The sequence below is a fragment of the Pelecanus crispus genome, chromosome 1, assembly GCF_030463565.1.
Source record: "Pelecanus crispus isolate bPelCri1 chromosome 1, bPelCri1.pri, whole genome shotgun sequence".
NCBI classification, from domain to species: domain Eukaryota; kingdom Metazoa; phylum Chordata; class Aves; order Pelecaniformes; family Pelecanidae; genus Pelecanus; species Pelecanus crispus.
Window position 1 is genome coordinate 206,940,546 of NC_134643.1, and position 144,179 is coordinate 207,084,724.

At 43.4% G+C, this 144,179-nt stretch overlaps 3 protein-coding genes across 3 annotated transcripts; all 3 read left to right on the plus strand.

Annotated features, from left to right (window-relative positions):
• Positions 1–8,959: 8,959 nt before the first annotated feature.
• On the plus strand, positions 8,960–69,700 carry CRYL1 (crystallin lambda 1). The gene is made up of 8 exons (XM_075726053.1): positions 8,960–8,991; positions 11,539–11,646; positions 26,908–27,034; positions 40,883–41,044; positions 45,147–45,341; positions 54,667–54,772; positions 67,348–67,454; positions 69,506–69,700. The coding sequence occupies exons 1-8, from the start codon at positions 8,960–8,962 to the stop codon at positions 69,650–69,652; spliced, it is 984 nt and encodes a 327-aa protein (XP_075582168.1). The 3' UTR covers positions 69,653–69,700.
• A 44,761-nt stretch (positions 69,701–114,461) lies between these two features.
• On the plus strand, positions 114,462–115,253 carry LOC104032927 (gap junction beta-6 protein). Its single transcript, XM_009485410.2, has one exon. The coding sequence runs from the start codon at positions 114,462–114,464 to the stop codon at positions 115,251–115,253; it is 792 nt and encodes a 263-aa protein (XP_009483685.1).
• A 27,122-nt stretch (positions 115,254–142,375) lies between these two features.
• On the plus strand, positions 142,376–143,053 carry LOC104026131 (gap junction beta-2 protein). The gene has a single exon (XM_009487363.2). The coding sequence runs from the start codon at positions 142,376–142,378 to the stop codon at positions 143,051–143,053; it is 678 nt and encodes a 225-aa protein (XP_009485638.1).
• The last annotated feature ends 1,126 nt before the right edge of the window (positions 143,054–144,179 follow it).

A 144,179-nucleotide genomic window follows, 5' to 3' on the forward strand; every position in this document is an offset into this window, starting at 1 on the left:
ATTCTTCATAAAATTTTGCCATTTCAATTCAAGCAGTTTTTAAAAACTAGAATTAAAGAAGCCTGGGTTCCAATGTCGTTCTTCACAAACACTTTAGTGTCCAATACGGCCGCATTCACCTTGTGGTCTTTCCCTCACCGAGGACACCACGGAGGTCTCTCTTTGCCTGGCCACCTATTTAATAAAAATCTTCAGAAACATTTGATTTCAGCTAGAAGATGAAATACATGCACTTTAGCAAGTAAGCCTGAGCCAGAACACCGCCCTGCACACCCCACTGAGGGCCGCTTCCTCTCCAGCGAGATGCCCGCCGCCGCTTCCCACTTGGCCGCGGCCTCCTCGAAGCCGTGCGCGGTGCCGCCGCGGCCCGAGGCCCCCGAGGCCGACCCGCTCCTTTTCGTGGGTTTCCTCAGTCAGCGCCCGCAGCGGGGCGCGGCGGCGGCGTGCCCCGCACCGGCCCCGCCTTCTCCAGGGCGGCGGGAAGGCACCGCCGCGCTGCGCCGTGCCGCTCCGGCCGCAGAGGCCGCGCTCCCGGCCACAGGTCGGCGAGGGGCTCAGACGGCCTGCTCTCCGGTCGCCCACCTCCCGCTGCGGGCAGCACCACGACCCGCTCCCCCTGCGCCGAGCGCGGCGGAGGCCGGCGGGCCCGGCCCGGCCGCGTTGCTAAGGGACACGGCGGCGGGCGCGGCCCCCTAATGCACCGCGCCGGGCCGCTACGAGACGGGAGCGGCGCGGGCGCCGCCCGAGACTGGCGGCCAGGGTGCGCGCTGGCCGGGCGCATGCGCAGAGCGGCTGCCGAAGCCTTCACGCCGGTGCGGGCGTCGGGTGCGGTGAGGGGAGGTTCCCGCCGCAAATGGCGGCGCAAGAGCAGGGTGGGCGGCGGGGACCTTTAGCTGCTCGCAAAATTCGTCCCCTCGGTTGTCAGAGCTGCCGTCTCGCCCGCCGCTTCCTGCCGGGATCGGCTTGGGCGTGCTTAGTCTTGGGGTTAATGAAAGCAAGCCGGCCCTCATCTCGTTTCCACAAATTAAAACAGCAAGGAAATTCTGGCCTCCAAAATGCAAAACTGTAGGGGTGCACCCATACAAATGCAAAAATTTCCATGACTTGTCTTTTAGATGGGAAACTACTGAACTCTTCCGGACAGATCTTGCAAGGGGATTAGTGTTGATCACTCAACTAGAGCTAAATGCAAACCAAATTCGACTTTCTGCTCGTTCTAGGACTTACTCTGAATTGATCCTGCAAACATTTAAACATACATTTAATTTCCTGAGTTAGGTTTTGCATATTTCCAAGATGGGGGCATGTGTGCTAAGGAATAAAAGTTGTGTCATATGATGGATGTACAAACATTTTATTTTCCCCTGTGCTTTCCTCATCTTCTGGAAGAGGAACACAAAACTACTGCGAAGGATGGCAGACTCATCAGTCTGTCTACCTTTAGTCCACAGGATAAGGAAAACATAAATGGAAACATCTGTTGTCTGCTAGACATTGCTTTGCTGTGTGCAAATAAAAGTCTGCAACATGTGGATAACATTTACCGACTTTAAAGGGAAAATTATTAGGATAAATGAACTAGTGTTTCTGAAACATTAGAGAGCAATTAAAATTCAGAATGGAGGAAAAATTCTAGACTTCTCCATAACGGGGAATTTAGGATTACAGGATCATAGAATAATTCAGGCTGGAAGGGACCTCAGGATATCTCTCCCACCTTTATACCTAGTTTAAATTTCTTTGTGTCTCTTCCCAAGAGTAAAGCCAACCTGCTGTCATTTTTATGGCGAAAATTGGTATTTTAAGCTATAGATTTGCTATCGCGAGGGAAAAGCAACTCTACTGTGGTAAAGTAAATGGCTTCTTGCATAGCTGTCAAACCTTGCGCTCGAGCACGTGTCCCACACCTGAGAGTACCTCATCACAGCGCATGGCTTTTTGGCATGTTTCTCCAGCTCCAGACTCTTGCTGGCCCGCGCCCTCCGGAGCGCGGCAGGGCTCCACCGGCAGGCACGGCTCGCTGGCAGCGGCCGGCACCTCCGGGCAGGGACCTCATCGCAGCCACCGCTCGCTCTGGCTCTGGCAGCGCTCAGCTGCACCGTTTCTTCCAGTGAGCTGAGAAATCTGCTCTCAAAACTGAAAGGCTTAATAAAAAAAGGTCGGTAAAGCTTCCCATCTGCCATAGTCTCTGAAACGAAATAAAAAATTAAAGGCCCTAATGTCTTAGAAAAAGATGATTCCTACTACCACTTTTACTACTTTCTCTTAGTTGGTATTTTGGAAACCCTGACAAGTGTCAGCCAATTTGCCCACAGCAAATCATTACACTCTGGGGAAAGTTTACCATCCCTAAACGGGAAACAGAATGGAGCAGGAATCTCTGAACATGCCTACAGTACTTTTGAGAGAGAAAATAGTTTACAAGGCCGCTTGTAACCTACCCCTACTGCCTTATGCTAATGGCATAAGAAAGCTGCAGAGACAATATACAATGCGGAGCCAGAACACCCTTTTTACAGTCAGGGTTTGTGGGCATTATGCAACGTCAGTGCTTTCTGCTGCTCACCTTCTTTTGGCCTTGAAGTCCTTTCTGAAGAGATAAGGCACAGAGGATACAAGTGAAAGGTCTTTCTACTCGGTCTCCCAACAAGAGAAACAAAGATAACATAAAAAAGTATTAAGACATTATCACTTCTTGCACTAACCTGTTCACATTCCATGTGTGAACCACTTTCACACAGAAACCTGAGACTTGAGACCTTTGGACATGAGAATCTGTATACCTGAAGTTTCTGGAATACAAGTTTTTTTCAGAATAACAGACTTAACGTGGGAAAAATTTTCACATGAGTTACTTCCCACAAATGATGAACTTCAGCATAAGAAGGCACCAAGGCACCACTGGAATCTGAGCATGTTCATATTATCAAACTTTCTTACCTTCTAAAATTGGGTGTATACATTCAAACCAGCTATTGGAGAGGTCCCTGGCCTGTATGGTCCCCGACCATACTGGGAATTGTTTGGGAGAATGGTAACTAGCTAACATTATAATGGGCTGTTTTAACCCCAGAGACAGTCAGCTCCAGTGCCTGGTCCAGCCCCTGGCAATGCTGCACGTTGCCCATGCTCCTGCAGCGTGCACCGGGGGCCAGGAGCTTGGGACAGTCCAGCTACTATTTCTGACATCCTTGCAACAACATAAGAGTCTTAACAGACTTTATTTATTTATCTTTCTAAAAGCTGTGTCAATCTACAATTTTTTTTTTTTTCTGATGCTATGAAGTATAAGCGAAGTTAGCGATAGGACGAGAGGAAATGGGCTTAAGCTGCGCCAGGGGAGGTTTAGGTTGGAAATTAGGAAAAATTTCTTTACGGAAAGGGTGGTCAAGAATTGGAACAGGCTGCCCAGAGAGGTGGTGGAGTCACCATCCCTGGAAGTGTTCAAAAAATGGGTAGATGTGGCACTTGGGGACATGGTTTAGTCTAGTCTACCCTTGATTGGCTTAGAGTAGACTTGGTAGTGTAGGTTAATGGTTGGACTGGATGATCCTAAAGGTCTTTTCCAACCTAAATGATTCTATGATTCTATAAATAGACCTTAATGCATGAAGATTAAACACAAACCCCCAAAATCTCTGGATCCTTTGTGGCAAGACAGGACCTTACTCATGGGTTGTGATTGTAAGACATCTCCTAACAAGATCATACTACAAGGAGAAACCCATATAATGTAATTGTCTTTACTAGTTTTGGCTAAATCCAGAGGACGATCTGGAATGTGAAGCTGCCAAAAAAAACGTAGTAAATTTAGCATGCACCCCAAGCAATGTTGTATGCTGTGAATTCCTGATCCTTTTGAGTTGGATTAAGCCAGCACTGTCACTAAGTGAAGTTGTCCCATTCTTTTCCCACCTTCTGATTTTCATTCCTGCCCCGGGTCAGTCCTCTGACTGGCATCATGTTAGATGCTTGTGCAGCTGAAGCAAACTGCAGATCTGATCAGGTTTTTGTTCAGTTACCTTTCAAGACATTAAGTGCCTGATCAGGTAAATTCAGTGAAAACTTAGGGCAGATTAAGGAGATGATGAAGCTATACTCTTAAACAGTACGAATTTCTTTGCCTTTCAATACATGGTGTATCTGTCTTTTTGAGCGGTAACATTGCAAATAAGGACTTAGACGAAGTGTTCCAGAACCTACTAACTCGGGTTCAGGGGTTAGTGGCTACCGTCTGCCTGTTACAATCACTGTTAATGTGTACCTTACCCTTGCTCTGGCAGTTTAACTGTTTGTCTCATCAGCCACTAATTGGTGTTTTTAGAAAATGGTCTGAATTGAAAAAGTAATTCTCCCATTATAATCTTTAAAAAGTAATTTTCTAGCATTGAATTCTGGACTGACCAGGTGTTCAGAATTTTCTGCTGTCATGCGGAGACCCTTCAGCTAGCTCGACTGCCACAAACAGCGAAGCTGCATTTAACTACTCCTCTGGGAACTAACAGATCTTGTCAGCATACCTGTAAAAATTACTGAAGGGAAAGAAAATATGGAATGCATTTAAAATTGAAGCCTTTCTAATACTCAACTTTTCAAAATATTTTCTTTTTTTAGTTGAAAATTTAAGAGTTGGCTGGTAATTGAACTTAATGGTAACTAAATTTATTTTAAGGACTAAAAATTTAAAAATTAAAGCCTCAGATCCTGCTCTTCCTATACTTGAAAATTCAAACTTCAACTGTTCAGTATTTTGCTGACTGGTCTATATTACAACCTTGATACTCTGGTCTCATTTATCTCATCAACAGATACATATTGCATGTTACTGTCCTCTGTGATCAAGTGTATGAACAGCATGGGTGTTAGAATCTTTATATATTAGCTCATTATTTCTGTGCTGTTAAAAACACACCTCTCTACCACTTAAAGTTCTTATAGAAGAACTAAAAAAATTAAATTATAAAATAAAGTTTCTAGAGCTACTTTTGATGCAATGATAAGTACAAGGACCAGAATGTTTTCAGGGTTAGGTTCTTAATGAGGAATTAGTTAGGTAAAAATATTTTATGGAGTTATATTGGAAGTTTTTAAAAGAGCTATTTCAGAACAGTTCTAAAGGTGGGGAATACTCAGTATAGTTCTGCTCTAAACACCAACTTACTATAGAGTCTGTATTTAGTAAAGCAAGTGAAGAAATCAATTTACATACAATTTGAAAACAAAATGAATGGAAGAACCTCATTATGAATAATACATATGTTATGAATAATGTATATGTTGTAGTTTGGGTTTAAGACATTTGGAACGGGAAAATTATCTTAACAGGTATTTTTACTATTAAAGGATGTAATTCCATTAGTTTTGCTGAATCATGTTTTTGTAATATCTGTTTTGCTACTATTTACTTTCTGATTCCTGCAGATAGCTTCTTTAAGAATCAGCATTTTAGCAATATTGGTAGTATTTGCATCAGACCATTTGCACTGTGAAAAACCACCTAAATTAACTGCACAAACTACTAGCAATAATTAAAATTAGTTTTAATTGTAGCATAATTTTAATGTAATCACTAGTTATAATTACAGTATGCAAACCATTAGTTAGAACTCTACAGAATAGGAATAAAGTTATTAAAGCTATCACTTTAAGGCATTATGTTTTCTGAACCATTAAGATCATAGTATCAATGTACCATAGTCCATTACAAAAGAAATATACTTTCTGGTTGCTCTGGTGAGCAAGTAACGTATTAAACCCATCTAATACTTAACAAATGTGAACTATGCCTCTGTTTTCACCCCATGCCAAAAGCTCGGGCTAGGACACTCTGTATTTTAGAAGCATGCAATTCCTTTATTTTCTGCAAGGGGGAATTCACCTCTCCTTCATGTGCCACCTCCCTGGGGCTCACAGTTAATGCTAGATATTGCCCCTTGTTTATTAGACGACTCTTTTATAGCATCCTGCTCCTCCCCTGCAGTAAACCCACCTCCTCTCCGCAGCCAGTAGCGGATTTCAGCTCCTCACGTGGGGCAGTAGAGGAGCATGCTCAATAGAAAGAGACTAAAAACATGGAGGGATCAACTTGCAGCTCCCAACACAAGTCACGTCTGCTCCTACTGCTGGGGGACTTAGAAGAAAGAATATATATGCTGGTGAGTGCATATTTGCTCCACTGGGGCCTCTCCCACTGCCAGTACAAGCCCTCCTTTTCATTCCCTAATGGAGCCCAGGACCCTTCACTGTATCATTGGTTATAGGTTTTTGATGTTTCTGGGCTTAGGGTACCTTCTGGCCTTCCCATGTGAATTGCAGAAGAGGGAGGAGAATGACTGTCCCTTATTTATGGAGGCTGCAAGTACTGGGCCTAAAAATTCTTATGCTTTTACACAAAAACAAAACTTTGCTCTTTTTAAATCATATTTTCTTCCCTTGCCTTATACTTCTGAGAATTTAATTCTTTATATTTTCCTTTCTTCTTGCAAACTTCTTTCTCTGCTTTTCATCTACTCAGTTTGGACTCACCAATGTGTCTGGTCACCACAAACAATGGGGAATATGGCTGCTGTCATACCCTCATCAAATAACTAATGCAGAGCTATGTGGCTTTGTCACTAATATATGGATGACAATAATATAGTTCAGATTTCATTGCCGCAGACCTCTTGTTTTGTTCACCAACAGAACTTAAAGGCCCTGTAATTGCTGTTATCACCACTGTGATTAGCTCTCTGTAGTAACACCTTCTGAACAGTTTAACTGAGCTTTTAATTCTGCTGAATCCATTTGTCTATCTGTAATGGCTTTTGTCTCTAATAGTCTATTACGTAAGACAACTTAAGGTATAAATACACATCTCAAGAGGTCAAAGAATATTAAAATAACTGATAAGTACTTCCAAATGGGAGTGGTGGTGAACTTGTTCCGAAAACCATGTTTCCAAAGCCCAAGAGACATTAGTTTTATGTTCTAGAAACTTGTTTTCCTTTGAAGTAAAAACTTGAGTACACAAAATAAGTATACATTGATTGCTTCAGTTACGCTTTGGTTAGACAAAGCTCTTTGCGTTTGTAACACGTGCCAAGTCATGCCATTGTGAATTAGTCTTCAAAGGAGCAAAATTGGCGCTTGCTAAAATCATAAACCAATGCTTTCTACACCAGCTTACACAAACTATGAGCAGCAGAAGTGGCACGGCATCCTGCGCCCTTCTGTCCCACTTCCTTAAATCTTCCCGCGGCTCCGTTGTGGCCACTTTGCTCCACCTACATTTCCCAGCTACTGGCAGGCCTTGCGTTACACGGGTGGTGTTAAGGTCGGGAAGTCAAGGCCATACCAGTTTGGTTTTCCACCTGCTGTCCGTTGTGGTCTTTGTGATGCCTTTAGGAATTTATACTTTTGAGATCTCTGTCTCTGTTAAATGTGGTTGGAGTTAGCAAAGTGCTAGTAGGGGGATGGATGTACAAAATGATTATATGTCTTCTTTGTTTTTCTTCGAAACTAGAAGAAACGATAGCCAAACGAAGGTTCAAATGATAGCCAAACAAAGGTTCGCTGAACTTTGTCAGTAACTATGAAACGTTTATTCTGGGAACAAATGTATTCATTTTCAACTTAATTTTTTTCAGAAAGCCAAAAACACAAGAAAACTTGCAAGTGTTTTTCAGCTATATTAAGAGCACAGTAATATAATCTTTGATAAATAAGCATTTAAAATTCTAACTTTTTTCTTTTCAGGAACATCCAGCATAATTACAGAGCAATATGTACATGAGTAGGAACTACACAAATAGAAAAAATGAGTATAGAAAAAATGAGTATTGCAGCATGCCAACAGGAACAGTAGGTGTTGCAGAGCAGCTTAAAGAATTATATTGACATTGTAATGTCAGATTTTTGCACAATTTAAAAAACGTTTCGTACAAAAACCAAGGTCGGCAAACATGTTTCTTATATAATTATAGTACTATATACTTTATAATACTTATATATGAAACTTATATAATTCAAGAAGGAAGTATTTTTAAGAATAATAAGGCCTTGCTTAATGTAGAAAAAGTATGGAACTAGTTTCAAATTTGAACTTTACTTCGGAATTCATTTGTGCCCTTGTGAAGAAATGGGAGCAATGGGGTTTGATGTATTCTAGTACTGTCTCTGGCCCATGTGTGATGGGGTCTTTGCGTCCTCCAAGGTGGCTGTGAATCATAGAATCATCCCAAGGCCCAGACAGCTGCCAGTTTCATTGGGAGCTCACCTGGGGGTACCTGAACACCTTTGATTACGCGGCCGTAGGGGCCTCCCTGGTTTAATGGTAGGGTAAAACCTTGGCCTTTACCTGAAGGGTAAGACCTGGGCCTTGTCCCAGCCCAGAGCGGGTACATCAGGCAGGCCTCCGTCCTGGCAAAGGCCGCCCTCCTGCCCCTTGTCCTGCAGGTGACCGCTCTCGCCTGCTGCCTCTTGGTGCGGCCCGAGGGCGGACACGCAGGGCCTGCCTTTCCACGGGGGGCAAAGCAGCGCTGCCGGCGCACCGAGTTCGTGCGGAGGACTGCGCTGCTGCTGGTGTCGTGGCCGTGCCCCCTCCGGCCGGCGGAGGACCGGGAGGGGAAGGAAGCGAGCCGGGACTGGGCCCAGGTGAGAGCCGCCGGTGGCGGGGGCCGGGGAGAGCTCGGGCGGCGGCAGCCGGCGGCGGCGGGGCCGCTCTCTCGCGCACGGCCGCGCGCCGGTGGGCGGGCCCTTTCCCCGTCAGGGAAGCGAAGGCCGGCGGGCGGCTCGAGGAGCGGCCGCTCAGGGGCGCGGCGCGCAGCCAATCGGAGCGCTCGTAGCAGGAGCCAATGGGGGCGGCCGTGACATGGCGGGAGCCGTGGGTGGGGGGCGGGTGCGCCCTGAGGCGGAGGTGGCGCTAGCGGCGCGGTGCCGGTTCGCGATCGTGCATCTCCGGGCCCCGGTCCCCGCAGGCATGGAGCCCTCGCAGGTTGCGATCATCGGCAGGTAAAGTCTCTCCTCTCCCGCGGGTAGGTGCAGCGCCCCGGGGAGGAGGTGCCGGCCCGGCTCGGCCCCTGGGGGCTCTGGGAGCGGGTGCCCGGGGACGTGCGAAGGGGCTCGGGCGCCGTCCCGGCGAGGTCCGGCCCGCGGGGAGGTGGGCTCGCTGCCCTGGCGTGCAGGCGTGGCCGTGCCTCAGCCGCCCCCGCTGCAGGCGTCGGATGCCGCGGCGAGGTGCGAACTGGGGGCAGTCGGTGGGTTTCGGCACGCGGAGCCCGCGCTGGGGAAGGGGAGCGGCGCGAGGGAGGCCGGGCCGGCTGCTGGGGTTCGGGAACCGAGGGGGGAATGCACCAGTTTGGCTCATTAGAAAGTGTCTTTGCTTAAGTCCCTGACAGCTCTGTGCTACTTTAAAAAAAACAACCCAAAACGAACAACATCCACAGCATCTCTACTCGAAGCAGGTCATCCTCCAGGTCCAGAACACTACTAACACTCACTGCAATGTTTTGTGTGTGCATGCAAGTGCAAGAGGAGTGGAGAAATCTGAGCGCAGCTTTTAAGATCCTATTTGTCAACTATGTCAAGAAACTCCTAAGTTTCTCTCGGGCACTCCTGGAGTAATACTTCCTTGCCACAACAGCAGTTATTTCCGACTTGTGTGGGAATGCAGTGTTTCATCCTCTTCTTGAGCTAAAACTGCAGTTCTCTATTTGAACAGCAGTCTAGCAGGGGGAGAAAAAACGTGCCAGGCAGTAACAACCCCCTACTCACCGCTGTAACTCTGGGCTAAAAGCATGGGCTGCAACAAACTTTATCAGGGAGACCACTTGAAGTCTCCGGACACGTGTCTCGGTGCCGTCATGTGACGGTGACAGAGCTGGCTCTTACCGGTGGCAGAGAGCTGGACTTACTTTGTATGCTCTGTAGTTCAAAAGAAAAACAAACCCCACGATCCTAGAAACCTGTATCAAAATAAAAAAAAAAAATCTTTTGGTCAAACACTTACTTAAGGAAACTTAATTTAAAAGTGCAATCTGAAAGAGGTGGTGCTAATTTATAAAGATACTGGTAGCTCAGATATGCTTGTTTAAGTGATCCAAATGCTCTTATTTTAGAAACACTTGTTACCCAGGAGTCTACAGTAGCTAACAAACCTTGACCCATGCCTTACCTTTTCCGTAAGTGGGCATGTTCTGTAGTTTGCCTGAGAACTTCTGAGGTCTGGGCTTACTACAGGGAAGTGTTTGTGTGTTTTTTGCTTTAAATGGTAAGTTTAGAGTGAGAACTTACTGTCTGCTTAACAACACTAAATGCAAAGTTTCACTTTTTTTTTTTTTTTTCTTGGTCACAGTTATTTCCACTGATTCCTGCTGTTCCCTGAAACTTCCTGTTTTGTTCCTTTTTTTATATTTAAACCAAGGGCTGAAAATGTTCCTGTTTTCTCTTCCTTCTTTCCTCATCTGTCCTACTGTTTTTCTCTGACTTTTAATCTCCTTTTAATCCTTTATTGATGCCCTAGTGGCCTTGCATTTTGCAGTTGCTAGAGGTTGCTTAAGTTTAATGCTAAAAATACAGTGATCTTGGAAATGACAGGAAATGCATGTAATTATCAAAACCCCCACTGTAACAAGTAATGGGTATGGAGTTCTGCTCTTGTCTTTGTTAAGGAGGTTTTGGGGGTTTTTTTTGTCATCTCAGGTTAGTTTAAGCTTACTACACTGTTCCACAGTGCTTCTGTTTGAAGAGGCTGATGTCTGCTATAAATCTAATTAAGATAAAACGTCCATTGCTTTAAGAGTCGTGATAAAGTTGTCAGTTACTGCAGGTTTCCTCTATGTATTTCTCAGTAATGTGACTTCACCAAAAGATGTAGGCAGACTGTTTATGCATGTCTCCAGCATGGTAGGGTGCTTCATCTAAAAATAAGGGTAGTGTGAGAGGTCAGTAGGTGGAAAAGCAGTATCAGACCTATAGGGGTTTGTTTTGTTTTGGTTTTTTCCCTTTTCACATGCTTAGGGTACTTCCTGAACTGTAGAGTACTCATAGCTGTGGTAGCTGGGCCTTAGGTTTTCTGATCATCTCTGAAGCAGGATCATGAACTCTTGGACCAATGGGTTGGTGACTGTCTTTAGGATATGAACTGAACAGATGAGTTTTAAAATTAAAAAAAAAAAAACCAAACCCAAACCTCTCTTTTATGTAATTCCATGCACCTTAACTCCAGGTTAAGATTGCAGCTGACAAACCTGTTGAGTCCAGTGTCCCAAAGTAGTGGTTCCTACTGTTTTGAATTCTGCTGTCCTTTTTCTATTTTGTCTTTTTTTTTCCTCACTATCTTTCTTCCAGCTCTCAGAGCTATACAGCTAGCAAAGGATGTTTCTCTGTTAGAGGGAGATTTGTTTCTTTCCAAAATGTAACAGATCTCTTCATCAAATGTTGAAGAGTCCAAGCTCTGTTTTCCTTCTTGCAATGCTTGTCAGACCCACCCCCCCCCCCCCGACCTTCCCCAACATAAATGCTTCTTTATTAATTGGCTGATACTTGTTTTCTTTTCAGTGGACTCATTGGTCGCAGTTGGGCCATGGTGTTCGCTGCTGGAGGCTTCAAAGTGAAACTTTATGATATTGCACAACAACAGCTAACAAGTGCACTGGAAAACATTCGGTAGGTCACCTGACTTGAAAGGACTGGGATTGTAATGAAATTGTGGGATTTCTGTAATTATCAACGAACAGCCATGTCTCACTGTTTAAGGGAACATGGATTTTTAAGCTTGGAAGAAGGGTTTAACTTAGAAGTACAGGTCCTGTTAAGGTCAGAAGAACTGTGTTCCCAAATCTCTCAGTGACACTTCTGAAGAGCATTTTAATTTTTAAGTAATGATTTAAGAGCTCAAGTTTAGATCGAAATTCTTGTAACAGTGTTTACCATGGTTAGATTATCTATAGACTAAGCTTAAAATGAACATAAGAGTTTTTGCATAGAAAGACCACAAAGACTTTCAAAATGAAATTAGGTTAATATGGATTGCTGAGGAGCCCTGCTACAATTATTAGTATTTTATAACTAGAATTTTTTAAGTTCTTTAATATTTTTTGAGTCCTAGAAGAACAGATTGCTAGTTCCACTGACGATGCAACTACTGATCAGTTATAGTAGAGGCTGGGAAGCATCTTTAGAAGGAGCAAATTTGAGAGTGTGAGCACAAGAATCATACTGGTTCAGACCAACAATCCTCCAGCCTTTTACTCTGTTGCCCTGTGGCACTACGGCTAAAGCCACATGCTCTTGGTACATGACAGCTACAAGTTCAAGTCCTGCCTGTCTGCTTCCCTCCCCCAGCCTTCAGTGCCTAGAAGTTGCTTATGTATTCAGTAACTGTAACTGGACTTCCAAGTATTTCTCTAACCTTCCCTTGAACCTCTGTAAATCCCTTTGTGGCCTCCTTGCCAAAGGACTTTGTGTTCTGCAGGTTTACTGCTCACTGTGTGAAGAGCTATTTCTTTTTGTTTGTTTTCAGCCTGGCTCCTCAGTTGCTTTGTTTAGCCCCTATTCCTTATGTTAGAAGGGACTGGTTGGTTCCATTCACCCTATTCTTGCTGAACCTGAAATACAGCTTTTTATATGCCTTAGAGAGAGAGAGAACATTTATAGAGTGGTTCTGTGCACAATGTTATGTTGCTGTATCAGCATTTAATTCTAAAGTTCAGGTTGCTTCATGATCAGCATTGACCTAAATGTGTCAGCCCTCACTTCGTGATGCCTTGGAGTGAAATAAGTCAGCTGTTGTATGTAAGCTGACACGGGGAGCAAGCTGCACCTAAAAAAGGGTTGTGGTGTGTTGCATCCTGATTGCTTTCTGTAACAAGGCTTGCAGCAAGGAGGAGTGACTTCAGGAGCCCCTTGTAGGTCAGTTTAGTTGTTCGAGTTTAGAAGTTAAGCAGTATGTGGTATCTAGTGAGATTTGCTACAAAAGGCTTGATAACAAAAGAGGGGGAAAATCTGTCTCCTGCAACTTTTTTTTTTTTCTCCCCAAACCTCTCTTTGCAGGTAGGTGTTAGTCAGACCAAACATCTCTGTTGCTACACCTAGATGACAGACACTTTCGGTTTTTGCAGAATTGCTGTCATAGTGGTAGCCGTGATGAGATTCTGGATTATTGGGAGGGGACAGTTTTGCAGTCTGCCTTACTAAAGACAGAACTTTCCTCTAATTTTTTCTTTTTCTAATAGCAAAATGAGGACTTTAGCCTTCCAAGGTTTTTAGCTTGGAAAAGTGAAGCACAAAATGTCATGTGTAATAGGGTAGAGTGCTGTTTGGGTGTGTCTGTACTGTCCTGTGCCTGCATGTGCTGTCCCATAGGAATTCAAGGCAGGTTTTGCCTTTTACATAAGGTGTTCTTAACTCAACTTGTAATTAACTTGCGTATCTTGGCTGTTGTAACATCCTAGTTAAAAAGCCTAGTTTCAGGACAATGTAATTTTTGTGACAAGAATACAAGCTATGCAGTTTCTTCAACCAGTATTTTAATGACCGTATCTATCAAAATACGGTCAAACTTGAACTTCTTCGCACTGATTTTGTAGCACACAACCTGCAGTAAATCCCTTTGAGTTACTGATATGATGATAATTGTGTAGGAGCTGGAGCTTGAGTAGGTAATGAGGGCTCACAGGAGAGCAACTGACAAAGCTGGTCAGTGGCTACTTCTCTGGAGTTGCTGGGATTTGCTTTCCTTTTTCTCTCCAAATAGCTAGTACTTTTAGGGAAGTTTTTAGGCTTAGGGTTTTTGTGTGTTTTTTTTGTTTTAGTATTGAAGAGTATTTGTTCCCCTTCAGTCTGCAGTCCATGAACTTCTAGTGTGTGGAGGTAGTCTACATACTAAGGAGAAACTGGAGTGTACAGAGGACTGTTTGTAGTTTCCCTTTTCTAAACAAAAGTGGGACTTAAGTAGCGAACAACGTTAACTTCTAAAAGGAGATGATACTCCTTTGACAGAAATGATACTGAAGTATTAATTAACTATTTTATGTGATGGAATTTTAGTACATTGACTTGTAACTCGTTCTGAATTTATATAAAGGGCGTCTTGGGGTTCATTAACCTAATGAATTCAACTCTCACACAGCAGTAGGTGGGCAGCAGGGGTGTGTAGTCCTGCAAGAGGACTGGAATGAGTCTGGGATGGACCTACGATGATCATGAAAGCCTGTATGTATCTGTATGGAAAATCTGAAATGTACTATGTGAATGTATTCAAAACACTTGGTTACAGGTAAAAAAAGACTAAAGCGTGGAATTTGGATTTACTGAAGCAAGCGGAATTACGTATCATGTTGCCACAGTATCAGTAGACCAGGTACAGAAAGAAAAGGATAATGTGTTTACTGAGGCCTAACATGGTGTGATGGATTTACTACCTATCTACCTGTTGCCAGACACGTGGCAGTCCGTGCCCTGACACACAAAATGACCGCACATTGGATTGAACTGGGTGTACCAGTGGCATTATTAACCAGTGTCTGCTCTAATGGAACAACCTTTTGTTCTGCTGAAGTAACAAACTAATGAACAGCTTTATGCCACACTTGACCTACTGAATATACGCTCTAGTAACCTGCCTTGGAAAATGTAACTTGTGATATCCAGTATGCTTTCTTCTGAGTCAGTGTGATTCTGGTTTGAATGCAAGATTGATAAACTTTAAAATAATGAGAATTAGAAAAAACAAGTAGTACCCTATCCCTGAAAGTAATCCTAAAACATATGATGCAGAAATGTTTTAGTGCATGGCCCCCCAAAAAACCTTTACAAGTCTTGTAATATGTAAACTTTTTTCAAATAGTTACTGTGCTACTGTTCTAAACATAATTATGCTGCTGATAAAGACTGATTAATTGCAGTGGAAATGCTGTATTTTTTTCCCGTATGTAACTGGTTCATGTATAGAACAGTTTTTGCACATATAACGAGAGACTATTTGCAAGGGGAAGAAGTTTAGTTGACTCTGAAGAGGACACTAAAACTTGGATATTTGCACATGCATTCTGTGATTTCTTTGTAGAATTAGATGCTGGTTAAATAAGGTATTTACTTGGATACAAACCCGTGTCTCCTCCAGGACACAGGAGCAGGTAACTGGTTTTAATATATAAAAAAACAAGCAGTTGTATGCATGAAGGCTGTAGCTAACTTCAGAAACAAAATCATAGATCTCAGGAAGTAGTCTGTGCTAAAATATAAAGACAAGATTATTTTTAAAACTGCATTATTATGTTCAATGGCACTAAACAGTAAATTCATACTAGAAGCTCTTTTGTGTCTTCTGATCCTTTCTTCTCTTAGCCCAAGTAGAAAATTTTCTGGGACAGGTTGAAGTTGACTTTGAAATGGTAGTTATATCTAGGGATATGGGCACGTAAAAATACTATTGCTACTTTTATTACATAGATACAAGTGAAATGCAATAGTAGTGTCAAAACATGGAAATATTTGTTTGGAAGTGAAACAACTTTGAACCTTTTTATTAAATAACAGGGACTCTCCCCCTTTAAATTAATTTAAATTTAATTAATTAAAATGAAAAGAAATTATTAGTGAGTTCTGTAGAAGTCCATTCTGGAAGAACAGAACTATGCCTTCTGAAAACTGATATATAGTGCTAAAGTTGCATGGTACTGAATCTAAACTCAAAAGTGAGGGTGTTCAGTGAGAATTACTTGTATGTCAGCTTTATCTGACTATAGGTTGTTCTTCTGCGTGGTTCAAAGATGTTAGGCCTTTAAAGAGTTGGAGGCAAGCAGTCTTGAGATCAGCATATCACACACTTCATTAAGTATTAATTTAACCATAAATTTTATTGGACTTGATATGTAGTAAAGTGCAGTATTGCACTAAGCAACCTTAACTTTTTCTGTGCTGTAGGAGCACAATTGCTGTGAAAAACGAACAAGATGCAGGGGCTAGAAAAAAGTAGCATTTCCCCACCTGCCCCTGGCCAAGTGGAGAGGAGTACTTTGAGTTCTTTACTGTTGTGAATGGGGATCTGGAACTTGTAATTAAGTGCCCGATGTATGGCAGGTTGCAAAGCCAAGGCAATAAACCATATCTATGCCTATGACCTCATTATTGCCAGAGTTTTGAAAGACTCTTCCCCCCATAACTCAAGCTCATCATCTTTATTGTTACAGGAGAAGATTAGTCATTAGAAAAGACATTTGGATGTACATTACTTCTTGCTGTCTGGTGCCCTCTTATGCTTGGTTTGTATAAAAAGGGGAACAGCTTACTGGATTCATTTTGTAGCATGAGGAGTACACTGATACAGGCTTTGCTCTCTTTTCTGAGCTCATGGCATGTTCCATGGCTGTGTGGTTACATACTTTTCCCAAGCTGGCTTCCTCTTCCACTGTCTGGTCTGTATTGCTGTATTGTATTGATACTGTATTTGTATAAGGGCAAAATGCAGCTTGGCTTAGGTCTTCCTTGATAGTTTTATATATCTCCTTTGGGGGGACACCTCCTAAGTGGACAATTCTAATCAAAGTATATTTTGATCTTGAGGGCCTGACAGTTGGCACATCAAGCTTGTGCTAAATCATAGGCTTGATTCTACCTTTCAATTTTACCCACCCCTGCCCTCCCCACCCCGAAAAATGCAATAAACTAGCTAGGGAAAATTGCTTCATTTGCAGAACTAGCTAGAGAGTGTGCTAATAGGCTTTGGAAGGGGATAGATTCCATCTTTCCAAAGGTTCTGTGTGGCCATTCTGTAGTCAAAAACACTTCCAAAGGGAAATTTTCTCTTCTCACCTCATTCCTGTGTGGCAGCCAGTCCCCTGGGTAGCTAGAATATATGATTTAAATAAGACTGCTTTTTTGCAATTACAAAGGCTGTGTTTTGAGAACTGTTACAGTGTTGACATTTGCCTGGTATGGAGAAGTACATGTCCAAAAAGTTGGTGAAATCTCCATCCCTGAAGGCTTTCAAGGCTTGGCTACACCAAACCAAGGCTAACCTCATGTCGTTTTAGCAATAGCTCTGCTGCACATACAAGCTGGACTGGAGGCTTTCCAGGGCCCCTTTCAGCCAGTGTATTTGTGACTGTGGGAGACCCAGGTTTCAGGCTGGGTCTGCATGGCCAGAAGCAGGGATGTGAACTCGACGCTGGTGAGGCCGCACCTCGAATACTGTGTCCAGTTTTGGGCCCCTCAATACAAGAAAGACATTGAGGTGCTGGAGCGTGTTCAGAGACGGGCAACAAGGCTGGTGAAGGGTCTGGAGAACAAGTCTTATGAGGAGCGGCTGAGGGAACTGGGGTTGTTTAGCTTGGAGAAGAGGAGGCTGAGGGGAGACCTTATCGCTCTCTACAACTACCTGAAAGGAGGTAGTAGTGAGGTGGGTGTTGGTCTCTTCTCCCAAGTAACAAGCGATGGGACAAGAGGAAATGGGCTCAAGCTGCGCCAGGGGAGATTTAGATTGGATATTAGGAAAAATTTCTTTACGGAAAGGGTGGTCAAGCATTGGAACAGGCTGCCCAGAGAGGTGGTGGAGTCCCCATCCCTGGAAGTGTTCAAAAAGCAGGTAGATGTGGCACTTGGGGACATGGTTTAGTCTAGTCTACCCTTGATTGGTTTAGGTGGGCTTGGTAGTGTAGGTTAATGGTTGGACTGGATGATCTTAAAGGTCTTTTCCAACCTAAACAATTCTATGATTCTATGAACTGTGGGTCTCTGTTTTAGGTAGGCCAACTTTGGTTTTGGTGAGAATTTCCATCTTGAACCTAAACTTAAAACAAACAAACAAAATATTAAGAACCATAGAAAATGGTTCCTAGCAGGAAGGTTTCCTGGCATAAACTTGTCACTTCTGATGCCAAAAGCATCTTGACAAACCTAAGGAGTGAACTTACTTAGCTCACTAAATCTGGAGACAGAATTGGAATTGATCTTTGAAGGGTAAGAAGTGACTTGTGATGAGTTGCAGACCCTGCTCAGACTCGGCAATATCGGTGACTCTGCATTTACCATGGAAAAATATAATGACTGTAACTGCATTTTCCTGTTACAAAATCTTTGCTCTTGTTGCAGCATCCAGTTTGTGTAATGCCAGTATAGACATCCTGAGAGTGCTATGGCTGGAAAACAGTTTGTGTGTGTGATAACTTTAGGAGACCTCAGACCTTTGATTGGCTTTTGTGCATCACCATGCTCTTACGCTATGTTGTGGCTCCTCTGTAGTCCTTCATGTTATGCCTCTTCAAAACTGTGTCAAAGGCAGATGTGTAACTGTCCCTCTGTAATATACTGCCATTGCTGTGGATGAAGTGCATTTGGCAGCACTGGATCTCTCTTGTCTGGACAGAAACGGATACTTTTGTGGTCCAGCTTGTATAGAATCATAGAATGCTTTGGGTTGGAAGGGTCCTTGAGAGATCACCTAGCCCAACCCCCCTGCTGTGAGCGGGGACAGCTTTAACCAGATCAGGTTGCTCAGAGCCCCATCCAACCTCACCTGGAATGTTTCTAGGGATGGGGCCTCCACTACCTCTCTGGGCATCCTGTTCCAGTTTTCACCACCCTCATTGTAAAAAATTTCTTCCTTATGTCTAGTCTAAATCTATTCTTCTTTAGTTTAAATCCATTATTCCTTGTCCTGTCACAACAGGCCTTGCTAAAAAGTCTGGCCCCATCCTTCCTATAGGCCCCCTTTAAGTACTGAAAGGTCGCAATAAGGTCTCCCCGCAGCCTTCTCTTCTCCAGGCTGAACAACCCCAGTTCTCTCAGCCTGTCCTCGTAGGAGAGGTGCTCCAGCCCTCAGATCATTTTTGTGGCCCTCCTCTGGACCTGCTCCAACAGGTCCATGTCCTCCTTGTGCTGAGGGCTCCAGAGCTGGACACAGTACTCCAGGTGGGGTCTCACCAGCGTAGAGTAGAGGGGCAGAATCGCCTCCCTCGACCTGCTGTTTCAAGAACATGTAATGTGTAATAACTTTTCCATTGTGTGTTGTGTGCTTACCTTTAGTCTGGGGAAAGTGGGAAGAGGGAAGGTGATTGCTAATGCGTTCATATGGCCAATTGCAGCTCAGTATTAGCTGCTTACTATTTGTCTGTTGCATGTGTGGACAGTGAGCGGGTCCCAGTGTCAGGAGCTTTCAGTTGCCTACTTGGTCTTTTGTGTCTCAGGGTAGGTATATGGGGTTGGTGATGGTTTGTTGGTTTTGGGGTTTTTTTTTTGCCATGCCAACTACCCTCTCATTTATCAGACAGCACTAGATAGCACTCTGGTGCCATGACTGGTTAATGGTCCTAGTCTTTGGGCCATGGTGGTTGGCTGAACTTACGAAGAATAATATTGGTGTTGTCTTCTCTTCTTCTCTCCTTTCTCCTTGCTGGTTTGGGCAGTAAGTTTGTGATTAAGTGGTCTTTAATCTTGCAAGTATTTGCTTGTTGCAAAAATGTGTGCTGAACAGTATGACTGCCCAATAGTAGCTGTGGATAAAGGTGAGGCAATGCGACATGAACAAGATGGGTTAAGTATTAGCATCACTTGCAAAGTCCTTCTGTAAAAACTTTTAGAATAGGATTTGTAACCATGAGAATCCCAGGCAGTTCGTGATCAGGAGTGTTATTATAGATTGGGTGCCTTATCTTGAAGCAAATACTGGCTCAGTTCCCAGAGTAGTGTTGACATGGGCAGTCAGGTACAACAGTAAAACTCTGGAGGAAGACAAAATTTGGGCTCTAAAAGGAAGTATAGTATTTTCTTATGGATGTGAATTCTTCATTCTTCAAAGACCTTACAGGTATTAGTCAAACTCTTCAAACTGTGCACAATACAATTGCAAAGCGAAGTCCTGTGGTGTGTTCTATGGACGTGGCTGCAATCACCTCAGTCTGTGGTCATCCTCAGGGATGATCACCCTGAAGTCTAGGCTGCTTTGAATAAAAAGTCATCCAGTAGAGGTCAGTGATGCACTGCTGTATGTACAAACCAGTCTGGTTTGTGCCTTAATGTATGTTCAGTATCAGGGGAAGCTCCCTTCCTTTGCCACGAAAGTGTGGGCAATCTAGTACCCCAGGGGAATATAAGGAGGGTTTAGCGTTTGCAAGACTTAAAATTAATTTGTGGAACAAAACAGCCAGAATGTCAATAAATGTATTGGTGAAGGGGTGGGGGGCAAAAATATTTTCCTGTGAGGGAAGGCCAAAATTCAGTTAATGCACAAATTGTGTTTCCTATTCCATGCTTTAAATAACTATACTAATTTAGATAGATAGCTAGCATGAAGATTGGTGATGTTAACAGGAAGATTTTTGTTTAGGAGGAAATATCAGTCCAGCCTTAAGTTCCAAAGAATGAAGATGGTGGTTTTGTGGGTTAATTAAGAAATAGTGTTCTTGGTGCTCAGTGTAGTGTGTAATGGCTTATGACAGAGAAGCAGAAATAGAATCATAGCATCATAGAATCGTTTAGGTTGGAAAAGACCTTTAAGATCATCCAGTCCAACCATTAACCTAACATTACCAAGTCCACCACTAAACCAATTAAGGGTAGAGTAGCAATTTCATGTCTCCTGGCTTGGTGGCTGGATTATTTATAATGAAAGTAAAAACTAGGAATCATTAAGATTGGAAAGGACCTCTAAGATCATCATTCCAATCCCAACACCAACCCAACCCAACACCACCATGCCCACTAAACCATGTCACAAAGTGCCACGTCTACCTGTTTTTTGAACACTTCCAGGGATGGTGACTCTACCACCTCTCTGGGCAGCCTGTTCCAATGCTTGACTACTCTTTCCATGAAGAAATTTTTCCAAATATCCAATCTAAACCTTCCCTGGCGCTCTAAGCCTCCCCTGGCACATGATAGGATGGTCATCACTGGCAGAGAAGGAAAGGTATGGAACAGGAGACGGATGCTACAAACTTCTGTAAAAACTTGTGGAAGAAAAACAAAAGTCAGATCTCTCAGCCTGTCACTCTAGCCTTTTTGAACCCCTCAGTTACTAGTCATGGAGTGGAGTTTCAGGTGACCAGGAAGGATGAGAGTAGTGTCATACTGCACAGAAGGTGAACAAGAACTTCATTCTCTTTTTCAAAGAAAGAAATAATTCTATTGTGGTCTCTTCAAACTTAAATTTTGGTTTTGTTTTTTAAAAGCAATACACAGCCTGTGAGCAAGAGGATGCTGGATTTAGGCAAGCGTGCCTGGGAAATGAACTCCCAATGAATGGATAGTTAAGACCTTTTGAATTAGAGGAAACGGCTTCCAGTTGTGCCAGGGGAGGTTTAGACTGGATATTAGGAAAGATGTCATTGCTGAAAGGCTTTTCAAGCATTGGAATAGGCTGCCCAGGGAAGTGGTTGACTCGCCATCCCTGGAGGTATTTAAAAGACGTGTAGATGTGGCACTTAGGGACATGGTTTAGTGGTGGACTTGGCAGTGTTAGTTTTACAGTTGGACTCAACGATCGTAATGGTCTTTTCCAACCTAAATGGTACTATGGCTGGTTCCTTACCATCTCACCTCACAAGGTGTGAAGGAGTCACAAGTTTGGATACTCCAGTTCAGGTGCGCCTGTTTCTTTACAGATGAAACATTGGCAACTTTAGTGTGCTGGAAGCCTTAAGTCTTGGATGGAACTCCTGTCTAGCAAGCTGTGGTGTACCCTGGCAGCTTGGAAAATGGAGCTGAAGCTTCCTCTTTCCTATTCTTTACCATGCAGATTGCTCAAAGGTGGAAGTCTGTGCTTTCCAGCTGTCCATTTACTGTGTTGTTAAGAAACCAAATGGGGAAGTCATCCAGAAACTTGATGGATTTCCTGCTTATTTCTGTGACGCTGCCTGGAGGGGTGTGTGTTTGAGCACTTCACCCCCCTGCCCTTTCCCCCCCCCCCCCCCCTTTTTTTTTTTTGTTTCCTTTCTTGAAGTACTTTTAAACAAAACGTACCAGAAAAGAATTTCTGACTAGCTTAGCTTTGGTTAGGAAAGGTCTGGGTTTTTGAGCCTAAATCCATGTTTGAGAAAAGAGGCAGAAAGCTATTAATGGAACTCTTCTCATCAGTTTTGGACTGGATAAACTGGTAGGAATACTAATTTTGGCACCAAGTCTGAGGGACTCCAGGGAAACAAAGAGGACCGACCTGAGCAGTGTCTAAAAAGCATATGACTCTTGGCTTCGTTTTCCAGCTGAGAATAAATTGAATGTTTTCAAAGCTCTTGTCCAGTGTAAACAGAATGCAACGCCTAGCTGTTTACCCAGGCGTGCTCTGCCTAAGAGTCAAAAATAATTGTCCATGATCAGCTCTGACAAAAATAAAAAGGAAGTGTTGGAACTTGCAGTACAGAAATTATTATCTGGAGTTAATTGCTGAAGCAGTTCATTGAAGAGGAGAAAGTTAATGCTTGTAGGAGTTAGCAGTGTGCGTAGGCATGCATGTGGATTTTTGTTGTTGGTTTTGTTCTTCCCAATTCGAAATATGGGTACATATTCTGGTTTAGAAGGTGCACTGTCGCCTTTACCAGCTTCAAACAGAGCCTCTGTTGACATCTTACCTACTCCCAAGTTATTGAAAATCCTTTGATTTAACATACAAAGTCCATGGTGATCTGAAGGTATTTGTTTCTTCTGACTGTTGTGCTAAACCAGGAGCGGAACTGCTCTATGCATTTTTTGGCTACTGCTAAGTGGCTACTTGGCAGTCCTTACCTTGATTTTTAGTGGGGTTGCTCCCAGGATAAGCTATGGCTGCTCTGGGTTGGTGTCAGAAAGATATATTAGGAAGCTGTTTTGTTTGCTGGGAAACAAATGTTCTCTTTTCTGCTACTTTGAGTGGAAGAAAGGATATTGAAGTAACTTGCAGAGCAGCAGATGTTTATGACCTCTTAATAAAGCCATGATAAAAGTGGTAGAACCTATATTTGCTGTATTTTCTTGGACACAATACAACTACGTGGATGCTGATGTAAAATTCTGATTCTTTGGAAGTTAATGGTAGATTTACTGAGCCAGTTCAAGCTGAAGATCTGAGGGCCCAGTGAATCTCTGCTGAAGTTTGACTTGCTTCAGTATAGTTAAGTAGGAGCCAGATTGTCTTTAAATAAATCCCTGCAAACTTTCATCTTTGACTTCAGAATACTGTGATCTAAATGTCTTATTCTGAGCTATTTTCTTTGGGGAGAAATAGGTACTTCCATCATGAGACAAGATGGATTGCATACTTGGATGCCTAAAAAAGATCAGACAAATGCACCTGAAACACTTAGTTCTCCCCTCTCTAAAAGAGAGCTGAAGATGATTGTCTCGGATGTGCCTGTTGACAGGGTAGATGAGATGAATCCCACTCATTTTGTTTAGGAAATCTGGAGGAGGAAGCTTAATATTTTTACTTGAGCTATGAACTCAATATTTGTTGACAGGAATGAGCTCTAATTAAAAGGATGGTTTGACAAAGTGAGAGTGCATTATCACATGTTGCTCAGCAGATGGCCTGGAAAGAGAAGAGAGAGAAAAAAGAGGCAATGATCTGCATCCCTCTCCCGTTTCAATTAATTTAAAATGATGCTTAAAAAATATACATGACACCTTCTGCCACCTCATGAAGCAACTGGTAGCTGAGGTCCAGTTGCTTCCTGTCTGGTTTGTTTAGGATTGCTGATGTAAAGGTGGCTGCAGTGGTGTCACTGGCAGGGGGTGAGGAAATGCTGCTGCAGGGTGTAAGTGCTGGAGCTGGACTGGAGAAGCAGTCTGGGGCTGACATCCCAGTCTGGCTGCCTGCCCTGCTTTGTAAGGACTAAGGACGGTGTCTGTCTCTGTCTGCTGTAGATTGTGACAAACATACGGGGTCCTGTCTCCTCTGAGCTCTCTAGATACAAAAATGAATCCAATGTTACTGTCTGGATATGTGGGGGGGGCCTGGGCAGGTGTATTAAGGACTGAGGTGTGGCTGGGAGTGGAGATCATCTGGGCCTGTATAGATAAGCTCTGCCCATTTAACATGTACTGTCCTGTAAAGCCCTTAATGAAGACTGTCATGTGTGCCCCAGTCACTTAGGAAACGCATGATGGATCACTGGTTATTTCTATATGCAGTTATATTATTTGTGATACAAAAATACACTAACTTTTTCCAGGCTGTACAGCTTCTCTGTTTGATACAGCTTTTCCACCCTCCAACTGGCTGGCAAGTGCAATTTATTTATCATGTAAAAAGGCATCCAGAAAGAAGGCAAAGCTTTAGAACTAGATTGGTAGGGAGAAGAAAGGATTTTTTTTTTTTCTTTTCCCCTGACGCTAATCGTTAGTTCAATTTCTTCCTCTCTTCAGGATGAGCAATTTTTGCTGAATAATAACCAAAGGCTCAGAGGGGTTCTGGCTTGAGGTAACTGACAGATTTAACCATGATAATGGCTACATCAAATAGCTTTAGGTTGATCGTGATCAGATAGTTCAATCCCACTTAATTTCTGTGGAAATTGCTCCTCTAAGTGACTTTTAACAGTTTTGAAAATGGCTTGCTTGCTCTGGACTTTCAAGGGTTTCAAACCCTTGAATCTCCATCCTTTATTTGGGGGGGGTGGTTGACAATTACCATCAAAGATGAGGAAAAGGCAGAGGCACTTAATGCCTTCTTTGGCTCAGTCTTTAGTAGTCAGACCAGTTATCCCCAGGGTATTCAGCCCCCTGAGCTGGAAGACAGGGACAGAGAGCAGAATGAAGCCCCCATAATCCAGGAGGAAGCTGTTAATGACCTGCGACGCTACCTGGACACTCACAAGTCTATGGGGCTGGATGGGATCCACCCAAGAGTACTGAGGGAGCTGGCAGAGGAGCTTGCCAAGCCACTCTCCATCATCTATCAGCACCCCGGTTAACAGGGGAAGTCCCTGATGACTGGAGGCTTGCCAATGTGACACCCATCTGCAAGAAGGGCCAGAAGGAGGATCCGGGGAACTACAGGCCTGTCAGCCTGACCTCAGTGCTGGGGAAGATTATGCAGTGGTTAATCTTGAGTATGCTCAAGAGGCATGTGCAGGTCAACCAGGGGATCAGGCCCAGCCAGCATAGGTTCATGAAAGGCAGGTCCTGCTTGACCAACCTGATCTCCTCCTATGGCCTGGTGACCCGCCTAGTGGATGAAGGAAAGGCTGTGGATGTCTTCTACCTGGATGTAAAGCCTTTGACACCGTCTCCCACAGCGTTCTCCTAGGGAAGCTGGTGGCTCATGGCTTAGGCAGGTGTACTCTTTGCTGGGTAAAAAACTGTTTGGATGGCCAAGCCTAGGGAGTTGTGGTGAATGGAGTTAAATCCAGGTGGTGATCGGTCATAAGCGGTGTTCCCCAGGACTCAGTATTGGGGCCAGTTCTGTTTAATATCTGTATCAATGATCTGGATGAGGGGATTGAGTGTGCCCTCAGTAAGTTTGCATATGACACCAAATTGGGTGGGAGTGTTGACCTGCTGGAGGGTAGGAAGGCTCTACAGAGGGATCTGGAGAGGCTGGATCGGTGGGCCGAGGTCAGTTGTATGAGGTTCAACAAGGCCAAGTGTCGGGTCCTGCACTTTGGTCACAACAACCTCATGCAACTCTACAGGTTTGGGGAAGAGTGGCTGGAAAGCTGCCTGGCCGAAAAGGACCTGGGGGTGTTGGTTGAGAGCCGGCTGAACATGAGCCAGCAGTGTGCCCAGGTGGCCAAGAAGGCCAACAGCATCCTGGCTTGTATCAGGAATAGTGTGGCCAGCAGGGCTAGAAAAGTGATCATTCCCCTGTACTTGGCACTGGTACAGGCCACACCTGGAATACTGTGTCCAGTTTTGGACCCCTCAGTACACGAAGGACATTGAGTTGCTGGAGCATGTCCAGAGAACAGCAACGAAGCTGGTGAAGGGTTCGGAGAACAAGTCTTATGAGGAGCGGCTGCAGGAGCTGGGGTTGTTTATCCTGGAGGAGAGGAGGCTGAGGGGAGACCTTATCGCTCTCTACAACTACCTGAAAGGAGGTTGTAGTGAGGTGGATGTCGGTCTCTTCTCCCAAGTAACAAGCGATGGGACAAGAGGAAATGGGCTCAAGTTGTATCAGGGGAGATTTAGATTGGATATTAGGAGAAATTTCTTTACGGAAAGGGTGGTCAAGCATTGGAACAGGCTGCCCAGAGAGGTGGTAGAGTCCCCATCCCTGGAAGTGTTCAAAAAACGTGTAGATGTGGCACTCTGTGACATGGTTTAGTAGGCATGGTGGTGTTGGGTTGACGGTTGGACTAGATGATCTTAGAGGTCTTTTCCAACCTTAATGATTCTATTGTGTTCTGTTCTGTTCTAAACTGTAGAGACTTTCTGAGAAGGTGGCATGTCCAGCCCCAGCAATGGTGTGTACTTGAACATTCACTTCAAGCTCTGGCCACTCACTTTAGTAGCTACTTGAATTTTCTGACACTTGCTCTGTAGTCATTACCTATGTAGGGGTATGTTTTTTCTTAGGAAGGATGCCTGGCTGTATGGAATGTATTTATTTATTTCTATACAGTTAAACAGTGTTTCTGCACCGAGGCTTTGTAACAAGAGAGCTCCTGTTTGTAAAACTAGATGAAGTATATTAAAGGAACATCCCTTCCCATTAAATATGAGTATAAAAACTCTTGCTGATCCTGCCCCAGTGAGAACAGGTTTGAGGTGGTGACAAGCTTGTGTCTAGGAGTAGATCTTAGAGCTGTCCATGCTTGAAGAGAAGAAAAATGTAAGACAGAGGGAGCAAAGAGAAATGACTGAAACTAACCTTTATATTTTTTGAGTATAAGCATATGCAGCGGCATGGCAAATAGCATAATACTACTGGGTTGTTAATAAGCTTTTTAAAAAATGAATGGTGGTTTAACAATGATAAAGTACTTAAATGTGTATGTTGTTTCTGTCAAACAACAGCAAACAAGTGAAAGAGCTGGAGGAGTCAGGATTCCTGAAAGGAGATTTGAGTGCGGAGCAGCAGTTGGCTCTCATTAGCATCTGCACAGACCTGAAAGCAGCAGTAGAGGGTGCTACTTTCATTCAGGTAAGCAAAGATCTGACAACTCCTAGCAAACAGTTTTGAAAGATGATCAAGAGCTGTGCTGTGCGGTTGATGGGCAATGGAGAGTTCAACATCCTGACCACATAAGGATGGTTGTGGTTGTTCTTTCTAGCCTAGTATCTTGACATGGGAGATGATGCCTCTTTGCAGGATTTCCCTACTTGAGAGTCCTTGCAAGTTTCTTTTGGGTTATGTTGGAAGAGGCTGGTGGCTGGCTAAGCCAAGAGAGAAATGCTGACCTCCAAGTGTAACAAAGACTATACATGTTAAAAAGACAAATGTGAGCGTGTGGGGGACAGGAGATTCTTGGGGGAGAGATTATCTCTTAGGGAACACCACACATTCTAGTGTTGGGACTAAAATATGTTTCTTCCTCTCCAGGTACCTGGGGAAGGCAGGGAGTATGGCTATGCCCAGGGGTGACTTGTGTTCTGACTGTGGGGGAGCACTGTAACCAAAAGCAGCTATCTGACAGAGTGTTAAGAGTATTAAAAACAGGATTGATACATAGTGCTGGAGTCTGTGCTGCTAAGTAAAATTGGGATGGGGAACAAGTTGTATTACTGAACCTGATAGTCTGTGGCTGCTTAACTATTAGTAAGCTCACTGGCATGGGCATCGTTCAGGGAGTAGGTGAACTGGGGACCATTTCTGGGGTAAAGTATGAATGCGTTTGCATTGGACTTGGCATCTTGGCATGGTTTCCCAGTATTGTTCCAGTGTTGTACTATTAACTGCCCCTACATGTATGTGTGCTGCACCTAAGTGTTTACAATTTATACTGTTTCAGGCTGGAAATCCCGCAGTCTGCGTAGGTGCAACACATCCCTAATAATAAATTGAATTCAAAGGGCACAGACTTCCAGACCTTTTCTTCCTCCCAAGTTGATGAGGTGGAGGGGGAGAGAATGGGAGGCAGAGCAAAGCATCACACTGGAGTCAAGGTGTGAATGCACCATAGATTTTTACAGTAGTATACTATTTTGTGTTCACTTCCCTTTCTCCAGATCATGAAACTATATACTGTTACCCCAGTATTTTACTCCTTCATCAGTAATGAGCTCAGAGCTTGTCAGTTCATATTATTGTTTTCATATATGTATCGCCTACCTCTACTGAGTTTAATCTGCAAATTTATCGTCTAGTCACTCAATCCTGTAAAGTCTTTCCACAAATGTTTGCAGTTGTAATGATGACAACTGACTTAATTTTATGAGCTAACTTTCAGGTCATTTATGAATGGATATAACAGACAGTACAGGTATCTGTGAAACAGCACTGGTCAGCATCTTCCACTGAGTAAGAACTGACTGTTCTTTCTACCATCTGCTTACTATCTTTTTACCAGTTACTGTCCATGAAAGGACCTTTTATCTCACATGTGACCAGTTAACTTCCTTAAAAGAGTTTTTGTTTGTTTTTTTTTTTTTTTGTTTTGGTTTGGTTTTTTTGCAAGACTTCTGGGCATTCACACTGACTGCATCAGCTACATGACGCCTGTGCCTGTGCTTGCTGCTTCCTTTAGAGAATTCTATTAAGTCTGTGAATCAGGGCTTCCCTCTGAAAAAGTTGCTTTGATTCTTCGCCATCTATGTAATAATCATTTGGTGCTATCCTTTTCTGTTAACTTGCTTGATAGAGACATAAGGCTTACAGGCTTATTCTTGAGGTCTTTCCTGAAGTTCCCTTAAAAGCTGCATCATGCTTGCCACTTGTCTGCTCTTTGGTGCCAAAGTAGTGTACATTCAGTTTTGTTTCAAGTGAGCAGTTATATATCACTGTTACTGTGTCAGGTATTCAAACCATGTCAAAACATGTCCTAGTACCTTGATTCTGGTTCCCCTCTCCTCTGTTCTATGACTTGAGACAGACCCTGGGAGACCCCAAGACTAAGGCTTCAGTTTTCTTCAAGGATTAGAAGGAGAAACAGAACAGTTGCAAAGAAATCACTGTCCTGTGTGTGTTTTCCAGATGATCATCCTTCTGTACTCTGATCTTCTCTTGGTCCTATGCATTCTTCTCCATGCATTTTGAAGAAAGAAGGGAATTTTTTTTTTTAATTATTCCTCTTGTAAATTGCTGGGGGAGGAGGGGTCTGCTTTATTTTGTCTTATTTTGACAAATTAACAATCCTACATGGCCATGTTCATTTGGGTACTGCCTCAACTTTGTGAAGGCTGCCGCCTTTTTTCTAGTAGACTCTCCTAGTTCTGCCTGTTTTCTTTTGCTCTTTCAAGTGTTTCTACTACCTGGTATGTCCATATGATATCTTTACTTTCTCTGTATGGTACCTGTAAGGATCTGATCCTTCTTACTGCTAACTTTGCATCTCCTTAGTATCCTCACTTTTAGTTTAGTATCTTCTTTTGAAGCTGAGTGCAGCTGTGATGGAGTTCTTGGCTCTTGTTGCTCTTACAGAGATGTTGAATCTTAGTATGCTATTGTTCCTCTTAGAGAGGCTCTTCAGCAGTAAGATTTTTGAACAAGGTCCTGCATGCTACTTCAGATTAAATCATGGGCTGCATCATCCATCCCTCCCACCATCAGCTGATCTATGAAACAGGCATCAGGCAAATCATAGAATCATAGAATGCTTTGGGTTGGAAGGGACCTTTAGAGGTCATCTAGCCCAACCCCCCTGCACTGAGCAGGGACAGCTTTAACTAGATGAGGTTGCTCAGAGCCCCATCCAACCTGACCTTGAATGTTGCAGAATGTTGCAGAATCAAAGTAATTTTGAGTTAGAAGGGACCTGTGGAAGTCATCTGGTCCTACCTGCTGCAGGACCAACTTACATCAGCTTGCTCAGTATTTGTGCAGTTGAGTTTTGAGTATCTCTAAGGATAAACACTTCTGGTCTCTTTGGGTAACTTGTTACAATGTTTGATTACTCTCATTGTTAAACTTCTTTCCTAATATCTAATTGGAATTTCCCTTCTTGCGACTTTAGTCTCTTGCCCCTTGTCCTACCACCATGGACCTCTGAGAAGAATCTGGCTTCTCTGTGTGTTCCCTTCAGGTAGTTGAAGACAGCAGTGTTGTGTTGATAGTCTCTGAATAGCAACAATCTACCTGGGGTAACTCAAGCTTTCTGGTACTATTTTAAGTTCCCTTAACCCTTTTGATGTCTCTTTTAACATGTAGTCATTAAGCATATAAATAAATGAAGTAGCTGCAGTATGCCTGTGGGTAACATTGTATGTGTGAAACAGTGTTGGTGGTATTCATATCAGCTTATCAGTTTCAAACCATAGCATCAAATTTTGGTTTGATACAAAGTGTTAACAAAAACACAGTGTAAGTGGGTAAATTATTTGAACTAGTCTTTAATTTGCTCTTGGAAGGTGACTGGAATAGATAGAATCTTAATTCTAGGCTCACGGCCTTATTTCAGCAACGAACAGACTACTTTCTGGCTGAACCATATTAAACTTCAGAAACAGTGCCTAGGGGAGGTTGGAACCTGGAAGGACAAAATGGACAAATTGTAACTTAGGAGTGCAAGTATTCTGACTTTTAGTTACTTAAAAAATAAAACATCAGTTGCATTAATGTTAGTTGAATATAGAGGACTATTTTCTTGCTTAATGATATAACCTACTGATTAACTTGTTAGAAGACTTCCATGAGAACTGCATTTCTTTACCCTAGATTTCAGTTGGTTAAATCTTAACTTCTTTTCAAATTTGGCCTTTGTAGAGTAAGTCAACTTCAAGCTTTAAAACTTTCCTTGATCTTTGCACTCCTTGAATGAATTTGATGTGGTTTTCATGGGACATGACTTAAAACAAATGGGATGAAGTCGTAAAAAGTGGAACTTTTTAAATGACATTAGTGAAGATATAAAAGTGAAAAAGATGCAATAAATAATTAGAAGGAAGAAGAAAATTTGTAACAGTAATGTGATGAACCTTTAAAAACAAGGTATGCCTTGATGCATATTATTTTATGTATTCACTCACCTGAGCACTTTTATGAAGTAACTTGTCTTGATTAGTGTGCTTTGCATCAACTTCAGAAGGAAATCAGTCTGATTTTTGCTCTAAAGCTGAATATTCACCCAGTTTCACTTCTCGGAGCTTTTCTATGCTACTTAGGAAGTCCATAACCTATAGCATTTAGGTGAATGTGCACTGCAAGCTTCTTGTATCGCTGAAAGCTTTAATTCTGAGATAACTTTTCCATTAACTGAAAACTCCATGGAGACAAATTAATGGATACATTTGTACTATAATGTCCCTGGCATGGGACTATCACAGGTAAGGTAAATGTTCTTAAGGAACATTCTTAATGCTGTGTGCTTAACTTTCCTGCATAAATATGTGATGACTTTTGTCTTTTGTCCTTATGTGACTGTTGGGTACTGAACTTACTAGTACTTCTTTCACTATTAAAAACAGATTTGAATGGATGTGTGACTAGTTGCTAAACAATACAGGCTGAATAGAAATCAGTGCAGCACTTATATGATCTCTTACCACAGTGCTAGTAAAATGAAAACATATCTTTTTAAATGCTTTGGAACAATTTACTAACAGAATAATAAAGTTTAATAGCTCTCAGAGGAGGATAAGATGACTAACTATTGGTAGGATCTTACTCTTGACACTTGAGCTACTGTGTACACTGGTGACTTGTGAGGCCTGGCTGGGCTGGTTGAAGCCAGGTATGGAGGGTGGCTGAGAGGTGATCTCTGAACCTGTCAGTCACACTGTGGCATGGGACAAAGCAGACTGGCAAGGGGATGAAATTAATCCTGTAACTGAGACCTTGTGGTCTGAGGTAGTCATCCTTTTTTGTTTTAAAGGAACTCTTCCTAAAAGCCTTAGAACAGTATCTTTCCCCCCTGCGGGCCTTAAAAAGAGAGGGTGTGTGCCCCCCCCCCCCCCATTACACCTGCAAACTTTTTTGAACTGGTGATAACAACACTGATGGATCTTCTGGTCTCTTTTAGATCTTGCTGGCTCTTTTATCTCTCCCAGTTAGACATATTTAGAAAAACAGTGTTACCAGCTTGAAAACAGCTTTCAAAAGGCCTGGTGGTGCCTCAGAATGGGAAACCAGCATTGACTTGGGAGCCTTGACAGTCAGTGTCTCATGTTTCCTGTCATAAAAATCGGTCTTTGATTATCTGGTACCAGTTTCTGCCACTAGCTATTGTTTTACTTTCCTGGTGGCTTTCAAGAACCCTTTTATTTCTGGGGATGAAGGAATATCTGCAGACAACAATGGGTGAAGACGTCTTCAGCTGCCCTGAGCTCGTAGGATAGACAACCATCCTGGTTTGGAAGCTGTGTTAATGATGTACCTCTGTAAATGCAAAGCTGCTGGAAGGCACCACGTACAGGCATTGCAGTAACATGGCTACTTCTGGTACAAAATACAAAACAGGTTTCCAGAACTACATTTTCTAAAATCAGAGTCAAGCTTGCTGATTTGGGAGGGTTTAGTAGGATTGTGTGGGGTTTTTTGATTTGTTTGTTTTTTGTTTAAAACACATGCAACAAATGAAGGCAAGTTTTGCTTCATCTAGTGTCAGTATCACGCCACGAAGAGATCCATCTGTCAGCCAGGTCACTGGTCAGCTCTGAGCACTGGACAGACAAACATGGGTCTGTTAGCTCTCAGCTGGGTAAATATAACCTTAGGCCTGGTTTTACCCTACTTATCTTAAACACCGACCTGAGGAAACAGAAGTTACGTTTTGGCTTCTGAGCGAGCTGATTTTAAGCATGTGACCTGACTCGCCGTCTTTGTAGAGGTTTTAAGGAAACTGTTTTCCTGATTTTAGGGTTTGAAACAGTCTGATCTCAAAGACTTGCTGTAAAATAGTTTATCAAGTCAGTGTTTGAGTTGAACTGAAAGATGGTGTTTGGGTAAACAGCTTGCTGGTGTCACTGCCGTGGTGCTGCTGCTGAATGGACTTTTGTCCTTCCAAACTTTCTAACATTCACTCCCCATCTGTCCTGCGCATGCAACAACTGGTGTTGTCTACCGTTAACAGACTTGAATATGGTTTTGGTCCCCATTGCAGGAGGTAGTCATTGCCATAACTGTCATCCTGCCCAGCAGTTAATCTTGCTCTTCAGGTTCTCTTTCAGTGCTCCCTGGTCTCCTTTCTAGGGCTGTACTGTATTTCCATTGCCTTTCCTAGATCGGTTCCCCTATTTTTCAGGGTGGATGGGATCACAGTAGAAGAAAACAGAGAAGATCTGATCCTTTGAGAAAGGATGTGCAGAGGAGGATGTCCGTCAACCTATTTTAAGATCTTATTGCCCTTCCCTAAGGGAACCAAAAGGATCTTCATCTCTTCTTTAGCAGCTTGATCAGCTTGTCTGTCTGTCTTTTGAAAGTTTTGTAGTACACATGAACATCATAGAAAAAGATGGATCTCTCCATGGCACAATACTGACACTAGATGAAGTAAAACTTGCCTTCATTTGTTGTATGTGTTTTAAACAAAAAACAAAACAAAAAACCCCACACAATCTTACTAAACCCTCCCAAATCTGCAAGCTTGACTCTGATTTTAGAAAATGTAGTTCTGAAAACCTGATTTGTATTTTGTACTAAAGATTGAACAGACATTTGTAATTCAGTCATTTATTTTGAGCAGTATGAAATGGCAGTAACTTGATATTTTTATTGCTCCAGTTCCTTAACAGGGTATGCTTCTGAACTGTAGGAAAGTACAAAATGTTTCCGTCTAAATGCTGGATTTCACCTCATCAAAGTGTTATTTACTTGTAACAGTATCATGTGGTAGACAGTCTTTCATGTCACTCAAGAGGTAGTGATTTAAGAAGCATCAGATTTCTCAGTGGTATGAGCTCATAAATTCAAGACAACATATCTAAAGAAGTGATAACTTCTAAGAAGTGAGTTACAGTCCTAGATTATTCTTTTTTTTTTAAAATTAGATGGTGTTTTTCTAACTGATGCTTCTACAACTGCGCCGTAATAAGCTTACTCATCTACTGTCCTTTAGTTGATGGTTTTCTGAATATGAAGTTAACACTGTTCTAAAAGTCAGGCACTTGTAGATTTGCTGTAAGAATTTTATAACTATATTTTGAATGGAAATTTAAACAAGTTCAAATCCTATGAATCAGAGTTAAACTCATACGGGTGTTACCCCCCTCACTCTAGTTTTCTGCTCCTCAGCAGAACAGCATATGAGAAGACCCCACCTTTATCAGGAGATTCATCTTTACCTTTCTTGCCCTATCGACTACAGTTATCTAAAATCAGGCTGGAAGGGACTTCAGAGGTTACTTAGTCCAACCCCTGCCCCAAGGCAGGATCAGTCATACCTAGACAACTGTCTGTCAAAAACGGGTTAACCTGTTCTTAAAATCCTCATGTGATAGGATTCCTTCTCCCCTGTGCTAAGCATTTTACTTCAGTGCATACCTGCCCCATAGAAAGTCTGTAACTGAAGCCCCAGGATATGAGCATACATGACTATGCCTATTTTATTTATATTTTTTTCTAATTGTGTTAAATGATAATAATGTGGCCCCATCATTAATAAATTGCCAGTATGCTTTTCAGTTAAAGGAGCTGCTGTCCTTATCCTGCTTTTTTACCCTTGGCTTACAGGATACCCCAGTTCTTGTTCAGGTTCAAAATAAAGTCTTGGTTGCTAAGGCTGTGTGGCCTGTTTTGGGCTAACTAGAGTTGGCTTACATCTAAGGAGTCTTTTGTTGCCAAACATGTTTTTGTTAACAATCTGGTATTTGGACACATTTGGACACATTTGGAGGAAGATGTGTACCCAGGTATGTGGAATGAATATCTGCAGGGGGAAAAGGGGCAGGCAAACAACCTGATGAGCTCCTGTTCCCTTGTGTGTATCCCATATAGTTTGGGTTCCTGCATCACCTCCAAGGGTTTCAGGGTCAGTCCCACTTAACCTCACCTCCCTGCTGTGGTGCACAGCCAGGTTGCTCCCCCTGCTTTCCCTGTGACCCTAGCTGCTGGGGTCTCGAGTTCTAGTCATGCTCTAACATAATCATGTCAATTAGCAGAGTCTATGCTGGTGGTTAGTTTTGTGGGGGTTTTTTGTGGTGGGTTTGTTTTTTTTTTTTCCTTTTAATCTTCCTCATTTTAACTGATCAAAATGCTGACACTGCACTGAAAGGTGTGCAATAGCCTGTGGACTCCTTCTTCATTAACAGCTGTGCGTATGTCTCATGTTTCTGTGCTGCATCGCAAACCTGTACAGTGGTGAGCAAGAGTCTGTGTCTCCTGCCCAGCTGCTGTCCCTGCCTTTATCCTCAGATGAGGGTAATAATACGTTCTAAAAGATGACTGAAGTAAATATGTTTTCCCCCCACCATCTTTGCAGTTTGAAATTACACATTTTTATTTGGCACCTTGCCTTAATTAATATCCTGGTATACTGGTATATCCACATACTATCCATCTTTAAAGTGTCTCAGAATAAGCATCTAAAACTACTTTTTGGGGGGGAGCATGGTGGAAAAGTCCAAAATACTTGCAGTCAAATATTTGCATTTGAAATATGTAATAATTTTGAATTTTGTGGAATTACCAAACATATTTAATGCATGAACAATTTTAGACTGTTGAACTAAATTGCAATGGTTAACAATAATATCGGAAGCAAAATTAATATCCTGATGTAATAATTTGTTCTGATATTAAAAATACCGTTTTATTTCTCTGCTTGTTTCACTAGCTGAATTCCCAAGCTCTGCAGTCAAAATGTCACATCTTTTAATTGCAGGTGGTGTAGTTCCCCAGGTTCATGTGCATGACTCTTGTTTACTGAGTAGAAGGTGCATCTCCAGTCTTCCAGAACAGAAATGCAGACCTAAACACTGCAGGAGAAGACCAAACTAGCATGTCAATACCAAAGCCTAAATAGAAATAATAATAATTAGCACTGAAATACTAATGATAGTAGTGAGCATTTTTAATGCTATTTTGCTTAAAATAGAATTTGACTTTGATATGGATTCTATAAAATGGCGGTAATGACAGAAACACAGCAGTCTGTATGCATCCGCAAGGGGAGCAAATAGATGCAATCTTGCTTTGATAACTTCAGTAACCTCAACTGTGCCAGTAGTATTGGGGGAACCAGAATTGGTTGTAAAATTGCAGGGTTTAATTTGCAGAGAGATTATTTTAGCATATGTGTTTTTTTTCCTGAAGTCAACTAGGTTTTTCAAAGAATCTTTTCATTATTATTATTATTTAGATGTGGTAAAATTATATGGAATTGTTGTATTTGACTGTATGGTTGCTAGCTATAGCAATAGTGCTTTGAAATCTATGTTTCATTTAATTAAATTTCCAAGTCTCCTTTTCAGGTATTTTTAATGTCTGTCTTTATACAGATAACCTGAATGCTGTTTAAAATCCACAGGTCCCTGCTTTATGTAGGTTTATGTTAATCAGGCTTTGTTTTAGAAATACAACATGCTAAAGTGACTTGGTAGATTGAAAATAAAACAGTTATGCCTGAAGTATTTCCTGTGAAGTTCTTTTTCTAGTGGATTGTAACTATAGAAGATAATGAAAGTATTTGTATAAATGGATTAGGCACCAAAACTTTCAGAAAAGCTGCTTTTCTGAGATTCAGAAGTCTTTGTCTCTTAATCCTGTGAAGATCTTCATATTCCCACAAAAAGCTGGATATAATGTGGTTCCTGTCACAGGAGTGCTGATAGTCTGGGTCCAGCTTGTGAGATAGTTTGGTGCTCTGGAAGCTGCTGCTATGTCTTCATTCTGTGAAAGGAGAGGATTGCTGTCACTTGACTCTGGGAACTGTTCTGCAGAAGTGCCTCAAAATTGTCAGCTAAATCGCAACACTGAAAAGCTGTGACCACTTAAAATGCTGTAAATTGTATGTGTATAAATAGAGGAACAGAGCCAGGGTTTGTGGCATGTTTGGAGATCCTCACTTAACTGCAGAAGATGAAGAGTCCTTGTAGCAATCAAAGCGGCTATGGCTTATACACAGTTTACCTGCTACTGGAAGCCCTATTGAATTTACTGAGAAGAGGGAAGTCACGGAACTTTTGAAAATGATTTTCTATGTCAGTTGTGGTTAGGGCAAGGCTACAGGGCACTCTTGCTGTAGCAGCTGCCGCATGGCAGTGAAGTACAGGTTTTGGGGGCTAGGTGGTTCAAGATGAAGGTAGGAGAGGAATGGCTGCCTAGGGTATTTATTACATGCTGTGAGCTAGCATGCACAGAGCTCTGACTTGGTTTGAGTGAGGATCCAGCTGAGAGTTTATGGGTCAGGATTAACAGGAACACCAATGCGGAAGACATTGTGGTAGATGTCTGCCACAGACCACCTGATCAGGAAGAAAAGGCTTTCTTCGGACAACTGGAAGAAGCCTCACATTCACAGGCTCTTGTCTTCATGGTGGGGCTTCAACGACATCCATATCTGCTGGAGGGACAGCGCAGGAGAGCACAAACAGTTCAGGAGGATTCTGGAATGCATTCATGGTAACTTCCTGACGCAGGTGGTTGAGGAGCAGAAGAGGGGATGTGCTGTGCTGGACCTCATACTTACAAACAAGGAAGAACTTGTTGAAGATGTGAAGGTTGGAGGGAAGCCTTGGCTACAGTGACCATGAGATGGTGGAGTTGAGGATCCTGAGAGGAGTAGCAAGACAAAAGGTGGGATTACAGCCCTGGCCTTCAGGGGAGATAACTTTGGCCTGTTCAGGCCAAAATCTGCTTGGAAGAATCCTATGGCATAGGATACAGTCCTGGCATGAAGAGGGGTCTAGTAGAGCTCAAGATTGATCTATCTTCACTTGCAGGAATTTACATTATCATAAATTTTCATATTAAGATTGCCAGGGAAGAAATATTTTCTTGATTATGCTTTGGATATGCAGCAGCCAGAATCTAGTCAGGAGATGGGAACTCATCATTGTGCAACTGTGACTTTCAAACTTCTTTATTCAGCAATTCCTTATGCTTGGTGACTACCATCAGACTCCATACTTGCTATTGAGAAGGCTCAGTGCTGCTCCCTGTGACAGCATCTCCAGATGCTCTTACAGGAAATGGCTTGCTTGTTGTTGAATGGTTGCTAATCTTCGACCTTCTCCATGCCAGTTTAAATCTTTGACTTTCATCTTATACTGCCATGCTTGTATAGGACAATACCACTTATTTTAGAACCATACCACTGTGTTGCAGTGCTTTACTTCAGGCTATGCTTTGTTTCTTTCACCTCCCAACGCTAATAAGTCCACGGCCTTGGCAGCGATTCCCATTGCTAGTGTAAGGAGAAGATATTTTGCAAGATAGTGTTTTGGGGAGTGTTTTCCTAGAAGGTGGTACAGGTGAGTTGCTACCTTGGCATATCTGAGAATGGATAGAAGGAACCTGGGTAGATGCCAGCATTTAAATATAAGTAAAGGAAGTTGTGCGCTTAGATGAGCATGGACATGTGTGGGAGCACAGATGGTGGATAGTGTGGTGGGGAAGGCCTGTACAAAAACACAAAGATGCTGGATTTAAACAGATAGTTTAAGCTCCATAGCTTTCCATGTACTGGCATTCAAGGGGTTGTGTCATGTGAGTGCAACTTTTTAATTAGGGGCAACTAGACCTCAATCACCTGTCTGGGTATCAGTGTTGTCTGCTAGGGAGAGAGTCTAGTACGTGTTTATCTTTGTGTAGTTCTTTAAGAGTTCATAGCCTGGTCAGGTAGCTGCTATGTGTTCTCTGAACATGTATTTGAATAGCATAATGCCTATTACATTTAAGCCTTTAATTCAATACAACTCTTCCAGGAGGTGTTTTTTAAAAATTAACAACTGTCGTGTTCTGATCAGGCTGTTAAAAAAGATGTCTAATAAAGTTTAAATTGGAAGTGAGGTTAGTAGCAACCTTTTTCAGGTGCTCAGGCCTTGGAATAAAGGTGTACTGTTCACTGCAAACGAGAAGTGTGATCTTCTCTACAGAAAGGGCACAGAAATATACAGTGTCACTTAAAATGCACGGAGGTGTATGCTAACCTCTTTGTACTGATTCTGAGAGAGACTGTCGTGGCTTTAAAACCATATCTTCTCTGCTCACTGTTTGATCTTCTCTTTCTCAGGGTAAACAGAATAGCTTCAGACCTCTCCAGGCTCCATAACTGACAGCAAGCGAGGTTCCTGTTTAATGGATTGTTTATAGCTTAATTTTCCCCCTGTTCTTCAGGGAATTGGTGTCTCTGAGAAGATAATTGCATGCTTGATAAGGACAGAAACTTTATTGCAGTGGTCCAACAGTCTGAATACAATTGTGACACTATACGAGAAACTTCAAGCAAATGGCCCATTCAGAAACCTTACGTAACCATGGCAGGTTTGAGTTTCCAGCAGATCTGAGTTTGCCTTTTTGATTATCATCTCATGTGAGAGGAGGCTTAGAGTTTCAAGTTCACAATAAACCTATTCAGAGCAACTCTTCTATTATCCTGAGCAGTATCTGCAGAGTTCTCTTCACTTTTGGCTTTACTAAAAGAAACTATTTAAACTTAACCAACAAGCAGGGATCCTAGAATTATAAGCAGAGTATCAATTTGTTTTGATAAGGCAGTCTATTACTTTGGGCTCTATCTGGAGTTCTTAAATGACTTCGTTTCTCTCTCTTGCATCGTGGAACTTTTAGTACTGTTCCAGGCCACTTGCCTATATTTAATACTTCAAATTACTTTAAACCCATTTACTGGGTTGAAAACTCTGGCCCTGGGCATTCCTGCCACAGAGTCTGTCTGAAGCTGCAGGTATTAAATGTAAATTTTGGATTATATTAAATGTATAGCCATTTTCCATACCTTCATGTGCAGTTCAGCATAACAGGAAGGACAGAATGAACTACTGACTGGTGGAAGAATGTTAGAGTTGGAAAAGAGCAGGTATTTTCTGTGTGTTTTAATGGGAAAGCTGTGGTTTTTCAAGTTTGGGATCCTGTTTTGATTTTTTAAAACCTTTCCAAAAAACCCAGAAAACAAGCTGGCTTTGTTCCCCCGTTTTCTTCTCGTAGACTGAAGTCTTTCCTGTTGATTGTGGGATTCACTGTAGTTATTCTCCCCTGTCTGCATTGCTCCCAGACTGTTGGACTTCTGCATGCTCTCCTTCAGGCAGCTCCTGGGGTTAACTTTGAAATTCTAGTGACTGTAGATTGGCTCATACATGTGGCTCTTGGCTCATACATGTGAAATTGCACGCAATACTGCAGAGCTGAACATGCTCAATAGCTTTGGGAAAAATTCTGATAGTGTGCATTCTACTTCAGAAATCTTTCTCGGACTTGAAATGAGTGGAGATATTTGAGCTTTTTAAGTGTGAGGGTCACTGAGAGGTGTTTCAGTGCAGGTTCCAGAACTGTACCTTGGAATCTCCTGCCATAGTTCTGGAGATTGTAAGTTTGTTTGTCTTCTTTTAAGATACACCTATTCACTTCCATCTTGTGTGAATACTGACTTCTATCACGTGAGATACTCTTAAAAAAATGGAGACCAGGTCTTACTCCTCCATGCTGTTTTATCTTTGTGTGTGAGTAAGAGTCTATATTTTAAACAAAGCAGAATAGTTTGTTTTGTGTTAGATCTCCTGTGGTGTGTGGAGGTCCATCTTCTGCTATAGAGAAACTCTTGGGCTTTCCATTTCCATGTGGGAAGGTATTGTTGTGTTATGGCTCACTGGTATATCTAGGCTGATTAAAATAGATGGTTTGTGCTGAGTTCCTAGGTGTCAGGGTGGTATCAGTGAAGTCTGAAATGGATAAATCTGTTGAACTAGAAGATTTCTAATAACTGATTTTTTGTTTTTATTCCAGGAATGTACTCCGGAGAACCTGGAACTGAAAAAGAAGATTTTCGGTCAGTTAGATCTTATTGTTGGTGACAATGTTATCTTGAGCAGCTCGACCTCTTGTCTCTTACCCAGCAAATTGTTCACTGGCCTTAAACATGTTAGGCAGTGTATTGTGTCACATCCTGTAAGTATGATGGCATGTTTTATTTTTGTAGTAGTAGTAGTAGTACAGGTGTTTAACTAAATTGTATCCCAAACTCTTCCCTGCAGACTGAGAGATATAGAAGGATATTTGGAGTGCTTGTGTGCCATCATTAGTGTGCAGGGGCCTGACTTATCAGAAGAGGTTTAGTTTGGTCATTCTGTGAGCAGCAGCATCTGCTAAATTGAGAGGATGTATGCATGTTTCATACTGTTGGCTCAAGATACATTCTCTGTAAGCTGTTGTGCTCATATTATTCTGTGTTACTCAAACTACTGGTTCTCAAAATCTAGGAATTCTGTGTTTTGACGACAAACCTATAAAAATTCCCTACTTTCTTCTTGTGGCATCATTAGTCTTTTCTAGTACCCTTTTTCAGCTACTGTTGGGTAACAGTAAGGATCCAGTGAGCTGCATGTGCTTGTCAGGTAATGTTGATGAAAGATGGAAGCTTTTGACTCTTGTTTCTTCAGACTTCCGATGCAGAAGAAGTATACCTGAAGAGGAAAAGCAGGTGGATGAAATGGAACAAATTGTACTAGGGGCTGAATTTGCATGCTTTGTGACCAGCTGGGACAGGGCAGTGATGCAGAAATGGCATGACTAGAAGTGGCAGCAGAACCTCAAAATGCTGAAGGGCACCTGTGAGCCTCTGTAGAGGTCTGTGTGGGGCTGCCAGACAGCAGTTTATCACATCTCTCCTCAGCATGGAAGAGCATTTTGTCTTGATCACTGGGATTCTTACTGCTTCTGTTTTCCACTACTCAGTAGCTAATGAATTTGTTAGCCTAATGTTAGTCTGGTGTTTGACAGGTCAGTTAAGAGGACCGTTGTTATGAAGGTGTGCAGTATCTGGAGAAAGGTACTGCTCTGCTCTCTGCAGTCTGGTAACTACATGTCTCTCCAGGGCATCCCTCAGGGTGTAAAGTAAACGTCAGTTCCCTGGGCACGCTCAAGAGTGGCAGCGTGAACACAACAGTACAGCACTACTTTACTGTAATGCCTCTACAGCTACCTGTAGCCTAATACTACAGTGTCAAAGCATTTTGTCAGTCCCTTTCTGACACCCCTCCACCACCACCATTGTGCCCTGGGGTGACTGGGAAGCAAAAGGAACAAAAGGATTGGTTTCTTTTTGTAAAATTAGTTTTCATCCCCTTTTAATTAAAACAAACAAACAAAAAAAGTCAAACTTCAAAGTTGGTATCTGTGCCTAGGTTTAGCCTTTCTCCAGTCTAAAATTCAGTAGTTCCTTATCCCATATTTCCAGGGTTGTAACTTTGTGGTGCAAGAGAAGAGATAATGTCTCTTCTAGATTCTGTATTAAGTAACTATCACGGTGATTTGGTTTTTTTAACCAATTCCTAGGCTTCAGCCTATTCTCTGACTGTTTGTCAGTCTTTGATTTTACATTACTCTTTCTTACTGTTTTCCCAAGTTGGTCTGTACCAGTTGACTTGTTTAGTCTGAGCTGCAGTCTTCATAGGAGCCACTCCTGAAACCAGGTTTTATCAGATCTGGAAAGGTAGCTAGTCCCTTTGTAAACAATTTCTAGCTTGCTGTTGCAAGGATATATGTATTTTCCAAAGCAAATACTCTGGAGTGCCTTAAAATGTCTAATTGTTCTGAAATGGCTTTGCAATCCAACTGAGACTATTTTCTTAGTAATCTCAGCTTCACTCAAAGGGGAGTGTACTGGAGAAACTGTATTCTTCCAGGGGCCTTTCTGCATCTGTTGTATCAAGAAACCTGCTTGCTCCGTAGTAGTTGTTGGCTTTTGGTGGTTTTTGTTTTAACCATGGCCTTACTAACATCTTGAACATGACAGTAGGACATGAGGAATGGTGGCTGCAGGAGGCAAGCAGCTCTGGAAGACACTGTGAAAACAAGTGTGGAATTTGATATACCAGAAAAATTGAAAGCTAAAGTTGTAAAGCCTCTGGCACAGGTGAGCGTGTTGAGGAGAAATGAAATGAAATTAAATGCCCGTAAGGTAGAAGGAGCTCATCCCTTTGCTTAACATAGCAATAGGTTCAGTAATTAGAAAAAATAAATGAAATCCCATAGCACAGCTGTATGATAGAAATGCATACAATACTTGTAGGTACAGCTGTTCTCTGCAAGCAGTTTCAGGCAGTGTATTGATAGAGGTCTTCTGCAGAGCAGTTCATTGCTCATGTACTGTATATGCCTGCTAGGTCCCACAGCTAGAAATATGGAGTTCGAGGAGACTGTGTGCCATTGAGTGAAGTTCCTTGCTGTACAGGAAACCATGTAATCAAATCACCTTAAAAATGCATTAAACTCTACCCAGTAGATTTTTTTTTTTTTAACTCCACTACTCCTGTTGGAAATTGTTTGTCTACTAATTTTTGTTCCAATCTTATTAACAGTCCATTAAAATTAATTTGATATTTGTTGGCAGCTTTTGTGTAGCTTAATTCTTTCTCTGTGTTTACTTTGTCGTAGCCTTTCTTAGCTTTCATTTTATTAGGCTGAGTAAGGTATGCCTTTCTGCTCCCTGAAGAAAGGCTTTGCATTCCCTCTCTCATTTTTAGAAACCTTCAATTTCATCCACATTTTGCCACTTTTAGTTTTTACCAGCATCTATTATCTCAATCCTAAAAAATTGTCTTCCTAAGTCTCCTCAGTGTGCTCATATGTATACTCCCCGTGCCAAGTTCATGAAATAGAATATTTCAGTAAGATGACTGTCAACACTAATCTTGGAAGAAATTTATAATAGCCTCAGTCTCTCTCAACAATTAACTTGTCCTCTTCCTGATTGGAACCTGTGATATACTTAAGGGTTAGAAAAGCCTTCAGAGAACTTCTTGGTGCTTGCAGTGGTTTGGGTCTTGCTAAATTGCCTGGCACCACACCTGCAATGGTGTCCATCACACCATTCTTGGCGCTGGTGGTGGCACTGCCAGAGAGACTGATGTGCGAAAGTTTGTTGGAACACAAGGCACTTTAAAAGGGGTGAAGTAAGTGTGTTACATCAGTAGTTAGAGTAGACGTAGCTTATAACAGGTTATGCGTTGGTCAGACCCTATAGTAAAAGGAGCCATGTAAGTACTGAAAAGAAAGAACTTAGAGGAAAGACTGCTTGCACATTGCTGTGACTGAATCCTGTGCTTGCATTTACATGAGCACAGTTAAGAGCAGTTGACTATAAAGGGAGGATGGTGAAAGAATCAGTACTTAATTACCATCCTTTAAATGTCAATGTTATTTCTGGTAGTAATTTATGATATGTTAGCTCCTTCTATTGCCTGGAAACTAGACTGAGAGCTGTTTAACACCTTAAGAATATGACTGAAGGACTGCTGCTTTTGGAAAGAGCATGCAGGCAGTGTTACTGCCTGTAACACTATGACCTGAAGAGCTTTTAACTGTTTCTGGATGTTCTTTAGACTTTTTTGTTTATTACTTCAAAAATACATTACACAAAGGTATTGATGAGAAATTACATTTAGGAAGAGTAAGGGAGAGGTAATTTTTTTTTTTTTTTAAAGTAGGTATGGTGTTTGTAGGTAACCTGTTCTGCAACTTTTTTGAAGTATGTTTTTATGTGATACCTGTTACTGTGTTCAGCATATATTTACAGGCTTGCGCCAGTAGCAGCTTATATATTAAGTGTTGCATCTCACAGGTGGTGTTTAGCAATGATTTTGTTACAGAGTTCCTGAATATCAAAAAGGAAATGCCTTGCTTCATTTGGAAAGACAGGTGGTGGCCATATGTCTTACAACAACAAACAGCTTGAACACTGAGAAAACATCGATTACTCAAGTCAGTATAAAGTCTTCTGGCACTGTTTGAGTGCTATCATCTTTAGTGTAGCTCCATGAACTTTGCTGGGGTTAAACAGAGTTAGATTTAAGGCAAGATTAATTATTTTATTAATTTTTAATTAATATACTAGCTTTCATTGGATTGGTGAAGTCTTTCAGGGTCTGAAGATCAGGCCTACTGTGTTCATGGGAAAAATATCCATGCTAATGGCAAGCTATAAAGATGCTTTATATTGTTCTGTTAATCTGTTGATAGTTGACATTTTTCTTTTGTATTTCTTTTTGAGGTAAATCCACCTTACTTTGTGCCATTGGTTGAGATTGTTCCTCATCCAGAAACAGATCCTTCTACTACAGAGAGAACATATGCCCTGATGAAGAAGATTGGTCAATCTCCTGTCAAACTAAACAGAGAAATTGAGGGGTTTGTTCTGAATCGGCTCCAGTACGCAGTGATAAGTGAATCCTGGAGACTTGTGGGTGTATGTATATATGTTTTTTTTCAATTTCTACAGGCGAGATTATGTATTTAATTTTCCTATAAATTTGTGTCATCTTTGTTAAACTGACCCTTATAAACATGAAATACATAGTAACATATAAATTAAAACAGTACAAAGTGATGTCAGTTATAGATAGCAAAGACTGGGAAAAACAAAGTGATATGATCATAACAACTATCCTTTATGCTGCTTTCTTTTCAGAATGCTGTCGTTTCAGAACAATCAAAAGAACAATCTTAAAAGCACAGAAATCAAAATACTGATTTTTCTTTTTTTCTAGGTTGTCTCACCATTTTCTGTTATTTTCTGAATGTTGCTGGCCTACTGTGCAGTGGTTATGAAAATAACCATTTGGTTTTCTCTTTGGCCTTTCAGGAATTGCACTCCCAGGTTCAACAGTTATTTGATACTTGTAGTTAAAAGATAGATTTCTCCTCCTCCTGCCCATTCAGACTTCTAGCTGAGAATCATTTGTTTGTGCCCCTTCAGCTTTTCCCACAGTTACCTGTTCTGTGCTGCAAAGTCTGATCTTTCATCAGGAAGAGCTGAATTATGAGTCTGTTGCTGTTCTGTTGAGAAGAGATTCAGTTGGGCTTGAGTAGGGCTTACTGTTTTGTCGTGGAGAGTGTTTTGATTCTTCAAGCTGTTTAAAACAACCATGCACACAAATATAGGTAAAGATCTTAAAACTACGGTAATATTAACATATCATAAACAAAGTAACTCTTTTTCCAAAGCAGTATCTAAACATAGTTGCTGAACTGATTTTGCTTACATCTAGTTAGCTTCCATAGCAACACATTACAACAGTATAAAGGAGGTGGTGAATAATAATAAGTAAACCAATATTGTTAGGAAGGAACTGATCTTCTACTGGAAACGTTTCTTTAAACTAAAAAAAAAAGTTTCTGTTATTAAAAAAGTTAATACAAAGTCTTAAGTATGTAATAAGCAAAACCCCTTCAGAAAGCTGTAATCATGTTGAAAGACACAGGACAGAAAGGATAGTAATCTCTAAATTGTTTTTGAACCCTAATAACCCCAGATGAAAAAAAGATTTTGAGAATAAAAATGACTACTAAAAAATGTGAACAAGGAAGGTAAGTTCATGGTGAAAAAGCTAACTGAACTGCAATGTTCATTGTGAAGGAGGTTTCCACACTGTAGCCTTTCCTTGAAAGGGAGGGATCTGACATAGAAGTAGCACAAGTCATGCTAAGAACAAGATTTTTGGAGCAGGAAAGTAAATGAGTAATGGCAGACTGTGGAGGAGAAATGGAACTTATCTGAGAATCCCCAAACTCAAATATGATTTAAGCACCTTTTTACACATCAACTAGCATAATACTGCAGAAATGGAAGTTAGTACTTACATCTGAGTTCTTTTAAAAAAGTTCAAAGCATTGTTGGGAAACTGTGGACCAGTAAATCTGATAATGTGTAGGCATATTGATACCATACCCTTGGTTAGCACAGGTATCTGAGGAAGTAATGCCTCAAAAATCTAGTGGGATTCTTTCGTGTCTGTGAGAGGCATAAACTGCATTGTGGAAGTCGCTGCCATAGAAACCTAGGATGCTAAAAATATGAGTGGGTTCAGGGGTTCATGTTAGAGGAAGACCGTGCAGAAGCAACCTCCAGCTGTCGAAGTCTCGAAGACTGGACTGCTGGGAGCTGTGGCAGTACATATCATTGAAAGTATCACCCTGTATTTGGTCTTCAGTTAGGGAAAGAGTGTAAGAACACTTCATCGGCTACTATCGGAACAGAGGTATTGATGTGAGGTGAACCTTTAGTATGGACCTGTATGGATGCTTTTTGTGTGGGTGGTGGTATATGAATAGTAACAAAATAGTGCTTGAAGTACTGACAGTTAATGAAAGTTGCTTTCCTTGTGCATCATCAAAGTTTCCAAGTTGTTCTGTTTTTGTATAATTTTATTGCATTTCAGGCAAATACACGTTTAAACTGTAACAGCTTCAGCTGTATTTCCATTCCAAAAGCCTGGCCAAATACCGGCTGTCAAAGGTGTATAGTTTCAGCTGTGTGACTTCAGGCTACACGCTGCTTTTGATGGGAAGAGAATCACTGCAGATAGGTGAGAGCTGCAGGCCTGGGGCAGTTTCTGCGTTCCTACTGTTGTGCTGCCAACTTAGTCATTTTTATTGCAAGTCTTTTGGTGTTTCCACTTCCAGAGTGGGGAAAAATACTTCTTGCTTCTCATTGTTAAGTCACTTTTTGGTTCTTATTGTTGAAAATGTCAGCCTCCCCAGCTCTCAGTCTTTGAGAAGCTCCTAAAAATCAAGTTTTACCAGCATTGATTCCTTCTGGTAACAGAAGTTTTCCTTACCCTGAGAAGCATTGGGAGTGGAAGATAAACTATGAGTATTAGCAGGAGGGACATGTTAATAAAGCATTCGTGTCCAAAATGACCACACTGTTAATCCTTTTGTGGTTAGATACATAAATTGCATGTATTCGATGAGGCAATCCAAGTCAGCTTGGATGCAGAATGCAGACATTCTTAGGACATTACTTATGAACACTGTGGTGTTTTGATGCTAATAATTGTATATTGCTTTTGACTATTGTAAAAGAACAATGAGACAGAACTATAAAAGATAATTTCACACTTACTTGTTTTATTAGTGGTTGTAAAGCTCTGAACAAGTATCTTTGTATGCTTACAGTTACATATCATAAACTGATCAGATTTCTTTAATTTTAACATGGTGATGCTTGAGAAAAATCTGTGTTGTTGCTGGAGGACTGTTGTATTTGCACTGCAGTGTATCAGTTCTTTGCCACATTCTTGTCTCACAAAGGGAGTTCGTTACCTGGTATGCAACAATCCAATCCACACACTGAGTCAAAATACTGATTTTATTTCATTTCTGCACAGAGGTGGATGCTAGGTGGTAATTCCACAAAGCTAGCACACCCAGGCTTTCTGTGCCTTATTTATACACAAAACTTAAAGAGTTAGTAATGCTAATTAATAGTTGTTGTTTTGGTTTGGTTTTGGGGTTTGGTTTTTTTTGGTCAGTTGGGCTTATTTCATTTAAGAAAGTAGTAGAAGCTTCTCTGGTAGAAGTATTAATGTACTGTTAAAAAAAAAAAAAGGCATTTGTGGTAGGACAGACATGCAGGTACAGCTGTACTAACAACATTTGTCTGGAAAATTTATCACAAATGGACTGAGCAGCTTGAAGGATATGTTTTAGTTCCCAAATGTAGCTCAGCAACTGATGACCCCCCAGTCTCTCTCTTTTCTTTAGCAGTGCTGTGTTGGGATGTGTGATGGGTGAGGCATGGGACAGGGATCATACGATGGGAGAAGGGCTCTGATACAGAGCATGAGCTATACAGCATGGGGCTGTATAGAAAGCAGTGTGGTAAATATAGCTGCTTGCTGTATGTGTGGGGCTCACCAACTTCTGCCATGTGGGTCCAAGAGTAGGAGAGGCTATAACACAACCAGAAATCTGAGGTAAGGCCCTGCCAGCAGGTTGGGTTCTCCACATGGTGCTCAAATTGCATCTGGGCATTGAGGCTGGAGCAGAGAGAGAAGCAAAATTCAGGGCAAAATGGTGAAAGTACCAATGAGAAATCCGGGTTTTGGGATATAGTTTGTCTTTGCCAAAAGTGCTGGGGTCCCCAGGAGCATACACAGGGAGGCTGGAATTTTGAAGCTGGGCACAAAATGAGTGCTGTGAATGCAGGACTGGGCCAAATACAGGAGTGGGAAGTACAGAGTTACAGTGGTGAAAAATTAGGAGGCCTGAAGGTTTTGATCCTGATTTTTAGAAAAGTAGGAGAATGAAAACTCATTTGAAGACATACGGTTCAGTGTTGAGAACTTTGGCCACGTGGATAATTAGGAATGTGGATTTAAGGATGCAGAAGTTTGACTTTACAAGAACTTAGAAGCAAAGACCATAGATTCATTTATGGGCCTAAAAGAAGGTATTCAAGCAAGTGCTTTGAGGCAGGAGTGCTACATTTCGTGTGACAAGATGTCTTTTTGAACATTGTTTTGACTTGCAAGTCACAAGCACTTGGGCAATGCAGGTGTTTGTGGCAGGAACTTATTGCATCGGTTATCTCCGTCTCCCCATGCTCCACATTTATTCCATGGAAATGCAGATACTGGGAACACTCTGGTCTGTCTCTTTAAGGTCATGTATTTGAGAACTTTCTGTAGGACCACATAGCACCTGTGAGATTGAGGTTCTTGTAGGTTTCTTATTTATTTTTTTAATTGTTAGGTCTCTGGTAGAAGTGTTGCAAAGCTAATTATGATGAGAGTAAAAGATGTACTGTGAGATGTTGAGGTTGAAGATCCTTATTCCTCTCTTCCCAACCCTAAATTTTGATACTATAAGTTTGGAACCATTGGAATAATCTGTAGCCACTAATGGGAAAAATATCTCAAACAGCTTTCTCTGTTATTCCTTGTTACCATTTATTTACTTTCTCATGCCTCCATTGACAGTGTTCACTGGTGTATTTGATTTTGTTCATAACTCCTTGAAGCAGAGACGTATTGCCTTTATTTGCCTGGGAAGCACTCTGCACCGCCGACACTATTACTTTTGTACTTTTACCAGTACCAATACATTCTATAGTAGCTTGGGATTATGTTGCAAGTTAGTTAAATAGCTTGACTTTGTTTTGTTCTGAAGGTAAAGTTTTGGCTGACTTCATCCAGAAAATAACAACCAAACAGTTTCACCTGCGCTTTAGATCAGAAGTCTCAAATCTTACTGTGAACATCTAGGACTGTCCTTTTACTGTGGATTACTGAGTGGAAGCTTATGTTGGTGAAGTATTTTTCTAAGCATCACCTGGAATTTGCAAGGAGGTCATGAAATACAGCAGCAGAGATAGTGAGGAAAATATAGCAGTTTTTCAGCCCTGATCTAATTTAGGAGTTTCATTTGCTTTTAAGAACCTGCTAAAACTATTTTGCATGATGGATTGTATGATAAGTTATAGAATCTGTATTTTCCTATGTATAAGCTTTTGGTACTGCCTTAATGTATTGTTTTCTTTAAAAGTGGGTTTTCTTTTAGGTTATAGTCATTGTAAAAGGCAAGAAGAATGGGCAGTTCTGCCATTTTTTATTAATCTTTTGGAAAAAAAACAGTCATGGTTTGGCTGTGTATGCATTTTAGTTCATTTTCACAGCAATCAGATGCATTAGCTTCAGTCCCTAATTTATGTACCTCTCCCTTCTCAGGTGACTAGCTTGGCAGTCCTTAAATGCTGGCACAACTTTTTAAATTCCAAATTCCTTATTATTAATAATTGTATTATAGTGTTATCCAGAGGACCTTTCCAAAAGATCAAAGATAAGGTAGAGGGTTGAACATCCAGTTACAGTGCCTCATAAAAGGGTGATATCATAAAAGGAAGTTTAAAGGGCCAGGGAGAAAAATAGTGTTGATACTAAGTGTGTCTTACAGAGTGAGGTGAGTAAGGGTGCCGTGGAAGAAGGAATATAAAGGCCAGCAAAGTAAAGAGGTGTGAAGTGTGTAGGACAACAAGTTTCTCAAACATGAGGAAATGGAAAGAGATGGAGCTGGTAGAGGGATCTAGGAGAAAAGTCATATGCTCAAAATGACAGGACTGGAAAAAGATCTCATCAGGGTGTGGATCAAAGTGACTTGATTAAAGTGGTAGTGAAGAGAAGGGTGTAACAAGTGCTGCTGAGAGAGAATGCATATATTAGTGGCAATCAGAAAAAAAATACTGGATTTTGGAGATACAGAGGATGAAGTGGCAAATTTGGAGACAGAACGTATGTGGCCCGGGAGGGAGTGGAGTTCAAAATAACTCTATAGACAGACTGGAGTGAGTAGGAGAACGTGATGAATTGGTAGTATCAGAAAAAGTAAGATTGTTTTTTTGGCCATGTCACATTTAACATGATTACAAACCAAGTCAGTGACAGAAGTTGCGATATGAGTGTGACTCACAGATGTAAAGACTGTTGATTAAAACGAAGCAGGTTGGGTCAGGGCCTAAAGGTGGAGACTGCAGAACTGCCATAGGTTTTTGGAAAGGAGAAAAGGGTCCCTGCATGATGAGAAGCACTAATAAAATACTGAAGGAGCATTAAGACAATACTGTGGCATCACAGGAGATTGAAATCTCCAGGAAGATGGAATTGTGGTATATAAATGGTGTCATAAGAAGTGTGGAGGGATCCTGAGGTAGTCTAGATCTTGAAGTTTTACTGGCCATTGGGGTCACTGAGGATTTTGGTGGAATTTTTTTAAAATTATGATCTTAATTCTGTAGCTCTGAAAGCTTCTGGTGAACTCTAACACACTTCCTCTTCCCTCTGACAAGTGCTCAAGGGGAAGGCTTACAAGGAGGGTTAACCAGGATGAAGAGGATGAAAAATCCCCTTAGGAAGATTGTTTCACACCTAGACTTAATGAAACTGGGTTGGAACTCTGTCTTGTTTACTTCTTAGTATATACACAGATCGTTGTGGAAGACACCTTTCTGACCTTGCACCCACCCTGCTGAATCATTCCACCAACTTATGATCTCCTTAACATAAGTGGGAGTAGGGTTATTCCCTAGGGGAAGACAGTCTAACTTGTTTCTCATGTATGTGTTTTTCATTTCTGAAGAGAAAAAGTAAAAGGCTTTTCTTTAAGAGGGTCTATGTGACAAAGAGAAACTGAGCTCACATGTGTAGAACAATATACCCCTCAACTGGAGGGATCTGTCATGTTTTCCTTCTGGTAGCAGCAATTTTTGCCTTTTAGCAGCTCTAGCATAAAATTGCAGTTATAGTCAAGAGGCCAAGAGCAAAGCACTCATGTCATGATTCTGACTCATGTCATGATTCGTGGTCTTCAAATGTCAGTACCAAAGCTGAGGACCATGGTATCAAAAGAAGTAAATCAGTTTTTAATTTGAAAATTAATTTGCAATGATTCTGAAGTGTTTGAAGAGCCTCTTAACTCTTTAATGTTATGTTTACAGTTTTTAACTGCTGCTGTGGTTCAAATGCTTGTCTGCAACTTGTGGTTAATCTTTGGTGCACAAATCCATGTCAGCTAGGGAAAAAAAAAAAAAAATCACTCATCAAGCACAGCTTTACCAGCACAACTCATTGTTTGGATGAAGCACTCACAACAGAAGAGCGCTTTTGTTGACTTTGCTGATGTTGTTCAGAGAAGTTGTGTTGCCATGTCAGGGGAAAAAACTTGCACAGAAAGTTGTTAGTTACACTGATGCTGGTTCTATAATCTGAACACTGTCTGAGGTTTGCATTTAGTCTTGTCTTTCCGCAGACCTTCCTGTCTGCCTCTTGATGAGTTACTTTACCATGCCTATGGCTTATCTTTAAGTTGAAGAAAATAATGCTTCCTTCCTTATCCCTGCCATTTTATGTCTAATTAAATTGTTTCCAGAGCTGTGTGTTCATATATGGTGGGTAGATCTTAATAATTACATTATCATTTCCTTTTCAAGATGGAGTTCAAAAGCCACCTGCAATAGGGATTCAGCCAGGCTTGTTTTTGGTAGGAGCAATGCCTACTAACAGATCGAGACTTGAGGTTGACTCTTATAAAAGGCTCTATTAAGCCTGAGATAATGAAACTTGATGTCTGTGGCCAGCTGTATGTTGGTCCTTGGCCTATCATTTTCTTTTACAGTAACAGTAGATGATGCAGTTGATGAACACAGGGAAGACACTGTGTGTGGGATTCAACTCAGTTAAGATGGGATTTCTACAATGTAGACTTAGACGTCCAAGCTCCTTAGTCATCTTTCAGTCAGTGAGGAGAATTAGGCCCTTTTAGGACACAACTCATCTTACGTATTCTCGATGCCTGCTTTAGGATGGTGATTTCTTTTTTCTCCCTGGTGATTATAAAGAGACTCTAGATGTCTAGGTCAGATGTCAATGTCTACAGCAGGTCAAGAGAGCTGTCCTGCACACCTGTAACACTAGCTGATCCCTGCAATGTAAAGAGGCATTCGGACAGGGCCCTGCGGGAGGGAAAGTTAACAGAAAAAGACCTGTCTTTGGCCAAGCAGATGGCTATACATACTTGTATTCTGCAGCTCAAAAGGGTCTTGTGGAGAAGGAGGCACTGAGTAGGGAGAGCACCTCAAGGTAGGGTGAGAAGACAAATTAGAAGCAGTTCAGCATCTCTTCCACCTTCTTAACCAGAAGAAGATGTTTTTATGGCTCAGGGAATAAAGAGGACAAGTTCCTGAGACCGAGCTTTATCTGATGGAAGTGGTTAGAACAGGTCTTAGTTCATTCATATCTTTCTGGTAGGTGAAAAACAACCTCATAAAATAAATATTATTCTTCTCAAGTAAATCTGTAAGGTAATGAACTGTAACTTTTTTTTTTTTTTTTACAAGCCTTCATGTGCTTGCCCTAACCTGATGGAGGTGTTGGCTTTCTTGTTAAGTGCTACCATGTGGGTGGAACAGCAGTGTTCAACTTTCAACAGGAAAAATACTTCATTTTACATGTTCCATATCCTGCCAGCTCTGAGGTGCGAGGCTGGCAATGAACTTGAGAACCTGGGCAGGTTGGGGCTGGGTAGGTTGAATGTTCAGTAAATTTTATGGAAGGGAGTGGCAGCTGCATTGCATGCATGTTTGGTCCTAGCCTTGTTTGCAGGTGGCCTCAGGGGTAGTACCCACTGCTGCGCCCCTGTTCTTCCAATTGTGACTCTGCCCCAAAATCCAGAACTAAGAGAATATGAAGGGAGGTGTAAGATTTAGCCAAAACTCCTATATTTAAAAGGGCTGGTATAGTACTTGGATTTGATATAAACTCTTTTGGTCATGTGCTATTAAGAGTGTCACGTTTGCTCTGTGTTCTCCGATTCTCAGTTTCTGGGAAAAAAAGTATAGTGGTTAACATAAACAGCTCAATTTAGTTTTAGTATATGAATTATTTTAAGTAATAAGTATCAAACTAGTGTGTACAAATAGTACATATTGTATGAAGAAGTGTATTAATTTATAAATTTAAAAATATCATACTGTCAAAATGTATCAAAGTGTATCTGGATTATGAAGAACAGCAATCTTAGAGATGTGAATGAGTGTTTATACTGAACTATAGGAAAGCTTGTGTAATAGATGGTCATTTCTGGCAAACAGTTGTGTTTCTGTTTGCAAGCTAACTGCTATTTCTAGCCTTAGTTTTTATTACTTATTCAGTTTTTTAATTCTATACAAAAAGTGGGCAATTTTGCATTAAAACCAAACATTCACAAATCTTCCTTCCTGTTCTACTTTTGCCACTTAGGAAGGAGTAATATCTCCTACTGATCTAGACCTTGTGATGTCTGATGGATTGGGAATGCGATATGCATTTATTGGACCACTGGAAACCATGCATCTTAATGCAGAAGGTAGGTTGTTTAAAATGATATGAAGGGAAGGCTTACATTGTACAAGACTCTGGAAATGTGATATAGCAAATCAGGTTAGGATTGCTGCAACTATGACTCATCTCTCTCTTTACTGTAATGATAAGGAAAATTTATCTAAAACTTGAGGTCGGATGGAAGGAAATGGATATTGACTATCCTATTGTAAGTGATCAGATGAAAGATGACAAATCATTGAAACACTGGCTGTGCCCTTCATTTTTTCCAAGATTTATCCCAGTGCTTTGCAAACATTGCTGTACTTGTAGCTCAGGACTGTCTTGAGTGTCAGTAAAAGTAAGTATTGAAAAAGTTCATCTGATAATCCACTGTCAACAGAAACTCACTTCCTGTAGATGGGTGCCTTCCTCCCTCTGCCCTCAAATTTGTAGCAAAGGCTCAGTGGAACTAGAGATGGCTTGCTTTAAGCTGATTTAGATCCCGAGTGAAGTAAAATTGTTTCTGTCTGCAAAATACTCTGCGTAGGAAGTTGATTGATAAATTGGTGAAGTAACAGTTCAACATCTGTCTTGCATAATCAAGACAGATTTTTAGATGTTTTTGGAATAATATACATGAATCCCAGCTAAATAGAAAGTTAATTGCATAAAATGAAATAAAAATTACGGATCAGGGTTACAAAGGTTTGAGCAGTGAATTAACAAAACATGAAAATTTCAAGAAGTGAAGATCAACTAAATACATTTTGAGCTCTTTATATTATGGGCTGTGTCTTTATTCTGTTTTTTTACGGTCCCTGGCATGGAAGGCCCCTGCGCCATTACTGGATCTTTTAGGTACTGCTACAATGCCTAATAATACAATAGTAAAATAAAAATAAGAAACCAAGATCATAAAATACCAGTGCACAATTAGAAGTGTTATTTTTTGTCTACTTGTTGGCTAGTTACTTGGCAGAAACTTAGTTCTCTTAAGGCTGACTAAGCAATTTTGACATGAATGTGGAATTGTGGATCCTCCACCAGAGTCTTTCAGATTGTCAGTTTGGTTGTGTATCAGTAAATTAAATGTCACAAAGTGTTAGCTTTTGTGCATTGTTAGGTAAACAACATCCATCCTCAAGGCACCTTCCTAAAAGTTTCCCTCTTCTCATCTATTAATACCTGGCAGTTTCCAGTCCACTCTAGTGATTTTAGACTTACTCAATATAAACCATATCCATTCTTTACATAGAACAGAACAGATGCACATAGTAGTAGCCTTAAGCACAGCAAGCTACCTGGAGTCTTGCAGGCCAGCATTGTCCAATCCTGCCCCCACCACTCCACTAAGCTGCCATGCCATCCTCCGCAGGAACTGTCCATGCACAGGGTCTCCTGTCAGAGTAGCTTGCTGAACTGCCTCCACTAAAACATAAAACCAAAACAAAATGCTTGTTAATGCCAACAATTTTTTAATCCGTTTGAGAGATCAAAGCATACTTGTGAATCCTTTTTTTTAATCCATTTCTAGACTCCTTAATTCTAAAATAATGTTTACTTGAGGTGAATGGAATCATATAAGTCATCTGGGTTGGTTTTGATGCTCTTCCTGGTGTGCCCTTTGGCATTTGGTGTTCCATCATGATCCAGCTTAGCTTCCTTCCTCTCATCAGGAAGTAGTCATTGTTACAAAAACATTTCTGAAATTTCCCATCTCAAACCAGTTTTAGGTAACATATGTAATGGTGTAACTGGTAGGTTGCTTATTCATGGCAGAGATTATCCAGCTTCTAGATTTAATGCTACCTTCTGTTAGGAATTTTAGTATTCCAGATCAGAGGAAGAAAAATTATGAAATATCATCCAAGAGACTGATAAACCAGAAGAGTAGTCTTGTGGTAGGCTTGCAAAATACAAAACCAAAATACACCCGTAGAGTTATTTTAACATTATATAATATTCTCAATTAAAAATAACCCTAAAATAACACAATTAGTACACTTGTGGACTGGGCCACTTACACAAAAGCACCTTGTTTGCTTGTTCGGTAACTTGGATCATGAGAAGTATTGCTTCACTCCCAATCTTGCAGATGCATTGTCTCTGAGTCTAGAGCTGCTCCTGTTTATGTGCTGGCAGGCTGACTCAGGCTGTTGCTCTCATCAGAGGCAGTTTAAATCAAAATTGCTGATGTCAGGACATATGATGGCTTATGGTCATAGTTCTGTACCAGTGCCAACTTCTCTTTGGTTGCCCAGTATTGCTTCACTTAATATGGAATAGTACAGACCTCCTGTTGATAGCCCAGGACAATCCGCGCTGATGCATTGTACTAATAGTGTCTATTTTTTTATCAGTGGAGGGAAACGGAGGTAGAGATGAGAAACCCTCTCTATCTTGTTTGTTAGCCTGTTTAGCAGCTTCACAAATTTCACAGCAGCTGCCTTTCTTTACAGCCATAAGACATTAATTACCCACCATCTTAAACTCTCTGCTAATCAGTGAGGAAGGATGTTGGGGGTGCAGGAAGCATGTGAGAGAAAAGTAGTGTTATTTGTGGGAGATCCTGGAAGATGGGGAAGTCTTTTTTTTTTTTGGAAAGGGTGATGTGGTATTTTTGTTTGGTTTTGAATAAAAAATATTATTCCAATTATTTTTTTCTGAGATCAGTGTTATTTCTGTCCCTGTGGGATGCATACATCAAGATCCTCCCATGAAGTTCCTATGTGCTAATGCCAGGTTTCCCCCATGTTAGTTCTTACATCCTTCCCTCCATATTCGTAAATGGTCCTATCAAAAGCTATTATCCAGGCCACTTTAGATTACCCTTTAATCCATGCATGAATATTATGAATTTTGAATACATGGCAGTGAGCCAACAGCCTTGAACATGGAATAAAATGACAGTGTCAAGTCACTAAAAGGAGCAGAAGCAGCAACAGCAATTTGAAAACCCATTTACTTATTGGGGGATTACGTTAGCAAACACAACATCCCTCCTGTATATGTACCTGGCTATTTGCGAATGTACTGAAGATGACCCAGCCTCAGTAAGATTGTATCTCCTGAATCTCTTTGTTTCTTGAACTGTCAGGTCCTTTTAAGCCTTTGCAAAAAAATCATCTGTAAGACCAGAGGCTAGACTATCATATGCTGTATTTGACATGTTTGCAGCAAAAGTTCTTCATATATATTTCACAATTGGCTGTCTTAGATTAGTTACTTTATTAGTGGGTTATTCAGTGAGCTATACTTGGAACTGAATCTTGATCTAAACTGCTAATACTAGCAGAAGAGCTGGATAGAGGGAGATTGAAGGATCTTTGTTGCTATTTTCTCTCTTGCATTTATAAAAACACTATTCCAGGATCATATTCGACCTGTCACTCACTGTGGTATTCGTAAAGGTGTCTACAGGAGTTGTGTGGAAATTGGGGCTGATGTATGGTCCCTATAATGTAAGTGCAAATATCCGGTAAGCTAGGAATGAGTCTTCATGGTCAAAATTGTGTTTCTCTTAATGGAAGTGGGAATGCTTGCTCAGCTTAGAAGCACTTGCCAGATGAATTGGGTTTGGATGATAGGAGCAGAATGATTGTGCTGTATGAAAAGCACAAAACATGTAAAGGAAGGAGGGGGGGAATCATAAGCCATACTTCGAAGGAAGGAAATTTTTCTTGTCTGGCTAGGCAAAACATAGCTAAGCATGTTTTTTTAACAATTACTGTAGGCAGTCATGCTAGCTGGTTCAAAAGCGGATTATTTGCATTGCTATGGCTGCTCCTTTAATACTACCATACAGGGAGCAAACCAAGCTTTAACCTAGTTCAGGAGCTTTTGTACCACAGGCTAGTAAGCAGAAGGTGTGAGAATCTCTAAGTTAAGGTAGTAAAATATAAGAATAGGAAGATTGCCTCTGTTTCTGTCCAACTCATGTTTTAGGGTAATAAAATATCTCAACTTAATTCAGGAATACTTATAAGAGGGTACTACTGAGATGAAATGTCACAGTGAGTGGTACATAATCATGCAAAAACCTCTTCTTTCATGAACCCACCAGTTATTTTATACGTTTACACACGTTAAATTCACTTCCCAATAGGCTGAAGAAAGTAGTTCATAGTCCTTCTAGAACTGCTGTTTGCCTCTATGCAGCTGCAAGGCTTTTCCATATGAAAAGGTTTGTGTGCAGTAAGCAAAGGTGTGAATTTTTCAGCATACTGGCTGTCGTGCACCAGTTTCCTTCTATGGACTCTTACCTGTAAAGTGGTTCCCTCCACCCTCTGAAAGGAGCACATGCCTTTGCACAGGAATTCTTAATGCTTTATTGCTCAAGACATTATAGATGTGCCCTAAAGAACACATCTTGGTGCATCTTTCTCCATTGTGCTAACGAAAGAATGTGTGTGGTCACCAAGGGACTCAGACTGAGGAATTCATCCCAGATTTGAAACTGATCTAACAAAAGAAGTGGTTCATATTAACTCAGTTTAATTCCTTGATCCAGCTCACAGCAGTCCTGCACAAATATTTGAGCATTGCTGTTGGGATGGTAACACAGGGACAGTGAGAATAAAACTTTTTTTGGTGCTACTGCTGTCTTAAGGTAGTTGAAAGTATTCAGGCAACTACAGTCTTAAGTGAATTCATGTGGGAATGAGTAGCAAGCGTCCTGTGAATTCACACCCTAACTAAGAGCATGCATGTGTTCAGACACACCCTTGATGAAGACAGGATTACATTTAGAAAGTTTTCCTTGGAGCTGTGATGTCTAGAAATGTAATCCCTCTATCAGCAAAACAAAGAGGTTGGGACTTTTTTTCTCTGAACATAACCTAACCATGACAGATTCTTCTATGATGTTCCTGAAATACGCCCCTTCTTTTCTGTTCTCATCCATACTCATCTTCAGTCTTACCAAGTGCAGCCTTTTCTTAGATTTTACCTGCTAAAATCAACCCCACCCCAATCTTTTCAAATTGTTGATGCTATTACATCAGTGGCTTGACCATCTCGCCTACTCTTTTTGAGTCATTACAGTATCTTCTTATGCTGCTCATCAGGTTCAAAGTCATCAAGTTAATACTCAGTATCATGAGGCACCCTCTGTCTTTGGCGTGTTCCCTGTCCTTGCCAGTAACACTTGCTCCTGTCTCTTCTCTCACAAATATCTCAGTGCCTTCCTTGTTTCACCCCATGTGTAGTGTCCTTGCCAGACTGGTTTACCAAGTTTGCTTGCTTGCATCCTTCAGCCCTCATGTCTGTTGTTTTTCATATGAAGAGGAAGGAATGAGACTTAGCATACAAGAAGCTAAGATACTTGAAGATGCTTACATTCTATAATGCTTGAACATACTACATTTTTTTACTGTCGTGTTTTCCCTTCTTTTTCCCTACCACTACTCCCATCGCCTTTCGGTTTATGAACCTCACTTGTGAAGAGATCTTCTCAGGGTATTTAATGCATGCTTCCAAGCTAAACACCTGTCCGGAGTTCCTTTTCCTTCACCAATGCCCTGTTCTTCTTGATAATGCAACTAGAGGCATTTCACCAATACCCATGTTTGCACCACACCAGTGCAAGTCCTTCAGGTAAGGACCTGCAAAATCAAAGTGTAGTTATGTGAACAAATGCTTGTGGGACAGTTCATTAAGTATTTTGGAAACTGCCTGGACTCTCACTGAAGCTAAATAAGCAGCAGCTTATTCTTCCTTTGTTGGTGGTATAAAGAGCCTTGCATTTCCTAGATAGATACATATGGACAGATGAAGAGCCTTGAATCAATGCCCGCATCTAGCTTGTGATAACATGTTCCTGTAACTATACTGTACAAGTCGGAAATGCTGGGTGGGTTTGGGACTTTCAAGGAAGATAGAGTATTCCCTTTTCATCTCTATAATCCTGTATCCACTACTCCCTTAGAACATTTTGTTACTCATTCCTCTTCTTCCGCTCTCTGCCATAGCTGTAAACACACGGTAGAAGAAAGATTCAGGGAACTCCTACCTTCCCTGGAGGTATTTCTGTTCTGTGTTCGTGGTTCTCAGGTGCCTGCTGCCACATCTACCTTCTCCCACAGACCCTCCCCCCCAACATTGATAAGGTGAGTGTGCAAGGAAGATGGAGGTTTAGACAGGGAGCCAACAAACCACATAATACAAGAAACTATCGTCATTCCTGTGCTGCGAGTTGATTCCCCTCTTTCTCTGTCCCAGATGCGTCTTGCGTCATTCTTTTTCTCTAGTTGGAGATAGTGGGGCACAGTGTGGGCACAGCAACTGGATGCAAGGAGAGATGTTGGTTGTTTTTACAGCCCCATTTGCCATCTTCCTGTTTCTCCAGCTCCCAGGTGCTGCCCCGTCTGTCTCACACTGTTTATGGATGCTAATTCTTCCAGCTTAAGCTGCTCCCTGGGCAGTATAACAAGGATTAAAGTTAAAGGGATTCCATCATATTTGTTTTCCATCTTCTTGTCCCTATGCTCCTGTCAAGTGCTCTTCTCATCCACCTTTGCAATAGCCCTGACCTTTGAACCAAAGAATTCCTAAGTCTAAAGGCCTGGAGTCAAATATTTGCCAGTTTTAAGTTTTCACTTGAAAAGCAGAGTGATTTTTTTCAACAATGTTCCCCATTACTCAAGTGCCTTCTTGAAGATGGCAGCATAGGGTTGATCTTGATTACTTAAACCAAGTTAAAGATTGCACTAGTCTCCACTGACATTTCACACTGGGACTGCTCTCTGGAGTTAGGTATTTTGAAATTAGTATTTTTTTAATATTTAATTGAGACCATGTGTATATTCTAACTTTTGGTGTATTTCCTTCACTTGAGACGTGAAAGATTTTGCAGTGTCCACCCCCTACTTGGCATGTAGCATACATGCCTGCATGTTGCCATTTCAGCCACAATTTTGAGATCAACTGTACTAATGCTGCTGCTTTTCTCTAGACCTGCAACTTTTTTTTTACCTTTTCCTGTTTTGCTGACTTTGCATAAGGCTTCTTTTCATTCATACATTGCATGCAGTGAGTGAATAGTATTACCCAATCTGCATTTGTCTCTGTTGCATTGGTGAGCTACACCCACCCAGAAATTGTTCTGATTCATTCAAGCTGTAGGTGAGCTGCCAGTAGGAGCTCAATTTCCAGGACTAGCTGGCTGAGTGAGCTTTGAAGGCCATCTCCAGCTCAGGAGTTCACATTCACCAGGTAAATGGATCAACCACATCCAAGCATTCATCTTTCCCAAGATACTAACATTATCTCTTTAGATTGAGGCTCATGAAAAAGATTTCTGGCATGCAGTCTTCTGTTCTACCTTCTCCTGACTGTACCAGGATCAAAACTACTCAGATCTGTGGTATTATTACGCAAGCTTACCAGGTGGTTGAGAGGTTCCCCTGGTACTTTTGGAAAAGTACCAAACCCAAACTATTCATCACTGGTCTAGGTGTCATAAGACCTGTGTCAGCTGGATAAACACCAGAATAAGATAAGTTACCAGAATAAATGGTAACCGACACTGCTCTGTCTACTATTCCTTCTATCACCAATTGCTTATGTGGATTTGCTTGAATTGCCATATTTGACTGAATTGCCATTTTTTATTTTGTGATTGTCCAGCTGGCAACAGCTGCCGCCAGCAGCTGTGAGTTAGCAAGGTGTACCCAAGTCCACCTATTTCTGCACTCTTCAGCCTCAGTCATTTCTACTTGTACATCTGGGATCTTTCTATGATGTTGCATGATGTGGGGGCAAACTTTTTGCTCAGACTCCTCACTGTTAGAAGAAAAAGCTCAGGTGAGCAAGGTGAAATGTAAGTATCATCATCTTGTGGTTGGTGCATGAGTCTCATCCAGGATTGTCTTGGGTTCCCAAGATTGCTCATGTGGATAGCATATCCCCTGTAGGTTAATCTGAATTGGCTTCAGGTCCCAAAGTCTGTGAGCCCAGCTGTTAAGTTGTAACAGGCAAGCACTTATGCTAATGACATGGTATGATCGGTAAACCCTGATAACCAGTGGTCCTTTCCAGAGTGTGTATGGAGGAGGATGGTCTCTGCTTATTCCCTCAGTGAAGAGAGAGAATCTCTCCACAGCCTGTTCCACATCCCACAGTAATGCTTCTCTTCCTGAATCTCACTTCCTGCCAGTGATGTTTTAGAGCCTGCTAGGCATTTTGAAGGTTTCTGGCTGTGTGTCAATCAAGAAAATTGAGCAAAATACTAAATTTCCATATAATTGGAGCACCAATATACCTGCATGACCAGGTGACCTCCCTTTTTGTGTTGAAAAAGTCCAGAACATGCCAGAGTGTGTTCTAAGAATACATATGCTCCATGGGTAGATAACGCAAGGAAACAAGCTGACTAAATGCTGATTGGCACACTCTTGGCACCAAATATAGGTTCAAGCTACTTAACAAGGCTGCTGTTTTTCTCAGAGCCTCCTTCCTTCTGATACTGGAGAATGTTTCTAGTCCATTTTTTAAGAGAGTTGAATACTCTCAAATCTCTCCACGTTGCTGTCATGCAGTGGACATGTTCACCCATTCTGTCCTTTCAGTTGTGTATCTGATGGTCATCATGACTTCAGAGTGCTAATTTCTTAAAGGAAATTTAATACTTCCTTGAGCATCTGTCCTCTGAAAGTTCTTCTGTCTTCGGTCCAGAAGCAAGAGTGTTTTCCGTATTCTTACTGATGTCAGAGGCCTTTTGGAAAACCTGTACTTCAGTGATTTCAGGCATGTTAAGGAATATAAGTGTTGTAGTTTATGATTCATAGTTGCCAGTAGCCAGAGATTTCTATTCCTTCATCCACCTTTCAACTTCAAACATTTACGGTTAGACAGGTGTGACTTCTATGGTATTGATATCACACAGTATTGCATTCCAGGGAACTGTCTATGAGCTGTTCAGGAAAGAGACTGCTTAATGACTCTTGACCTGAGTTGCATTCTTTTGTGTAGTAGTCAGGCCACCCCACTTACATTTCCTGCATTTTGTGTTTGGATAAGACCATGAGTCGTTCAGGTTCATGCTTCTCAGTCTGTATGATCTCCTGAGTCTTCGTGAAAGGGTTGGTGACCGTAACTGCTTGCCTTTGTCTTCTGTAGCTTTGTCCTCTTTGCTTTGGTAATTAGCTAATAAAAAGAGAGTTAAGGATGCAAATTCTTCAGTCTCTATGGTTCTCAGAAAAGGGAGATTGTCACAAGCTTTTAGTGGCTATCCAGAGCTTCCCTTCTCAGATCTAGGGTGTTCATCAGGATAATCACATTCTTACTCGTGTTGGCTTGCTTACTGCCAGACGAGCATTGCTCATATACTGTTGTGTTGCAGCTCGTGACTTCTTGAGTGATGTACAGTGGGAAAGGCTGCCTTATCCTTTCTTGATTGCGTGATAGTTAATAGCACTAAAAAGTCTGAGGTGTATATGTCTGGCTAAATGACTGATTTCTCTTTTTGGTCCATTTATCATTCCAGTTCCTCTCTAGTGCCTCAACAGTAATTTTTTTGAGATTCTTACTGGAGCTGATGGAAGCTGGACCTTTCCCTAATTCAGCAAAGGTCTACTTGACTGCCATTTTATCCATTATTACCTGGTTCTCAGGTTCTCTGACCACATGTTTTTTAAGATGTTCACAGCAGGGTCAGCTCTGAGGTCAGTCCAGGCTGCTCAGGGTTTGATCCAGTCTTGAAAACTCCCAGAGATGGAGGCTGCACAGCCTTTGTGGGCAGCCCGTGCCAGTGCTTGAGTATCCAGTCTGAACCTCTCGTTTCAAATTGTGCCTATTGTCTCCTGCCATGCAGGAGACAATACTCCTCCTCATGTAAAGAGCCTGGCTCGGTCTGCTCAATGACCTCCCCGTAGGCACAGGGGAGCTGCTGTTAGGTCCCCCCTAAGCCATCTCTGCTCCAGGCTGAACGAGCCGAGCTCCCCCAGCCTCTCCTCACAGAGCAAGTGCTCCAGCCCCCACCATTTTGGTGGCCTCTGCTGAAGTTGCTCCAGTTTGTCAATGTCTTTCTTCTATTGGGGGATCCCAAACTGAATGCAGTATTCTGAATGCAGTATTCTGGATGCAGTCTAATGAGTAAAGGGGGGGTGATCACTTCCTTCAGTCTACTGGCTGTGCTGTTAACACAGCCCAGGATGTGGTTGGCCCTCTTTGCTGCCAGGGCAGCATGTTGGTTCATGTTCAGCTTGCTGCCTACCAGGACCAGGAGTTCTTGGGGTTCACAAGCCTGTGTTGTTGCAACGAGCTCTTCCTTCTGAGGTGCAGGACCTTGCATTTGTCCTTGTTAAATTTTTTAAGGTTTTGTATTGGCTCATTTCTCCAGCCTGTCTAAGGGCAGCCTGCCCTCCAGTGTATCAGCTAGTCCATCCCCCCTCTACCTCCCACCCCCGCCCAATTTGGTATCATTCACAAACTTCATGAGCAAGTGCTGTTAAGCAGTACAGGTCTCAGGATAGATTCCTGCAATACTCCACTTTTACTGGCCTCCAGGTAGAGTACAACCCATTAACCACTACCTCTGAGCCTGAGTATCCAACCCATTTTTTGTCCATCTAGTTGTCCAAGCATGCAGACCTTAATGTCCTAACTTTGATACAAGAATATCATGGGAGACAGTGTCAAACGCCCTTCTAAAGTTGAGGTAAATGATATCCACTGCTTTCCTATTTTCCACAAATCCAATGATTTTATCATAGAAGGCAACAAGGTCAATCAGACATGATTTACACCATGGTGAACCCATTGGTGACTACAAGCTGACTGTCACAATCACTTTCTTCTTATTCCTGTGCCCAGGCATTTGTTTCAAGAGGACTTGCTCCTTGATTTTCTGAGGGACAGAAGTGAGATTGATTGGCCTGTAGTACCTCAGATTGTTCCTTTGACCTTTTCTGAAGATGGGTGCAATATTTGCCTTCAGTCATCTGGGGATCTCAAATGATGACATTGGTGCATTGAGTGGCATGATTTTTAAAATACGATAGAAAGCAGCCTTGCAAGGGCATGGAACATTTCCCTCATATACTTGGGAGTCTTGTCCCATGGTCTCAGGTGGGGCTGAGTTCTTGCAGATAGTCACTGACTGCATCATCATCTACTGCTGATAACTACTCTTCTTGAACCCTACCTCTAAGCACAGAGGCATAGGAAACCTTGTCAATAAAGACTGAAGCAAAGAAAGCAATGAGCAATTCTACTTCACCTGTTTCTCTTGTCGCTAAATCACCCGCCCATTCAGCAACAGGCCCACACTTTCCTTGTTCAGCCTTCTATTACTAATGTAACAGTAATTCCTTCTTGTTGCCTTTGACATCCTTGCAAGTCTCAACTGAATCTGAGCTTTGGCTTTTCTGACAATATCCCTACATGCCTAGCCAGTCCTTTTAAATTTCTCCTGTACAGCCTATCCCTGCTTCCACCTCCTGTATGCTGTGTTTTTGCACTGGAGCCCATCCAAGCCACTCTTGATATATTTTACTTGCCTTCCTGTATCAGGATGGACAGTTCTTGCCCCTGGAGGATGCTGTCCTTTCCTGGCCTCCCCACTGATGCTGATCCACAGGCTCTCACCCAGCCAGTCGCCCATCCCATAGAATAGCTCCATACATCTGAGCTGCTCCTTTACAGAGATAGCACACCCCCTCCTTGTCGTCCCTGCTTGTCTTTCCTGAAGCGTGATTCTGTCCACTGCAGCACTCCAGCTGTGTGAGCCACACACCTCAGTTGTTCCCCTGCTTGTTTTCCCAGGCTGCACACATTGTGCACATACACTAGAGGTGGACTCCTTCTGCCTTTTTTCCTACTTTCTTGAGGTTTCTCTTCTTCCTCTGTCTTTTCTTTCCACCCCTGTATACCCCTTCCTCACTTGACTACATGTTGTAATGTCACTTTTCCAGTGTTCCTAATATAAAGCTTTTCTCATCGGAGAACCTTGGCCAGGTTTTTGGTAAAGATGCTTTTTCTCCACTTTGTCAGGTGGATCCCGTCTCCCCTTAGCAGTGCTAAACCATCAAAGAGGGTCCGGTGGTCATAAAAGCCAAATCCTTGTTGTTAACCCAAGTTGCAATACAAGGTATTGATCTGCAAGATCCATCTGTTCCTTGTTCACTGGAGGCCACCTGGGTCTCCGTGCCTTTGACCCTTTCCCCCTGAGCCATGTTGCTCTTGATACACTCCAGGTCAATAAATTAAAGTAACAACAGGAATGCTTCAATGGATATGACACATACCAAACAGGAGGAGAGGAGAGGTGAGAGCACTCTCCTCATGGACACTGGTTGGGGAAGCTTTCTGGTCTCAAGTGACAAAGCATGAGTATATCCATGGTTGTGTACTACACCCCTCACATAGCATTGCTTGTTGGTATGTAACATTAATTGGTTTGGCAATGAAGGCATATCCTAAATGATTTTTCCATGAACCTTAATGGAAATGTGGTGGGTAGAATCCATTTCTCCTTGATGACAATTTGGTGTCTTAAGCATAAGAGCACGCTTTTTTTTTTTTTGGACTCTGATTTAAGACAGTGCTTAAGCACAGGCAGCCTTACTGAACTTAAATAGGAATTTCTGTTGAAATGCAATTTTTCACTCTTACTTTTAGGTATTTCAAATTATTGCGAAAGATACCGTGAAGGTATGAGACTTGTTCTGAACACCTTTGGACCAGTTCCAGAATTTTCAGGTGAAATTGAGCAGAAAATCAGTCAGGTAAATATGAAGGTGATAAATGCAGTGACATTCAGAACAAACAATGTTAGCTTTTATTTTAACATTTGTACCATTTCAGTTTACTGTTAGAGGTATCTGTAGTCTGTATTTCTTGTGTGAATGTGTACTTTGAATGAAAAGATCAGCACACAATGCATTTAAATCCCTTTTCAAAGCCCTTTGACATACATCAAGGGAAAGTGATCTAGCAGCTCAGTAACATTATTACTAGACAGTGGAGTCAACTGCTAACAGCTATGGGTTATTGACATTAAATCCTCCACATTATTTCTTACCACTTCTGTCCTGTGTCTTCTACCATAATATGCACAGCTCCAAGCTTCCTTTCCCACATGACTTTTCTCCCTGTGTCTTCCTCCTACTCCATCTCCCTGCATAAACCCTATAGCTTTTTTCTTGCGGGTGTTCCTTTTCTTGGTTTTGTATACTTCACAAACTAGAGCTCCAGTCTGTAACGTGTGCAAATACACATTTAAGTTAAGCACATAAGCAGTCCGGTAAGGTTACTTGCATGTTTAAAGATAAGATGTGTTTAAGTGCTATGCTGGATTGGGACCCAGTTTGTCTATTAACGTTTCTAAGCCCACAATTTGTTTATACTGACTATATAGGCTATTTTGTATGATCATAGGAATTAACTGAAGTATCATTATTTCCTAACTCTGCCTTTTTATAGTTGCCCTTTTAATGCTTTGCTAAAGAACGTGTATGTGTTGAATTGTTCTTGATTAGCTGTCAGATTAATTCCATATACAGAAGCTCTCTGTCTGGAAGACTGCATTTTTGTTCCTATTTATACAATTTCAACATCAGCTATGTTAAAAAGGAAAAAGATTCTTTTATGCTTAAACAACATAGACTGCTTATAATAGCAATCAATAATAATTGTGGAGTTATTCACAATTAGAAGCTCTTGATTATTATAAAACAGTTTGGGTTTCTTTATGGAAAGCTGGATTCCACTTCAACGTCTGTTTCTGTGTCTCTGTATTATCTTTGGTCTTCAATGCCAAAGATGGGTTTGCAAGAATCCTCTTAAGAGTAAAACATTAAACATTTCTTATCTTACTCCTCTGTCCCTCCCCCTGACTTTTTTCTGGAGTGACAGCAACTTGCCAATCATTGGTAGCAGGTCCAGGTTTTACCCAGTTTCTCAACACTTGCCTTTTAAACCTAAGACCTCAGGTGCTATTTTGGCAAAGATGACCTTGTGATCTCTACCTGCACTCTCAAAACAGCTTTTTTTCTTTGAAAGAAAGTCTGTTACAATGTACTAGCTGGCCAGAACTTACTACCTCTTGTTCTCCTTTCAGTGATACATTCAACTGGCACTTCTAAGGCAACTTTGATTATGCCCTTTGATTATGCAGAAATACTTTTTTTCCCCCATTTTGTTTTAAAAATCATTTTTGCATGCTGACTTGTTCAGACTTCTACCTTTGTGTCCTCCAATAGTGCTGTACTTTCTCTCCCCCATACTCCAATAAACAACAAAAATCATAATTCTGGGTTTGTGGGTTTGTTCGTGTCTTTCCCTGTCATTTCAACTGTCACTCCTAAGACAAAATGTTATTAATAAACATGTTATCCCTTATTACATTTATTAGGAGCCAGAAGAGAGATCAGTTTTAAGCACGCACACAGGAATTTGGTTTAGGGCAAATTTTTAGCCACATAAATGGTCAGGTTGCCTCCTTCCTATTTAATAAAAGGTTATTATCAAAGAGACTAGACAGTGGCTGTGTGGGGCAAACTGAGAGAAGAGGCTGATGCTTTGATGTTTCTGTAGGCACCTTCATTGCCACATTCAGGCCAACCTTCTCCAAGTGGGAGCACTTTTCTTCTCGTACAGATTAGCTCATTTGCAGTCACCCGTGTAAAGAATTAGTGGCCTGTTGCTTGTGATAGACTAAATTACAGTTTGTGTGGATGGTTACTTGGTCTGATGCAGGGAAAGCAGGAAAACAATGCTGGCGAGAAACTTTTTACTCAGAATGTGAGATTTAATCATCTTAAATTTTCTGTTCCAGGCAATGTCTGAAAAAATTCCAGTTGTTCCAAAAGTCTTGGATGCCAGGAGAACATGGAGAGATGAATGTCTCACTGGTCTTGCCAAACTGAAAAAACAAATGAAATCTGACTGGGATGCACCTTGTCTAACAGGAGAGAGCAAATGAAGAACAGATCTTCATAAAAAGTGGAAATTTTTGGAAGCAGAAGAGGAGACTGAGTGTGCAACCAATGATACTCACAGATGTGGAGGCCAATGAAACGTGGTCCAAATTTGTTGTGATGTAATTCATGAATAACTGGAAACAGTTTTTAAAAGTTCAGTTAAATTATCAAATTATTATATATATGCATTAGATGTGCAAGCATTAAGTAGCTTTAGCAATATTAATATTGTGCAATGCTGGAATACAATCATGTTTTAAATAATGCAGTTTTCAGCTGGCTTAGGAATTCAGTGCTTGAACAATATTTGCTTATGCAGGGATCTGAAGTAGGCAAACATCAGCTGTTTGTCACTGGAGAAAATAAACCCTCACCCGCCAATCGCTGTGACAGCGAGGTTAATTTGTGAAGCACTGACTGTGGATAGGAGAAGGCTGTGTTGAGCAAAGAGTAGATTCACTGGCTGGTGAGCTGAGACCTCAGACCCTGAGCAGTAAGGGTCACTTCAGCTTAGCTCTGTAACTGTTCCACAATGTAGGGGAAAGAATTACTCCTCCTTTCCCTCCCTTTGGCACTTCTGTACCTGTATGATGATCTAAGTTTGAGTAAATAGAGCAAAATTCCCCCCTCATCCCCTACCCCTCGTTCTATAAGACTTACCAGAGACCTGCTTGGTCTTAAGACCATGCACTTGATACCCCATGGCTTTGCCTCCAGCTTAAGTCAGATGTTTGACGCTGACCATTGGCATTGCTGCATAAGTATGTGCCCCATTTTAAGACTTGTCTATGAGAAATAAGAGATACTGATTTAATAGCTAGTTTGGGAGACAGTATGGTGTAGTGGATCAGTCTGGACTTTCTCCCACACTACTCCATGACCGTCTGAGTGATCTTGGGAAGCCAGTTCACCTCTCTGTTGCCATGTCTATTTTGTACATTATCTGAAGCAAGGAGTGCTTCTTTAGGACTCAGCTGTACTGAATTTAACAGCTGTAGCTGAAGGGACCCCAGGTATCTGCTATTTTGCTCCCCCACAGAGGGAAAGATGCAGTGGCTTAGATGTAGCATTTATGCTTTACTGCTGCCCTTCCTACAGGAGACACATCTCCTCCACGTGCAAGGACACAGTATAAATCTGGAAGTAGTAATATCCTCAGTTGCTGCAGTGGCATGTTTTGGTCCACAGCAGACAAGGTGTTATTATGAATGTATGTACCCTGTAATATAGTTGGACTTTGATCTTAGCTGGAACCTTGGGGCAGTGTTGTTATGCAGATAGTAAGAATAACTTGAAACAGTGCATCGCACCCACACTGCTTGAGTTAAGCATTTCTGAATTTGTGCTAACTGGTCATGTAGCTTCAGTCACAGCACAGATGCAGAAGTGTTAAGCTGTCATTTTGCTAATGCTCAGCTCAGGGGCATTTCAAATCTTGTTTTTTACAGAGGGTGAAGTACACAAACAAGTTACTGAAGTTTAATTAGTTGCCATTTTGAGCTGAACAGCAGAAATGTCTGCTTGAATGTACCAATACCGCTTATTTCTGCTTAGGTCACAGTAAGAGAGACCTAAGATAAATTGTATTGCTTGACATAAGCAGTGGACCAGGACCACACCTCTGGATGTGAAACATGGGGTGGGAGGCATAATGCTGAGGTTGTCCTGTGCTCCTTTATAATCAGTGGAGAGAAAGGAAAATATGTAAGCTCGATTTATTTTATCCCAATATAGACTTAAAATAGTCAGGTTTCTTCTGTTGCTTTTTATCGCCACAGCGACTGGCTAAACCTGCATTTAAGACATCTGAAGTTGGGGACATCAATCCTCACTCCTGATGCCTTATTAAGCATCAGTAAATTAATTATGGGGCTGATTTCTTCATTTTATGTATATTTTTATATTTCAGACAAGGCCATAGAAGGTTCCAATTACTTTCAAGATTAGACCTGTTTTTCTCTGAGCATATGACATTGTCATAACTAATTTGCTCACATTGCTTCTGTTTATTCTATTTTAAAACTCAATCATGTCATCAAATATTTGCCTCCATCTTTATTATTTGCTTATGAATAAAAATATTTTAATGAGGAAGGTATTAACTTGTGTGCTCCAGTGTGATACTGTAGTGGTACCACTACATAATATGTCTTTAGAAGCCAGTGCCCTGGTAGAATAATTTGTGGAAGTCAGTGGGAGTAAAATAGATTAGAAACAATGTGCACTCTCCTATAGTTCATGTGTTGGCAACCAGTTGCTGCAGACACGGGGCCCTGCCATGAGGGAATGGCTTTCTGTGGGGGGGAAGAGCACTCTGGAGAGTGCCAGAGCACTTCTGTGCAGTGAGCAGCTCCTCTGCAGGGTCTGGCATACAGCAAAGCTCGCCTTGGAGCATCAATTCCCACCCAGGTTCACAGCTACAAGTTGGGCAGAAGATGCTTGACAAAAAATGTATTTTAGCTGACATACCCTTAGGATTTGAAGCACGCAAAATTATTAGTTGGTAAATGCAACAACAACTGGAAAGCATTAGGAAAAGGTAGCTAAAGGAATGAGATGGTCTGTCCTCATCCCAGGGACTTGTACCCTGTTGACAATTAATCCCCTTTACTCACCGGTCATTAGACTGTGTCTGAATCCTGTGCCCAGCTTGGGGTTCCCAGTACAAAGAAAGACATTGGACAAATGGTAGGGGAGGCCCCTGAGACAGTGGTCCTGGAGCACTGGTCCTGCAAGGAGAGGCTGGGGGAGCTGGGCTTGTCCAGCCTGGAGCAGAGACGGCTTCAGGGGGACCTGCCAGCAGCCCCCAGTGCCTGTGGGGAGGTCATCGAGGAGACAGAGCCAGGCTCTCTGAAGTGGGGCTGGGTGAGAAGACAGAGACAACGGGCATAAGTTGAAACACAAGCGTTTCAGCCTGGATGTAAGGAGACATTTTTTCCCCCATGAAGACAGGCAGAGGCACAGGTTGTCCACAGAGGTGGTGCAGCCTCCGTCCTTGGAGGTTTTCAAGTCCCAACTGGATGAAGCCCCGAGTGGCCTGATCTGACCTCAGAGCTGACCTGCTGTGAGCAGGAGGTTGCACCAGAGACCTCCCGTGCTCCCTCCCAGCCTGCATTAGCCTGATTCCAAGTTTATTTGATTTTGGCCTATTTTGTATCAGAAATGTTGCTCTGGCTTAAGTCAATTAACTCCAAAGAACATATATAGATGAGTTCAAATCATCACATATGTTGAGAGGACTTTTTAACCTAAATCGTAAATGAAATTTAGGATGGTGTGAATGGATGTAAATAAATCTGCGTTCAGATTTTTCCATGCATTTTCCTGGGCAGATTAACATAATGTCATTAAATTGTGACAACTTTCCACATATAAAGAATTCCTTACAGAAAAGTCTGAGCCACCAAAAATCCCATGTTGTTGGTCCCCCGGGGCCCCCCCTCCTGGTGATGGATAAATGCAATATTCACCTTGTCCAGCAACTCCACTGCGTGGGGCTGCTGGCAGGAGCAGGGTTTGCTGGGGGGGGAGGGTTCCCCTCTCTCTCCTTTTTCACTTTTTTCCTTTACTTGTCCCTCTTGGTTCTCAGCTCTCATAATAGTCCATCACTAACTTCTTCCAGGGTATTTAGCTGACAATAGAACTGCTAATAGGTTTGCTAATTGGACAGTGAAGAATCCCTTCTGGGGAGCAACTTGTCAAGAGCTGAGCTGCTTGTAAGATACAAATCCCAATTCTATTGAATTAATTGGTTTAATTATTTTCTTCAAATTTGTCTTACTCGTTTTATCCCATTACTTTTTTCCCCTGAAATGCAATAGACTTCTTGTGATAGATTGCACCTGGTATTTTATGAGGACTCTTTGGGAATTAACACCAGCAATCCCACAAAGTTGCACAACTACTGCAGGTATGGTCAAATGTTTATTTTGCTTGATTGTCAGCAGAAGAAGCAATAGTTGCTGGAATGTTGAAGCAACTATTTTATGGTAAACTGAGATATTTGGAAGAATTTATCTTGTGGTTTCCTTTTCACGCAATCGCATATTTTAAAATCTTGTATTAATTTTAATCAAGTTACACCTATAGAATTTTCTAAAACCCTGTCTTTGTTGCACTGTGTTTTTCTCTGTTTTACCAATTCGATATTTATTGTTTGCCTTATTATGTGTACTTTACTATTAGTTAGTGCTGCTTATTGGAAGCAGAGTCCAATGTGTTCATACCAAAGCCTGTGATTTAATGCTATTGGAAATCAAACCACCTATCGTGTAAGATAAAGAAGAAAGGGGAGGTGCAGGGAAATACTCACCTGATTCACTGAGGGAAGTCCTGTATCTCTGTTTCCTAAATCTCTGAGTGTAATGGAAGTAGTTTGCAGCTTGCAAAGCAGCCATGTGAATTTACTTTCCCTATTCTGTAGTTATTCTTCTGTTGAGTCATGATAATAGTTTGAAAGTTAAAATGCGAGTATTTTCTGGTTGCCATATTATCTACTTGGAATGGTATTAAGAAATTGCGTTATCCTATCTATACCATCTTCTAGGCAAAAATCAATTGTGCTTCATTAGGGAAGCAGGATAGTGCTTGTGGTGCTTGTTAGAAAAACAGGAAAAATCATTTTGAGACAAAATGATGTCATTGTCAGACTCAGTTTTTCAAAACAAAGGTGAGATATGCTGCCAGTATGGTTACATGACAGGATTGCATCGGCATAGCCTGGAGTTACAAAAAGGTCTTTGAGAACATGTAGCTGTGGTACCCTTGCAGAGGTGGAGGTACGGAGGGCGGCAGCCCTCCATGAGGAGCCTGGCAGATGTGAGCCTAGCAATTAGTGTAAGTGTCAGTAGGAAAAACAAATGGTCTTTTGTTTTCAACAGCCTACCGGGCCCAAGGGAATGTTTCACAAATTAATTTGGATCTAGTTAGAGTAAACAAGTGTAAATGAATACATTTGTTCTAGCTGCCTGCTGATGTGCTCCCGTTCCCCCCAGCTCCAGCTGTGCTGGCAGGGTATCCCCTCCGCTCACCCTGCGCCTTCCATTTTTCATGTGTGTGCGCGCGCGTGCATGTGTGCATGCTATTGCAGATCAGTCAAACTGAGTGGAAAGGCAAAAACTGACCCCAGGGGAAAACACATTTGATTTGGTAAGGCTTTGTGTCAAGCCACCGGCCAAGGATTTATTTCCATTCTTTTCTGTGATTTCAGAAAGAGAAAGGAATTCATCCCCTCAGCCTGTTATTCGGAGTTAAGCAGAGGTGCAGCTTGAGAGCATGCCGCTTAGAGAGAGTTACCCATTGACTGGTATTTCTTATAGATCATTTTTCGGGTAGAACTTTCTTCTCCCCTCTGATTTTTTCCTTTTATTGTACAACTTTAATTTGGAAGAGTCGCTTGACCATCAAATACAAGTTACTATTCATATGTGAGTACTGATAAATACTTATTATAATAAGGAATAGCAGAGGGACAGGAACTTAAATCTGGTGTATTCATTTAAATGTGCACACTTAATCATGCAAGAGCAATATTCAAATGGAAAGATTTAGCTGCATAGCTTAATATTCGTAAAGGTTTAAATATTACTTACAGCACATGTTGGGAGCAGACCAGTAGCAAAGCTTGATTCCTCACCGTGGTGTCCATACAAAGCTGTCCATTGGGAAGAATCAGTACCCACATCCTCCACTGCTGCGCGTGATGCCATGAGGCGCAGAGCCGTGGCTACACAAACCTCTTGCTTCTTTTATAAACGGGAGATCAGAAAAGAAACTAGCAATTCACCTGAAGTAGCAAATGCTGTCATATCAATAGTTTCATAAGAATTGGGGAAAGAAGATGCTAGAGTGCCCTAACTTGGAGCTTCTTTGAGGCAAAACAGGGCAACCTTGAATGTTTGACCCCCAGAATTTGCTTTGAAGCTCCAGTTTGCACATGCTGATATCTTGTGAAACGCTCTGAGGATGGTTTCAGCTGGCTCTGACTGCAAGCCAGCCACAAGTGAAGCCATGAACAAATGCAGCCAGACTGGCAGTTTTTTACATACAGCTCATCAAAAATCGGTCCAATATCCTCCTGGCTGTGAGGAAAAGCCTGCACCACTCCTATGGGAGCAGAGCGAATTTCGAGGAGACCTGTTGGTAAGGGCACTGTTTCCACAAAGTTCAGTGGAGTTCTGAAATACATCAAACCACTTTGTTTTCTAGTTTGCTGGAAAATGGCATGACTTATTTTCTTAATGTATAGAAATATAAAGAAATATAAAGAAATGCTCCACTGGGTTGCACATTCCTCAGCATTTTCCCTTCTCTGCCTGATGTTTTTTGTTCCTTCAGCAAGGATGCCCTTCACCAAACACTGAAATGAAGGGAAGCTTGGAATAAAATGGCACTTAGCGTCTGTGAGATTTCTTCCTGAACCCCAGTGTGAAATGGGGATTTTAATGTGTGGCTTGGTAGACTTCTTCCAGCTACTTGGATTTCAGACCTGTATTCACAAGAAGCAGAGATATAGAAGATGCAGAATCATCCAGAAACTTGTTTTCCTTTTTCTATGAGTAAAATGTCGTTCTAACATGGAAAGGACAAGAGCCTGTACTTGCATGTGAACATAGGAGAGCTTTGTGCAGAAGTTGAACTTACTGTTTTTTTAAAAAGATTCTATAAAATAGAGCTGTAAATTTAGCCCACATTGGATGTTTGTTCTGTTTAGCTTAAGCCTAGATGATGACTACTGTTACAGTATTAATGTACCACCCAAGGCCTCCGTAAGAGTCCAATGCCTCTGTGTCAGCACAACAAAAGGAGACGTTTTCCAACAGACAACATTAAAAAGCATCTGTAATTCAAAACATTGTGAAAACATTCCCTTGCATTTGTGATGTGTTTAAACTTTAACATCAGGTCTTGCACTAATTTTTCCAATATTGTAACAGTACATACTTTCCATATGAAGCCACGGTTGCTTGTTCTTGGTCTGCTTTAGAGAGATAATATAGCTAAGGAATACAATAGAGGCATTTTTTTGCAGTCCAGGGAGAAAGTGATGAGGCTGGAAAATCCTTGCTGTCACTCTGGTATTACTGAAGAAATTAGGTTGTCATTTAGCCAGGAGTCCCTGGGAACTGCTTTGATGCAACTGGTTCTTCTGAAAGAGAAATAATTTTGGGGGTGTTTTTTTCCTTGTCTTGCCCAATAATCATTTATACATTAATTAAAACTGGCGTTACCAGTGGAAATTATTTACTGTTGCCTTGTGCTTCACTACAGCCTCTGCCCCACTGAAAACCTTGACAATTTCCATGTAGCACAGGCGAGTCCTTAATGTGTGCATTGCTCCTGCATGCAGCAGCAGCAGCACTTGTATAGCAAGATCACCAGGCAGCCTTATGCCCAGCTGTGTTGCTGTGGAGCTTGTATTTTCTTTTTAAGCTCTACTTAAAAACTTAATGGGATGCAATCTGTCTACTCAGTTCTTAGTAGTAATATAGGAAGTATTTCTGTGCAGTTAGAAACAAATTATTGGAATTACCGCTATAATACGAAGGCAGCAGACCGAGAAGTGTGGCGCTTTCCACATTCCAGAGCACCTTATGACTACAAAACCAGATTTTCTGATATTACTCAGCAGTGTCATTTCAAACCTGTGCGGTAATGGAAAGATGTAATTGTGCCATTTCAAACATATGGGGTAGTGGAAATAGGGAATTGCATAACCAGGCAATTTAACCGAATGGGCAGGGCCTGTGCCCGATCTGTATCATACAGAAGTTTATAGAGTAGCATGAAGTTGCATTGTGTAATTCTGTAAACCAGAAACATTTCTTGCATTTGGTTTTCCTTTTTTAGGAAAGAAAAATTAATTACAAACATCATCTCCCCCCTGTCAAAATCTGTATCAGTGCATAGTAAAGGGTGATTACAGAAGTCTGATTGATTCTTAAAGTCTGAATATAGCTTCAATTGCTGAAAGAGACAACATCATACTTCTCTAGCCTGTCATTTACAAAACAAAAGCTATTAAAAATAAGGATATGAGAGCAAAGAAAAATATAAAATATGAATTTTCTAACAAGATGCAAGTATTATTTATATTACTACAAAGTATTTCATTCAGTAATAACCTGAGCTTATGTTTTAATCTGATCTTAGTATCCGAGTAGTTTATTATAAGGAAAACCATTAGATAGGGATTAATGCAATCTTATTTAATCATCAGTAAAAGTGAGGTACGTGTTTACAGTGTGCCGGGGCAATACGAGCATAAACAGTGCTTACTGTGTCTGCATCTAGCTTTTGTTTCCAAGTCTCTTCTTATAAAAATTACGGTCCAGACTCCTCTCTAGAGTGCCACCTCGGGAGAGCGCTGCCGTTCCAATTCATCACACTGCCATAAAACTTGCTGTGACAACTGTCCAGACAGCAGTCACTGACTGTATCCTCAGGTAGCTATTGCCACGTCCACCCTGCTGGCAATTCTGTCCGCATGTGTATGCAGAGCAAAAGAAAGTGTAATTTCCAGCTGCCACCTCTCCTGTAACCTGCGGATGAGTTTCCTGAATGGACCTTGCTCTGATGCCCAGCTCCTGGCCATGCTGGTGCAGGTCAGTAAATAGGCAACGTTGGTAGCCTTGCCCACGGTCCTGGGTCTTGCTCCATTTCTTAGGCTCGATGGGTCTGTGTTGGCATCCTGCCTGGCTTGCTGCCCTGTTTTGTGTAGCAAAGGAGTTTTGGTTGTAATGTTTAAATAGGCCAGTCTGCCCAGTCCAGTTCCTAGGAAGGCCAGCCACAGCCTGTTGCATAGCTAGAAATGGATGTTAATAACTCATCCTCATTCGCCTGTCTTCCAGGCTAACAAGCTTGGACTGTTCACCTGTAAAATAAATTTTTTTCCTCCAAGATAATTTACGTGCAAAAGCTAAGTGAAGTCCCTCTGCCCTAGCACTATGCTGGTCCAGGCTCTCTGTTCCATGATTCCTGATGCAGCTTTTCTGATTTTCCCTAATGCAGGTTACCACCAGCTGCCACCCATCTGATGGCATTACTTCAGTGTGAGGAAAGCTTGAGAACTTGCCGTGAGACAAATATTCATCTTATCAGCAGCATGTGGCTCTTCTGCCAAGATGTGTGTAGTTGCAGGACCTTCTTCAGGTGGTCATATCAAAGGCTCAGAAACCTATATTACCATAATTAAATGGCAGAGGTGATCACCACTGGATGTTAGAGCCTACAAGAAGGGCTTGAATATGATCATGGTCATGATTTATGGGTAACATGGCATAAACAACAGAGATAATTTGGAAGCTGCCTAATTAAGGCAGTGCTGAGAGAATTCTAGAACAATACATGATCACCTTGTTTGTAGTAGGAAAGCACAAAGACCAGAACTGAATAAGGCTCAGCTACTACAGTTAGACTGTTTGTTTAGCATTAAGTCCATAGCCGTCTCTTACTTTTGGTAACTCAGTAAGCTTATTTTCAGTGGTGGCACTGGAACTGCATTACTCTGGTTGCTTCTCAGAACTCCTCCATCTTGGGTGCATTTTCTCAAGAAGTTTCTCTGAGAAAGACATTGTATTTTCCAGCCCTTTTTTAATATATGATCCTCTGCATGATTTCCAAGCTCAGGTAGTCATATGGTTATACATTACACTTCATTATATTTCTTCTTTTTCCCTTTTTTTTAAACCTTCTTCTGAATTGTCCATTCACCATTTACCATACACCTCTGTTTCCACGTTAGTCTCTTCTGATGACCCTTTTCTTTATTATTGACGTTTCTCCGCTGCTCAGAGGATCATCTTTAATTTCAAAGGTACACATGTGGATTAGTTGCTACCCAGATGTTGTACCAACCTCCCACTCCAGCCTCTACGGGCCAACTCAGTTTGTGGCAATACTGATTTCTTTTCACTCAATAGATGGGATCCAAATGCCAACCTCTGGCCATCTAGACCCTGCTTGATCATGGCTGATATCTCAAGGGCCTGTTTTGGTCGCTCCCCAGCAGCACGCTGCAGTTCCCCCGGCACAGCCCAGCTGCCCCTTGGCAGCAGCTGCTCTGACTCACGTTCCTCCTGGGAGAGCGCTGTGCACTGCTGGCGGTGGAGAGCCAAATGCAGCCTTTTCCTAATCCTCTCTGTTGACAGCGATGTTTGGCTTCTCTGATTTAATCTCATGATATGTTCCAAGATGAAGCTGCTCCCTGTTTTATGGCAGACTCCGTATTTACCTGTCGCCTCGGTGCCTGCTGATATCAGTGGTGATCAACTGCTCTGTGTGCCTTAAAACAAAGTTACTGGCAGAAGGCCTTTTTCTATCAAAGGGTTTTTATATTTGGACCTAGAAGGCCCAGGGTGGTAGAAGCAGGACCCTGGTGGCGAGCATGGTCCCCGTAATGGGGGACATTATGTCCCCTTTTTAGGCTCCCAGGGCAGCTCTTCCACCCCGCCCCCGGCTCCTGTTAGTTGCCTTTTCAACTCCTTACCTCCTCCTGGAGCAGCAGAGACCCCACTGTAGGCAGCACATGTGGTGGATGTACCAGGCTGCTGTGCGCTGCCCTCACTTTTACCACTCTTACTGGTGCAGCTTCTCTGAGCCCATGTTCCCTCCAGCTCTCACTTCATAGTCTTTCTTTATATTCTCCAGCCATGAGATATATTTTTGCTGGTTTCCAGGCCTGTTCAGCAAATACCATCCTTCCAAATATGGTTTTCTCAGGGAGTCCTTACTCTTTTTGTTACCTGAACTATTATTTTCACAGTTTTTTGTGGTATATCCTACAGTTTCCCCTGGAGAAAACTGTTTTTAGCAAATCTGTGACACCTGTTCCTCTTTTTTATTCCTTTTGTAGGGAAATTATGAAATGCGTAATACATGCTTCTACTTTTGTGAGTTTTTTTCTTGGTCTGGATATGGGACCAGCTCCAGTCACACAAACTTGGTAGTATCCTCCATGTCTATCCTTGGTCAAAATCCCCACCTCGCACACCTGGGAAAACCACAGTAGCTGGGTGGAGAAAGTATAGTCTCCACAACTTAACTGCAAGCTGACTTAATTAAGGCAGATTTATTAGGGAGATTTTATGACAGTATGTTTTTACCTTTGGCAATAATCTAATAGGCAGCGGAGCAGGCAGCACAGGGCTCAATAACACCCTAAGCGCAGCCTGGGATGGAGGCAGGCTGCACTTGGTCATCCTCAGGTCTGTGCCAGCATCTCCCTTTACTGCCCAGGAAGATGGGCAATGGTCCTGGGCCGCTCTCATTGTTTCTCTCTGTTTCATACACAGTGTGCTTTCTCCTAGCAGCCTTTTTATTTTTTTTTCATTTGTGGCCTCACCTAGTTCCTGCCCTAATACCTAATTTTTTTTTTTTTTTTTTTTTTCCAAATCTGTGCCTGTTTGGGGGTCCTTACAGTTTCCTCTTTCTTTCAGCTGCCTACTCACTGCTCAATGGCATCTTTGCATTCCTGTTTCTCCCCTGGTGCAGCAGCTCTTGGTGGAGGCAGGCGGCTGTCTGGGTCATCCACCCTCCCAGGGGAAGTGGGTTGGAGACGGCAGAGGGAACTGCTGCGAGGGCTGCACAGGAGCCTGATCTGAGGGTGACACCTCGGCAGATGTCGTTTACTCAAACCACGGTCTCAGCCCTGAGTGTGCAAGGTAGAAAAGCCTGATAGAGGACTGAACCCCTGCCACCCTAAGACAGCGATAAACCAAGCAGATTTATCACCTGCTGCTCCTATTTCTACATCTCCTCCTTCTCAAGCCCATGATTTTGGCTGACAGTTATTTTAACTGTCCACTTGGTCATGAGCTTTGTTCCTTTTTAGGGGCATGGAGACCATCTTCACATACTTATCTACACTCTTGGGCTCACTGCTTATGAAATAGATTAAAAAAATATTTTTCAAGCTTTTACAAGATTGTACGAAGTTCATCCTAGGTGAAAATACAAGCATCGAGGGAGTTCGACTAGATTTTTTTATAACAGCCTGCCTAAGTGTAAGTTAAGCAACTGAACAAGATATTTAGAGCAGTTGCAAAGTTCTTTGAGTTCTTTTAGAAATGTTTAGATACACATCTCTTGGAAATGATGCAGCTATAGTTAGTACAAATCAGAAATCCTTCATCCCTATAAACATGCAAATTAAAAACAATTAAAATATACAACATTGCCTAATGCTTAATATAAGCATACACCCAATGATCATGCAGCCGACAATTAGTTTATCTAACAAAGAGACCAAGAGGAAGACCAAGAAAAAGGTGGGGTAACACTTGATCACAATAAGTAAAGGCCAGGTCTGAGAAGGTGGTTTCCAAAGAGATATTTTGGGAGCATTTCAGGCGACTATAAGAAAAACAACCTCACTGTAAACCACAGGATAAGTACTCAAGGAAGTGATCCAAGACAGTGTGGTGGTGGGCATCACAGAAAGGTGTAAGCAAACATGGTAAAGCTATGCAAGCAATACAATAAAATCATTTCCAGAAAGGTATGAATAAGCCAGGGCTGCTGAGACATCACCATTGCACAAAGTAATGAAGAAATCACCAAGAGTGGATACTCATACCTTTTAGAAAGAGGAAGTCATGAAGGAGATGGGAAATAAAGTCAAGATACAAGAATGTAGGTCAATAACACTAGTCATACAGGAACAAAGGCTGTAAAGGTGCAGGGAGCATGGAAGGAGCACTTGGATGAAGGACTGAACCATACAGTCCATCCCAACATAAGCACTGGTGTGTTGAATTAACCAGGGAGCCTGTCGCGAGGGAGCGGTGTCAACACTGAGGCTGACAGATGAGGAAACAGAAAAAGGAAACAGCTCCAGAGCAAGACATGTAGTACAACTAGCGGGAAAAAGCCACTGAAACATCAGAAAAGATCTCCAAAAACAGGCAGAGTGCAAAGAGGTGCCGACTGGCAGGTTTTACTGTACTTTGCTGATTTTGTGGAGGGTCACCTCAATGCTTTCTTAGGGATGGGAGTCAGTATTGAAAGAAGCCTTGGTGAAAGTAACAGATTCACATCAGTTCAAAGGCAGCAGTGAGCAAGGAAGAGCCAGTCAACCCGAAGAGCCAGGGGAGGGAGCTGGGGGACACCGTGGGCTGGTTGTGCTCATTCACTGCAGAAGGGGATGCTTCAGGATGCAGCACCTCACAGGGAAAGCAATAAATCATGCAGACACTCAAATGACAACATTGTCATAAAAAAAAAAAATATGTGATTGCAGTTTTCCAAGAATTGGCAAACCTTTAGGCCACTGTTTGAGGTCAAGTGCTAATGGCAGCCAAGGAGTTCTGGAGCTCCTGTGCTTGTCATTTTTGTGAGCAAAGATTTGGCATTTTGGGGCTGTATTGCTATGCAAGACCTGAATGCTGTTCCTTGGTCACTGTAGGTAACACAGTATAAATAGCAGTCATATTTAAATTAGAATCATAGAATCACAGAATGCTTTGGGTTGGAAGGGACCTTTAGAGGTCATCTAGCCCAACCCCCCTGCAGTGAGCAGGGACAGCTTTAACCAGATCAGGTTGCTCAGAGCCCCGTCCAACCTCACCTGGAATGTTTCCAGGGATGGGGCCTCCATTACCTCTCTGGGCAACCTGTTCCAGTGCTTCACCACCCCCATTGTAAAAAATTTCTTTCTTATATCCAGCCTAAATCTATTCTTCTTTAGTTTAAAACCATTAATCCTTGTCCTGTCACAACAGGCCCTGCTAAAAAGTCTGGCCCCATCTTTCCTATAGGCCCCCTTTAGGTACTGAAAGGTCGCAATAAGGTCTCCTTGCAGCCTTCTCTTCTCCAGGCTGAACAACCCCAACTCCCTCAGCCTGGCCTCATAGGAGAGGTGCTCCAGCCCTCGGATCATTTTGGTGTCCCTCCTCTGGACCTGCTCCAACAGGTCCATGTCCTTCTTGTGCTGAGGGCCCCAGAGCTGGACGCAGCACTGCAGGTGAGGTCTCACCAGAGCAGAGCAGAGGGGCAGAATCCCCTCCCTCGACCTGCTGGCCACGCTGCTTTTGATGCAGCCCAGGATACGGTTGGCTTTCTGGGCTGCAAGCACACATTGCCGGCTCATGTCCAGCTTTTCATCCACCAGTACCCCCAAGTCCTTCTCCGCAGGGCTGCTCTCAATCCCTTCATCCCCCAGCCTGTACTGATACCGGGGGTTGCCCCATCCCAGGTGCAGGACCTTGCATTTGGCCTTGTTGAACCTCATGAGGTTCACACAGGCCCACCTCTCTGGCTTGTCCAGGTCCCTTTGGATGACATCTCATCCTTCTGGTGTGAACCACACCACTCAGCTTGGTGTTGTCTACAAACTTGCTGAGGGCACACTCAATCCCACTGTCTATGTCATTGGTGAAGATATTAAACAGCACTGGTCCCAGTACAGACCCCTGAGGGACTCCATTTGTCACCGGTCTCCATTTGGACATCGAGCCATTGACCACGACCCTCTGGATGTGACCATCCAACCAATTCCTCATCCACCAAACGGTCCACCCATCAAATCTGTATCTCCCCAATTAAGAGAGAAGGATGTTGTGGGGGACCATGTCAAAGACTTTACAGAAGTCCCAATAGATGACATCCGTTGCTTTTCCCTTGTCCACTGATGCAGTCACTCCTTCATAGAAAGACACTAGGTTAATCAGGCAGGACTTGCATTAGTGACAACACTCTCCATCCCCCTGAAAACATAATTTTTGCCAGTCTGGATTTACAGGCTCTTATCTCCGAGGTCTTAATCTAAGACAAAGGGCAAAATGTTGCCATGCTGCAGCAGGAGTTAATAAAGAACAGGTAGATGTCATGTTTGCAGGAGCTGGACTCTGCACCACTACTTCCCTAATGGATGATGGCAAATGGAGATGTGGCTCAACCACCCGTGTTGAACAGACAGTGATACATAGAACCATTGTTTGAAACCTCTCTTTGGTGTCAAATGTGTCTGATCCTGTGTGCAACCGGTCTGTGGGTGTTATTCCAGAGAGTCAGAATGGCTGCAGCAGGAAGAAGGCTGGGTAAATTAGACATGTAAGTTTGAAAAAGCCCCGCAGATTAAAAGAATTAGTTGTAAGACAAACAAAGAGAGTATGCAGTGAGATAAAGGTACATAATGGGCTACAGCTGGAAAGATTATAGAGGTGATATGTAAAGAATGTCGTGAATTAATCACTTTCTTTGTGTAAGTTATTTATGTTTTGCAAATCATTATCGCTTAGCAACCTACACTGTCCTTTTTATTTTTTACAGATTTAAACTGTTTCCTGGGCGTATTATCTCTGTCTGGCTCAGCAAAATTAAAACAGTATCTCATTTAACATTGTCTGTAAGTAGATGGAAATAATTGGCTCCAGATGTGTTATGAATTGCGCTTAGAGAATTAACATGATTTAGATGATTTAGATCATAGAAAGTGGGGCATACTTGATGTTCAACACTTTCTTATAGAGCAGTAATCCTTGTTTACCTTTATGGATCTTATCAAATGCTTGTTCAAGCCAAGCTATGACTCTTGTCAAGAATACTTAATGCCGCATTTCAGGCGACGAAATGTAAACCAGGAAGGGACCCAGCGGGATCACTGGGTCCCCCCCTGCACTGAGGCACCCCCCGCCTGCCAGGGAGCCCTGCCAGACCCCTGCCCACAGGCACCCTCGCTGCAGGGAAACATCATGGGGAATTTTGTCTAAGGACTCCTGAAAAATCTCTCTGGACAGGGATTCTCCAGCCTCTCCCCATGCTCCACGCCTTGTACATCTTGGAAATGTTCCCTAGTAGCCAGTCAAAACACTCTTTGTTGCAGAAGGAAAACTGATTTCTTCATGTCTTTGTCTCCATGGGAAATATAAAATTATCATGTCCTTAAGAAGGTTTTATGTGTTAGAGGATTGTTTCCATCTTCGTTCCTAATATTCTTTTTTTGGACTTAAATGAGCCAAGTTCCCCAGTTTTTCCTTTTGAATTTCTTGGTCTATATTTCTCCTGACTTTTGTGCTCCTTGAATGCTCCTCACTTTGTCCACGTCTCCAAGCACCATGTCCAGACCAGGACCCAGCACTCCAGTTAATTAATTCAAAGACCTAAGCATATATTAAATCACACCAAATTGATGCTAACTTCTGTGTTAGAGAAATGAAGACAACATTTGTCTTCTTCCAGTCGTTCTCAGATGGATTTGCTGCCATGCCAGGGCAACCCACACCAGGCTTGGCAGCTGAACTGCAGCACATGTGGACCTCCCGACCGGGCTGCCTGCACCTCTTGCCCTTGCTCTTGCACGCTGTTATTTTCAGCCCTGTCTAGATGAGCAGAGAGCGAACGGGTGGAGGGCAGGGAGTGGGTGGTAAGTGGCTTTGTCCTCCTCCTCCTCCCTGAAATCTGCTGCCTGGCACTTGTGTCCGGCATGGAGGGAAGCCTGGGCTGGGCTGTGAGTCACCCTCCGTTCCTGCTCCCTCCCTGAGCTGGGAGCTGCGCATTCCCTGCCAGCTGCAAGCTACGGCCAAGGCCTCAGTCCCACACTTTGTGGCAAAACAGTCTTCCCTCCCTGCACATATCCACTGCCATTGCACAAATATGGCCCCATTTGGAGCAACGCTCTCTTCCCATTTTTCTGTCAGATGAGCCCCGCAACCCTCTGTGTCACCACTGTCAGCAGACGCCTGCTGCCACCCTGCTGCACGGCCCAAGCAATGGTCTTGCTGTGAAGAATTTCAGCATTAAAAATGGGTCAAAAAGTCTGAAGAAAACCAGCAGTTGTCTCATGACGTTGTAATACCTGATGGAGAGCTGAGATAGTACAGGTCTGTGCTGTGGGCACTTACAAATCCGCAGAAATGCACCATTCCTGTCCTGATTAATAGCAAGAAAAGCTTAAACATGCTATGTCATTTTACTGGCAGCTGCATTAACGCCAAAGGTACAGAGCCAAAGGTAGAGGTGAACAGCGGACTTAAGCATTAGATTAAAACCAGTATGTCTATGTCTATAGCATTCCACCGGGAGTTCCCTCTAATGCCTGAGCATCTCAAACCTGCAAGCTATCCACTGAAGGATGCTCTCCACCAGTGCCTGTCTGTGCTCCAGCCATGCATGGGGCAGGACGGACCCTGCCCAAGTTGCACTGGAGGAGCTGTGTGATCAGAAAGTGGGTGCACACACCCTGGCACTGCTCCAGTACTGCCAGCTCAGGGGCATCAATCAGTCAGGAGCCTGGCATAGAAATCATATGAGGTTTTATTGTCAAGAACACTTTTTATTAGTTGTTATTAGTTTTTTTAAAATTAGTTCTTTTTATTAGAGCACTTGACTACTTGAAGATGACTTTTTGTTTCTTTTACCCACAATCCGCAGGATTATAAATGCACTGTGGGAGCTGGTTTTGATTTGTCATCTTCTGATTGCCTGTGGCGTTTGCAGAGATTTTCACCTACTTCAGGTGACCCAAGCAGCCCTGGCTTTTCAAAGAGGGCATCTATCATCAGCCAACACTTGTAAAATCCTGCAGACCCATGAACAGCATTGCATGGCTGTGCCTTGGGCTTTGCTTGGCATTTGTAAGTAATTTTGAGATGGTTCTGTATGAAGGTGCTGTGCCAGTTCTCCTGCTGCAGTGGTATTGTCCGGTTACTTCTTTCCTATGCAAAACCTAAGCCCTCCCCACATGTGAAGGGGAGGGGAGATACCCACTCAGTATCTCTGAGGGACGGAAAGCTTTTCTCACCCTGACCTCTGCTCCAGCAAGAAGTGGTCCTTCTCTCCTTTCACTGGCACTGCTGGGACCCGCTGGGGCGGCACGTAGCAAAGCTGCCCTGGCGCTAACTAGGCCAGTCTGGGGCCGTTAGTCATCTTCCCATGCCTCACTGCCTGTGCCCTGAACAGACGTGTTCGAGTGCCTTAATGTAAAACCCCCCCGAAGGACTGGCTGGTGCCGGCCACTGCCCCCACTGCCTGCCACCCCAGCACCCATCAGGTGCCACCCCAGCACCCACTCATGCACTCTGATTTTGAAGCCTGCCAAGAAAAGGCAGAGGTGCCCATGAGTTAGGAGCAGGAGGACCTGCCCCTAGCCAAAAAGCCCACCTGGAGCAAAAGCCCCAGTCCTGGCTGGTAGGGCTGACCCTCTCCTCCCACCCTCCCAGCTGGAGCTGCACTGTTGGGATACAGGGTTGCCATCAATTTTTGTGTCAGAGGAGGTGGCGGGGGCTCAGCTCCCTCCTGGACCCCAACCCGCAGGCTATCCCCCATCTCAAGCCAACAGTCCTGGTGTTTTTTTAACAGCCACGAGGGATTTGGTTTGGGCTAATCCCCTGTGCAGCCAGCAAGCAAGTTCTTATCTTGACTTAACTTACAGGTAGAACAACTCTGGTAATACTGCAGCATATTTCAGGGGTTTATGTCCACACCCCTGCGGCGTACGCGCTCCAGTATCCCTCAGGTAGTCTTTCATCATCGGTTATGCTTCAAGCCTTTGCAATCAGATATGGTTATCTGAGCAACAGGGAGAAATATTTACCAAAATTAAATCTGGAGAGGAAAATGGGGAAGAAAGAAAGAAGGGAGGAGAAAAGAACTGAAAACAGAGGGAAATTCAACATTATTTGAAATATGCACTGATGTTTGTTAGAAAATTAATTGGTTTCTCTTTTGCACATTGGGAGTTCTATACGTGAAGATTTATCTCATGCAATATATTCTTTGCCTTCTGATTTGCACGGTAATTTGATATTTAAGATACTTGTTTTTTCCTCTCCCACATGTTTAACTCCTGATAATGCTGAGGGAGGTTGTTGGTAAGGTCCTCAAGAGAACTTGGATTGTGACAAGCCAGGGATGTTGGAAGTGTAGTTCTGGATAACATTTCTACATTTTTACTGTTCTTCAGTAAACATTCACTAATTCTTTCCCAGAGTTTCCTCTTACGGGATGCTGTCTTGGCTATGATGCACAGGGGTGGCTGAGAGCTGGGTACAGATTGCTGAGTGCAGGTGTTATCACACACTGAGAGATACCCCTGTGTGCAGGTGACCAACCTCAAATACTATTCACCTGCAGAAGCAGCCTGTTAGGCGGAGGAACACCCCTTCCTCAGGACCCTTTAGTCAGGACCCTTTGGTCCTTGTATGAGAAAACAAGACCTTGACTATTCCTGCAGCCATGACTTTGGGTAGAGCAGCTCAGTGACCTTGTGTTCGTCTACCAAACTCTTTGGGGATGGCTGACGACATCATCTATCCACGTGGTGTCCTGGTGGGAGCTAGGGGAGGCAATGGAGAAGCTGAAGCTGCTAGAAACAGCTTAGTAGAGCATGACTGTCTACTGCCATATCTGTGTGTGAGCATGCTGCTGTGAGGAAAACTGCTCCTGGGGGCTGGCAGATGCTTTGTGCTTGCCTCTCCCCCTGGCTGGTCCCCTCCGCACCCTGCTACATCAATTCCCCGTGCCTGGCTTTCAGGAGGTGTTGTGTTGTACCTGGCAGTCAGGTGGGATAAACCCTGCTGCAGTCTCCTGCAACTGCACATCTCACAGTAGGACAGACAGTGACAGAATTCATAATCACATTTTTTCTCGTAGCTAGGGAACAAAGAAAAAGAAAGAGCGACAAAGCCTGGATGGTCTTGTGGAGAAGACGACCTTAGGACACAGGTTTGCGGGTCACAGGCCTGTCTCCTGGTTCTGTGCTCACAGCTGCTTGACGTTAGGGCACTCAGGCTGCCTTCTCCATGCTCTGGCATTCCTCACCTCTAGAATGGAAATTTCTGCTTCCCCAGTGGCAGATTCAGCTGGTTAATCACCATGGGCTTCTCCAAGCTCCAGAAATGGAAAGTTGCACCAAAACTTGGTGTTGTTGCTGCTGGTACTGTCCACAGCCCTGTGGGATTCAAACGGGGTTTCTGCTCTCTGCAAAAGTTACTCATCTGGCTCTTCTGGATGCACCCTGACCTGTGATTGCCATCTCAGTACTTAATGAAGGGGTTAATGGACATGTCCTCCTTCTCCCTGCTCAGTGCAGTGGTAATGGCAGCCTGGACCCTTCAGGGAGGGAGAACATGAATGGATCTCATCAGGGATCTCCTTTACAACACTAAAACGCATTCCTGAAATCATGCTATTGCCTTGTGACTATCAGATGTGGCACAGGTTATAGAGACATCTTTGTGGACATGCAAAGTGTTAAAAAGTACCTACTTATTGTGTTGCAAAGGCCATGCATTGCGAACTTGGGAAAGTATGTTAGGCAGCATGAATTTTGCCCTTAAGCAATAAGTAATATGTGAATTACTTCTTAAAATTAGTATCTCATGCTTGTTAGGATTTGTTTTTTCATTAAGTTCCTTTGCTACCTCCTCAGCCTATGTACATATGTGACATGTATTATTATTCTTTCAATTACTGCACACTTTCTACCAGGCCCGCAGGGATCAGGGTCCTCTGTACTAGTTTTTTTTTACCCTGGGAGATTGCGATCTGCAGGACAAGAGCTGTCGAACAGACCTGTGAGCACTCCAGAGCAGTCTGAAAGCATGTAGGTACATGCTCAGCTGCACCACCAGCCCCCAGTCAGCCAATGTCAAGGTGAAAGCATTGCCATGACTTTGCAAAGGGGGAAGAGGTCGAATCAAGGTGAGACTCAAATAGCTCATGTAAAGTTTTCCTTCTTAAGACTCCTGCCTCGTGTCAGTGGGTCCCCCAAGGAAAAGCCCCAGGGAACAGTTGATCTCTGGGGTTAAGCTAGGAAACTGAGTGGGGAAGCCAAGCGGATGTGCAAGTTCCCAAAAGGGTTCGGAAGGGTTTCTTCACATGCACAACAGTATTGACAAGTGGGAGGCAATATGTGTCACGACAAAGCCACGGAGACATGCAAAATGCAAGCTGGTCTGATTCCCTCTCCTCCATGAGCTTTACTATACGCTGATAAGACGGACTCAGAGGCACAGTGCTTAGCACAGAGAGGACCTGGGAGCCCTCAGAGATAGGGGAAATTCTGACAGTTTGGGCTTTATTTGGATTGTATCCACTTCAGGAAGGCTGTTTTCAGGACAAATATTTATAAAAATTAGAAGAAAAGGAAAATAGAATAGGGTCCTTGAAGGAATAGCAGAAGTGGAAGGGTAGGTCTTGCACACAGTTTGACAGGGCAAGACTCCAGGTAGCAAACCAGCAAGATGAAAAAATACTTTCTACACCTGCTCAGCTTGTGGCATAGTCCAGAGGTCGCACAGGCTGTGGAGACATTGTCCTGTCACTAACCCAGCAATTGCCTGTGTAAGCTGTGGCTCTGTGTCCTAGGAGAAGGCAGGGTCTCACTTCCAGGAGAGACCCTCAAGCGGTTGCAGCAGCCCGCATCTTGGGGAGATGGATAAGGCTGGTCCTGGGAGTTGTATGGGCCATGCTGGGAAACATCACAGAAGCACCTGGACAAACCAAAACCCTCTGGACATCTGTGCCTTGCAGCTTTGCTTCCTGCTTGCATTTGGGATGCGGATTTTATGCATAGGACTCATCTCTCATAAAGGCAGGGAAAGAGCAGTTACTTACTTTCACCTTGTTCTCTGCTTTTGTTAGTTTACTATATAATTTTGTTTTACAGGTAGGCAGTGACTTTTATTTTCTCATTGGTGCAGTTATTTTATGGCTAAAGAAAGGGCAGGGTTGTACCAGGTAGGGAGTTGTTGTACCAGGTAGAGAAGGACTCACTGATGCTCAAGGCCCTGGACATAGAAAACATACTGGAAGAGAGAACTCCTCTTCACGTAAAATACAGGAGTCTTTAACAAAAAAGTGTCAAGTTTCCCTTTTAAAAATTCAGAATTTACTAGAGTCTCTTGAACCAAGAAAAATGCATCTGTGGGAAGGGAGTGCCAGTAATAACAGGCCTGCACTCACATCCAATGGTAAAAGAAAATAAGCAGCAGTTTCCCCTGAGGGAAGGGGAATTCTGGAAGTTAAACAGAAATGTTTATGGTTGTGAAGAGTTAAAAGGCTTCCTAGGCACCCTGGCTTCCCTTTCATATCCTGAGCACCTTGGGGTACTGTATTAGCCCTGTGGCACAGGGAAACAGACTATCAAAGAGCTTGCTTTCTGCAGCTCCATCTTCTGCAGGAAGATTGAGGAAACACCATACCAGGGAGGAGGGTAAGAGTGGACGCCAAAATTCCCGGTGGGGATTATTTACATGTTCTTTCTGTGCAGGAGACCGCTGGTTTCTCGAGAGCTGAAGCCTTCACCTGCTCTAGCTGAAAACAACTACTGTTATGGGATTTGCTTTGTGAAATTTAAGGCAACTCACACAAAAATGAAGCAGACTGAGGTTGAAGTGAGTCACCCTTTACACACTCATCAACCCTCTGGTCAACCCTCTGGTTCTCATTTCTGCATTTGAAGTATTCTGTTAAATTTGCAATTAAGACCTTTCTGTAATGTGACTTTTGGCTTGACACCAAATAGGAATAATTATCCTGCTCTAATAATGTCTATATTCTATGAGCACGCCTCCTGCAAATGTGGCATGTAATCTACACATGCATCGATCCTAAATTAAAAGACAGCATCAAAATCTGGGTCACTTCTTCTGCACATTAAGTGTCCATTTTGGTTAAGCTGGCGACAGTTGCCAGTCCCATTTCATACCTGCCCTTCCCTTTTTTTCTAGTCTTTCTCTCCTCCTGGCAGAGGACTGCATAGATGACCAGAACACAGTCTAACATATCTTTGTGTCTGCCTCTCACTTGGTTTTCATATGGATTTTGTCTCATGTCTTATGTCAGGGATGCTCCTGTGGCCCCATTCAGTTGACAGTCTCCCCTCTTGCCCATCTCTCCAGTCCTGGCTGAGATGAGTGGCTGAAAATCTTGTATGGAGAAGCTGGACTCAGTAGTCCATAACAAATTTCCTGGCTCTGTTTTCACTGGGTGGAGAAAAATCTACAACCAAAGCAAATCTGGTTTCATGGCTAAGAGGCAAATCTTTCCTCCCCTGCAGCTGATCCTGAACGTGGTGGAAGGAAAACAGTTTTGCTGCATGGGGTGAGGGAAGGAAGAGCAGGAGGCAGTTACCAAAGGGCCACCTCACTTCTTTGCTCTACACAGCAAGGCAGGAAGACCCTGTGCTAGGAGGACACCTGAGTGCCAGAATTGCAGAGATGTTAGCCAGTGCATACTACAAAGGGAATGACTAGCAGGACAAAGAAAGCAGGAGCTTATTCATTGCTGGGCTGAAGGTTGGGATAAATGGGAAGAGTCCTTCCTTGGGAGGCAAACCGGTTTGCTGGATGATGAAGAAAGAGGTCCTCCTGTAACGTAGACATGTCTAGCACAGACTCAATGGGGACTTTCAAGTGTCATGAGACAACAAGGCTTCCCACAGCCTGAATCAGCTCTGTAATCCCCACACTGCAGATTACCACACAGACATGCACCCAAAGCAGCAGAAAAAAATTGGAGATTGCATCCCTCAGGAGCCACGGGCCTTCCTGCTGCTCCAGAAAATAACACCATCATGTCAAACCAGGAAAAGCAGAGGGTGTGACCATGCTGCATTGCCCAACCTCTGCCTGCTCAGCTGGTGTCTGCTTGGCCATGCTGGAGGAGAGGAGAGGAGAGGAGAGGAGAGGAGAGGAGAGGAGAGGAGAGGAGAGGAGAGGAGAGGAGAGGAGAGGAGAGGAGAGGAGAGGAGAGGAGAGGAGAGGAGAGGAGAGGAGAGGAGAGGAGAGGAGAGGAGAGGAGAGGAGAGGAGAGGAGAGGAGAGGAGAGGAGAGGAGAGGAGAGGAGAGGAGAGGAGAGGAGAGGAGAGGAGAGAGGAGACAGGTCTGGGCACTGGGACAGGGGGATCATGTTGGCATATTAGCCTGTGGTTAGTTAGGAGCAGCTGTGGCCTGGGGTGGTTTTTGATGGGGCAGGCTGTCCCCAGGTGTAATCCTGACAGCAGTGTCCGATGGGAGACACTGGCTGTGCCTCCCTTTCCACTGAGAAGGTGTTAGATGAGAGGCACTCACTGGCCACTGAAAATCAATAGTGTTGGCTGAATGACAACTCTTAGATAATACTAGTGGGCTCAGCAGACAGGCCAGAAAGATGCTAATAGTCACTGGCTGATCTCAGCACCCTCTCTCTGACAGTGGCCCACATGCTTCAGGGGATGGAGGACACCCCATGGGATTTCTGTAATGACCTCCTATGGGGCAAGGGATATATTTCTTACCTCTTCAGGTACGATCTCATACAGGCCATGAAGTATGAGTTGTACCTGACCAAGTTAAAGAGAGGCTATGATTTTAACTGGGACTCTTCTGACAAGACTGGCTCGACTACCCTGACCCATCCACCTGGGGATCCTGGCACTGGGGGAGATACTACCTCAGTGGCTTTGATTGATGGGGATTGAAGATCATCACAGAGGCATGAGAGCCGGGAAGATCCCTTCCTCCTTTCTCTTCCTGCAGGGCCTGGCAGCCCAATTTAGTCATTCTCTCCTGAGGGGTCTGTCAAGACCTTCATTAGTCACTCCATCTTCATACATTAAGTCTTTCTAAAGTTAGGCAAGTGCTGGGGCTGGGGCCAACAGTGCTTGAGCTGGAAAACGCTGCTAGCTTTCTGTTCAGCCCATACATATGCTGCAGAGTCCAGTTTACTCAGCTTGCGTAAGGAGTGTTTTCTTAAAGCATTTCACTTTTGAGATACTTCTGTGAGCACATGCTGGGAATGGCCCATGTTCAAATCCAGTAGCTGACATAGCAAAATCTTGCAATTGATTGTTGCAAATCATTAATTCAAAGTCATGATCCATTTGGAGTAACTCACGGAAACCCATTACTATTTTGCCACTACATGTTGAGCTGCTTAGATAATCAAAATGCTTGTGAGAACAGGCTAAACTTCTTGCTCTTTGCGTAAAAGGTGTAAAGAGCAGTGACAGGTCCCAAGCAAGAAGTAGCAAGATGTGTGGGAGGAGAGAAAGAGGATGGGGGAGGGTAAGAACCATGAGACCCCCTAAAGCCTCAGTCACAGGGACCTCCTCACAGTTAAACCCAACACTTCCTTGAAAGGCTCTTTCTTACCTGTTCTCTCATTTCATTAGTAAGGTGCAAGGGAGGAATGTAATGTGATGTTTTTTGTTTTTTTTTTTTTTAATAGCTAGTAAGGCAAAAGCCCTTGCCATGTTCTGGAAGCCCAGCATTCCTTAAGATAGAGACAACATAGGAGGCCTGGCCCAGCTGTGCAGGCAGAGCTGGGAAGCTCCAGGAGAGTCTGTCCTTTTTCATCCTGCAATTCTGGGAACGGGCAACAAATTAATGGGGAATGTTTCCTTTAAGTCATGAGGAAAAATGTGAATTACTGCTGAGGTTTCCGTTCTGCATCAGTAGGGAGCCATTTTTTTAGTCTGGCCAAAGATGTTAAGGAATATTTGGCATATGGGGACAGCGGTGACTTTGTGCATTTCTATCACATGGGCTTGAGGCTGATGCCATTTACCGATTTAGGGCTTGATTCTGCAAACATGTAAGTAGGTGAATACCTGCTTAACCAAATGATTCCTTTGAATGATTTTGTGGATGTACGAAAACATCCATGTCAGACCCTCATAGCCCCAGGGGCATCAGGGAAAATGCCCACCTGGAGCTCTCAAGACTGACACAAGTGTCACAAGACACTTCCAACAGGAAGATAAATAATGACATTTCTTAGATACGATCATTTACAAAGCGAAAATGCCAATGTAATATATTATATTTTAAACTATTTTCTTCATCTGGAAGTGACTATGCAGCTGCACTTACCAGCTGATGGGGCAAAGTCAAAGGCCCATAAATATACTCTCACCATAATCATCCTTTTTGCCAACAGAAAGCATGGTCTTTCATGGCTGAAACACATATAACAGTATAAAATATATATGAAAGCAGTGACACTGTGTAATTATGCAGTTTCTATACAAAGCCATGGAAGAAGAGAGCAAAGCATTTGAAGGAGCTAAGTCATTTGGGAACTTTGCTGCTAATTCATTGTGGCTCTTTCTTTGCATTTCATGAGCTCCTGCACACATTGTGTCTCTAAGGCTAAATTCTGAAGGCCCTTATCAGCTCACATTTAAGGTTTAATTTACAGAGCCTCTGTCCTGCAGAATATGGTTCATTGTTCTTTGCACAGCTGCATAAAACATTGTAAACATTTAATAGCAAATAATGTTGGAAAAAGGCGTATCTTTAGAGGAAGACCATTTTTTTGTGGTATGCCTGGATGCTGTGAAACTGAAGTAGATTAATTAGAGTGTTACACATATTTAATCTGCCTAACCAAGCCAGCAAGGAAAATGGGCAGTTTGTGTATTTATATAGCTCTGTATTTATCTATTTTTTCCCAAATTCATGTCTCTTACCGACTGTCAAATAGGAACAGATACCAGTGGTTAAACTCCCTTGCCCAAATTCTGCTGTTATCTATATCCAGCAGCATTCACTCAGCTCTTCCAGGCATAGGCTGCATATGGCTTCTTGGCTTTTGCTACTGGGGGGTGGGTGGGGGTGTGTGTGTGTAAGGAACCTGAGAAGAAGCTAACTTAATTTTCTGTCACCTACATAGAACCCCCTGACCTAACCCCTGAAATGTTGCCTCTACGAGATGACCCCAGTGAGGGCCCTCTTGCTCCTTGGAAGTTGGCCTTCTTTCAGAAGAGTCTAACAATATTTTCCAAATTAGGGTTATTCAACCACCCCTGCCCAGAGTCAGAGAAGATAATTATCAGCATGATTTAACTGGAAAATTTTCAACTCTTGAACATACTGTGGTGACATTTGCAGATGGTATTGTTAGCATACATGGGAGGAACAGGGCTCTTTGTTAATGTGTATATCTAGGGTAATGTGTGTAGGATTTGGTCTTTCCAGATCACTGTACTAATGTTAACTAAAGGTTGGCACATTTTTAGGTGTTCTGTGTTTATAAAAATCATCTGGCATAGAAATTACTAAGGAAAGTCAGGAGGATGGTGTGGTAGAAAGGGAACTTGATGGTGAAAACCGCTGTTGCTGCCGCTGCTTAGTGTGAAGGGAGGTCCCACAGCTCTGGAGACATGGGGTGAAGCCACTCACCCACCCAGTGATCCTGAGTCCCATTAGGGCAATCCAGAGAAATGTCTTGTCCTTCACTACAGTCTTGTAATCTGAAATGGAGAGGAAGGAAAACTACAGGATGAAGAGAGAGGAAGAGAGGAAGAGAGAAAGTCTTCAGGTTTCCTTATGTGGGGAAAAAAGACCTCAGCTACCTCCCAGTGCATAACCAGTACTGCCTTTCATGACTGCATCATGATGAGTATCTCACAAAGCACCATGCAGGGAAGCAGCACTCCATGCCCCAGTCCATGCTCCAGGCACTGTGCCTGCACACTGTGGAAGGTGGCACAACCATTCCCGGTAACAGGGTGACCTCTCCAAGCTACACACCACCCATGTGAAAGGGAAGAACCATGTTCCCATTCAGCAGGCAACAATTCTTCCCTGCATGCAAGTGCATCAAAATGGTTACAACTGATTTTTTGTTTCTCAGTTTGAGATAAAACCATTTGCATAAATAATCTTGTAAAGCTTTGGGTTTTTTTATCTCTGTCCCTCACTTTATTAGAGCATACTGACACCACGATAATTACATCAATGCAATGATGCCAATGAAAACCTCTGATAAGCCTGCAGTAAAGTGACTTGCACAGATTTAGCTTCATTTGCAAGTGCAGAGTGCTCGGTATCAGTGTTTTCCCAAACTGCAGATGTCCCTGAAGTGCAGGGTGGGGCTGAAAAAGGGAACAACTTTAGGCTGTCATTAACATTTTAGAAAAGGACAAAATACTTCACACCAAATAAAACACCATAAATACTTTCTTTATGTTAACCATCTATGCAGCTATTGTTCTTGCCACAGGGGTGCTTTGCACAATCCGAAAAGCCGATTGTACATTGAAGGGTAGTTGTCCCCATTTCTCTCTTTCTTAATATGTGCTCCACACTATGAAAAGCCTCGAGCATCCGTATTTTGCATATATCAGCTCAGCGAATGGAGAAACCACTATCAGATAGATGCCTTACCAAATGCAGAAGATGGAAAATGTCAAGAAGAGTCTGACACCTGCTAACTCTAGAGCTAATTTTAATGTTATTTTAATCACCATCATGGAGAATGGAATGGAGAGTCTGTGGCCCAGTCCTGTGCTCATAACATTTTATGAGAGGTTTGGCACCAGCTTTCATGAGAACAAGGCTGAGTGTCATACCTTCACATACTAGTAATGCAAGAGGGTTTGCCAGTATCTGTATCATCTGTAAAGTCAGATGGCCTTTGTAAATCAAGCAAATGAGCTGAAGCCAACAATACGAGGACCTGCAGAGATTAATTCAAAGGGGGCCACTTATATAGGAGAGAGAATGGATGTTAGAGCAGTGGGAACATGACTGTGTTGCATTAACTAGGCTGTACAGAAGCTGCGTATCCTGCCCTGTATACCATGCTGGGTCTTAGAAAATTGCACTCAGGTTCAGGAGCCTGTAAGAAAAAGAAAAAAAGTGAAATGAATTTGTAGCTGAAGGAAACAAACAGTTGAAAACTTCTGGTAAAAAGAAAACTTGTGTCGCTGATTTTAAAGAACTCAAAGACCCAGCTCTCCCAAAGCATCTTCCAAGGTTCTTACTGAAATCAACAGGGTCCGGCATGTAAAAGCCAGAGGGGGCCCACCAAAAATGCCCTAGGAATACAATGGCTTTTACATGCATACAAAGCAATGCAGAGACACGTTAATTCACTGCAAGTAAAATTGAAGAGTGTCAGCCATGCAGCGTAGGATGAGTAGAGGTCCTTTAAAGGCTGGAGGGGAAGAGAGGGCTGGAGAGGTGTCTGTAGACAATGAGATCCTCTCTTCAAGAAAACATTGACATATTAGAGAAAAGAGAGAACCAGAGGAAGGAGGGGCAACACACCCTGAATTTGTCCCCAGGAATACAGAAGCCAGCTGACAGTTTGGCCACTGAGTGATGGAGATTACACTGGACAGACAAGTGATCCTTCCTCAACTTTCTTCCAAGGCACTTGATAACACAAGAAAAAGAGAAAATGGGTAAATAAATGGGGATGGGCCAGAAAGAATGACATGGCTAACAGGGCCTGGTCAGTGCGACGCCAGGAGGGATAGATGCTCACACAGGATGTTGTGCATACTGGACAGGTAGACCTGACTTCACCTGCATGCACTCAACTGAAGTGGCCATGGGGAAGCCTGGGCTAATGCTGATCATTAACGTAAATGCAGACTTACAACCTGACACATCTACTTCGAAAAACAGTAATTCTCTGCTTGCAGAAGTACATGTCTACACCTAGCATTGACATCAGAGGGATAGTGAAGCAGAACAGCAGAGAAAAGAGGACAAGATACACCTATATCTCATTTTTCTGCTGAATGGAGACAGAGTGATATGTAGAGGGATAAGCCAAGGAGATCTGTGGAGACCACGGAATTAAGTGAGAGCCAGAGAGTGAAGAGAGAGAAACCTGAACCGTCATCAGAAGATTTTAGGTGAAAACAAAAGGCTAGAGTATGATCTAAGGAGCAATTGGTGAAGATATCCTTCCAGTGGACACAGAAATCTCAAAGGAAGTGAATGGATCCAGGGCAGGGAAGGAAGGAAGAAGAGCCTAGATGATGCTGGATCCAACATCCAACAAGGGGAGAGTCTTCTGGATGATACCTTAAAGGAAGAGAAAGACAGGTACAGGCAAGTAGTGGAAATGAAGGAAAAAGGAGAGCAGCAAAGTGCTGCTGCCCATGTAGGATTGCTAGGCAGAATAGGATAAAAACTCCCACTATAGGAAGGGCAATCTAGAACACATGAAGCAAGTGAAACGCAAAGCCTTTGGGGGAGCTCAGGAGCAGCTTTAGAGGAATTGCAGCAGGGAGGGTTACTGCGAGACAGTGGTGAGAGCTCTGGGAGGAATGCTGGAGGCAGGCCCAGGGCTAAAGCCAGGGAAAGCAAGGAAGAAGAGGATTAGAGGATGAGTAAGAAGCTCCTTGGGTTGCGGAAGAGCTACAGAGGCAGAATGGAGAAGCAGGAAGGGAACAGAGGATGTGGCTAGAAGAGATCAGAGAGCAGGTCCCAGGAGAAGAGCAGGCTGGTGCAGGGGAAGGGGCAGAGGTAGACAGCATGGGTTAGGAGCCAGGAGCCATGGTGGCAGTTGGCAGCAGGAGCTTGCTTATTCAGCAAGTCAGGCGGTAATTAATTAAATCAAGTCAGGCAACAATCAGTCAGTTAAATCGAGTAACAATGACTCAATTAAGTTGAACTGGGGAACAATGAACTTATTACATCAAACCAGGGAATAATGAACTAATTAAATCAGCTGGAAGCTGCCATGGGTCCATCCGGAGCCTGGGCTAGGTGCCACTGGAGCCCCTGCTCCAGGACTCTCTCTGCAGCTGCCAGCTCCAGGAGAAACATCACAACAGCAACTGTGCATCGCTGCTGACAGCCCTTCTTGTCCCGCTTTGCCCAGAGCGAAGAAGGACATGGCAGACTACAGCTGGTCTGATGAAATATTTGTAATAAACCAAAGGGGTGGGGAGATGGAAACTGTCAGCTTTCAAATTAGCAATAGCATTGCAGAAATCACTGGGCTGCCTAAGGATGGAGAAAGTTCTACTTTTCAAATCAAGCTGATCCTGGATATCCGGAGTTGTCAGCTTAAGAAATTAACTGAGAGGCTTTGATGGGTGTCTGATGATGATTTAGTCTACCCTACCTAGCATACAGGAGAGGTGCACTTTCCAATGGTGTCCTGGAAGAGCATGGCTATGTACTAAAACGGCTGCCTATGCCCATTTTGAGGTAAAAAGTGTAAATTATATGGATTGGCGTGAATCAGGCTGGTCACATACTGGCAGTGCTAGGAACCATTTTCATCCCCTGCTGTTGGTCCCCCATATCATTTGGGGTTGGGGTGGTTTTTTTTGATTCTCTCCTGTTCCTTCTTCTGTTTCCACAAGCAGAGAACATCACTGAGATCACCGAGTTACCTTAGCAGGAAAGAACCTGCTACATTTCTCTTGGGATATTTCATGAATATAAATAAAATAAAAAATAAAAATAAAAAAGGGAAGGTCTCATTGATGAAGACAATCTGAGGTCAAAAAGATAAGGGAGACAGCCATCTGCTCCATTATTCAAGGAAAGTGCAATTGTAATTGTTCTGCAACAGCACCTGTAAGGCCCTTGCAAGTGGAAAAAAGTACTGCTTGTCATAGCAGTACAAATGCTTGAGGAGCTGTAATGGTTAATAAACAGCGATATTACATGGTAAACCTTTAACGACACATTGTCATTAAAGTAATTATATTGAAAAGGAAGTGACTCTTTGGGTGTCGTTTCTGGCTAGATGAGGTCCTGGGATTTGCCAAGAGTGTGTAAATTGGGGCCAACACAATCCCTGCAGGAATGCTGGCCAGTAAATTAAACTGAAAATAAAAGCTGAAGAAGAGCAGCTTCCTGAGCAGCATACAACAAGGATGGGGCTTGATTCGAGACTTAGTATATGGTACCAGTACCATATGTATGCCTGTTGGCCCCTAATAAATGTGCTACAGGAGAGCATGCACTTTGAGACACACCTGTACAAGTTTCACACTGAGGGACTGGACTTAATTTTCCTTTTCCCCCTCTGAACTGCTAAAATAGTCTGAAGGCTACAAGAGTCTAATTAAAGATGTGAAGGTTTGGAAAAGAACCAGAAATTTTCAGGAAGAAAAACCTCCTACTTCTAGTCTTCATCACAACGTTTGAGCAGCAGTCTGCCAGAGGAAAATGGAAAAGAAACTTCCTGGTGTTTTTCTTCTCCTTTTTTATCCCTTCTGAATAATAAGAAGACTGAGAAGTTGGATTTGTTTTGTACAAATCTTCAGTCTAATGAAATCTGTGAAAATGAGGTTAAAATTTCAGTCAAAACTTGAGTAGTCATCTCAGACTCTGGTTTGATTAGAGAGGTCAAGAGGAAAACTTGACCTACGCCAGTATTTTAAAAAGGGTGCTCGTGGTTTAAATGCTCTTACAGGATAGTCAGCCTTGCCTGTGATAATGACCTTATAGATGATGATATGCACTACCAAGGAGACTGGCCTTATCCTAAAGTTAGGCTTTATACCTAAAGCTACTCTTGGTCCTCAATATTATGTTGTGACAACTATCTCTATTTATAATTTAAAAAAAAATGTATTCATGAAGGTGTTTCTTTTGTACCTGCATTATCATGCAAGGTATCCAGTGACACAGAATTTCTGAACCCTGTAACTTTAATTTTCTTCTTTGTTTATATGTTGATAACAGATGGTTTCTATGTTTATCTGTCCCGTTCTTCTCCCTTTTGACTTAAAAATTATGTCAACAAACAAAATATACTCATGCACATTATAGTGCACAGCTGCAGCTATTACAGGAGGAGGGGTTGTCACTATACAAAAGTAATCAATCTATATGTATTTATTTCACAGGTTTATCAAACAGTACTTCTTATATGCTGACTAAATAATACACAAAACATTCCTCATCCATAAAGGAGTAAGTACAGATTAGCTCTGATTACTAAGTAGTCAATTACTAAATATATCTCATTTTTTCCTCATAATTAAAGAGAAAACCCTGGGATTAAAACTAGGAAACTCTTTTTCTATTCCTTAAATTTCCAGCACTGACACACCTCTCTTTCTTTCTGTCTAGTGTCCCTTGCATCATCACTTGTAATCAAAGAGCATGCTGATGTTACCAGGTCAGAGAAGTAGCGTTCAACAGATGAGAGATAAAAAAATTACCCACCAGAGGAGAACCTGGCCCGTTGCTCCCCACCATGGTTCCAGCTAAAGAACAGCTAGTTCAATATTGTCTCATTTTTGAAACACAGAACATCACTAAAGTTTTTTTCTTTGCTGCCAGAAGTGGGTGTTTCTGCCTTGGGATAAACACCAGGTGTTGGCCTGCAACTGTAACACCCAAAGGCAGTGCAGTGAAGACCTGATGCAAGGCAGCTTGGAGAGGTCCATGCTGTACCCCTGCCCAAGACTCATCTCCTTTAGCTAATTTCATAGTGAAGACCCCATAGGGTCTTCTCTCCACTAGCTTTTCATAATAATTTGCTTACGCAAAAAGAGGAAAAAGACCTCTTTCTGGAAGAAAATGCAGCCTTGAAAAACACCACAAAACTCAAAATCCTCTGCTGCAGCTAAATATACCCAATGTTTAAAGTATTTTGACCTTGGAAAGACAGAGATGGGACATGTTTTAGTTTTTCAAGGTCACTGAATCCAAGTGGAAGGTGACTGGAGAAGGAACAACACACGAGTTCCAGATGTCTCTTCTAAAGCTTTTCTTACATTAGGAGATGGGCTTCCCTTTTACAAAGTGCAGATGCGTGGCCAGGTCCAGAGCCACCTCCCTTCCTCATACATGCCGTACACGAGAACCTTGGACGTCATCCGAACTCACAACTCCCACAGCAGTCAGTGCGTGCAAGAAGACTCAGGCCTCAGGTATTTATTGCTTGTCTAGCTCAGCATACACCTTGGGCCTGGTCCTACAGTTGCTGCAGTGAACTGACTCCAGCTGCAGCAAGTGCTGGGTCCCCCATGGATGGGGGACCCATTCAATGGTCCAAGAGCTGACCCTGCTTTGGCCGGAAGGTTGGCCAAGAAGCCTCCTGAGATCCCTTCCGAGATGAATTTTCCTATGGTCCTAACGTGCAGGTTGCACAGATCTAAGGGTAAGGGGTGGTGGAGGAAAGATGAGTGCCACAGAGGCTAATATTTAAACCACAGCTGATGGCAATTTCTTATCCTTCAAATACAAGATTGAGCTGCTTGTGCTAGAAATTTCTACCTCTTCTTCCTGAGCATGAGATCAATTAAGGCATTGATTTTTGCAAAAGATTTTCCCTGGGATTATTTTTATTCGAGGAAGTGGAGATAAACGGCAGAAGAATTTAGCTGGAAATTGTTTATCATTTCAGCCCCTATACTGGTACTCTAAACAAGCACAAACATGCATTTTTCACCCAAAGCCTGAGCAAAGGTACTATTATTGCAGTTGTGCTGTACATTTTCTTTGGAACTTTAGTTAAGAGGATTAGAAAGCATTTACTTAGTTTGATATGCATGTGTGCAAGATGGAGAATTCCGTTTCGGGCAGAGATTTTTGAACCCCAAGTAAATTGTTTCCTCAGTAACTGTATTCCTTGGAAACAACAACAACAAAAAAACTTTCCAAAATAGGTCTTTGCACTGACAAATATCTGCAGCTTGGTGAAAGCCTGCGAGTTTGCAGGGCACTGCTGTAGCATTTCAATCACACTTGAAAATAAACCTCAAGAAGCCAGAAACTACTGGCTCTTCCTTCTGTGTTTGGCCAGTAATTCCTTAATGATTTCCAGGAGAGAAGGCCTGGTTGGTTTGGTTTGGGGTTGGTTGTTTTTTTTTTTTTTTTTTTTTCCCCCTGTTTCAAGGCCCTTTTGAATACCTGGATTTGACAAGATGGAAATACGACCCTGTTATCTTAAATAGATACGCATTTCCTCTGGGAAAAAAAAAAAAAAAAACCCACACATCTGCTGTTATCTTGATTTCCCTTCCCCTCATACTCTCCCCCCTGCAACCTCAAACCAGTCCCGGGGCGGCGGGAAGCCCCCCCGGCCGCTTCCCGCCGCCTCCGGGAGGGATACGAGCCCTCCTGCCCGCCCTTCCAGGCTCAGTTCAGCCCCCACGCCCTTTATTTTGGCTGTTTTCCCCTCACCTTCAAAGCCCTGATCTCCATACAACCCCCTCCCGGGGGCACAGCAGCGGGGATAGGCGCCGGGCTCCGCCCCGAGCTCCCCACCGCCTCCACGGGCGGCCTGAGGAGGCGGGCGAAGGGCGGGTTAAAAGCGGCGGCAGGTGAACGGGGAAGGATCTTAAAGGTGTTGGGACGGTGAGGCTGGGACCGGCTGCTCTCCAGTGCCTCGTCCCGGGAGCTCCCAGTGGGGCTGATTCCCCCCCCCTCCCCCCCCGCAGCTGTGGGTGCTGCTGAGGCAGGTGAGGGGCGCGGCGGGAGGGGAAGAACCGGTAGCTTCAACCGGCGGCGGAGGCCGTTCCCGCGCGTCCTCCGTGAGGAGAGGGCCCGGTGGCGGCGGGGCAGGCCCAGCCCGCTGTCCTGCAGCCACCGCCACACTTGTTGCGCTCCAAGGCGGGGCTGGGGCCCACCGCAGCGGAGCCGGGAGCTCTGGTGCCGCTGCCCGCCGTGGAAGGAGCGGGGGCCGCGGGCCGGGGCCGGTGGTCGGGCGCCCTGTGCCTCACGGGATTTACCCCGCTCGACCCCAGAGCTCTCGGTTTTGCTTCCCGAGCCTAATTATGATCGGGAGCGCTTGAACCCCGCGACCAGTTTTAATCGGGAATACTCTTCTTTCTGTTAATTACGCATTTAACTCCTAGTAATCTCTCTTTTTTTTTTTTTTTAGTTCACCTCTCAGCAGCTCTTTGTAAGCACGTTATGTGAAGGACCCGACCAGCTAAAACACCAAGCAAAATAAAGGCTTCTGCAATTACAGGTAATTTGCGTCACACCTACAGATGTTAAGAGAGCTGCATGAAGGTAAACAGCTTGCATCAGTAAAACTGACAGGTCCTGTCAGTGTCTGATCACACACTGGAAACATTCCTCAGAATTATAGGGGGAATAGGAAATGAGAGGTGTGAGTCAGAAATAAATGTATTTCTGAGTATCAGGGCTGGATAAGATCGCACGAGGAGTGAGTACTCAAGCCCTTAAATAAAACACGAGGGACATGTTGGAGTGAGGGCAGGAGTGCTTGCTTAGCCTGCAGCAGTACCTAGTAGCTTGACTGGGTTCCTGTGGCATGCTGGGCATGGCTGTTTTTCCTGTCATTGGGCTTTCCTAGATTGGATGTTACTTTTCCAATCTCTGTATGGTGGTTTTTTTTTTTCCTCCCAATAGAAGAATTATCTTGTGCTCCATTAGTTTTCACTATGTAGCCTGGAAATACTCTAAGAGAATAGACAAAGGGTTGAAAGAAGGAAGTTGCCTTTTGTATAAAAATGTTCTTTTTAAACCCAGTTTTTGTGGCTTTGATCACTAATGAGGCTTTATTGGCTGTGGCTTGGTTGAAATATGAGGGTTTGGGCCCAGATTCTGTTTGGGATTACCATAATGTATGTGTGTTCACTGAGTTGAGAGCAGAATAAAACATACTTTCATTCTTGATTTTGTTAAAGAAGTTATGTGGTTTCTTGTATCTCTTGCTTTCCACTGTTCAGCCTGGAAACCGTGCTTGCCAGATACTTACCTTGAAGAGCCCCTTAGGAAAGGCAGCAGGCAGAAGGATGTGCATGTGATTGTGCTGGGCTTAGCTTAGAGGACAAGGCAGTGCTGGGCCAAGCCTCAGCCTGGAAGAAGGAGGCACCTCTGTGTGTCAACTAAGCATTGCAATGTAATTTTCCAGGTGGGATTTCCAACGTGTTTGCAGAGCCATGAGGTTACACCTCTACTGCATGTGTCAGGGTTTCTGGGAGATTTCAATCCCCAGAACTGTCAGTCTCATAACTGGTAGAAGGACTACATATCACAGAGCTTAAAAATGGAACAATAAAAAGCCATGAATTAAAAAATTTCTCTGGAGGAATTAATTCTGTCCTGACAGGGCTAGTTCTCTCAACTTTCTGAAGCTTGGGCCTCTGACTGTGTTGCTGTTTTGCATCCCTTGAAGCAAAACCCAGGTAGATTACTTGGGCAACCTCATTTATTTTGTGCAAAAAGTAATTGTACAGTGAAAAAGGTATAGCAGACTATCTCAGTAGCTGGAAAAATAGCAGCACTTTGAGATACAAATACAAGTTCTTAATAACAGTCATTGCATAATCTCAGTTGGTACCTGTGAGTAGAGGATGCTTTACAAGTTGATTCTCTGTGTTATGTGAACAGTTCCAATGAAATCAGCGGTCCCAGAGCTGCATGAAACAGGAGCATGGGTCAAATCTTTGTTTTTAATTTTGATGTTTTTCCTTGTTCTGTTCCTCACTGCTTTTCAATGTTATTTAATGATGACTGAGTTACCTGAAAGGAGGAGAGCTGTGACTGTTGCTTGGCTAAACACCAATTTGTGTAAGGAAAAGCTTGAAGTGATGATAAATGAGAGAGAATGTGCTATCAAAACAGAAGGAATGTGGAAAGCAAAAAACACGTCTCCATATTAGTTGATAAAAGAAAGTTGAAAACTAATTCTATTCTGTATCTCATACAAATGTTTCTTCCTGTAAAAAGTTGCTTTTGTCTTGACTTTTGATGAAAGAAATTATAACAAAATACACGGTCAAGGAAAAGCTGCACTGCAGTAAAAAAAATCTTAGTGTTTATAAATTTAACTAGCATTTCCAAAAGAGTGCAAGTTCTGTCTCTGTGTGAAAGAGACAGTGACTTCCTAATTTTGTAGGAAATGTTATGTTGAAGTGGGAATGGGCAGACTTGCAGAAGGGATGTAGACATTTGCCTAGGTCTAGGGGGAAGGAAATAGGAATTAAGTAATGGGTTTAAAAAACCCAGAAGATAAACACATAAAAATGTCATAACTAAAAAGTTGCTATTTTCATGACTGGGCGCAGGGCACAGTGTGTATAAAACTTTCTTTAAAAACATGGGAAATAGGATACTTGCATCAGTGAAGACATAGTCTTAAGGAATTTGGCTTTCTTTCAAAGCAAGAAATTTAAGGCACGTTTTAAAGGAAAGGCTTACAGGGGAAAATGTCTGAGAGGCCAAATTCTAATAGGACTATTGCTGTAGTCTTATGCATTTGAGTGTGACTGGCACTTCTCACTTCTGTTTTCCACAAGTGGAGTGAATGTTGTGCAGAGATGTTCTAGAGGATGGTAATCCTCCATTTACAGTTGTAGGCTAGTAGAATAGCTATGGGTATTTCCAAACATGCTTGGAAAATGACTGAAAACTCATGTAGGGGCATGAATATGGGACAGTCATAAGGGGGTCATCGTGGGTAGAACTGAACCCTTACTGCTGTTGATATTTAACTAGCATACTTTTTTTTAACATTTAACTACATACATACTGGGTCCTAATCTGTTGCTATCTCTGGGTTTCACACTGGGTTTAATCAGAGCAAAGAATGCCTCCTGTTTTTGTAAACTTGAGTAGAAAAGTACAATGCCTGCAGTGTTGAGACCTGCAACTGTCAGAGGTTTCCTGTTCCTGATTAGTCTCTGCCTGCTCTTGTGTCAAAAGAGATATACTGTAATCTCTGTGTCATGGCTCTTCTGTTCTCCAGTTTCCACTCTGATCTGGAGATAGGCATTCAGAACAAAGTTTAAGAGCTACTAGACAGAATTGCACAAGCTTTTGTGATTGTTAGACTGCTCTTTTGATCTTTATTCAACTTTTTAGGAAAGAAGTAGAGTTGTTGATATTTCAGAGTATTCCAGCTGCGTGCTCCTTGAAGTATTTAATGTACCGCTGTAAAATGAAAATAGCTGGAAGCTGCCTATAATACTGAAATTAAAGGATTTTGGTTGCCAAAGTCTGAGTTCAAAGCTGCATCTTCTTATAGTTTGAGCTCTGCATTAAAGCAATGTAGTGAGCTGTATTCTTTTTCAGGTAACAGGAATATCCTGGATGATTGAGTTCAAGCTCTGTACTTCCACCTTTGAACTGGTACTTATCTGTCTTGGTCCACTGATAACAAAGTATGAGTCTGTGAAGCCTATAATTGTAGTGGAGTATTTCAGAACAGCCCTGTGAGATGGTGAGACTTTGTTATCCTCAGTTTAATATCTGGGAAACTGAGGCATGGGGCAGGCTGACAAATTAGGTAGGAAGTCTGATAGGCTAGCATACAGTTAGCACTTACTTGCTAACTTTCTTGGTGAATTAAAAGGATGCTGTCTTTGAAAGACGTTAATCTGTATTAGAAGCTTCCTTGGTTCAGTCCTGGCAATGCTGCTGTTCCTGTGGTAGAGCACCAAAACTAACTCAACAATAGGAATAACAAAATCTACACACTAGCAATTAAGTGCTTGCTGTTTTGCTTAGCAATAAACTAGACCTCAGGTTGGCAGGGTGAAGGCATGCCGATACAAAACTACTGAAATCCAGATTCGTGTGTTCTTCAAGTCTGGGTATGAAACAGCATATATGGGTCTAAGACACCTTGATGCTCGTTATCAGCCCCTACATGAGCTACTGCTCCCAGCGTAACTGTTTAGATCAAGACCTGAAGGGAAAGTTGTATCAGCAGTGCCTTTGAATGCATGCTGGACCTCAATATACAGCAATACTTCTTGTGTGGATTTGGGTCATAAAATAATTTTGTTAATGACCTTGGGTCTGATGCAGTTTAGATGTTCTAAAGCTTTTCTGTGGCGAAACTTCTGCAATTAGAACTGCCACTCTTAGTCATTTGAGTTACCTTTGTCCCCAGCTTGTAGGGTGGGGAGGGACACTGGGGACCTGTGCTTTTTTGCTTAAAGATTATCTTGGTTAATGCATTCCCACGTGGGATAAAGTGACTTTTGTCTTAGCAGACTGCTGATCTTGTATCTGTATCTGGAGGCACTGCTGAAAGTGGTGGAGTGTCCCACTGGACCAGTAACTCTTGGTACACCCTACACTAAAATTCTGATAGGAGTGGAGGTAATCGTGAACACCCTTTACATTTCTGTGCAATTCCAGTAGAATAAGTAAATTGGTATCCAGTTTGTAGCTGTGGGGAGAAGGGTATAATCTTACTCTGAATTTATGTGTAAGTTGGCATACTGTGGACCCCTTCTTGACTGGGACTCCTAGATGTTCCTATAGCATAAGCAAATATTGTAACACTTGGTAACCACTACTTTTTTTGCTTGATAATACCCTATAGCAACAAGTGCTTTGTGTATGTGAAAAGAATGTATCTTCTGTTGTTTTTACCTTTACTGTATTCTAGTTGTGGTTTGCTGAAGCTGTGGATTTAACCATTGACTAATGATTTCCCATTATAACAGTCTTTAACACAGTCAAAAAAGCATCTGCTAACGAGTTGTAAACACAAGAGCTCAGTGATAATTGTCCTCGGTGTTGTGAAATGCAGGGATTTTCACTGTAAGCACCGTGCTGCAATTGCGGTTTAAGGTAGGCTTACAGGAGCTAGCTTTAAAGTAGAGGGCAGTCTAATCACGGCAGCACGGAGTTCAAAACAACACTGCCCAGAAGCTGGAGAACTACAGAAATGGTTAAGCTGTATACAGTTCTTCTCTTGCTGCTGTCTAGCTTACTAGTGGTGGTGGTGGTGAAAACAACAACAAAAAAAAAAACCAAAGAAACCCAAAACAACACACCTGCTTATGTGCCTCTCTATGTGTTATGTGATCATACAGAACCATTTCCCTCATAAGTAACTTCTCAGTGGAGCATGGTGATCTTTTATGATAGTTTTTAATTCCTACTGTAACAGGCATATACTATTGTGATCCTCTGACTGTTGAAGTGGAACAAAAGATTCAGCTGGTAGCAGAACAGAGATACACACTGTGGCTTGGAAGGCTTATTTTTGTGCCCAGTTGCATTTTTTTAAAGAAAATGTAATACTTAAAGATAATACACTCACATGTTAGAATGGGTTCTAAATGCTCAGTTACTCAACTTCACTGACTTCAGCTATCTTCTGTTCTTCCTAGCTTCTTCCTTTATAACCAGTCCCTATCCTCATTCCTACTTTACTTTTTTCTCCCCAAATTCACCTAAGCTTTCATGTCTTTAGCTTATTCTTGTACTGTGCTGTACTTCTGAGGCCAGCAAAGCAGGTAAGTCCTTGACTGTCTACATGTTGTTATTTCTGTAGGTATTTAGCTGGATTTGCTCACATAGAAATAGTATCTGGACTGGCTCTGTGAAAATAAGAGTTACCACCCGTTAAAGGGAAGTAGCTTTCCTGCTTTCTTGTCCTTTGGTCAGCGAGACAGTTAATATTTTACTTGCTAGTAAAAAGGTCTTAAAAGCAAGTATCTGGAAGAAAGATAACTGATCATGAATCAACATCCCAGCTTTTGAGTAAGTTTGCAGTAAATGAGCTGTTACATCAGTGCAGATAGCCCAAACGATGTTCAGCCAGAGTCATCTGCATTGATGGCTTAATAATGTGAACAGCCATAGTCGGTTAACCTAAGTTCTGCTTGGGTCACTGTGTCTGTTTATTGGAGAGAGGTGGGCACTTCAGCAGTCTGTGAATTGCCTTCATTAGACCTTCTAAGCTGTATTGATCAGAGCTGTTTAAAGCCGGCTAGTAGGAAACACGGGGGCCAAAGTATTTGGATGGAATTTGGTCTGCCTGAACATTGCCCTATAATCTTAACTGTGCCACCCTTCAGGGACAAGATAGTGAGATGGCTGGTATCTGATCAGTGCCTGTATCAGTCTCTGGAGTGTCCCAGGAGTTATATGACTTTCCACCAGCATAAAAACAAGCCTGAGGAGCAATGAGGATACAGCAAGAAGGGGCAAAGGTTGGTGACTAGCTTGGCAAGCAGGAGGCAGAATAGGGGGTGCTGGCAGGAGGAGCTGAAGAGGTAACTGGAGGATTTGGAAAGGTAGGTGGGAATGATGAAGGGTTGGAGGGTTTGGGCAGATGTGAAAGGCAAAGGCTTTTTTGGGAAGGAGAGGAAATGTCACTAGGAGACTGGGGTGGAAGGCTGCCTCTCCAAAGTGTGGTGACTTTTTCTGTATCAATCCAGGTACAGACATGCTTTTTGATAGAATTGAAGCACCACGTTTTGGCTTAGCAAGCACAATATACTCTCAGAGGAGATGGAGCAAGTCAGATGAAGAGTATAGTTTCATGATGTATTGTCCTCAGCAATAAAGCTTTGCCAACCCCTCTTCCCCACTGACTGCTCATTCTTACCCATGCTTTGCAATTTGCAGCCTGTTTTTTAAATTAAGTTGTACTTTTCAGATGTTTTGTGGGCCTGTGCTGTAAAGCAGATTGGTGAAATGGATCAGGTTAAAAAAAAAAAAAAAAACTAGTACTGGGAATAACTTTTTGAACAAGCCACCTGGTTTATAATGCACCCCCACAAAGTTGCAGGAGATGGAGAGCTGCAGTGTGACCTCAGGAGCAAACAGTGGTGGGGAAGCATCTTGAGCTAACTTTGCCACTGAAAACAAGGTACCCTTTACACCCTGAGGCACTCATATTTTGAATCCCCTTCTGCACAGGGAGACGGGAAGGAGTGATTGCATGTGGAAACAAATCCTTGTGAAGCTGTGTTAACAGAAAGGCAGCAGGACTGGTATACAGTGAGAGGTGAAGCATAAGAAACAGGGCTTATGAGGAGGGGATACACAGGTTCCACTTCTCAGCCTTTCATGCTGTAAGGAGATGGCTGACAGGCAGGGAGAAGAAGAGGAAACAATGACTGAGAAGAAATGCAGGCAATCTGGTGGAATTAAAGGATGGGTGAATGATGTGTGCAATACCACAGTTTGCATGGTGCCAGTCTTCTACAGGATTTATATAAGTACTGTAATGGCAATGTGTATGTAATAGCAACAAAGAATACTAACAAAGTTGTAACTGTTCCTCTGTTCAACATACAATGATCTCCAAAGCAAATCCTGAAAGAAAGGCTGGTCTGATTGATGAAAAAACAGATGGCAAAAAAAGGGGTGGGAACAAATATTTGAGAATCTGGCTAGTATGCTTTGTAAGTATCTCTGGTATTAAGGGTCTTTCCTGTGCCCTCATAGGGTTGTTAACCTACAGAGGCTTTTTCTATATCTGTATGATAATGAAAAGTAAACTTTCTTCTTGGAAAAATAACATAAGCAGGATAGGAAGGTAACTCTGCTTCCAGGACTGTTTTTAGACAGATACAGAGGTAATAGCCCACATAGATTCTGCATCCTGAAGGAGGATCGGGAAAGATTCTCTCCGGTCTAAAGAAAATCTTGGGTCCCTCCCTTGGTTTTCACCTCCTGAAATATAACATCACATGGTCAACCAGCATGATCTGAGGGAAGTGTGGTTTATGGAACCAAGGGAGATTATGCTTACATTCCAATAACTGAAGAAAGAAAAATAACCTTGCATTCATATGACAGTGAAATGTCCTCATTTTCCCTGAGCTGTTGTGTACTTTCGCTAATGCTCTGCATTATTGTATGTGATTTACTGATTGTATATAATTCTGCTGTAAAGCAGAAAGGTTTTCAACATTACTTAGAGAGGGAATGTGATGCAGAAGTCAACTGCAAAGAAATGTCTTCATTTTCTTCCTGTGCAGTGTGATCCAGCTCAGAGTTAGGAAAATCATAAAAATTCTGTCACATGATGGATATGATGGCCTTTACGCCAGCAGCTGCTCTTCTCTAGAAGCCTCAAATGTGATTTTGCCTATTGGTGCCCTGTGCTGTAAATGCCAAAGAAAGATGGTCTCTGAGATGCAAATGAATTAACAAAGTTGAAAAATAAAAACGTTCATGAGGAGTTTCAGAGTTAAGAGATCTGTGAGGGCTTTTAGAGGGTCCTGGCTGATAGGCACATGAAATGCTGGTTTCTTGAATTCAGACTAGCTCGCAAACTAACTTTCTATAAATCCATCTGAAGTGAAGGGGTGGGGGGAGGTGGGCTGAAATGCCTCTGAATGCTCTCTGTGAAAGGCTGCTGCTTGTGGAAGCTGAGCAAACCCAGACAATTGTGGTGTTCCTGGGGAGGTATGTGAGAGACAAAGGTGAAATCCTTTAATTCATTGCAGTCATAGTACTTTGAAACTCACCTACTGGAAACCATATCCTTCTGCTGAAAAGTCTCTCAGCTACTGCTGGCCTGTCTGAACTCTTCAAATGTTGACTTTAGCACTTGCCCAGCCTCTGAAATGTCTCCCCTATTCTAGGAGTAATGCTGTCTTTGTTATTGGTGTGTGTGTGGGGGGGGAATCACCTGACAGGCATTGACAATGAAGGAGTCTTTTGTCTAGTTATCCTAGGCTCTCTGTAGTTAGTGGAGAGAAATGCAATTTTGGGATGAATCTTTAAGCAACTCAAGATGAGATGGATAATGACCAAGACTTCACCTTCATTGCCTCAAGCTATTGTGGAATTTGCTTCAACTAACAATACAGAGCCCTACATACAGTCACATTTTTTTTAAATTTGTGAATGCAGGTTATCCAGACCTGCTCATGGAAGGTGCAGAGCATCAGCAGCAGTTCCTCAAGGTCTGTCTTTATTGCTGGAATGTGCTCCTGAAAATGTTTACACTCTAAAGCTAAAGATGGGCTGACTTGGTGTAACTTACAGGAATTCTAGCTAGCTGTTTTTTAACATAATGTCTACCTTACTTTTGGCTGATGTCATCTTCTATTCTTTTGTTACTGTTATCAAACTACTAGGAGTTGTAGCTTTTAATTTAAGGCTGTTTTCATCAATTTCCCCTGTCTGCATTTCCTACTTAATGTGGCTAATAGCTGTTTTCAGTTGGCAAATACACCTAGAAGTCAAATGAATGTGATACCATGTGTGTAATCAAGTAATGAAATACTACCTGCTGATACGTGATTAGATTATTATATATGACTGCTCATAGGTAAGCCCACTGCATCAACAAAATGTTACCACAGCCAATGGATATGCTGCAATTGTATGATATTGCCTTTATTTTATACCATATGCTTGATGGTGTTTGTTTGCTGTCTTGATTAATCTTAGTTTTGTTTATTTGTCTTGTCTTAGGTCAGTCGATTAAAACAAGGCGATGGATTGGGGAGCTCTGCAAACCATTTTAGGTGGTGTAAATAAGCACTCCACCAGCATCGGGAAGATATGGCTCACTGTCCTGTTCATCTTCCGTATCATGATCCTGGTTGTGGCTGCAGAGAGAGTCTGGGGAGATGAACAAGATGACTTTATCTGTAACACTCTGCAACCTGGTTGCAAGAATGTTTGCTATGATCACTTTTTCCCCATCTCTCACATCAGACTCTGGGCCCTGCAGCTGATCTTTGTTTCCACACCTGCCTTGCTGGTGGCCATGCATGTAGCTTACAGGAGGCATGAGAAGAAAAGGCAATTCAGAAAGGGAGACCAGAAATGTGAATACAAGGACATTGAAGAAATCAGGAAACAGAGGTTTCATATTGAGGGCTCATTGTGGTGGACGTACACTAGCAGCATCTTCTTCAGACTTGTCTTTGAAGCAGTCTTCATGTACGTGTTTTATTTCATGTACGATGGGTTCCGAATGCCTCGCTTAATGAAGTGTAATGCTTGGCCCTGCCCCAACACAGTAGACTGCTTTGTTTCTCGACCTACTGAAAAGACGGTTTTTACTATTTTCATGATTGCTGTGTCCAGCATTTGCATTCTTCTAAATGTGGCTGAATTATGTTACTTACTGACAAAATTTTTCCTCAGAAGGTCTAAAAAAGCTGGAAATCCAAAACATCACCCCAACCATGAGAATAAGGAAGAAACCAAACAAAATGAAATGAATGAGTTAATATCTGATAGCTGTCAGAACACAGTTATAGGATTTTCAAGCAGCTAAGGTGGTGTCAGTGCTGGTGTTCACTCTTTTTGGAGTGAATGTTCTTTGTTTAAAGGCTGCAAAGGGAATTTGTTACATGAAAAAACTTAAGTTGGGTGAGACTTTGATACATAATGTCAGGTGTCAATTATGTGCATGTCTGAAAAAAGCCAGGGCAGCCTAAACATGTGAACATTGTGTGAGGATTAAATAGGAAGGTGTATCTTCCTATGAGTACCCTTACAAGCTGACTACAACTGGGAAACCCGCTAATACCTTCCTGCTGACACAGTTCCTGAAAGCGACAAGCAACAGCAATAAGAACAAAATTCTTTCCAAGCTAGATATTCTAGTATTACAAGATGTTTTGTAATAGTGATAGTTTTTACTTGTGAACTGTCAATTAAAATATTTTTCTAAAATCTAAGATTCCATGTTACTTAAGGTGTTTATAGTACACAACTGACTGTGGTTTGTTTCTTAACCAGGCATATGCAGATGAACGCTGTAATACCATATTCCTAGGGAGGAGACAGTGATAGGCTACATCTTTACAGCTTTGCAAGTGCTGCTTGAGTCTGGACAGGTAGCTTGAGATACTTGCATACACACTGCTGGCTGTAGGGGAAATTGTGTGGAAGCCTGCCACATGTAGTGGGGATAACTGAGGTAGCTAGGTCCTGAGTGCAAAGTCGTGCCTAAAACCAGCATGACAATACAGATAGAGCCTGAGTAGACTTGCTTTAAACAGAGCTGGTAATCTTATTGATCTTTTAATTGCATACTGCCAGTTTTATAGCAACATCCATAACTTTATGTAAATGTTATTTTCTCTAATGTATTAGCCGCATTTGTTTCTTTATGCTATATCACATCATGGAACTTTTTTTGTTTTGTTTGCTTTTTTTTGTGGTAGACTGATGGTGCTGTAATGAAACTAGGGGCTCTTTTGAGGACATGGAAAAGTATCACTGGAAACAGAACAAGTCTTCTGAATAAAAGGCAAACACTTTAACCTTTCTCAATGAAGTGAGAGTCTATATGTGAGTGCTAGTGAGATCTTAATTGGGACAAGTACTTATGAAAAACTGTTTTCAAGCAGGGACTTTACATCCAAAGCGCACATAGCCCATACACACCCCTCATACCCAGCCAGAGCACTGATGCCCTAATTCTGTTGTCTATACTCTAATGGAGGTGCACATGTAACTCTTGAGTGCACGGGAGTATGCGCTTGTGGGAGGGGTGCGCTGTTGGAAGTGGGGGATCCTGAAGGTCAGAGAGGTGGGTGTAGTACAAGACCCTAGCTATGGTGTCTGAATGTGTGTCCTATTTTGGAGCACTTCTCCCCATGATAAAAATTGTCATGGACACACTGACCTCAACAGAGTTGCTCTGTTTTTCTACACCAGTGCAAATGGATTAGCCTCATTGTTTTTGTATGATGGAGCTACTCTTTTGTCCTGGTTTCAGCTGGGATAGGTTAATTTTCTTCCTAGTAGCTGAAATAGTCCTGTGTTTTGGATTTAGTATGTATGAGAATAATGTTGATAACACACTGATGCTTTAGTTGTTGCTAAGTAGTGCTTAGGCTAGTCAAGGACTTTTCAGCTTCCCATGCTCTGCCAGGTGCACAAGAAGCTGGGAGGGGGCACAGCCAGGACAGCTGACCCAAACTGACCAAAGGGCTATTCCATACCATATGGTGCCATGCTCAGTATATAAACTGGGGGGAGCTGGCCGGGGGGCAGTGATCGCTGCTCAAGGTCGGCTGGGCATCGGTCAGCGGGTGGTGAGTGATTGCATTGTGCATCACTTACTTTGTATATTCTTTTATCATCATTACTATTTCCTCTTCCTCTGCTGTCCTATTCAACTGCCTTTATCTCAGCCTATGGGTTTTATTTCTTTTTTTCCCCAATTCTCTCCCCCATCCCACTAGGGGCAGGGGAGGGTGAGTGAGGGGCTGTGTGGTGCTTAGCTGCTGACTGGGGTTAAACCATGACATCTTTCAAGGGGCGTAACAAAGAGCAGGTGTCCCTAGGAGCAGAGATTACACTCAGTGTGGTTTTCCTGCTGCTGTTGTATCACACTCTCTCTTACAGGTGCCAGCACAGCTTAGTCTGTGTCTGTGCTGTAAGTGGGTTTGGGCTGGGTGTTTTATGTGTGACCAGTAGAACCCTAACAGGGTGCAAGCACAAGCAACAGGAGAGAGAAAATACCTGGAGTCAGCTCTGTCCCTGCATGAGGGCCTGAGCTGAGCCCTCTCGCTTACCTATTCTCTTCTGCTGACAACTCCTGATCTTTCCTGCCTTCACAGCACAGTTTCTTTTTTCATTGCTGTTGTGAAAAGAAATAGCTGCTAGTCTTCTGAATGTGTCTACCAGCAAGCTTGAGGAAAAAATATACACAAAACTGTATATTAGTGTGCTTGTATTCTTCTCTCTGCAGACTGAAAATACAAGCAGAAGTGAAAAGTGCTACAAAAGTTTGCCTTTGTAGGTGTTGTTCATGGTGGCCTCATTGTGGCTCCCTCTCCAGGCCCCACATCCTGCTATGGCAATGGTTTAAACCTTTACTTAATGGAGCTGCTCCCTTAGGGTCAGGAAGGTGAGTGCTCACTGCATCACCTCCCCAGACTGCCCAGGGGCAAACGACGAGGGCTCAGGCCTCAGGTTGTTCTGATCCCAAGGTGTGGAGACACAGCTACTCTGTTCCAGAACTGTGTTTTGTGGAGCAACTCAAACTATGGACTTTCATCGAGGGCATGCTGCGAATCACATGTCATATAGGGAATATGACTGGAGATCAGCTAATGATTATGCCTGATCATGTCTCACCGCTTTCAGTGATGAAATTGAAATAGCCCTATGCTGAATCTCAGTAAACCTGGAAAATGCCTTAAGGCAGGTATGTTTTCCTCAGATGGAGGAGGGGTAGTTCTTCTTGGTCTATGATAAAGCGCAGGCCTGCTAAACGCCAAATGGGGATATGATAGTAGCTCTCTGTATGGTATTTTCATTTCCTGGTTACAAGTTTTCAAGCAGTGTTTTTATTCCAGCAGTTGGATTTTTCTAGAAGTTCAGTTCCACGTCTGCTGTTCTTTTAAGCCGGGATAAATGGGCAAAGCTTAAATGAAGAAATTGGGTGTACGTGGTCCTTTGTGCACCAGCACATCTATGTGTGTGGCCGTGCTGTGAATGGGTTTGGGTTGGTTGGACATTTCCTGTGTGGTAGCAGGACCTGGTAAGGTGCAGCCAAGCAGCACTGCCCTGCTGCTGGGGTGTCCTGGCAGCCAGAGGGGTCAGGAACAAATGTGCCAGTCCCTGTGCAAAATACGCCAAGGGCAGCTGTAAATCAAAGAGCCAGAGCTTATCCAAGGCTTCACTAGTGCTAAGTCTTTACTCAGCAGGGAAGACCAGTTGCGACTGAGATGTGTTTGGCTCAGATATTTCTCATCACACTATGTGCAACCCTAATTACGGACACTCTCCTTTATCTGAGGCATCCCCTGACTTTTGTTACTGCCAAGGAAAAGTCCCTGGCAGTTTCAGTGCCCTCTTTAAATCATACCTCATCTCCCATTGTGTTAGGCTGAAGTAGATGGCATCATGAGGAAATGGCAACTTTCAGTGTCTTGTTTCTCCAAGTCACCTTCCCACCGCCTCCCTGCTGGATCCTGTGGCCTGAGCAGGGGAGGCAGCTGTGTTTGGTGGGGTGGTAGTTAACCCTTTCTGCAGGGAGAAGCTGAGCTGCTTTTCTTGGTTTCAGACCTCCTCCTGCATCTTCGCAAGCTGGCTGAGGCTGGCTGGGGCTGCTGTGAACTGCAGAGCACACCTTCTCCCAGCCGTTCTCTGTGCCTGCCCTTGCTCCTGCCTTGTAGCCATCCCCCAGGGAGAGGGTCTCCCCCCGAAATCTCTGACCCATTGGTGACTGGCAGTTTGTACTACACTGGCACCGCCATTGCCCCATGGTAGTTCAGCCAGTTTCTCTGATGGCAGCTGGCTTAATTGTCCCTGCCCATCCCTGCTGCTGTCTTCCCACCCTGTGATTTCCCCTTTGTTATGCCTGGGGCAGACATTGCTTAAATTGGCTGTGGGGCCACATGATTAATCAGAGCCTCTGGAAAAGCTCTCTTGCAAATTCCCCGCGCCCCATCCCACCCCACTGTCTTGCTGTCCTATCAAACAGGCAGGAGCCATGACCACGTACAGGTGCAGCAGCAGCGTCTGCCAGGCTCTGCTCCCAGTACACTCAAGAGCCCTTGACTCCAGCCCCACTGCATGCCTTCCTCCATCTGTCTCTCTTCTTCTCAGCCCAGTCCCCCTGCAACTTTGGCTTTGTTTTTCCATTGACCTAAGCCCTTCCCAGCAACCCTGCATGCCAAAGCACTAAAAGCAAATGAGACCAGTAGCAGGATGGTCTGAACCTGCTCTCCTTCTCTTGCACAGTTAGGCTGCCTACCCTACCCCATGTACTGCAGCTGCAAGCTCTTTGCTGCCAGGTCGGAGAGAGTTCAGCTCCCCCAGCCCCTCTGAGCAGGGACCTTTAGAGGTCATCTAGCCCAACCCCCCTGCAATGAGCAGGGACATCTTTAACCAGATCAGGTTGCTCAGAGCCCCATCCAACCTGACCTTGAATGTTTCCAGGCATGGGGAATCTACCACCTTTCTGGGCAACCTGTTCCAGTGTTTCACCACCCTCATTGTAAAACATTTCTTCCTTATACCTATACCTTCCTTATATTATCTTTTAGTTTAAAACCATTACTCCTTGTCCTATCTCAACAGGCCCTGCTAAAAAGTCTGGCCCCATCTTTCCTATAGGCCCCCTTTAAGTACTGAAAGGCCGCATAAGGTATCCTCGCAGCCTTCTCTTCTCCAGGCTGAACAACCCCAACTCCCTCAGCCTGTCCTCGTAGGAGAGGTGTTCCAGCCCTCGGATCATTTTTGTGGCCCTCCTCTGGACCCGCTCCAGCAGGTCCATGTCCTTCTTGTGCTGAGGGCCCCAGAGCTGGACGCAGCACTGCAGGTGAGGTCTCACCAGAGCAGAGCAGAGGGGCAGAATCACCTCCCTCGACCTGCTGGCCACGCTTCTTTTGATGCAGCCCAGGGTACAGTTGGCTTTCTGGGCTGCGAGCGCACATTGCTGGCTCATGTCCAGCTTTTCATCCACCAGTATCCCCAAGTCCTTCTCCGCAGGGCTGCTCTCAATGTTTTCATCCCCCAGCCTGTACTGATATCGGGGGTTGCCCCGTCCCAGGTGCAGGACCTTGCATTTGGCATTGTTGAACCTCATGAAGTTCACAGAGGCCCACCTCTCCAGCTTGTTCAGGTCCCTTTGGATGACATCTCATCCTTTTGGCGTGTCAACCACACCACTCAGCTTGGTGTTGTCTGCAAACTTGCTGAGGGTGCACATCAATCCCACTGTCTATGTCATTGATGAAGATGTTAAATAACACCGGTCCCAGTACGGATGCCTGAGGGACCCACTTGTCACTGGTCTCCATTTGGACATCGAGCCATTGACCATGACCCTCTGGATGCGACCATCCAACCAATTCCTTATCCATCGAACAGTCCACCCATCAAACCCATATCTCTCCAATTTAGAGAGAAGGATGTTGTGGGGGGCTGTGTTGAAGGCTTTACAGAAGTCCAAATAGATGACATCCATTGCTTTTCCCTTGTCCACTGATGTAGTCACTCAATCACAAAAGGCCATTAGGTTGGTCAGGCAGGACTTGCCCTTGGTGAATTTGTGCTGGCTGTCTCGAATCATATCCCTGTCCTCCATGTGCTTTAGCGTAGCTTGTAGGAGGATCTGTTCCATGATCTTCCCAGGCACAGAGGTGAGGCTGACGGGTCAGTAGTTCCCAGGGTCCTCCTTTCCACCCTTTTTAAAAATGGGTGCAATTTCTGTTCTTCATAAAGTAGTATGCGCTGCCTTGCTGGCAATTCCCATTGCCACTGCAGTGACCATGGCACAGCAAGACGAGGAGGTGCCCAGCAGCCAGCCTGGGAGAAGAGTCCTTGTTGTGTATATCTGAGTAATGATCACTCACAGCTCAATTAGTAGTTCATAGACTGTGTTTGTTTATTTGCAGCAAAAGGAGCAGCTGGGGACCTGGATGGAGAGCGATCATGCTGCTTCTTGTCTTAGTTACCTGATGCTGAGCTGCTATTGCTATGTCTGGAAGACAGAGGGGCAGCCATTTAAGAGTTCTCCATGCACATTTTGAGTTGTTTGGTGTGTGATCATCATGGACAAATTTATTCTGTGCTCTCAGAGAACACGGCCTCTGAAGCCAGAGGGACTGTTGGATCTGAGATCCTACACCATACTGGCTACTGCTGTCCCCTCAGGTGGGCCCATGGGCAGAGACCATCTCCTCCTCAGCAAACTTCCTCGTAGGGACTTTGCACCACTGACTGCAGTGAGAGCACTACCGTTGCAGCAGCCTTTCCCCTGCCAGAGGCAGTGCGTATACCCATCTCCCTGCATAGCCCTGTGTTGTCAGGCTTGTATTTCTCAGGTTAGGCATGTAAAGGTGAATGGCCTCCTTTTCAACTTCCACAGAAGCCAAAAATTGGCCAGCTTCACCAAAAAAGATGGGGGTGGCATGCAAATAACTTCTGCAATTTCCCACCTACTTGGCCCTGCACCCTTGATGCTAGATGTGGAGTATGACTGCTGCTTCAGTGTGGCTCAGGTGGGTTTCTCTGCACAGAAGCACCCAACATTTCATCTGACACACAAAGCAATGGGCAGATGGGGCCGTGGGAGGAGGAGACAGGGAGAGGTTCTTGCAGAGCCCTGACTCAGCCGTCAAGTCCTACCAAAGGGCCCAGTCAGCAGCCTGCTTCATCCCTGCCAAGAAGCATATGGGGAGAAGTGCCGCTCCCTGCATCGTCACCACCTGGCTACCACCTGCCTGTGACGCTGGGTCACCCGTCTATGCCAGAATTTCTACTTCAGCCTCCTCCCTGACCTGTTGATGCTGTGCAAATCACATTGGCACTTTCTGCAAGCTTGCAGAAGTTTCAGGGCCGGATCCAAAGCTCCTCACTGTCACTCAGCAAATCCCTGATATTCCAGCGGGCTTCAGCCAGGCCCGTAGGAAGGGTGTAACTCCTTAAAAACACTGCAATACCACTCAGCCACTTTCTGCACAGCCCTTTTGCAACATCAGGTCCCATTTCACACAGCAGCTATTACCCCCTCGCAGCTAATCTGCAAACTGGGTGAATAATTCCCATTCGGGCTGTGCCCCCCTGCCCCAGGCAGCAATGCTGCCCCAGAGCCATGCAGACCAAAGTGCCCACGTTGACATGCGGTTGTGCTCTCGCAACCATTTTAGCTGTTTCCAGTGATTTGCTGGAGGCTGCAGAAAAGAGTTTATTACTTAGAGAAGTTTATTACTTAGAGAAGGAACCATCCCTAAAATGGTTTGGCTCTTAAATCTGAGGGCCTTTTTTGTCCACTGGCTTGGACGTTGGGTAGCTGTTTACTTGTGTATGAGCCCACGAATCAGAAGAGCTTAGGGCGGCAAGATCAGTAAAACAAGAAGATTTTGCATCCTGATGGCTCCTGACCCACCAAGACCCCTGATCCAGGGGAATTAGCCTATTTTACTCCCTTCAGACCCAGGGGCAGAGCTGGTTATGCTCTTAACTCTCCAGAGTGGCATGGTGCGGCCTTTCTGTATTATCAAAACCATAGTGGAATCCTGGCAAATCTAATTTCTCCTGGTATCTTACACCCCACCCTGCCCTTGTTATCTTTTATATGATGTGCTTCTCCGACCAGGGACCCATCTCAGTGATGTCTTGGGGACATCTGGGAAATTTAGGCAATTATTAAATAACAATGACAACAATGACAACATCATCTAAAGCATGACGATGACCTCAGGAGAGAACTGGACTGTGTCCTTTGATGCCGCTTATGATATATGAAAAGCCTGGACAGAAAAGCAACAGGTGAACCCTGTGGCCCAGGTAAAATTGCCTTTAAGTCCCTGGGGCTGATGTTGACAACAGTGAAACCCAACTCTTGCAGCTTTTAGCTGGACCTGGGTGACACATGAGGGAGGATTTAATCCTGTTATTAGGGCTGATGGCTTGGGTTTAAGCAAAACATCTCCCAGGTAGGCACACAGCATGTGTTCAACTGGGGATAATAAAAACCAGTTTAAAAGCATCCGATAGAGCTGTCTAAAAAAAAATGCCACACTGACTCAGTTTCTGGTTTCTTATCTAGTAAAAATTTAACTAATTTGCCAGCCCCTGCAATGTTTCCCAGTGCAGACAAGGCTTGAGCAGTGAGCAGGAGTGCTTGTGTCTCGCGTACTGCGGCTGGCTGGAGAGGGTTGAACCCAGCTCTGGCCCCACGGTTCCTCAGCCAAAGGGAGGAATAACAATAATAATAGTTTGTATTAACACAGAATAAGTGCAGCAAAAATTAGAATTCCCAGCCAATGCTTTCAACTCTGGGTTGAAGATTCAGTTTTATTTTGGCATCCCTGATTAATTATTTATGTTTAAAGAGATATTTTCACCAGAAGAGTCTGATAGAAGACAAAATCATCAGATGATGAGAGAGAATTAGTTGAGATAAGAGAAGAATTAAGGCGCTTTGGGGAAAGATCATTTTAGTAGTCACACAATGGTAGGTGGAAAATGAAATGCACTTCAAGGAAAAATTTGAACTCCTCATCCAGCTCCCTGGTTTCCAGTGGCATGAACTGCTTCAGGAGTGAGAGCTGGCCAGGCTGGCACCTTAGGTCAGCTCTGCGCCATGCCCAGAGGTGATAGAGCAAAAAACCCCCAAATATTTAGATGTATGAAGAAGGAAATTAATAATGAAATTGGTAATTATGCCACCCAATCATGCTGGCAGGTGGGGGCAGGTTCAGCTATCCCCTGGGGGGTTAGAAACACGAGGGGTTTGCTCTCGAAGACACGCATGCCTTCTGGCACAGAGCTGGAAGGTGTCTACACCCAGCAGAGGTGAGGGGTGATGGCCAGAGACACTTTCCTATCTCTTGGTCACTGTAGGGAAAAAAAAGGACATCGATAAGAGTAACTTTTTCACTTGTCACAGACATATGAAACTGATAACCTGAAACCATGCTGACTATGTGGTATTTCACAGGAATTAGAGATGAAAAGGCAATTGTGAATAACTCAGGTGTCCCTCCTCACAGCCAAGGGGGATAACCTTGATCCCAAGATTATTTTTGTGTTTATCCACTGCTTATTGCAAAACTTAAAGTCATGCTGGGGCTTTCTCTGGAGGGAGAGCCTGACCTGCCAAACTGCTGCCCTCACTTTCTTCCTCTGGCATTTCCCCTCTTCTTCCCCACACTGAGGTGGGGTTGACATGGGGGGAGGCCCCTTCTCCACCCCCTGGCCCCTCCAGCAACACTGAAAAGAGGAGCTGTGGGTCAACTTGCAGGTCATAGTGGAAGGCACCTGGGGAATTTAAGTGCCTGGAGGGCTGGGTGGGGGTTTTCTTTATTGCAGCTCCGAACGTAGGTGTCTGACATTTATTTAAATCCTATCAAGTACCTAAATAGTATCCCAAACCCTGTCTAACCCATTTATCACTATGTAGGAAAAGACATTGTACCAGCTACTCATGAACCTAAGGGAGCTCTTCAGACCCGCCACTGCCTCTGGAGACTGATCCAAAGGAAGATACAGCTGCACGTCCCTGGGCCCAAATGGTCTTGCGACATCACCTAGATCACACATGATTCACCAGCTTAATTTACTCCTCAGCAAGCTAACTCTCACTCTCATTTTTTTTAACCGTTCCTGTATTATACAGCCTCCTTCACCAAAGAGCTGGGAGGCGTTATCCAATTGACCACTGAAAAATTAATCACTAAAGAATAACCATCTATTAAACATGATTAAAAACCAGCAGCAAATGCATTTTTTCCTAATGGATCTGTTAGGAAGAAATGTTACTTTTTTCCCACACACAAACCAAGCAAAAAAAGTAACTGCCAGAAATGAGAGGTCACACAGCCCAATCTGCAAATCTGAAGCAGAATCAAATTCACCTGGGTCATACCTGAGACGTATTTGTCTGACATGGCATGCTTGAAAGATAAGGGCTATCTGGTTTTGCTTGGGCTTTTTCTATAGCAGAAAGGTTGTTTGGATTAACTACATTAATTTTATATTTATCTTGAAAAATTCCTGGAAAATTCCTGTGGTAGATATGGCTCAATTAGTCTAAAGCTTGTATACATTATTTTAGCTTAATTTGGTAAGTCATCAGTGCTGCTAAACCAATTTGAACATTGGATAAACTCTCAGCACTAGCCAGGCCCACCAACACTGTCAGCAAAAGCCTGGATATGTGTTATTTTTGGGATTAACTACCACTTTTGGAGGGAAGTTCTTAAATTCTCAACTCCTGAAAACAATCCATGCCCAGGAGGTCACTTTTCCACTTGTGTGGACACACGCAACGTGGTTCCTCAGGACACACTTCAGTGAGGCACCTCTGAAAGCTTTCTCCCTCGGCCCCCAGCATGGCTGCAGGGTGCCCTCAGGACACCCCATCCCTTCTGCACTGCAAACCCATGGTCATGAAGAAGGACCCAGCGGTGTCCCCTGAAGGATTTAATCAGTGTGCTGTAGACATGCCTGTGTGCGCTTGCGCACGATCTGGCACCTCGCAAAATGCCTCCTTTCCTAACGGAGCTTGCTGGATAGTTGTCTGTCCCTCCAGGTACGTCTGTCTCCCAACAAGGAGACCCAGACCTGTATTTCCTATAGGCTGCAGGGTTAAATCCCACATCTCTCCTTCAATCCCATATCTCTCCTTCCCAAGTTTGGCGGCAGGGTGTGGAGGCAGGGAAGGAAGAAGGGACACTCTTCGCTCCTGTGGGACACCGGACAGAAAGACAGAGAGCATGCAAGACAGGTCTTGACTCATCTGGTGGTTACAACTGGCAGCTAGGAAAGTGTAACGCTACTTCTGAATCGTATTTGCAGCCTTTTATTCAGTGTGTAATGTAAAATGCATAAACAATCCTGGGAGCAGAGACCCCAGAGCCTCCTCCCCTTTCCCAGCTGAGTCCTGTAGTCCTTAGGGAAAGTTCTCCCACAAATTATCTGGTTCCCTCCCCGTGTCCTTTTGTCCCGTTGACTTTTGTTTCCCCCTGGCCAGCTGAATAAATGCTGCAGCAGCAGTGGAGACCAACATCAGCCTGGGCTAACCTACAGCCTGGTGGCTGTGGCATTGTGTGGGGAGTACAAGATACAGGTTTGAGTCCTCTCAGGTCAAGCAAAGCAAAAATCTCCAAATTTTGGGTGAATTTGAGAAAACCTAGGGATGTTTCTACATTAGCATTTTAACCCGGGACAGGAACATGTTGCTGAAGTCAATCCCCTGATTACCTCCACTTTGGTGTTTTGGTTCACACTGAGGAATCAGCCTGGTTCTCTTTTGGATTGAGCAAAACAGGAAAACCCTGTCCTGGAGCACAGCCCCTGTGCTCCAGCTGCCCCGGCAGTCGGTCCACGGGGACTGGCCTGAAGCAAACCCTCTAGACATGTATGCAGTGTGACTGCTGGATCCTCACCACCAGCTGTTTCTACAGACTGCTCTTGCTGGGCTGCAGTGGTTGCTAATGTCTGTAGCCATGGCCTATGTCTGTAAATGTCATATTGCAATGTTGTGTGCTGTAATATGGTGTAATGAATTATAATGTAATGCAATGTAGGCATAGCCAAAAGTTATTCTATAAATCAGGCAGGTGTGAAAAAAGAGAGGATCCTTGATGCAGGATTCTGCATTTTACATTAAATCATCAGCACCAGCAGCTGCTCTTAGAAGAAAGCAAGCTGCTCAGCTTTTGGTAGGAAAAGCTGTAGGAGTGTCTTCCATGCTAAAGGAGCGGCTTCTGGGCTCCACATCCAAAGGGATGGTCTAACCTCAGGAGAGAGAGGTGAGAGTACACCCCCACATTGGCACAGCTCACAAGCCCTCCCTTGCTGTCCTGGGGTGTGGTATAGAAGTGTAATACTTACCAGAAAGTGCTGGATTTCAGAAATCTAGCCAGTAGCTTCTAGGGCTTATTGGAGAGTATTTAGGCAACTTTCCCCGTATCTTCCTTCGCTCTCAGGAATTTCAAAGGGACCAAAAGTTGTTATTCCTGAAGTCAGACTGTGACTGCAACTCTGTCATAGCACATATCAAATCAGCAAAAGGAAAAAGAAAACTTAATTTAACTGGTTTTAGTGATCTTGCTGTGATTTTCACATTAGCAGGCAGTGCCATTACACTAATGGGTAGTGCTGGAAGGGTACTGAATGCCATAGAAAAGAAAAAAGAGGTGCTAAATCCAATTAAGCAGGCCAACTGGAGCTGTGCATAGCTAAAAGGGCATGAACAGTCTTGTTTTTTATGCCAACACTTCGCATCTCTGAAGTTATAGATATGCATGTTTATTTTGCTGATTTACAGGCAAATTCCTGTTCCCAGGATGTACAATAGGCTACATGACAATGCAACATGTCTTGACACAAGGAAGAATGACCTCACCTGAGATTGCGGGTTGCAGTTTGGAAATAAAGTGTTTCAACAGCCATTGCAATCCCTGATGGGAACTGGAAACTCTGCACATTCTGATCTTCACTGGAATTTCCTTGTAGCTTTACATAAATACTGTCAATCAGAATAATTTCCAGTAGATTCTATCTCTTTTGAAATAATAGAAACTACTGCAACTGATTTATGAGCACCCTTGCCTGACACTCTACCCATAACAATAAAATACCTAGCAGTAAAACATCTTGTGTGGTTTAAGCCTGATCTATTTTACATTTTTTCCACAAGCTAGACATGTACAGAGTGGCTGTAAGGTTGTTTTAATCCCGTTTTTCTGTTGTCCAGACAAAGCTCTTGTACAACTCAGGCTATCAGCCAGCCTGTATTGTGCCAGCATGGCCACTGTGTTCCCCGTGCCAGTGCTAAGAGGTGAGCCCCACTGTGAATGCCTCCTGGCAGAGCCTGGTCTTATTTTGGTTTTGAACCCCACAGCCTGTGGGTCGCCAAGACCTGAAATTTGCCTCGCTTCCCCACCTCTCCATTTTCTCTGAAAGCACAGCATATTTGGGAATTGGCCTTTTCCTGCTTTTTGCTTTTGCGAAAAAGCAGGCACCACTATGTGCCAAGACAGCCAAGCACCCAGTTCCCCTGTGCTGCCTTGACCAGGAAGGACATCCCAGTCCTTCACAGTGCCATACTGGGAAGGGGCTGCACACACAGGTGGGGACAAGAGAGAAATTGAGGTGTAGGCAGCAGAGGGACTGTGAGCCCAGGGCTGCCACTGAGATCAGACAGAGCAGCATGGGACAAAAGTGAGTCTGACAGAAGGGCTGGGAGTTACTCTGGGGGTCTCTTGGAGGGCATCCTAGCACAGCTAGGAACTACCTCTCGGCAGCTGTGGACAGCCTGTGTGGCACACCAGAGTGTGCGTGACACACTGGACTGTATGTGACTGTGCTGTGGAGCAGGGACATAGGAGGGTGCAGGACAGAGCTGTGGTCGAGTGTGGCTGTGGGCTGAGCCAAGAGGGGGGTCTGGTAAGGAAGTCCCAGCTAACACAACCCTGCATGCACTCAATGTGTGGGGTTTGGGCATTTCCCCTTGAGGTGCCCCAAATACCTCCAACCTTGCTTTCAAAATGTTACCCTTTTATGTAGTCAGATAACAAAGGAATAGATTTTTTTTTCCCCCCATAGTCAATTTATTTTGCCACCCACCATTTACTCATAAAAAAGTCAGTTCATACAGGAACCACTTAGCAGCAGGCACATTTTGGTGCTGAGAAAGAATCTCAAATAAGAGGGAGCAGCAACTTGTCAGAAATTTATTTCTTAACAAAAGAAATTATCTACTGACCCATTAAAATACACCAGCAAGTCACCAGGTACCTGCTTAGCTGGAGCCCTTTACTTTTAGCAGTAAGTACTGAGAGCACACTGGTAATGCAAACATTGCAAAAGACAGTTGTTTTCTTGGACGTCCACCTTTCCCTGCCTGAAGCAAATCCCTTTATGGTGTACTTGAATAAAGTGGAGAGCAGAGCCAGAAATATTCCTGACCCAAGGGGGTTCATTTTTCATTCTCTTGGGGTGCTGGTTGAAAGGGATATTTCTTGTCTCTGCATGGAGTTTTTGTAAACCTGAATGCATACATTGCTTAGGAACAATCTCAGTGGCATTTCTGAGGAGATGCTGTGTGGCTCTTTGTCATTTCTTGGCATGATGGCTCTGTTTCTTCTGTGTCTACAAGATCCCTTCCCACAGATCTCTGCAATAGGCTGTGCTGGGACTTCTGCAATTATCAGCATGATGACAAGCAAGGTGGAAAGACATTGGTACTTAGAACATTACCTTCCCTGGGCCTTATATTAATTTAGTGGTAATTACTGCTCCACACCTGAATGATCTGGTCCCTTTGGCTTCATCCAAGTCCAGCTGATTCAGTCTAAGTGTAGACTTGGTAAACTCCCAAGCTCCTTTCCCCAGTTCTGTGCAGCTCAAACGCACCTGCAGCTGCACAGAAATCCTGGAGAGATCTTTCAGGGAATGCAGCTTGTCTTGTCCTTTCAAATCAGCCAATGCAACTGTCTCCCCAAAGGGCTTGGAAGTCACATTCCACCATCCAAGTCAGGCCCAGGAAACAGCCTTTCTTCTCTCTGGGAGTATTCTGCACACCAGGGACTTCCTGGTCCTCAACAAAAAGAAACGCAGAAGTGAGACAAGTTCTCAGTTTTCCAGCCTATGGCAGCTGCTGACAAAAAGACTGGGGAGAGTGACAGGGCTGAAGAGACCTTCAGGCAAGGAAAAGGGGCTATTAGGAAAGTCAGGACTGGGAAGCACAACTATAAAGTTCATAAGGATGTCAGGGAGAGCCTAAAATAGCAGACAGACAATTCAGACTACTGGGGGAAGAGTTCCAGGGATTTCTTCACCAGCAGCCTTTGTACCCCAAGGATACTGCCATGTTCAAAGTGTTCTCCACCTCTTATTGCACAAAGCTGGGGAAGAGCCAACATCCTTATCCCTTTCCAACCTGTTACAGACAAGGGCTATGAAACTTTGATGAATACAAAACAACAACCACTTTACCCTTCCTGTGGCCGTTCAAAATTATTTATACTGTCAAAAATTACTGACTCTTTTCATGAACTGCTGGTTCAGTCCCTAGCTGTTATCTCCAATTGTAGACCAAATTTATCAGTGAGGGTCATAAATCATAAGCATTGATCATTATCTAGTCCTTAAATATTAAAAGTCCATCTATTTATACTGAACATTTGTTTATCACCTGTAGAAATGCACCAAAGGAATGTAGCAAAACCAGAAAAATTTGAGCATGAAAAGGGTCACATTTACTGGCCCATGAACTTTTTAGTCAACTGCAGAAGAATTATTTTAGTAAGAAGGTTTTTGGTTTTTTTTTGTGGGGGTGTGTTTACTTATTACAGTTAATATATATAGTTAATAATATACTTACATTATTATAGATACAAGGTATCTAATATTTCCCCTGTTTTTACTCCTGTGTTTATTTATCAGGTTTTACATATCAAATACACTATCTGAGACTTGTGCTACTAGCCTGGGGTTTGCATATGCCACAGAACTCAGAGGAGTCCTTCCCAGCAGCAATACCTTGCTGTAGTCCAACCCCACCTACCCCAAACCCCAGTGAAGCAGGATCTGCCTTCTTCTGACAAAGGAAGCTGCCCTCAGCTCAACAGCATTTTTGTGTTCTTTGCTATTTCATTTTGTGTCTGGCTGTTTCAGGTCAGCAGAATCATTCCGGCAAGCTGACTTCACACCCCACTCTGCTGGTAACATTTCCCTCTTAGGTATGAGGTAGCATATAGATCATCACTGGCATCTTTTCAAGTTTGTGGAACATCAATGAGTAGACAGTGTCTGAATCCTTTCTTAATGCTGTTTGGTGTCCAGCATAGACATTGATGAACCATAGCTGTCGCTCAAAAAGCACTACTCCCAAAGAGGAGGAGTGGATCTGGGCAGATACTACCACCTCACCTATTTTGTGAGTGCACATGGCTTGTAGTTTCCCAGTGCAATCTCTGTTACTTTATGTGGCAGGCTTCCGTTGACCTTCCCAGTACATGTATAATCTGGGAATATACCCTTTTTCATTATATACTCAGTGGCCCTTGGCCAAACAGGTCTTCCTGAAGCCTACTTCAGTTTCCTTTATTATTTCCTGTACAACACAGAGCCTCATAGTCTTGCATAATTTCTGTTGACTTTCCAGCTCAAAATTTTTGCCCTTTGACTAACAGCAGTCAAGCTTGAGCATGCAGCTGCCTGCTTTGTTTTCTGTCATGACAAGAGCTCTTCTGATGTTGCCTCTGCACAGGGGCACTAGTGCCAGCTTTGCATGTAGCTTTGTGTGCTTCAGCGCCCAAGAGCTCTGTGGATGCTGTAGATTTTCCCCAGTCAGCATCACTATCTCACCCTGTCACGCTGTGCTCTTTTTTAATCTGCTCCACTGAGTACAGATGGCTGCCGAAAACTATCAGATTTTGAGCGTTCTCCAAATCATGTGCATAACCCCCTTGCAGAGTGCTAAATTATCTTCACCACTCAGTGGCGATGGAGCCCTTGTTCTTGAACACCCACAAATAAAGAAAGAATGGCTTGGCTTCGACATATGAAGGAGCCATCTGATGGGATGAGTGACAAGTGCTGTTTGACAAGTAGTTGAATTGCCAGGAAAAAAAGTCCAAAAATGGGGAATGCAGAAGGACTAAGGAATGAAGAAACAAACAGAGGGCAGTTGAGAATTTGACTTGTCCTTATTTCCTGGGATGCTCCCAGATGAATCCCGTATGGCTTCACAAGCATGTTCCCAGGAGCATTGCTCCAGTGAGTAGCACTGGACATGGGGATGCCACCCAAAGGGCCCTGGGGTTGCAGCTGACTGAGAGTGCCACACAGACACAGAATCTCCAGGTCACAGCTGTAATCCAGCACAGATCTGTTGGTGGAACATGTTGGTATGGGCTTGACTGTAGTGTCTGCCTGGAAAGCTTTTTGTAATAGCCACTGGTTTTGGGTTTGTTTGGGTTTTTTTTTTTTTTAACAGCATGAGATTTTAACTGCACTGCCTTAGTTCCTCCTCCTTCCCAAACCCAGTTCAACTCCTTTGTCTCTGATTAGCTCAACAAGAGGAAATGTTTCCCATTATATATTTGCATTCAAGAAATGACTTGGTTAATAAGATGCATACATAGGTGCAACGAGGTCATTACTGAATCACCCTATTCTTGTGTTTAATCCGATTCAGGACTTGCACTTGAGACCTCAGAAACTCTGCTGGATTAGTCACATAGTCAGTGATTTGACTATTGACAAAAGAAACAAGAAAATGTACTTTATTTGGATTGGATTAAAACAATGCAAAACATGTGAATCCAGCCTGCTTTCCATGGAGGAATCAGCCATCATTCTCAGATGCTGCCTGCTCTCCCCTCCATTCCCCTTGAGCTCCTGTCACCGAGTCCAACAGCTCACAGCAGAAATTTTAATTCCAATGCTCCCATCCCACGTATTCCCCTTCCCTCTGTGGGTTGTACAAGATCAGTCCTTCTCCCACTGTTGGCATCCAGCCTCTCCGCAGGCTTCACTGGCACTACCCTTTGTACTTTGCAGCCTTTATGGCTGCTCTGTCAATGCTGCCTTTAGCAATTTCTCTCCGCAGGCTCCAGCATTTGCCACCGATTTCTCTCATTGGCTTCTTCCCATTCTTATCTGTGAATATGTGAACTAATGTGGGTTTCTTCTATGCTCTGTGTGCTCCAAGAGACACAGGGAACAAAACCTCCTCAGATAAGCTTCAAAGATTAAAGTGTTCTTGGGGAACCTGAGAAAACTTGGCCTGAATTCTGATAGTGCATTTACAGACATGTCACATGCATGACAAAGGGTGGGAATTAGTCAAAAGTAAGGTCTGCCCCTAGCTCTGGCCTGTACCCTACACCCCTCTGCTTTGGGGAGAGATTATTCCTGAGAGACAGCGGAAAGCACATTCCCAGAAGCAAAGGAAATCATGATCTTCCTTTATAAACCCTGCTCTGTCTGTCAGTGCCTGGCCCTATGGTGCATCTTTATGATACAGCTGTTGGTGAAATGGGACTCTCTCTGTGAAAAGGCATCATGCCACCTCTCTCACATGAGACTCCACTACCCTCTCCCAAAATGTTTTTTTGAGCAACAGATAGGAAATATGGGTCCTACCCACCAACTCTGTTTTACCCGTGAAGGGGTTTGAGCCTTTGTGCACAAGCAGGGCCAGGGGCTGCAGAGCTCAGGGCAGTGCAGACCCCGTGAGCTGCAAGGCTGGCCGGGGTGAGCGAGCGGGGCCAGCCAGGTGCCCCCCATAAGGGAGCAGGCAGCGGCCCTGGGAAGGTGTCTCTGGAGCTGCAGGACTTGGACAAAGGACCTGGGAAGTTGAGGGAACCATACAAATCTCTTTGAATTAGGGAGAAAAGGCAAACAGCTACTAATGAAGAAAATTCTAGTTAACACAGGGGGGTGAAACAAGGGAGCGTGCAGCTACTGATGCTTTAAAGTGTCACTTTAAGTGTCGCTTTGAAGTGTCACACTGTTGGTTTTGTTGATTTTTTTTACAGCTGGATGCAATGATGAAACCTGTTTAACCTCCTGGCTATCCTGCACAGCCAAGGTTTCACCAACAGAAAAGACACGGCGCGTGCTGGTTTATGGAGTAACTTTGGAGAATAATTTTGAGGAACAGTCTGGTAGAAGGCAGCTCTAACTCCTGGAAGTAAACTAGGTGCTGTGTCCCTCTCCAGAAGCCTCCTGAATTGTTTGAACTGGGCAGTGAACATAAAAGAAGGTTGATGTCTTCTGCACTGGCTTCTTTTTTCAGTGGTCTTAAGCTTTGTCTGATGGGGAAGCTTTTGGAGGCTGTAAAGATTATGGGATCAATGCCTGTGGCCAGAGAAGTGAGAGTGACCTGCAGCAACATTGATATAAACCAGGATCTTTGCAGCCCTTACATTAAGTTGGGTTTAAAAAGCACAGAGTGCTCTTTTCACACTCAGACCAGCCTCACTGTCCTGGTTTCGGCTGGGATAGAGTTAATTTTCTTCCTAGCAGCAGGCATAGTGCTGTGTTTTGGATTTAGTAGGAGAAGAATGTTGATAACACACTGATGTTTTTAGTTGTTGCTCAGTACTGCTTATGCTAGTCAAGGACTTTTCAGCTTCCCATGCTCTGCCAGGTGCACAAGAAACTGGGAGGGGGCACAGCCAGAATAGTTGATCCAAACTGACCCAAGGGCTATTCCATACCATATGACGTCATGCTCAGTATATAAACTGGGGGGGGGTGGCCGGGGAGCAGCGACCGCTGCTCGGGAACTGTCTGGGTATTGGTCGTCGGGTGGTGAGCAATTGCATTGTGCATCACTTGCTTTGTATATTATTATTACTATTATTATTATATTGTTATTATTATTATTTTACTTTATTTTATTTCAATTATTAAACTGTTCTTATCTCAACCCAGGAGTGTTTCTCACTCTTACTCCTCCATTCTCTCCCCCATCCCATCAGGGTAGGGGGAGTGAGCGAGCGGCTGCGTGGTACTGAGTTGCTGGCTGGGACTAAACCACGACACTCACATTCTCTGATCTTCCTCCTGCAGCACTTAACCATAGCGGTATTTTTATTAAATTAACATTTTACTGTTAAAAAAGCTGAAAGATGATGAAGTAGCAAACAAAGTATTTATGTCAAACAATAAAAGTTTGTTCTTTGTAAATAAAATGTTCCTTGAAAATTATACACGAGCCCATTTCTTTTGTGCGGGGAGGGAGGAGGCAGAGTGTACCCAACATGGTGGCTGTGTAAGCTTTAAGAATTCAGTGTTGTATAGGAGACACGGAAGCCATGGCTTGATGGATTTGAGCTCCTAAGACCATGTATTTGTATTAGCTAGACCTTGCCAACAACACTTCAGGCACTGTTCTATAAAATGCAAAGGCTTATTTTTTAAAGGCTCGGAGGGCAATTAAAGTGAACATGAAAATAATGGCAGGGTCCCTATTTCAGACACTAAAATGTGTGTAAAGGTATCGAGGGAGACAAAATGGTTTGCTCAAAGGCTAAACAAGTACAGTATTTTTGATCTTAGTATGACTAAAAAGAGGGTTTGAAAAGTAAATATAGACACAAACTGGTTACACATGCTGAGTTGAACTGGGAAGGTGCTTTTATTGCTGATCTTAGTGAAAAAATGTCAGGCGTAACACGTGTTTAGCTCAGCCTCAAAGAAATGAAAACTATTTCCAAAGTACGACCTGAGTCTATAGATGCATTTCCAGTTGATTAGCAACAATTGTGCATGACAAGTAGCAAGTAAGCTGCTAGGTGTTGAAAGAGCCTCATTTTAAGCAAAAATGATGAATAAGGAGGTTGCTACACATATGAATTTGCAAAAATCAAAATGCTTGTGAATAGCACATTATAAAAGTGATGCTTCATGGTAGTCAAAACTAAACCTGACCATGACGAATAGCAGAAGATCTTATGCAGTGTGATTAACTGGATAATAAAATGGCAAATGAACCTCAGTGTCTGCTGGTGCAAACTAATACACGGTGAGAAAATTAATGTGAAGTACCTGAATAGGTATTCAAGTTTGTGGGCATATATGTACCCCAGGAGGTACTGTCTTAGTTTCTAGAAACACTTAGGAAACAATCTTGGAGTAACTATGAAAAAGTCAACTCATTGCTTTGAGGTGTCTGAAAAATGAAAACAAGTAAAGAGGAATGACTAGAAAATGATGGAGAACGCAACAGAAAGCATTGCTCTGTGCATATGTGAACTGTGCAGGTACTTGGACTGCTCTTGTAAAAAAGGCAAAAGAATTGTGATGAGGATAATAAAGATATATAACAGCTCCTGCATGGCACAGATTCAACAAATTAGGCCTTTCAGCACAGAATAAAAAGGATGGAGAGAGGATATGACAGAAGTTTATGCATTCATGGAGGAGATGAACGGGGAAAGACAATTACCTATTATTCCCAATGGTGAGGACTCAGGAATGTCCCATCAAATTATGTAAGAGCAGGTTTCAGTAAATGAAACAATTTTTTTTTTCACCACACATAATTAAGCTACTAAGTTAATTACTCCAGGATCTTGTGGATTTTGAGATATATGTGGGATAAATATTAAATATTTATATAATCCAGACACAGGCGACATCAAAACATGGTTAGACAAAGCAGAGAGTGAAGCAAGGGCTTTTAAAAGTATAGATCCAGACAAAGCCTCTGGAGGTGCCTGGGGGCTGTTGAATGGAGAGATGCAGACACAGTCTTTGGAAAGCCATTAAGACATTACTGGAAGATGATGCCAAGATTTCTGCTATCTTGAAATAAGCTAAAACCTGTTTCTGTGTGGAGAAAGTTACAACAGTGTTTATTTTCCCATTTTTATGAAGCTTTTATTTTCCCATACTTTACAATCCACAAGAATCAATGTTTTGTACATAAATACACACTTTGTAACATTCAACACCTTCAATGCTACCAGAATAACCCTTCCTTACAGCTGAACCTTTACAGATGCCAGAGTTGTTAATACTCAGCTCTCACACCTCCTGCCAACTAGCCAGGTATTAAGCAAAGCATAGGCAATAAGCCTGCACCCCTGGATTTGTGCTCTGTCAGAATTCCTTGTCAGGATCCCCCTCTCCTTCCCAAATAAAGTATTACATACTTCGTTACACATACAAACAAGCAAACAAAAATGAAGGAAAGTAAAGGTAGCGCTCAGCTTTTCCATAGATTTTGTTAGGTTGTAAATGAAAACCGCTGTGGCAGTACTGAGCAACATGAGCTGTGCATTTCTTTCAAGCATTTATGTTTACCACTATCAAACTTGGGTATTATTTTATAAAACATAGTTGATTCTTCCAGACAGTTCTTCTTAGATTATTTAAAGATCTTACATATCTGACTTCATTTTCTAAACCTCGGAGAGCAAAACCAAATTCACTTTGCCATTTTGCAGACACACGTGCAAGTTCTAGTTTCTTGTAATTGTTATCTATACAAATTACTAGATCAAGCTTAAATTTTATTTAAATCCCTACAGATGAAAGCATTTCTACTTCCAGACACGCCTCATAAAACCAAGCTCAGTACTAAGTGCAACATACGGGACAGATCTTTACTTCAATATACAGAAACAAACACACCATTTTCAGCAGTACTTTATATACTTAGACAAGTTTTTATATCTCACAAGTCATATGCATAGCATTTCACCACCTTCCAGCTTTCCTACACACCCTCTTTTCTTTTCTGGTAGGATTTTTGGTCACAGTGTTTTAAAAAGCAAAGACTCTTCACTGTGTTGTAATCAAGCATCATTTAGCAGAAGTCATTCTTGGTTGGATGCTTCGGGTGAAGGGCAGGCTGTGTGAGGCAGACCTGAGCCTGACAGCAATGCTGGGTGTACTTCACAGTCAAAGCTCAAGGTAAGGGCTGCAGTGCTCACCCAACTAATTCATGCCTGGCTGGCCATGGCCTCCATCCTCAGAACCTTTCCTTAAAGATGGGGTTTAAAGGACACTATAACTAGAAGAGTCCTTTTTTATTTTTTATTGTCAACAACAGAGCTCAAGCTCCAGAAAAATAACACCTAGTGACTTTTCACATAGCAAGTAACTCTTCTTTGATTCACTCTTTATACTTTCTGCTGGATTATTTTCTCTCATGAAAACAACTTTAGCCTCCTGCTTTGCAGTAGCAGTGAAATCAAGGTTGTGCACACTGGTGAGAATACCAGAAAGGTTTCTTACAGCTGTAGGAAAGCCCACAAGTTTTCAAAAGGAAAACAACCAGAAGTCTTACTTCTGTCATGCCCTTTGCTGCCTGCTGCCCTTGTTATCCCTACATCTGGCTACCAAGATCATTCAATTTGTTAGTGTCAAATTAGCAGTTACTTTATCTGTTCCTTGCCTTCCAAAGTCAAGCCATCCAAGAATGTCTCTGAGGTTTCTTTCTCCAGCCCTGCCTCACCCTACAGAAAGCCTCTGGGAGCTGCATTTTATCTGGCCGTTGTCTGAATTGGCCCACAGTGACAATTTCCTCAGGCTGCCACGGCACTGGGGCAGTTTCGGAGAGACCCGCAGGACTGGATTTCCCTCCGGGACACGTTTTCTGCAAACACGTGGGAATCATAGAATCATAGAATGCTTTGGGTTGGAAGGGACCTTTAGAGGTCATCTAGCCCAAACCCCCGCCGTGAGCAGGGACAGCTTTAACCAGATCAGGTTGCTCAGAGCCCCGTCCAACCTCACCTGGAATGTTGCCAGGGATGGGGCCTCTACCACCTCTCTGGGCAACCTGTTCCAGTGCTTCACCACCCTCATTGTAAAAAATTTCTTTCTTATGTCTAGTCTAAATCTATTCTTCTTTAGTTTAAGTCCATTATTCCTTGTCCTGTCACAACAGGCCTTGCTAAAAAGATTGCCCTCATCTTTCCTATAGGCCCCCTTTAAGTACTGAAAGGCCGCATAAGGTCTCCTTGCAGCCTTCTCTTCTCCAGGCTGAACAACCCCAACTCTCTCAGCCTGTCCTCAAAGGAGAGGTGCTCCAGCTCTCGGATTGCCACTCTACCCTTAACTGGCTTAGTGGTGGACTTGGTAGTGTTAGGTTAATGGTTGGACTGGATGATCTTGAAGGCCTTTTCCAACCTAAACCATTCTATGATTCTATGATCATTTTTGTGGCCCTCCTCTGGACCTGCTCCAACAGGTCCATGTCCTTCTTGTGCTGAGGGCCCCAGAGCTGGACGCAGTACTGCAGGTGAGGTCTCACCAGAGCAGAGCAGAGGGGCAGAATCCCCTCCCTTGACCTGCTGGCCACGCTTCTTTTGATGCAGCCCAGGATACGGTTGGCTTTCTGGGCTGCAAGTGCACACTGCCGGCTCATGTCCAGCTTTTCATCCACCAGTACCCCCAAGTCCTTCTCTGCAGGGCTGCTCTCAATGTTTTCATCCCCCAGCCTGTATTGATATCGGGGGTTGCCCCATCCCAGGTGCAGGACCTTGCACTTGGCCTTGTTGAACCTCATGAGGTTCACAGAGGCCCACCTCTCCAGCTTGTCCGGGTCCCTCTGGATGACATCTCATCCTTCAATCAATCAATCAATCCCGGCGCAGGGCCGCACTTGGAGGCTACCGAGCCCACTCTGCCTGATGCTCGTCCCGTGGGCGGGCTCTGGGCAAGGACGCCCCGGACGCACCCGAGGGCGCTCCCGCGGGGGGCACCGGGGGCCGTCGGAGCCGCGCAGCCCCGCTCCGCCGCCAGCAGCTCCCGCCCCGCCCGGGGGCTGGCCGGCAGGGCCCAGTGCCGGCGGCCCCGGCTCAGCCCCTGGCTCCTGCCCCGCGGCGGGGTGGGCGCCCCACACCCGGCCCCGGCCCGGCCCCGGCCCCGGCCCCGCCCCGGGCTTCCCGCCGCCGCCGCGGGCAGCCGGAGGAGCCGGGCGCGGGTAGAGGCGGGCAGGGGGCGGGTTAAAGGCGGTGGCAGGTGAGCGGGGAGGCACCTTAAAGCTCCGGGGCGGCGAGGCTGGGACCGGTCCGCAGGCACCGACGGACCCGGGAGCGGAGCAGCGCGGCGCGCCGGTCGCGTCCCGGGTGCCCTGCCGAGCCGTGCCAGGTGAGGGTCCGGAGCGGCTCCCGTGTGCTGGAGCGGTGGGATCGGGGTTAGGCTGGGCGCCCCCCGAGCGGGTCGGGATCCCTGGGGTGTGCCGGAGTGGGGCTCGGGCCGGGGGCGTCCCCGGCGGGGCTGGGACCGGGGCGGCCGCGGGCGGCGGGGCAGGGGGTCGGGGCGGCGCGGCGCTGGCGGGCGCGGGGCGGGCGGCATTGCCGGGGCGCTCCCGCAGCGCAGCCGGTTCCGGGGGGAGCCGTCGGACCTCACCGCCGAAACTGGCGTTTGCAAGCGGGTGTCTGCTGCCAGGAGCCGACTGCCATCGGCCGTGGCGTTTCCCGCTGCAAAAGTCTCGCTGCGGGCCGCGCCCCCGCCCCAGCGCTCCTGCCGCCCCGGAGCTCAGCGGGAGCCAAGCCCGGAGCAGGGGGCGGATGGGCTGGAGCTGCCTCAAGGCGTCCAGCTTGTACCCACACAGGGGGGATTTCGAGTGGTGTCCAATAAATGATGTCTTGGTTGGCAGGGTGAGTGCCCCGGTTGATTCCTGCGGCCCCCACGGCCAATTTCAGTGTTTCTGTAGTGGTGGATGAGCAGGGACAAATGTTGGTTTTCCCCCCCAAACTTGCAGCACTGATTCGGAATTGCAGTGTGAGCCCGGACTTGGAGCCCAGGCTGTTTATCCCGCAGGGATATACATTTCAAATACTTTGTGTCAGTCCTGATTAGCCCCTTGTGAAGGTGTCATTGACTTTATTTTAATGACTAGGCGACAGACATGAGGAAATTCTTAGCAGACAGATGCAGGTATCTGATCATAGCCTAGAGTTTAGGTCAATGTAAAAAGTTGCATAAAATGCTGCCAGTTTCAGCAGAGACAAAGCATGAGAAGTCTAAGGAATTCCAGCCACCTTCTCAAAGTTTTTTTTTTTTTTTGTCTTACCCAATTTCACCTTTCCTCATCACAGTAAATCTGACCTCTCCCTCTTGCCTCAAGGCTTGTCTGTGCAAGCTAGGCCCTTGTACCAAGGGTATGTGCTGGGGCACGTTAGTCCTTTAGTTGTGTTGTAACTATACCAGGACAGAGAAGTTTGTTTTCTTTTTTTCTCTGTTATGTGAGAATGAGAGATTTTGAAAACTTTGACCAGCATGTTGTTGCAAGGTACCATTTTCTCCCCACAGCACACAGCCTGTGCCAAGAGGAGGCGGAGCTCTTATCCATGGCCAGCGTGGCTCTCCCACACAGCAAAGTGGAGCCCTAGCCTTGAAAGGCGATGGACCAGCTATGCGAGTTCCCAGCTCTGGTTTCAAAGTGTTTTGTCCAATTTGGTGTTAGTTCCCAAATGGTGAAAGCTGAGCCCTGAGACTGAATTCTGACTTCAGCAAAACTTACATTTAACTTTCAAAGTGGCAAAGAGTGTGGAATTTAGTTTTCAAGAGTAGGAGGAAAGAAGGAAAGCTGAAATGGAGCTTCCCTAAAGTTTGACGTCCTATTTATTCTGCTGGGGTGTGATAGCATCTAGAAAATCAACATAAACTCTTTAGCTGAGGGCTTTTTCCTCCCAGCTCTATGGCTCTGCTTGTCTCCTTTTTGGATGAGATAGCAATGAATGTGGAAGGGCAGGCTCTGCGGTACCTTCCTTTGCCTGTAGGTTTGTGCTATATATGCATGCAGCCCTGACAGAGCCGGCTTGAGGCTTCTCAGCAGTGTTGGCAAAATCAAATGCTGTTCTTCTGAGCTGAAGGGCCTGCCAAGAATGGGACATGTCTGAGCTACAGCAGAAAGCCTTGGAGGCCTGCTGGAGGTGTCTGGGAGGAGCGAGGGCTTCTGCTGAAGAAGGCCAAGTAGTATTTACCTCGGAGGCAAAGAAAGCACCAGCCCAGCCTTGTAAGGCTGTGGTGTTGGCAAAGAAATCCCATGAAGACTACTAAAGAAGTCTCTATTTTGCCTACATTGCCTTAACTCATGCAGTGATAGTAATTTCTATTGCTTTGGGAAATACACTGAGAGGCAAAACACTGATGAGTCAACCACAGAAAGGGAAATATCTCAAGAAAGGGAAGGAGGGCATAGACAGAGGAAATGTATTTGAAGATGTAACTTATCTCCTGCCCAAAGCCTTGTTGAGAATTATATCAAGGTATGCTTATCCCATCATAAATACATGGAAGGAGAGAGTTTAACAACCTGTTTGAATCCATAAACATATGGGTGACTAATGAAAGTGACTTGCATTTGCCTGTGACTCTTGAATGAGTGCTAGGAAGTCCTCTCATTCGTAGAAGGTCTTGAGCTGATTCTTCACCCTTTGAAAACTGACCATTTGGTGTACTATGTCATCCTGCAGGTAAAAGGACACAGAAAAGAAGATGGACTGGGGAAGTCTGCAGGCTGTTTTAGGAGGCGTAAATAAACACTCAACCAGTATCGGGAAGATATGGCTCACAGTCCTGTTCATCTTCCGTATCATGATCCTGGTTGTGGCTGCAGAGACAGTCTGGGGAGATGAACAACAAGATTTTGTCTGCAACACACTTCAGCCTGGTTGCAAGAATGTTTGCTACGATCACTTTTTCCCCATCTCTCACATCAGACTCTGGGCCCTGCAGCTGATCTTTGTTTCTACACCTGCGCTGCTGGTGGCCATGCATGTAGCTTACACCAGGCATGAGAAGAAAAAGCGTTTCAGAAATGGTGAGAAGATTAATATTGAAGAGCTGAAAAATGAAAAGATTCACATTCGGGGCGCGCTGTGGTGGACATACACTAGCAGCATCTTCTTCAGGATCATCTTTGAAGCAGTCTTCATGTACGTGTTCTATTACATGTATGACGGGTACCAGATGCCTCGCCTGATGAAGTGCAATGCATGGCCCTGCCCCAACACAGTGGATTGTTTTGTGTCTCGGCCCACTGAGAAAACCACATTTACTATTTTCATGCTTGCTGTGTCTGGGATCTGCATGATGTTGAATCTGGCTGAGTTGTGTTACCTAGTGATAAAAATTTGCATGAGAGCATCCAGGAAAACAACGGTTTTAAAATAATTCCCTAGTGTCAGGATTTCCTAGCTCCCCATTTCCCTCAAACTTTCTTAGGTGTCAGAAAACAATCAGCAATATTTTCACACTCGAGGACAAGGATAAAAGTGAAAGTTCATTTATGTTTTAGAAATGATAGCTTCCTTGGGAAGCTGCCACTGAGGCGGGTTTTAAAGATCATGAGCTAATTCAGTATTCCTGCATCCACAAATAGAGAAAGCAGCCTTCTGGCAGCAGCTTTTCCAAGTATGCCTACTGCTGGGATCCTGTTGTTGGGACAGAGTCACTTTTTAAAAAGTGGGAGTGGAAAGGCCCAGAGAAGGCTCTAGCACGCAAAGGAGAGCCAGGAATCACAAACGCACTTGTGTCATCTTCAGAGGCCAGCCAGTAACAAAGGGTTTCAGTCAAAAGCGGGGTGAAGGGTTTTTGGGGGAAAACTGCGGCTTGTGAAAGGGAAGAAGACAGGGAGGTGATTGTGTCACCTTATAGCAGGTGTTCTCTCTCTCAAGTATTCTGGAGAGCAAGGAAAGGGCCTAGGAACACAGGTACTCCATGGCAATGCATGTTGTCAGCTCTGCTGGGCATCAGCAATGGTTTTTATCTTTTTATCTCCTCATTTGCCCTGAGAAGCATCTCCTACAGGGTTCGGGGTGGCCGGTCTCAACTGCTTCTAAATGTCATTAGGTCAGTGCTGCCTCCCTCTGCTCACAGGGGCTGCAGCAGTGGGAGGAATGAAGTTTGTTTTTTCATTCTCTTGGTCAGGTGAAAAAAAAGGATTGTCACCTTTGAGAAGGTGGGGGCTGTGCAACTGTCTTCCTCCTCTTGCTCTCCCCCAACACTTTGTGAAGAATCTCAGTACAGTAGCTTTTATTCAATGAAGAGACTTTTTACCACCTGACTGTGCCTCCTTCAGCTGTGTATCTTTAAAAGGGTTTTTTTTTTCATTAAAAGCCAAGAAAATTTGCGTTGTTTCATTCTGTTTGTTATCCAAAACAAGTGCTTCAACACTTACAGCATGATATGCAGTAGATTGCACCTACCAGTGCTCCTTCCATCAGTCCCTTTTTCCTAGCCAACCTGCACAGCTTTTCTTCATAAAATTTTCTCCCTATCTGAGGTACCTTTCAAGTGA

Coding starts and splice junctions, on each gene's coding strand:
- LOC104032927 (XM_009485410.2), top strand. CDS start 114,462: ATGGATTGGGGAGCTCTGCAAACCATTTTAGGTGGTGTAAATAAGCAC.
- CRYL1 (XM_075726053.1), top strand. CDS start 8,960: ATGGAGCCCTCGCAGGTTGCGATCATCGGCAG. Junction 11,647..26,907: donor AGTGCACTGGAAAACATTCG/GTAGGTCACCTG, acceptor GTCAAACAACAG/CAAACAAGTGAAAGAGCTGG. Junction 27,035..40,882: donor AGGGTGCTACTTTCATTCAG/GTAAGCAAAGAT, acceptor TTTTTATTCCAG/GAATGTACTCCGGAGAACCT.
- LOC104026131 (XM_009487363.2), top strand. CDS start 142,376: ATGGACTGGGGAAGTCTGCAGGCTGTTTTAGGAGGCGTAAATAAACAC.